Source organism: Cervus elaphus, chromosome 31 (genome assembly GCF_910594005.1).
Source record: "Cervus elaphus chromosome 31, mCerEla1.1, whole genome shotgun sequence".
Classification (NCBI taxonomy): Eukaryota; Metazoa; Chordata; class Mammalia; order Artiodactyla; family Cervidae; genus Cervus; species Cervus elaphus.
The window spans coordinates 11756796-11862152 of NC_057845.1; the positions used below are offsets into that span (position 1 = coordinate 11756796).

Consider the following 105357-nt stretch of genomic DNA (forward strand, 5'->3'; position numbering starts at 1 on the left):
AATATGGACATTTAAAGAAAACTGCTGTCTCTGCCATAAAAATTCTTTTTTTCTGAAACAATGATGCTATTTCCTAACTCAGAGCCAAAACATGACTATTTAGGGGTTGAATGATTATATTCTAATGAAGTAATGCCATTTGATTTCTGACTTTTTTAATTTCCCATTTTATATTTCTGAGTGGACATGAAGGAATGCACAAGCTCCTCAGTACATACAGAATAAAAATGAATTGACCTGCATATTGAAATTGCCAAAGCACTCAATGTCTTAAGAGGTAGCCAATCAAAAGCAGAATATTCTAATTTCCTTGAAAAGAGGTTAGAGGGTGAAGAATTTATAAAGCTCTAAAATGCTTTAATATGTGTGTGTATATATCCTTTATGTATGTATATATACCTATATACATATATATATTGGGTTTCCCTGGTGGCTCAGTGGTAAACAATCCTCCTGCCAATGTAGGAGACATTGGTTCAATCCCTGGGTTGGAAAGACCCCTTGAAGAAGGAAATGACAACCTGCTACAGTATTCTTGCCTGGGAAGTCCCACGAACAGAGGAGCCTGGAGGGCTACAGTCCATGGGGTAGCAAAAGAATCTGACTCAACTTATAGACTAAACAATAGTGAAATATACATACATGTATACCCTATGGTTCTGATTTCTGGAGAACAGGGACCAATATACTATCTCACGGTGTTGTTATAAAGATGCAAGAAGTTCCATATGGCGCCAGAATATTGTAGGCGTTTAATAAATTTTGGTTTCTTGCCCCGCTACTCCCCTACCCCTTCCCTCAAAAAGTTACAGGGAGTCCACACATAAGACAAGTTCGAAAGCAACTTGGCTTTGTCCTCTGGGCTTTACAGGAGAATTGGGGAAGGGGGCAGAGGGAGAGAAAGTCAAGAAGGATGGTCTCTCCCACAAGGGATGGAACTGCCCAGGACCCAAAAATTCGAGTCCAGTGTGTCTTTAGCTGTCTCCTGGCCCAGATCCCAGATCCAGCCCTGGACTGAGTGTCATTCCACCGGAGGAGAATGTTCTATGCCCAGCTGGAGTCACTTTAAATGACAGCTGTGGGCCTCATTTCTGGAAACGCTCTCACTTCAAACCCAGAACCAAACTGTGCTTCACCTGGGTTCTGGCATCTCAAAAGCAGATGGAGAAAAAGAATTCAAAAATAACTCCATCAGAAGAAGCACTATGAAATGAGGCTATGTTTTCTCTGTTGCCAAATGTGATAAAAATAATGTAATACTTTAAATACCATCACTGTTCTTTATCAGAATTTCTAAGGCAGAAACTTAAACCAAAGTCAGGTAAGTTATGAAGTTGGTACTGGTCTCATAAGGTAAACTCATAGAGCCATATCTCTCAACAACTACACATGTGATTCACTTTCATCTCTCTCTGGACTCCCAGACTAGCTTCTACATTGGATTGAACTGATTTCTTCTGGGAAGATGTTGAATTTTATGGCTGTTCAAGTAAACAAAATCACACACTTTCACAGTCAAGCTAAGCCAATTCAAGACTTTAAATTTTGGGTGGTCTTCAAAATGCATTGAAAAAAAAATGTTTCCAAAAATATGTGTTGAAAAAAATGTGGGGTACAAGTAAACTTGTACCCTATTAGAATGTAAACTGGATAGATCTTCCCGGAAAGCAGTCTGGCAACATAAACCAAAAAGCAAAATGTGCATATCATTTGATTTCATGTTTTCACTCTGTGGAAATAATCTAAAAGAAGTAATAAGACAAACACGCAAAGATGTATACATGAAAATTATAATTACAATGTTGATTATAAAGATAACATAATATCAATATAATTATGATCCAAGAAGGTTAAATACATAATGATCATTCATACAGAAATATTCCGCAACCACCACAAGTGAGTCATGCAGAACTAATTTACATCTACATTATATTAGGCAGAAAAAGGAAGATTTAGAGTGTGCTGCCATGTTGCTTTTAACAAAAATACTATCTGTATATAAAGTCTAAAATAATATATACAAAAAATTAAAAATTTTTGTCTCTGGATTGCTGGGTGAAAGGGTAGTACTATTTTTCTTTCTTTCCTTTCACTTGCAGGAGAAACAGCCCACTGAGTTTTATAATAAAAAAAAAAGATAGTTATTTAAAATTCTAACTATTGAAGGTGGGAGGAGAAGGGACGACAGAGGATGAGATGGTTGGATGGCATCACCGACTCAATGGACATGAGTTTGAGTAAACTCCGGGAGTTGGTGATGGACAGGGAGGCCTGGCGTGCTGAGGTTCAAGGGGTCGCAAAGAGTCAGACATGACTGAGCAACTGAACTGAACTGAACTGATTGACAGTACAAAATTTTGCTTTCACACATTTTAAGGAGGGTTTTTAATTTTTGAAGTTTCAGAAAACTGGTCAGTAATTCTTAATGACAGGCAGAAGCAGAAGTGAATTGTTTCAGATTCAAACAAAAAAGAATTCTTTGAAAGTCAAGGAAAGCACAAGAAAATATTTAAATGCTCAATAATCCTGCAGTTAAGAATGTAGGCTGAGATCCATGGAAATTATTGAAAAAATACATTTGTCAGTGTCTCTAAATCTGTGGAGAAGCAGAAGCAGCTTGTCAATAAATGACTCAGGTATCGTGAGGATGAATTCCAAGCACTGTCTATCACTGACTCTATTATGAGCAAGTTGACAAAGCTTTTGTTATCTTCTCAATTGGAGCAAGTTTTACATTGTAAGTGTACGTAGCAATTTCTCTCTGGGTATCAATCCATTGATTCTCAAAACAAGCTCATCTTAAAACAAAACTCCAGCCAGAATAATGTTTAATACATGTTCAGTGATAAAGGTAGATCAATCATTTTTGAGGAGGGATGATGTGTCGAACAGGGAAATATATAGCATTTCTCTATCAAAAGAACAAAATAAAGGGAGTAAACTGACCTTCTGTCCAAGGACTCAACTGTGAATACAGAGGTGTGACGAGCCCAGTTTCCTCTAAGTTGTCCGAAAGGGGTGACAATAAAATAAATAATAACATTAATAAGTAATCATAGCTAATACAACTTAATAATAGAAAAGACGTCCTGGAGTAGAGGGGAGGTGGGAAGTATGTCGTGCAGAGGAGAAAGCACGGGGTGGGAGAAGAATTTGGAGATCTAAGAACAACACCTGTTTGTTGTTGTTCAGTCGCTATGTCGTGTTCAAGTCTTTGTGACCCCGTGAACTGTCAGATGCCAGACTCCTCAGTCCTCCATTATCCCCCAAAGTTTGCTTAAATTCATATCCCCTTAGTCATGCGTGCATGCCTGCTAAGTCGCTTTAGTCATGTCCAACTCTTTGCAACCCTATGGACTGTAGCCTGCCAGGCTCTGCCTGTCCATGGGATTCTCCAGGCAATAATACTGGAGTGAACTGCTATGCTCTTCTCCAGGGGATCTTCCTGACTCAGGGACCGAACCCATGTCTCTTAAGTCTCCTGCAACAGCAGGCAGATTCTTTACTACAAGGGCCACCTGGGAAGACTCATTGAGTTGGTGATGCCATCTAACTGTCTCATCTCTGCTACCCCTTCTGCATTTGCCTTCAATCTTTTCCAGCATCACGGTCTTTTCCTATGAGTCAGTTCTCTGCATCAGGTGGCCAAAGTATTGGAGCTTCAGCCTCAGTCCTTCAAATGAATTTTCAGGATTGATTTCCTTTAGGATTGACTGGTTTGATCTCTTTGCAATCCAAGAGACTCTCAAGAGTCTTCTCCAGCACCACGATCCAAAAGCCTCAATTCTTCTGCACCCAGCCTTCTTTATGGTCCAACTCTCACATCCGTACATGACTACTGGAAAAACCACAGCTTTGACTATACAGACCTTTGTGGGCAAAGTGATGTCTTGGTTTTTTAATATGCTATACAGATTTGTCATACCTTTCCTTCCAAAGAGCAAGGGTAGGGGCTTTACAAATAGCTGAGGAAAGAAGAATAGCCAAAGGCAAGGGAGAAAAAGAGAGATGTACAGCTATTTAGCAACTGGTATAAAATTATTTCCATATTTCAACCATGCTGCATCCCCCTGTAAGCTTTGGATTCAACTGGCATTGGGATTAGTTCTAAATCCCAATAATAATAAATAAACTAAATCAGGGTTTCCCTACATGCACTCTCTTAAGCTAGTGGTTCTAAAAGAAGGGCATTTTTGCTACTGCCTCCCAGGACTTTTGGCTACTTCTGGGGACATTTTTAATTGTCACAACTTGGGGAGGGAACTACCAGCATTTAACAGGTAGAGACTAGGAACAGTGCTAACCATTCTACAGCCCCATGATAAACAATTATCTGACCTGAAATGTCAATAGTGCCAAAGTCAAGAAACTCTGCCTTAAGCATTGGATACAAAAGTTATAATGAAGTTTTCTAATAATATTCCTTGAATGGGTTAATTTGATACTTCCAAATTTGGCACTTCTCAAAGTAATGAGTAAAACGATAGCCATTTCAAATTATTTTTGCTCCTGGAAATTTTCAGCCATTTCTGACATTCTACAATTCCAGACATGACACCATCTTTTAGTGATTTTCATTCTATAGATCTGCAGAAGGCAAATTCACAGGAAGACATCAAAGTCTTTTAATATAGCAGGAGTCTAAATGAAAAATAAGGCATGAAACGGCAACTTTCAACATGAGCAAAAATTTGAAACTGCCTACCATGCATTTCTTCTACAAAGGCTTACGAGGTCGTACAACAATGTGAATGTACTTAACACTATTGAATTGTACACTTAAAAATGGTTAAAGTAGTAAATAGAAATCGTAGAAAACAAGCTTATGGTTACCAAAGGGGAAAAAGGAGGATGAATTAGGTGTTTGGGATTAACATATTCACACTACCATATATATAATAGATAACTATCCAGGACCAAGCTATATACCTGAAACAGTAACACAACATTGTAAATCAGCTACACTTAATTTTTTTCAGAAAGGGCTCTTTCACCTTCTGAGATGGCCCACACTCTATTCGCAAAGTGTGTTTCTCTTTAAGTAAATCCAATTCTTACCTACCCAAAAAAAGAAAGAAATAACAAGAACCTACATTTCCTTTCTTCTTCTTTCTCACAAAATCTTATTCCTGGGATTTGTTGTATTACCACCACTATTACTGGTCCACAGAAATATCTCTTCTGAATTTCTGAAACAGATTTACACAAATTATTCACTAAGCGTCTGTGATTATACATGTGTATGTGTGTCTCTTCGATATTTAAATTTTTTTAAGTTTTAGTGAATTCCCTAAAAGTCCAGTGGTTAAGATTCCATGCTTCCAATGCAGTGGGCACAGGTTTGATCCCTGGTCTAGGAATTATGGGCTTTCAGGTAACTCCGTCAATAAAGAATCTGCCTGCAGTGCAGGAGACTCGGGTTCAATCCCTGGGTCTGGAAGATCCCCTGAAGAAGGAAATGGCAACCCACTCTAGTCCATGGAAAATCCCATGGACTGAGGAACCTGGTGACTTACAGTCCATGGGGTTGCAAGAGTCGGACACGATTAGCAACTAAACCACCACCATCTGGGAACTAAGATCCCACAAGCTGCACAGTATGGCCAGAAAAAAAAAAAAAAAGTTAAATTTTAAGTTGTGTATATTTTACCACACACACACACACACACACACAAACGCCTACAAGGAACGTCTAGTAGGACAATAAGTCCATGGAATGAAAATTCTCAAGATGAATCTCTTTCTAGAATTATGTGAATGTATTAAAATCTGAGTCCATGCTAGAATCTCAGCACCACCACCTCTCCTAAAGTCTGATGGACTGTGCACACTCATGCCAAAATGGTCAGTGTGTTGGACATCTCTAGAGCCTTTTTTCCTGTTCTCGTGGCTGTACTGTTTTACTGTGAGTCATTGCTCAGGTGCCACTTTGGGTAGCCCCTCAGCCCCGCTCCATAGCCATGCCACCCACTTATCGCTTTCTGTCCTAGGGCTTCTCTGCTGCTGCTGCTACTGCCTGGGACACCTGTGGAAACTACTCAGCCATTCTGACGCACGCACGGTGTGGAAGTATGAAGGCATTAACATCACCTGGGAAATCAGGTAACGTTGAGACACATCCTACGTGACTGATTAGAAAGTCCCCAGCGTACAGTCTATTTATATCTATGTTGCTGTTGTTTAGTCACTAAGTTGTGTCCAACTCTTTTGCAACCCCAAGGACTGTAGCCCACCAGTCTCCTCTGTCCATGGGATTTCCCAGGCAAGAATACTGGAGTGGGTTGTCATTTCCTTCTCCAGGGGATCTTCCCGGCCCAGGGATCAAACCCACGTCTCCTGCATTGGTAGGTGTATTCTTTACCACTGAGCCACCTTGTATATGCAGCATAAAGTCTCTCTGGAAGAATCCCCAAAGAACTACAGACAGGGATATTCCTACAGTCCAGTGGTTAGGACTTCCTGCTGTCACTGCTGAGGGCTTGGGTTTGATCCCTGGTCGGGCAACTAATATCTCACAAGCCATGTGGTACAACCAAAAATAAAAATAAAAGAAAGAGTGGCATTGTTTTCAGGAAGTGAAACCGGGTGGCTGAAGAAGGATGGGGTGAAGAGAGAATTTTCAATGAACATTCTTTATGCCTTTTGAATTCTGAATCATGTAAACATAGTGCCTATTTAAGAATAAAACAGAATCTAAATTTAAATAAAATCATTAATGTGAGAACATCTTATTTGATGTAAGAATAAGAAGACTTAAATATCCAGATTGATTACAGTCCTATAGATTGAGGGAAAAAATAGATTAGTTGTGGCAAGGTTGTCACATTAAGAAATTACCTTAAAAAGTCAAGCTTGTCATAGATTATCTGCTCATAAAGGGGGCTTTTATAGAGGAAATAGCACTTTTAGTTCAGAAAGCAATCATCATATTATGTTGGTCACATTTTAGACAGTATGTGTCAGAAATGTTGGAATGAAACTGCTGGTTAGAAGATATTTCTGGTGACTTCAAATTGATTATATATCATAAGTAATGGAAAGGGTGTACCATACATCAGACTACTAAACTAACTGACAAAGGCATTTTACTTTTCTGTGATATTTTGGCAATAGCCTTGGTCTAGAAGCACATTCAGGTGAATCCAGACAAATTCTGTGAGATCATTTCAGAGGAAAAATTCCTTGATTTTGTCAGATTTCTCAAAATGGCCCCACCTGTTTCTAGTTATATCAAACTTAGGCTACAAAACAGATTTTCATATCAAAAAACCTGGAGACTCTGTGTACCCTCACTAAGTCTGTTATAAACACAGTGACTTCCTTTAGTGATGGTTTTTGCTACGTTTTAAACAAGCGTGAGAGATAAAATCTGTTTCATAGGAAGATTAATCCATGACATTTCCTATAATCAGTTCACCTAGTGAATTTAATTTTCTATTCACATAATCTGGATTTACAATGAAAACTTTCAGGAATACTTTTATGCATAATACATAGTAATGATACCAACCAGGCTTCTTGGTCTTCCCCAAGCAATAGACATTGACTACAGGCCAGACAAGAAATTCAAGCAAGACATTATTGCAGCTACTGCACCGGCTGCAGGAAGGAGCAAAAACAGCTAATAGGGTCCCTTGTCACTCCCCCTTGTTGTTGTTTAATCGCTAAGTTGTGTTCAACTCTTTGTAACCCCATGGACCACAGCACGCAAGGCTTCCCTGTCCTCCACTGTCTCCCAGAGACGCTCAAACTCATGTCCACTGAGTCGGTGATGCTATCTAGTCATCTCATCCTCTGTCTCCCTCTTCTTTTGCCATCAATCTTTCCAGCATCAGGGTCTTTTCCAATGAGTCTTTTCCATGAGTCCAATGAGCTCTCCGCATCAGGTGGCCAAAGTACTGGAGCTTCAGCTTCAGCATCAGTCCTTCCAATGAACACCCAGGACTGATCTCCTTTAGGATGGACTGCGTTGATCTCCTTGCAGTCCAAGGGACTCTCAAGAGACTTCTCCAGCACCACAGTTTAAAAGCACCACATCTTTGGCACTCAGCCTTCCTTATGGTCTAACTCTCACATTAGTGCATGACTACTTTCCCCCTTGGTGTTTCTTATGTGAGGTGAGGGGAGGGGTGTATCCCAAAGGACAGGCCGGAGGGGTGGTTTACGCAGTTTGCTCACCCCTCTGTGGTGTTGAGTGCAGGGGGGCAAGCACTGCACCCTGCTTTTGCTCCTACCTTCAGTTTTTGTTCCTGGCTCTTCAGAAACGGCAGCTGGATTTTTTTATACATATATATATATATATATCTCTTGGTCCAGAACCAGCCCCAAGTGTGTGTGTACACAGTTATTTTTAGGCCCATACAGTTTCTTTGTATTCTGTTGCTGGAGGAGAGGTGTGTCGAGGCGCAAGCATTGCAGCACTGCCGTGAAGCGTCCCGGGTCCCAGCCCGTCTCACTTAGAGTATTTTATATTACTTTAGATAATCTTGCCAACTCCATTTTTCCCATTTTCACACATGGGAAAACTGAGGCTAGGAGATGGGTTTGGCTCGCCTTCCTCACACAGTATGACCGCACAAGAAATATACATACAGGTCCTCAACCTCTCTTCTGTCTGTGCAGAAATGGTGCTTCTCATTTGCACAGGGAAAAACTATGAGCTGTGTTTCCCCTACTTTCTTTCTGTGCTTCATTGATTAGATAGGGATTTATTCTTGATAAGATTTCAAAATCAAATATGAGTTGGATCAAACTAAGGAAAATGATAAAAACTAGGTATTTTTAAGCATAAGAGCAAAGCAAAAGAACTACTATGCAATGTGACTACTTTAAAAGTTATTCTGTTGGTTGCCATCCCAAAGTTTACTCACAATAATTCATGGGAATTACTATCACATGCTAGGAGAAAGTATAATTAAGGTTGCCTGCTAGCATTGCACTACATAATATAATCTGTTTATTCAGAAGCTCCACTTTGTCTTCCAAAGGTTGATTCAGGAGCTTCTTAATCTGACAAGATATGTTTTATTATGCTTTCCTTTGTAATGAATATTGGAATACTTAATGCAGGGACTGATTCTTTATTGAAAACAATATATTACAGAGAAAAACTTTTACTCCCTCTGAGAAAGCAATCTCCCAGTCCCAGTGTGGGCATATTAACCATCTAAATTTGATCTTCTCATGAAACTAACTTTTAATTGTCTTTAACAATACATTCTAGGTCTTATACTAGAGAAAAAAATAAGGTGACTATTTTAAGCTAAATACTTATTAAGTAGCAAAAGCAATGAACCTCACTTAGTTTGTATTTAATAGGCCTTATATTTACTGAAGCCTGAAACCCTGGTTATTACTACTTATACAACACTGAACTTGGTGCTTGCATAAAAGAATGAAAGAGGTGATACTAACCAAATTAAATAGAGAAAACTTCCCATGAACTGTAGAACTCCCTGAAGATTTTTAATATTAAGGTTAGCTTCTGGGGTAATTCAGAAAAACTTCCCTAGAATTTTGAGGATGAACCATTCAATTTTGAAACATCAGTTTCCCTTCTTGTAACTAAGGTTTTTATGGAAGAAAACATTTTTAGTCCCACATATGTAGCTTCTGAACCCTGGTCACGAATGTTTTCTTTCTTTACCAACATCCTTCAACATCTTTCAAAACATCCACAGTTTTCCTGGGAACAATAAGTGATTTTTTTGTTTTATTTTTTTATAAAAATAATATATATCTTTAAATTCCAAAGTTGTCAAGGCATTGTTTGGGCAAAGAAATCAACCAATTCAACCCAAATTAAATCAATGATAGCATGTAAACAAAAACAGAATCCTTGGTGATATTTAATTATTTAACCCATCATTTAGTAACTTCATTGGTTTGAGAGCCAAAATATGAATCTATATTTTCAACTTGAACCCAGATCTAACTTATTCTCAATCCAACCTTGAACAGGGTCAGATGAAATACCAAGGGGCTATTTCAAGGCTAGTCTGCTAGTGTCCATTTTAAGGAGTGAAGAATCTGGACTGTTTTTTCTCCCAGACTCACCTGAAGCACTTTTAAAGTATAAATTCATCTTACCCATGAACTTGTTCAAAACATCCTTCTGCTTATGCTTCTCAGCAGCAGACAATTCCCCCTGGGGCTACTCTGAACATGTTCAACAAGATGGACCTGCCAATACATGGAATGAAAAATGTCAGACTGACCCTCCAGTTGGAATCAATCTGTTCCTTTCAACTTTGAAGTTTGAAGATTTGTTTGTCATTTTCACTCACTCTGCAGGTATGGAATTCTCTCGCCACAGTTTATGGGGTCGAAGCTTTGGTGGCTATGCAGTCTTCGATTTCTTTTCCTACTTGCAGGAATGTGAGGCCTGAATATGACTTACAGCCCAGGCAGTAACCAAAATGACAACATGTAGGAAAGAGTAAATTGACTGACCCCGAAGCTAAGTATCAGTCTCAGAGATTTACGGTAGGGACTTTAAAGAGACACCCAGGAGCCAAGAAGTACTGCAGGATTCCTTGAACTCATGGTGTTCTTCCTTTCAACCCTCCTAAGAAACTGGAATTAAACCATTGGCTCATACCCTCTTAAACTACAGAAATGGTGCCAATGGTATTCACGCTTTGAGCTGTCCACATTAATAACTGTCATAGAAACATTACACCAGTGTCCTTAGACTTCTGTGGTACATTTCACCAGAAACTTGTGAAGAAGGTTGAAGAAATCTAACTTAAAAAAGAACCACTAGTCTATGTGTGATAAAAGCTCATTTTTTTGGATCCATTTTATTATGATATAATTGACACTCAGCACTGTGTAAGTTTAAGGCGTACAGCATAATGATTTGACCTTCATATATTGTGAAATCATGTCCACAAGAAATGTAGTTCACATACATCATCTCATACAGACAAAAAAAAAGAGGCAAAAAATGTTATTTTGATCATAACAAGAGCTCTTTGGATCTTTTCTAAAGGCCCTTGACAAGAGGAAAAGGGAAGAATCTTTAGGTGATGCAGAAAAAATTTGATGAGGTCCAGCAAAGACTTTGGACTCCAAAAAAATGTATGCCCTTAAGGAGCTATACAAACTTGAGTTATTCAAGTCTTTCTGACTCTCAATTTTATCATTTACACAATGAAAAATTAAATGACATCTAATTTCCATCTCAATTTTAAAACTCAGATTCTACAATGAAATGTCAGTAAAACGTGAATATTAGTTACCAAAATTATTTTAAAAATTACCACATTTCATAAAATAACCACATTTCAAAAAGTACTACATGAAACATTTTGCATAAGGAATTTTTTTTCATATTTAACCCTAAGGAACACTTGAGGAGGCATTTGACCAAGACTATCAAATACATTTCTTCTTAGGGTGACCAGCAGTTAAAACAGGACTGTCTCAGTTTTGCAACTCAGAGGCCCATGTCCCAGGAATCTCCTCGGGCACAGGTAAGCCAGAAAGGCTCTTCACCCTATGTCATGATCACCCTATATTAGTCCCTCTCTTCCAACCCCTCCTCAGCTCCCTCCTCCTACAAGAATCAGTTCCTTCAATTATCAGATTCAGTCCCAATCAGCTACTGATTCAATCCCAACCAAGAAAGACCTTCTATAAGGAACTGTAATTGAGAATTGTCTTGGTTCTATTTCTCAGCCCTCATTTAATGAGCCTGGGATAGCCTTGGCCAGCTGCTTGCCTACTGAGAACTTATTCCTGTATCGGTGGGAAATCCTGCTATAATAATCTGACCTCTCATCCACGGCCTTGACAGCTTGCCATGCCCTTCTCCCACTCCCATGTAGGAGCAGAACCTGCTCCCTTGATGCAGGGATATACTACCTGTATCCCTCGATGAAGGTCTGAGTCCTTTTTTTGAAGTGATTTAACTTTCCATCTAAGAGCTTCCCTGATGGCTCAGTGGTAAAGAACCTACCTGCAGTGCAGGAGACTGCGGTTTGATCCCTGCAAGATCCCCTGGAGAAGGAAATGGAAACCCCCTCCACCCATTCCAGTGTCCAGTATGGATGTGAGAGGTGGACTATAAAGAAAGCTGAGCACCGAAGAATTGATGCCTTTGAACTGTGGTGTTGGAGAAGACTCTTGAGAGTCCTTTGGACTGCAATAAGATCAAGCCAGTCAATCCTAAAGGAAATCAGTCCTGAATATTCCTTGGAAGGACTGATGCTGAAGCTGAAACTCCAATACTTTGGCCACCTGATGCTAAGAACTGCTCATTGGAAAAAAACCCTGATGCTGGGAAAGATTGAAGGTGGGAGGAGAAGGGGATGACAGAGGATGAAATGTTTGGATGGTATCACCGACTCAATGGACATGAGTTTGATCAAGCACTGGGAGTCAGTGAAGGACAGGGAGGCCTGGCGTGCTGCAGTCCATGGGGTCTCAAAGAGGCAGACATGACTGAGGAACTGAACTGAACAGACCAGTATTCTGGCATAGGAATTCCCATAGAAAATCCCACTTTCTGGTAGTTGCTTGGCCTGTGGAAGCATCACTGCAAACTTCACATGCCATTCTCCCTGCGTGCATGGGTCCAAACTCCCCCGTTTCATAAGGTTACCAATTACATTAGATTATGGGCTGCCTTAATGACTTCATTTCAACTTATTACCTCTGTAAAGACCTTGTCTTCAAATAAGGTCACATTCTGAAAGACTACTAGGATTAAGATTTCAACATATCTTTTTAGGGGGCACAATTTAATCCACAGCACATGGCTGGCCCATTTGTCACAAGTCATAGAACTGTGCACTTAAAATGTGTGCCTTATACTATAAAGTCAATTGTAGAAAAGCTTGACATCGATGAAAATTTTTGGTGTCATCATTGAGAGGTATGTTTTAGTCAAAGGGAATTTTTAGGGCCTCAAACCCGGGAGGCAGCATCTCCTGTAACCCTGAGAGAGCTACTTGAAGGAGGCGCGGGGAACAGGGGTTTTGCAACAAAAGGCAGGGAGTCTGAACATCAAAAGATTGTTGTTAATTAAAGAAGATCAGATATATCAGACTAAGGAATTTAGCACTTTTCTATACATGGGAAGATGCAAAAGTCTGGGCTCACTGAAATCATTCTTTTGATAAGCACCTCAGCTATCTGGAGTCAGTATCCTGTGTTTTCACACTGTGAGCATCCTCAGGGGAAATCTGACATGTAAAATGCATATTAGAAAAGAGAGCTCACGCTCTGTCTCTGAATACAATAGTGCAGTATAAGGCGAAACTTGGTTTTGTCCTGCATTTTCCCCAACTATATTAAACCCAGCGTATTAAACTCAGCAAATGGATAGCACTTGTCCCATCCAACTCCTGCTGAATGTTGCTTATACCTTACATGACTCAAGTGATTTCCTAATGAAGAGCTGACTTTTTAAATACAAGGATATGAATACAGAGTGGCAAAAATTTAGGATTCCAAGTGATTTTAAAACTTGTTACTTTGGTCTCATCAGTGAAGTACAGTGTTGAAGAGTGTATTTTTTTCAGTGGGAGGAAATCTCACGCTGTAATAAATTGATATCAAGTTTATAAACCAGAGACTTGTAAAGTGAAAAACCATCATAAAGGTCAACAAGAATACCCTCTTTTTTTGGAGACATGGAGAGGTTAGTGCTGTGCCCAAGATCACACAGCTAGAGACTGGAAACCACATTTCCTGACAACTCGACTCAGAGCCTTTCCAAGCTCCGGCTCTGTCTGCAGTTAGTTCTTGGTATTTCCTGTGTGAAATGCAAAAGAGAGAGAGAAGAGTCTAGCACAACTACCCCAGGAAAGGGAGGACAGAATTTCATGTCCAAGAAAGTAAAGCTCTAATTGCTTTGTATGATAAAAATGCAAGAACAAAAAAAAACAAAATTCACTCCAAAATTCAATAAATTGTCTTATTATGTCTTCATTGTGGATATGCAGTTTTTCCAGAAACCTCTGTCCTGAGGAGTTGATGTGTAAGGACTTGAAAAACCCAGATAATTCTGTCTTAAATGGTTCTATATCTACAATTTAAGTATATTTGTAAGAGTTCATACATGTACATGCATGCATGCCCAGTTATGTCAGACTCTTTGTGACCCCATGGACTGTAGTCTGCCAGGCTTCTCTGTCCATGGAATTTTCCAAGCAAGAATATTGGAGTGGGTTGCCACTTCCTCCCACAGGGAATCTTCCTGACCCAGGAATTGAACCCCAGCTCCTGTGAGTCTCCTGCTTTTCAGGCAGATTCTTTTATTGGACCAGTTAATTAAAATACACTCTTATTTTTCTTGGATTGATAGAATGTTATTTTGCTTTAAACCTAGTGAAGACATAGAGAAAGAATGTCATAATCATTTTACTACTTAAAGCAAAGTGAAATTATTTTGGTTCATTAAATAATATTTTTAACCAAAGAGGCATAGTAACTGCAAAATAAATTATCTGAAGATCTAGTATTTTAAGATGTGATCTCTATGTAATTCATATATCACACACACAGAGATATATCTGTATTCATTCTTTCATTTCTTAGTTCATTTATTCAACAACAATTTGTTGAGCACTTATTATGGGCCTGTCTCTCTACCACTAGGTTTAAAACATAAAAATACAAAATGTTCTTTCTGTTTCCTTATCAAAAATAGTTACTTAGACGGTAACAACTGTTAGAACAAGATAACTCCAGGCCATCTGTCAAATGTTTACCATTATCAAAAGTCTTCCTGGAGGGAGTTGCAACTTTGGCTCACCTCACCAGCAGTAATTTAATTTTTCCAAGTTTCAAAGTGTTCTAAATGCCTCAGACACAGCAGAGAAATAAAATAAGATCCCTGACTCTGGTAAGCTTACATGCCATTGGAAGAAACAAAAATAAACAATTCAATATATAACATAACATCAAGTAGTACAGAGTTCAAGAAGAACAATGAGTGTAGTAGAAAGATAGGGAGAATGTGGGGTGCTGGGGTGGGGGCGACTTGTGGGGGAGGCACTGCTCTTCAAATAAGATGGTTCAGAAAGCCCTTTCTGAATTAATGATATTTGTACAGAGACCTGAATAAAATAAAAGCAAGCCTGTGTATATCTTGGGGGAAAGCTGTTTAGTCAAAGGAAATAGGAAAGGTAAAAATGTGATAGAAAAAACATGTTTAGTATATTACAGCAAAGAGACCAGCATGGCCAGCTTGCTTGGAAAGGGGGAACGTGAGAGAAAATGACTAGGAAATGTAGACATTTGTCTTTGCCTTTGCCTTTGCCTTTTAGAGTCACTGTGATGTGAGTGTTCTGAGGGTTCTGGAATAAGAAAGGGCACAATCTGATTGACATTTCTAAAACAGGGCTTTGTTTTCTGGATGCAAATTAGGCTCTAGGAGAACAAGAGTAGGAGATGAGTTGTAAGGCTTTTTGGTGGCTGTCCAGGTGAAAGCTTGGACAAGGGTGATAATGATGAAGCATGGCTGAATTTTTGACATATTTTGGAAGTAGAGCCAAAGGATTTACTAGAGTATTCTGGGTATAAGAAAAAGACATGTGACAGTTGAGTAACCGAGTAAATGGTGATATCTGTCACTGAAATGGGAAAAACTGGAGAGAGGAAGACATCAGGGTCCAGCTCAAGGGCATTGGTAAGTTTGAGATGCTCACTAGACATCTGAATGGAGATGTGAAGTAGTTCAACACTTGAGGCTGGAGTTCAGGGAGAACTCACAGCTAGAAATAAAGATTCAGGAACCACCATCCTATTGACAATTTTTAAAACCACAGGATTGCATGAGAGCAACTAAGAAAGGAGTGTCAGTTGGAGAAGAGGAGGGCCAAAGACTGAATCCTCAACATTTTATGGACCTGAAAGAGGAGGAGGACTCTGACAAGCAATGGCCAAAGGAGAATCAGGAAACCTGGAGAATGTGGGATTCAGGAAAAGAGCAGAAGAAAATGTATCAAGATGGAAAAAATGATCAATTGAGTCAAAAGTGGTGAGAGAACAAGGTAAGGACTAAACACTGATCACATGGAGATGAAGATGGAGCAAAGACCGTGACAACTCAGCTGGTATTAGTGATCTCCATGAATACTAGCAGTGACTCCTGAACAAAGTAGGTGGGAGAGGGAATGGAAGGTAATGGTAATGTAGCCAACACGTAGTAGAAATATTTGCCAAGAGTCGTGCAGGGGGCGCCAGTGGTAAAGAACCGTCTGCCACTGCAAGAGACGTAAGAGACGCGGGTTCGATCCCTGGGTCAGGAAGATCTCCTGGAGGAGGACATGGCAAACCACTTCAGTATTCTTGCCTGAAGAATCGCATGGAGAGAAAAGCTTGGCAGGCTACTGTCCATTGCACTGCAGAGTGGGACGTGACTGAAGCAACTATGCATGCATGTGCTATAAAGCAGGGGTCCCCAACCTCCACAATCTAATGCCTGATGATCTGAGGTGGAGCTGATGTAATTAGTAATAGAAATAAAGTGCATAATAAATGTAATGCTCTTGAATCATCCCCAAACCACACCCAAGCCCATGGAAAAATTATCTTCCAGGAAACCGGCCCTGGTGCCAAAAATGTTGGGGACCACTGGAAGAACAGAGATCTGTGGTAGTCTAGATTTTCTAGTTATAACTGTAAAATAGTTTCTGCCCTACAAACAATTTCCTGTTGCTGGGAGTTTCTACATGCACAGGCCTTTTCTTAAATTATAAATTTTAATTTTCATAATGGCCATCGTAAAGCAAATTTGAGTTCAGGATGAACTTTTGATATCTGCAAATGTTCAGCAGGAAAAAATGCTGAGAAATGTAAAGCAATATTTAGTTTCGTTCAAGCCACCCAGCCAACTCTGGGAGTTGGTGATGGACAGGGAAGCCTGGTGTGCTGTGGCCCACGGGGTCACGAAGAATCAGACACAACTGAGTGACTGAACTGAACTGAAAGCCACCAGCATCTGAGATTCTTCTGAATTTCCCAGAGGACATAACCATTGCCATGCACACCAAAACTCAATAAATACTAGTTAGATTGAATTTGACACCACCAAATCCAGAGAAATTAAGGGTTAAAGAAATATCAAAACAAAATATCTGAGGTTGCCTGCAGATCAAGATTCTGCCAAGAAATCTTAATGACCGTTTTCATAAAATGTGGTACAAAGTTGAAAGAATTGTGTGGGAAATTTGGATAAGATACATCTAAATAAAATCTGGAAAAGCTAGATGCTGCTGCTGCTGCTAAGTCGCTTCAGTTGTGTCTGACTCTATGCGATCCCATACATGGCAGCCCATCAGGCTCCCCCGTCCCTGGGATTCTCCAGGCAAGAACACTGGAGTGGGTTGCCATTTCCTTCTCCAAAGCATGCATGCATGCTAAGTTGCTTCAGTCATGTCCGATTCTGTGCGACCCCATGGACAGCAGCCCACCAGGCTCCTCTGTCCACGGGATTCTCTAGGCAAGAATACCACAGTGGGATGCCATTGCCTTCTCCAAGATAAAACTAGATAAACGAACCAAATCACTCAACTGAAAGAGTGATAGATAGGGCCAATTTCTCATGTTTTTATTTTACCCTCTGTGTTTTATATAACAGAAATAAGGACTGAGTTCTTTCCAAAATGTTATAGTAATTCTCCCTGTAGTCATTAAGAGATTTTTTTCCCCCTGAGTTGGCCAGTGTTCACAAGATCATTTCCTTTAATTAGAATGATTTTGACTGTGTGCTCTGGGTTAAACATCTCCTTGCTGTGCACTCAAGACTTCATCCTCAGGAGAGGAGAGACAGCCTCATGTCTCCAGAGTGAGACCACCCCTCCCTGGCCTTCATTCAGGAGCCCTGAATGATGTATGAAGGCTCCCACTTCTTACTACATTTCAACATTCAAAGAATCCACCTTGAGGCCATGAGGATTCACCTAATTATGGCCCATCCCACTATTTATATGGGTCAACCCAAGAAGCTCTAACTCTTAAGTGACCTTCATTGCCTCTAAGCACTCCCATCCTGTCATATCCCTGGCTCTGTTCCAGTCCCTGACTCTCTCCTGAAACTCTTCTGCTATGCCCTCTGGGACTCGGGCCAGACATCCTCAAAGCATCCAGTCACCTCAACTCTCCTCTGGGGCTTTACTGTCCTTCCCAAAGAAAGAGAAAAAAAGAAACAGAAGTCGCTCAGTCATGTCCGACTCTTTGCAGCCCCATGGACTGTAGCTGACCAGGCTCCTCCATCCATGGGATTTTCCAGACAAGAATACTGCAGTGGGTTACCATTTCCTTCTCCAGGACTGCCCTTCCTAGTCCAACAGATAACTGGGTCTCCCCGAAGGCAAGCTGCCCCTCAAATCCCTTCAAGAAGTGGTTACTTTCTCCCAGCGCCCCAGGAAAAGTCTTCCTGGGTTTTCACTTCCACGCCAGTCTATCCTTTCTAAAGACCTGGCTTTGCATTCCTCTTGTATCTCAAAAACCTTGGCATACAGCTCACTGCCTTTCCCTCTCCATTTCTCTTTTTTTTAATATTTACTCATTTGTCTGAGTTGGTCTTAGTTACAGCATGTGGGATCTTTAGTTTTGGCATGTGGGATCTAGACCAGGGATCGAACCTGGGCCCCCTGCATTAGGAGTGTGGAGTCTTAGCTACTGGACCAGTAGGGAAGTCTCAGTCCTAGTGATATCTTTATTCATATTAATGATGTTCCCAGTACCCCAACTCTTCGCTCATGAAACGCCTCTCCACCATAATATGAACAGTTGATCTGAACAGTTCCTCAACCACAGACTCCCCTGGTCATAACACAGACCTTGTCAAAATGAATAAATGCAACCCCTCCTTAATCTCAATTTCAAAAATTCTATTCTCTAGCAAACAACTACCCTGCTGCTCCAATTAAAAAAAAAAAAAAAAAAATCCTTCATTCCTTTAACTCCGCCCCCTTCCCACTCACACTTCTCAGGTCTTCCTTTTCCCTCTGACCCAAACTTAAACACCACGTCAATCATTGTAAACCCTCCCTGTGAACCCTCTCAAATCTCTTGCTCCTCTATCACTTTGTAACCCATCTTCAGCAAAACTTGAACCCTAGTCAAGCTCATCTCTCTACCATCTCTACACTTGATCTCTGCAACTAAATGTGGCAAGAGTAAAATGGGAGGTTAAAAAAAAACATGCTGGTTGGTCTCATTTTAAATCCATGATTTCCAATTTCAAGGGCTCTCTGTTCCTGCCCCCAAATTATGCTACATTCCCTTAGAAACCCACTCTGTCACTTACTAAGTGACCGTGAGATAACTTCTCCTCTATCCTGGGCTTCCCTGGTGGCTCAGATGGCAAAGAATCTGCCTGCAGTGCAGGAGACTCAGGTTCTATCCCTGGGTCAGGAAGACCCCTGGAGAAGCAAATGGCTACCCACTCTAGTAGTCTTACCTGAGAAATCCCGTGGACAAAGGAGCCTGGTGGGCTACAGTCCATGGAGTCACAAAGAGTCGGACACAACTGAAGCGCTTGACAGTTTCACTTTCTTTCCTCTATCCTGAATCTTTGATGACATTGTTCCAACCTTTCATCACGCTCCTAAATAATAAGCTTTCTTTTCACTTCAGATCTTTTCACTTTTCAGATCATCAGATGAGAACTTCCTCAAATTGACCCACCTACCTTCATTGGCCCCCACACACTGTCATTTTCTCCTGTTACTATGATCAGTGATCCTTAGAGAGTGGTCCCCTGCTCAGCAGCATCAGTATCACCTGGGATATTAGAAATGTAAATTCTCAGGTGAACTCAGACCTACTGAATCAGAAACTCTGGAGGCGGAGCCTAGCAGTCTGTATTCTACCAAGTCCTTGGAGTGACTTTGGCACATGCTAAAGCTTGAGAGCCATCTGGGAAACCTTTTGCTTAAAAGTCCTCCCCCGGAAACTGTTTTTAAATTTTAGGGGATAAGAGATGGATGGCAGAAGTTGTAAAAACTCCTCCAAGTGATTCTAATGGGTAATTTTGAAAATCACTGCTATGACTCAATAGTCCACACTCATATCTAAGGACAACCTTTCAATATGATCAATAATTTCCCTCACCCTTGCCTCCTCAAAGACACTTCTCCAGCAATTTCTTCTCTCTCTCTAGCATCTTTGATTTTTTTTTTCCTCTGCTAGAGCATTCCTGTCTCCCTAAAACATGCTAATCTACCTCTTGCTAAAAAAAAAAAGAAAAAAATTCTCTTGACTTTATCTCCAGTTACTTCCCTATTTTTCTACTTATTTTTACAGCAAAACACTTTTTAGAATGGGCTCTTTTTGATACTTTTTTGATACAAAGCACTCTTGAGAGAAACCTATACTAATTATTTCCAATGCATATCTTTCCAGCCCCATTCTCATTAAACTCACTTTAATCAGCTTGTTTCCCCACCATCCTAGGAAATCTGGACTTGCCAAAGACGCTAATTACCTCCATGTTACTCAAGCCAATGGTAAAGTCTCAATCCTCATTGTACTTGATTTATCAGCAGAAGTTGACATTGCTGAGCATTCCCTCCTACTGGAAACACTTCCTTCAGTTTGTTTTCAGGAAACCATCTCCTCTTCTTTTATCTTTTTTCTCCCTGCTGTGCTGGCAACTCCTTCTCTGTCTCCTTTGCTGATTTCTCCTCAGAGTCTCCGGACCCATCTTTGGTCCCCCTCTCCTGTGTCTCCACACTCACTCCCTTGGTGATCGCATCTCATTTAATGAATTTAAAGACCATCCAACACTAAAATCTACAAAATTGCTATCTCCCAGTAAGACTTTGCTCCTAAACTCAAGACTGATAAAGCCATCTGTCTATTTACCATGTCCCAACAGCCACAGGACTTCCAGGGAGGCTCAGACAGTAAAGCATCTGCCTACAATGCGGGAGACCTGGGTTCAACCCCTGAGTCAGGAAGATCCTCTGGAGAAGGAAATGGCAACCCCTTCCAGTACTCTTGCCTAGAAAATGCCACGGATGGAAGAGCCTGTACTGTAGGCTGTAGGCTACAGTCCATGGGGTCGCAAAGAGTTGGACACAACTGAGCAACTTCACTTCTTCGCTTCAACAGACACCTTAGTTTCAAGTGAACTCACCCTCAGACTCAACTGAACTGAACAGACACCTCAGGCTCAACATGTCCTAAACTGATTGCTAAGCTTTCCTCCAAAGTTCTCCTTCCACAGTTTTCCCCATCTCAACCAACAGCCACTTTGTCCTTCCAACTAGGAGTCATCCTTGGCTCCTTGACTGCGCTCTGGTTCACACACACATACCCTATTCATTCGACCAGCAAATCTTGTTTGCTCTACTTTTCAAATTTATTTGGAAATCCAGTGTTTTTTTATCATCTTTCCTGCATCCATCTATAAACTATCATCTTTCTTGCCTAAATTAGGCAACAGCATCCTCACTGGTCTCAGGAGTCCATCCTTGTCTCACCACAGTCTATTATTAATTAGCCCAGCATCCAGAGAGATGCCTTTAGGATATCTCAGCCCTTGTCACCTTTTTACACAGAGCTCTCCAACAGTTCTCTCCCTCACAGTAAGAGCGAAGGACTTGACAAGTCCCGATAGTGCCATCCAGTTCGCCTCTGATGTTTCCGGGACTCACTTCCTGGAACTTGTATTCAATCACTCCTCCATAATCACCAGGACGTCCCTGTTATTCCTCTTCATGTCAGCCAGGATCTGGCCTCAGAGCTCATGCCAAATGCCTTCAGCCCACTGCTACCCCAGGCCCTCTCTCCCTGCTCTCTACCCTGGAAGGATGAACTCCATGACAGATGCGATGGTGTCCCTGGCCCTCTGCTTCCAGGTGGAGAGCGCAGCAAAACATCTGAAGGAAGGGCGAGGGGAAAGTTAGAGTCTCCTTTCCTCTCCTTTCCATCGCTTCCTTCCTGCACTGTTGGTGCAGGCCCTGCATCTCTCAACTTAAGGTCACAGCTCCCATCAGGCAGACTCTCCACGCAGCTGTTTCCTACTCTGGGTTCCCAAACCATGGCCCAGTCACTCCCTCGGGCCTAGCGATGCTTACAGGGCCCTACAACCTCTAGCTCCAAGAAACCAGACTGTCCCTTGTCATTTCTGTACAGGTGGCCCATAACATTTTAGCTGAAGTATAGTTGATTTACACAATACCGGGTAAAGTGTAGTGTTCGTTTTGGGTGTCAGATTCAGACATACAGCAAAGTGATTCATATCTGGGTAGCCATTCCCTTCTCCAGGGGATCTTCTCCACCCAGCGATCAAACCCGGGTGTCCTGCATCACAGGTGGATTTTTTTTACCATCTGAGCCACCAAGGAAGCCCACAGCACATATGTAAATATAAATATAAGTGTCATTTGTTATGCCCGATGTCCGAATCCCCGAGCGGGAAGAGAGAAGGCCTCCAAGACAATGCAATTCGCAAAAAAGGGAAGTTTATTGCTGACTCAAGTCAGGGCTCCTGCCGCATCCAATGCAGTGGTGCGGGGTCAGAGAGCCCCGAGCCCAAGTTGTTACACAAATTTATAGGGTGAGCACACACCATTGGTAGTTGGTTTAAGCTGATTGCAAAGCAATTTCATTGGTCAAAACTCTCTCGCGCGCGGGGGTTTCCGGGGGTTTCCCGGGGGTTTCCGCCCCGTTCCTAATTGGCAAACAGCAGTCAGTGTTAAGCGAAAGCTGATCCAGGTGGCCTGATAATCTTACCACCCAGAAGTAGGAAGGCCTACTCCTAATCTAAGCTGCCTGCCATGGCATTACTTCTGCTCGCCTCACATCATTGTTAGTCACTAAGTCATGTCCCACTCTTTGCGACCCCAAAGACTGTAGCCCGACAGGCTCCTCTGTCCATGGAACTCTCCAGGCAATAATACTGGAGAATTTCCTTCTCCAGGGAATCTTCCCAGCCTAGGGATTGAATCTGGATCTCCCACATTGTAGGCAGATCCTTTACCATCTGAGCCACCAGGGAAGCCCTTTATAAATAAATATAAACACTTCTTTCTTCCAATTCTTTCCCCTTATAGTTCATTACAAGATAGTATGGAGGGTCCTTTAAAAACTAAAAATAGAGTTTCCATATGGTCCAGCTATCCTACTCCTGGACTTATATCCAGAAAACACAAAAGCACTCATTGGAAAAGATACATGTATCCCAATGTTCATATTAGCATTATGTACAGCAGCCAAGACATGTAAGGAAACTAAAGAGCCCACATTTTTAAGAATAATCACTCAATAAATGCTGGAGAGGGTATGGAGAAAAGGGAACGCTCTTACACTGTTGGTGGGAATGCAAACTAGTACAGCCCCTATCGAGAACAGTGTGGAGATTCCTCAAAAAACTGGAAATAGAACTACTATATGACCCAGCAATCCCACTCCTGGGCATACACACCGAGGAAACCAGGTCTGAGAGACACTTGCACCCCAATGTTCACTGCAGCACTGTTTATAATAGCCAGGACATGGAAGCAACCTAGATGCCCATCAGCAGATGAATGGATAAGGAAGCTGTGGTACATATACACAATGGAATATTACTCAGCCATTAAAAAGAATTCATTTCAATCAGTTCTAATGAGATGGATGAAACTGGAGCCCATTGTACAGAGTGAAGTAAGCCAGAAAGATAAAGACCAATACAGTATACTAAGGCATATATATGGAATTTAGAAAGATGGTAACGATAACCCTCTATGCAAAACAGAAAAAGAGACACAGATGTACAGAACAGACTTTTAAACTCTGTGGGAGAAGGCGAGGGTGGGATGTTCAGAGAGAACAGCATTGAAACAAGTATACTATCAAGGTTGAAACAGATCACCAGCCCAGGTTGGATGCATGAGCCAAGTGCTCAGGGCTGGTGCACTGGGAAGACCCAGAGGGATGGGATGGAGAGGGAGGCGGGAGTGGGGATCGGGATGGGGAACACATGTAAATCCATGGCTGATTCATGTCAATGTATGGCAAAAACCACTATAATATTGTAAAGTAATTAGCCTCCAACTAATAAAAATAAATGGGAAAAAAAAAAAAGAATAATCACTTTTTGTAACTCTCTCCAAAACATCAGATTTGACTGTATCATCCTTCTCCTGCTCTGACTGAGGCAGGGCCTTTGCCCTTGCTGATACCTCTGCCTGTAGAACACTTTTCCAAGATACACACATCATAGGATATTCCTCATTCTCTGGCTTATGCCATCGTTATTTGGCTATCCTCCAATATAAAATTTAAAAATAAAATAAATAAAAATAGAGGCTTTTAAAAAATTGTTTTTAAAACACTGCAATTAAAAAGGATAGGATTTTTGGCATTTCATTATAAAAAAAAAAAAAATCAACGTATCTGGTTCTTGGGAAAAGAAAAGATACACACATCACTCACTCCGAAGCCTCTTTCAAGTCTTCACTCAACTACCACCCTCTTAGCAAGACCCACCCTGTTCTTCTGATTCAAAATTGCACTTCTCCTCACCCTCCTTTCCCTGTACCTCTTCCCTACTTTGCTCTCTTCCATGGCCTTTATCATCCTCGAACATGTCAAGCTTATCTCCCCCTTCCCCGGGCCCCCTGGTGGCTCAAGCAGTAAAGAATCCCTCTGCAATGCAGGAGCCACAGGAGACGCAGGTTCCATCCCTGGATCAAAAGATCCCCTGGAGGAGGAAATGGCAACGGGCTCCAGTATTCTTGCCTGGCAAATAACATGGACAGAGGAGCCTTGTGGTCTACACTCCCTAGGGTTGCAAAGAGTCGGACACAACTGAAGTAGATTAGCTCTTAGCCCTTCCCCCCACTAGAACTGAAACTCCCTGAGGACAGGAATTTCTCTTTGGTTATTCATTGTTTATATCACGAGTACATGGAACAGTGCTTAGCTGCATGGGGCCAGTATACAATGGAAGTGTTTGGTTTTTTTTTTTTTCAATGCATTCAAAACAAGAAACAAAACCAGAACAAACAAAATAGCCCTCCTAAACCGCCAGGAGGTTAACAGAACTTGAAAATCTTGCCCAGTTTTAGTAATACAATCTGTTTAGCTTTATCCAAACCCAAGTGAATTTTTAACTAGAGATTTAATTGAGTTTCACCACTGGTGACTTAAGATTCCTATTCAAACAGGTAAAATCTAGCAAGATAGAATTGCCTTCACATCGCACATTTAAAGTGAATGTTATAAATGTTATAAAGTCTACAAATCATTTCAGTTGCTTAATTAGACATAAAGCCAGATCTCAGAAATGTATAGCAGAAACAGCTTTAGTCTGAGATATGTGATTAGTCAGTGTTTTCTATCTGCTGGCAGTATACTGATCCTCCATTTTGTGAGTTTGTAGGCGAAAGTAATTTTAACTTCAGTAATTTTGCATGGATGAATTCTCAGCACATCAGTGCCCTTATTCTTGGCATGTGGAAAAGCCCAGAGCCCTGCATTTCTCTCAGCCTTTGGATCTATAATTTGCTCTATAATTTTCTTGCTCCCTTAGTTCATCTTCCCCTCATTGAAATTAGAAAATTTTATTCTTTTGTGAATGAAGCCCTCTTGACACCAACCTACCCCAAATGCAGGTAGATAACCCATAAATAATTTAAAGTTAAAAGAGCTGTCACTCTGAGGATTTCACTTGAATCTTGTTCTTAGAAGCTTCCTTTCATGTGAGGATCTGAACACTTTTTTACCAACATTATTGGATGATGATCCCTGACAGTCTTCCTGCAGGTACCTAGGCCTGCTTTGAAAGTCTCTACCTCTGCCTTAAGCCTGCCAGGAGGACTCCATTGTTTCCAGAGAAATAAAACGATGCTTTATAAAGATTTTCCATTGTGGTGGTTGATATCTTTCCATTGACCCACTGGAATGTCTTTTATACTCTGGTAGAAATTTAGGACACAATTAAAGTAGGCAGTATCTAAAGTCGATGCCCATTTTATATAACAATATCAAGTTTACAAATATAAACTGATGTGGCAGAACAATTATTTTCTTTCAATTCACAGGAGGATCCATAACTCCTCGATTTATTATAATGGGATGTGTTTACTTGGTAGAGATCTGAATGTGACAATCTGAAATGGATATTTAATATGGACCTAATTGCGCCACAGGTAAAATTAGGTGCCATTCCCTTCTCCAGGGGATCCTCCCAACTCAGGGATCAAACCCAGGTCCCCTGCATCGCAGGCAGATTCTTTACCATCTGAACCATGAGAGAAGCCCTCATAATAACTTATATTTCTTTTCTGATTAAGAAATCACTTTTTAAAATAATTTTATTTATTTTTGGTTGCACTGGGTCTTCATTACTGCATGGGTTTTTCTCTATTTGCAGTGAGCAGAAGCCACTCTTTAGTTGCAGTGCCTGGGCTTCACATTGCAAAAGCTTCTCTCGTTAAGAGCATGGCCTCTAGGGCACTTGAGTTTCAGGAGTTGCAACGTGTGGGCTCAGCAATTTTGGCTCAATAGTCATGGTACATGGGCTTAGTTGCTCCATGGTGTGCAGGATCTTCCTGGATCAGGGCTCGAACCCATGTCTCTTGCATTGGCAGGCAGATTCTTTATCACTGAGCCACCAGAGAATCCCATTTTTATTTATTTTTAGAAATGTGGAATACATATAAATGCAAACGAGTCCCACGTGGCAGTCATGGAGATGTGTCACTCAGATGCCTGTTCAAAGAAGGAATGTGCTAGCCTCCAGGAATGTGCCTGGCTGACCACCTCCAAATGTCATCTCCTTCGGCAGACACCTCAGGTTCCCACATGAAGTCCTGCTTATCTCCGGGCAGCTCCCAAACAGGAACCAAGTAAGGCCATGATGGCCAAATTTATGGCAACCAAAGTCAAGGAAATGGTTGACACTCCGCCTTCCAATACAGGGGGCATGGGTCTGATACCTGATCAGGGAACTAGATTTCACATGCTACAACTAAAGATCCCATGAGCCACTACTAAATAAATATTTTAAAAATAATATAATTTTAAAAATAAATAAATAACACTGCTATGGACATGGGTATGTAAATACATCTTTGAGACATTGCTTTCAATTCTTTTGGACATATACCCGGAAATAGAATAGCTAGATCATGTGGTAAAGATATTTTTAGGTTTCTGAAGAAACACCATATTGTTTTGCATTCCCCACGGCAAATGCTAAAGATTTTACTTCTTCCACATCCTCATCAACACGTTATCTTAATTTTATTTTTTGATAGCAGTCATCCTAATGGATTCGAGGTAGTATCGTGCTGTGATTTTGATTTGCACTTCCTTAATGATTAGTGATGTTGAGTACCTTTTCACATGCTTATTGGCCATTTGTACATCTTCTTTGGAGAAGTGTCTATTTAAGTCCTTTGTCCATTTTTTTTTTTTTTTAGTTGGATTATTTGGGGGGTTTTGTGGTTGAGTTGTAGTTGTTTATATATTCTAGACATAAACCTCTTTTCAAATGTAGAGTTGGCAAATATTTCCTCCTATGGCAAATATGGCCTCCCAGGCTATCTTTTCACTCTGTTGACTGTGTCCTTTGATGCACACGTTTTTAATTTTGATACAGTCCAATTAATCTATTTTCATTTTTGTTGGCTGTGCTTTTGGTGTCATATCCAGGAAATCATTGTCAAATCTGACATTATCAAGCTTTTCCTCTTTTTTCTTCTAAGAGTTTCATAGTTTTAAGTCTTATATTCAGGTCTTTGATCATTTTGAGTTTAACCTTTTAGTGTATGGTATGAGATGGGGTCTAACTTCATTCTTTTGCATGTGGATATGCAGTATTCCTAACACCATTTGTTGAAATCCTAACAGTCCTTTTGCACTCTTAACTTTGTCACAGTGTCCAGTTAGCACATCCCTGAATCAGAGCTAGTGCGTGCTAAGGTTCTGTATCTATCCTCCCAGTCCTTCACTATCTCTCTTTCTCTCTTCCTACCACACACACACACACTCTTCATACTGCTGCATATACTGCTCCTTAAACACAATGATATGTATATGTTTCTGTTTTCATTAGATATTTTCAGCACCATTTAGTTCAAAAACTCTGTAGTGACTCATTGCGTGGAGGCACCATTATCTGCTTAAAGAAAGTGAAATCTCTCAGTCCTGTCCAGCTCTTTGCGACCCTGTGGACTGTAGCTTACCAGGCTCCTCTGTCCATGGGATTTTCCAGGCAAGAATACTGGACTGGGTTGCCATTTCCTTCTGCAAAGAATCTTCCCAACCCAGGAATCAAACCCGGGTCTCCCACATTGTAGTCAGACGCTTTACCATCTGAGCTACCAGAGAAGTCTTTATCTGCTTAAGCAATGCATATTTTAATGACCATATTTTAAAAGATTGCTTCTTTTTTTTTGAAAACATCGTGTTTCCTTTAAAAGATTGACCTGTGAAAAAGTATATGCTTGAATTCTAGAAAGAAAACTATTCAAAACGTATGACTATTGTTTCAATTATTCTCTTCCTTTACAGACTTTTGTGTAAAATCCATAAAAATGAATATCTAGGCTTCCATACCTTAACTAGAAATAGAATTCACTAGAACCTTCATATCATAAACCAGGAGATCTAAAAATGAACTTCATCCAGTCTGGCTGGAACTAATGGGATTTTAATTCCTTGAAGCACAAGATGCCCCGAGATGGCAAAGCTACTTAGTGCTCCTTCTATTGTATTTGACCTCAAGTCTGACCATCGCCAAGATACCCACTCTCCAATAACCTCCAAGCTCTCTTTGCCTTGGATCTCCTTGTTCTAACTCCAAGAATCTACTGACTTCACTGGCTGCTAAAGCTCTGAAAGGTTCCTCTTAATAACAACAGGGCAGGAGTGACTACAGCCAGAGCAACGCCACAGAAGACAGGAAACCAACTGCCTTCTGGCCTTCCACTGGCTCTGTAACTCTGGTTCCATCACTAGCACAATCTGAGCTTTGTTTTCCCATCTCTAAGTTAGCAAGAGTAATTACCTTCGCGCAAACTTGTTATGAGCTGCAAATAAGGTAACATGGGGAAGTAATTTATAAATAGAGGACATGATAAAAATTTTAGTTGTTTTTCTTAATAATTAACGAGTCCTGTGCAAGTGTGTAAGTAAATAGCAAGGTCAGTTCCCTGGGCTTCTTGAGGAAACAGGAGGGCAGGCAAATCTCAGTGTTCACAGGTAACAAGCAACTTCACTCATCACAGCTTTCTACATGTTTGTCAAGCTGAGCCAAGGCTTCTAAACGCTACTCACTGATGGACTGACCTGCAGGTTTCAGCCAACCGCAGCTTTCCAACCACCACTGAATATCCGTAACAACCAGCAATGAAGATTTTGTTGAGTCCTCAGACGTTCAGGGGTGTCCCGCAGATCTAAGTCACTCTCACTGAAACAAATAGAGGTTCCAGCGAAGGGTGGCAATCCCCTGGAGGAACAAGAAAATTCCATTTGTTCCAGGCCATTTGATACTGTCTAAGAGTGATGTCACTGAAACTCAGAAGTGAAGGAAGTGCAGACTGTCTTCCTGACTCTCGGGAAAAGTTAAATCCTCCATAAAAGTACCAAAGGGCAGAGCCAACCTGGAATTCTACATCCTCCAGCATCCTCAGTCTCTGAGGTATAAAAAACAACTCCATCTGAGGAAGCTTCCACATCCATTTGATTCTCTTCACTCCCTCCCCCACTCACCCCCATTGCAATCAAATGCTTCTCAAATCAATGGACTCCACTGTAATCAAATACTTTGGAAATCAATAGACTCCATCGGATTTTGAATACAGAGACAAAGAGAACGTTCACCGTGGTCCCTCTCTGTGATTCTAAGTGTCTGTGACTCTACTTCAGTCAAGAAAGGAAGAAGCTGTTTTCTGCTTCTTGTTTTGAAACACCTGAAATATGACCCTGTTTAATCTTTCAATCAAAAGGAACTAAAACTGGAATCAAGGATTCAGTCTGCTTCTGAGCGAAGAATCAAGACTTCAGCAAACAGAAAAATTGGTTTGACATTGTTGAGAATTCAGGATACATCCCTGTGTTAAGCAGCACCCTCATTCAGTTCAGAATCTTCCCCTGGCAGCACGGTGGCAGGGATTGTTCACACGGGCTCACTGAAAGAAAAACATTTACCGGTGCTGAATTGAAATCAGAACTTCTGTTCCCTAAGCTCCTGTGCTTCAGTAGGTACAGAGAAAGAGGCCAAGAGGGAATAAAAAGAGAAAAAATATCTTATACTTAAAAGAGTTAACAGTATCCGTGTAGGTTGAGTGTCTGAATAAAGCTAGAAGGGGATATACAAATAGCATCTCTCCTCACACGTATATTTGAAAGAAGTCAAAAGTCTATTTCTTAAGTCTCTCAGAATAATTCTTCAAGAATAATCGTTCCACTATCATATGTAAAGTAGGTAGTTGGTGGGAAGCTGCTGTGTAGCTCAGGGAGCTCAGATTGGTGCTCTGTGATGACCTAGAGGGGTGGGGTGGGGTGGGGTGGAAGGGAGGCTCAAGAGGAAGGGGAATGTATGTATGCACTTCAGTTCAGTCGCTCAGTCGTGTCCGACTCTTTGTGACCCCATGAACTGCAGCACACCAGGCCTCCCTGTCCATCACCAATTCCTGAAGTTCACCCAAACTCATGTCCATTGAGTCAGTGATGCCATCCAACCGTCTCATCCTCTGTCGTCCCCTTCTCCTCCTGCCCTTAATCTTTCCCAGCATCAGGGTCTTTTCAAATGAGGCCAAGGTATTGGAGTTTCAGCTTCAACATCAGTCCTTCCAATGAACACCCAGGACTGATCTCCTTTAGGATGGACTGGTTGGATCTCCTTGCAGTCCAAGGGACTCTCAAGAGTCTTCTCCAACACCACAGTTCAAAAGCATCAACTCTTCTGCACTCAGTTTTCTTTACAGTCCAACTCTCACATCCATACATGACCACTGGAAAAACCATAGCCTCGACTAGACGGACCTTTGTTGGCAAAGTAAAGTCTCTGCTTTTTAATATGCTGTCTAGGTTGGTCATAACTTTCCTTCTAAGGAGTGTCTTTTAATTTCATGGCGGCAATCACCATCTGCAGTGATTTTGGAGCCCCCCAAATAGCTTATTCACATTTTTGCAAAGCAGAAGCCAACACAATATTGTGAAGCTACCAGGAAAGTTGTAAAGCTATTACCCCCAAATTAAAAATGTACTTTTGTAATTAAAAAAAGTGTTCCAACGTTTCCATGGAGTCAGTCCCCTCTCCCAAGTCCATCCCATCTAGCTCTAACCACCATCCCATACCTCCTTCAGCCTCTATCTTGGCTGCTCCAATCTATGGAAAAGTTCTCTAAATTTCCATTTCCTCAACTCTAAGATGAGGCTAATTATACTTTTATTGGAGGCTTGTGAGAATTGAGTGAAATACTATGTAAGTAGCTCTTGAACAAGGCTTGGCACATAAAATATCGACAGTAAATAAACTATTAATGTTAATTTATCATAAAAAATTCTGATTATTTTATTTTCCTGTTTATAATCCTAAAATTACATTCCAGAGCACCCAGAATAAGTTCAGACTTCTAAGTTTAGCTTCTATGAACTTCATAATCTGCCTACTTTTAGCCTCATCTCCTTAATCATCTCAAATGCCACATCTTCCCTAGACACGTGGAACAACTGTGGTTTTCAGCACATACCATGCTAGGTCCTCAGCATATCCACATGGCTATCATCTCTCTTGAATTCCTTTATTCTTTTTATGAGCTAGAAGATTCCTATGCATCCTTTAAAACACAGATCAAATCTCAGAATTGGATGGGAAATGTCCTCTTTCCCCACAATTGTACCTACATCTTTGAGTAACGACATCAAAGCTTTTATCATCTTGTTCTATTTGTGCTTCTTAGCTGGATTCTCTATCTCTGCCCCCTCAATCCAGTACCATAAATTCTACTGGTACAAGGGTCTTGTCTTCGCATCTTCCTATGCCTGGCACACAGCCAGTGTTCAATGCAAATAGATGAAGGAAGGACAGAAGGAAAGGAAGGAGGGAGGGGTAAGAGAGGAGCAAACAGGAAGATAAAAGTAAAAGATAAAAGATGAAAAAGGGAAAACCAGACCTATTTCTTACTATGCTAGAGTTCCATGGTATTAGTTCTTCAGCTCCTGAAAGCTCACAGACTTGCATTTTCCTGCATCAAGAGATGTTATGATCCCCTACATAGACAGTTCTGGTCTTCATCTTCCTGCAAAGTCTCCCAGGTGGCTTTGCTTCTGTGTTCTCTATTCAACCGAATCCTTGCCTCTAGCCTTTTTTTAACCCACTGTGATCTGCTGGTCTTCATCCTAACAAATGATCTTTTATTAATTCTGAAGAGATTTATCCCATTGACTTTTTACAGTGCCCTTTCAATGATGGGAACAAATGGGCAGCCTGCGACAAGAGCTGGAGGGAGAAGTTTGTGCTTTACTGGTATTACCTCCCAGTAACTTGGGGATTCACTGAACAAAGATATATTTGAGCACCTGCTCTTTGTCTGATAGTGCATGATGCACAAGAAATGAAAAAGTTGGGAAGTGATGGTCCTAGTTTGGCACGAGCTCCCAGATGAATGAATTCTTTCAGCTGACATTGTTTTGAGTCCCTCCTGTGTATCAGGCACTGTACTTGCTGCTGGGGAAACAACAGTGAACAACAAAATGTTCCCCTTTTCAAGGCAGTGATACCCTAGAAAGGAAAGCAGACAATAAACATTCAGGATGCTCTGAGGATAAATGAATGAAGAGGAACAATGATGAGCACTGGGAGATCAATTATCCACTCAAAGCTGACCAATTAAGAGGTGACTGTACACTTCTTAGAGTAGGGTGGTAATGGTGGTTAAAAACAAAAACTACTAAATTCTGTAGAGTCAACTGAATCTGCTGATAGATTGTTTTATTTCTTTTTATTTTAGAAAATTCTGTCTGTGCTGGGTCTTCATTGTGGCACATGGGCTCTAAAACTTGTGAGCTCAGTAGGTGCAGTGCAAGGGCTTGGTTGCCCCACAGCATGCAGATCTAGTTACTTGACCAGGGATCGAACCCATGTCCCACTGGACCACCAGGGAAGTTCCCATGCTGACAGATTAAACACAAGTTATTAAAGAGTCACCCTAACATAGGTATTTTAGATTATGTATCAGAGAAAAAGAGCTGCCTTTACTTGAGTTGGAAAAGTCAGCAAGATGAGTAGGTTTTTTCAGTGAAATAAGAAGCAAGATCATGATCAGAGAGTAAAGGATAGAGAGGAAATGTGGAGAAGAGAGGCGAACTGGTTGTCTGGGAGAGTATTTAATTGCCTATTCCCTCTGAGGTTTGAAGTTTAGAGGAAGATGAATGATAAAATGTTTAATGTTATGCAGTATGCTTGAGATGCTTAGAAAGAATAACAGCATTTATATATAATCACTGTGAGATGTAATCACAAAAAGACATACGGTGTACATTTCAATCAGGATGTGTTGTGTTGGTGGAACTGTAATAGTGATATAACTTATCACAATAGGGCTTCAGGCCATCATTCTCCTGTATTAAAGTTAAGACGGGAACATTTTGTATTTTAGGAAAGAATTGTTTTATTCTTTGTGAATTAGGATAAAGGACCACCAGTCCTTTAAGATGATGCTTCTTTATGGCAGGAGGACTTATAGATCATGAGTAATGGCTTATGTTACAGAAATAAATGAATATTCACCAGCAGCAGAGAAGAGCATGGTTAACTCCTTTCTGCAAAGACATTAACTTCTTGCATGTCCAGCTTTATTAAATATTTAACTGTGTTGAAAACCTGTGAAAAGCAAAACCTTCAGTCCATACATTAGAAGAATTAGAAAACATCTCAAAGTTTATCATCTGTATTTCGACCCAGGAGCATTTGGCGGATTTTTGGTAGTACTTTATGTAGGATATATTGAGTTCTTATATTTCAATAAATAAAATTTATCCCCTATTTACATGGTAAAAAAGTGTTTTAAGATGGAATAAATGATGAATGGTGGTAAATTTTACTGTTGGTCAAAATAAAATGAAGGCTGAGGTTTACCTTTGAAGTTGACAATTTTAGAGTCATTGGTGACCATGACAAGAGCAGATTTTGAGAAGTAGGGGGGAAGAGAGCCTGATAAGAGGAGGTTTCAGAGAGGATAAAATGAGAATAACTGGGAATATGAAAATATGTAAACCCCTCCTCTAAAGGGCTTTCTCCAAGAAGAACAGAAAGACAGAATCATAGCTGCAAGAGCACATAGGATCAGGGTGGGTTGTTTAAATGGAAGAGTCTATGGTTCCTTTGAAAGCTAACAGAAATGACACAGTGTGAGTGGTGATAGTGCAGGAAGAGAGAAGTCATTGAAAAGTAGAGGGAAAATGGAAACTAACGATGAAATAGAGGAACCGGCTCTAGATAAAATGAGGGAGAACAGATCAACCATGGTCATTGGAGATTAAGGCAAAGAAAAGATGTATTAGATTTACTAAGGGAACATATCAAGTTCTTTTTTGGATTGTTTTTATTTTTCAGGGAAATACAAAGCAAAGTTGAGACTGAGAAATGGGGAGATAATGGAGGTTTGGGAGAAAGCAGAAAGTGTAAACTAGTTAGTCACTTGGGACAGTTTTTAATTGTCCATCCTCTCTGTGGAATGTTTCCTGCAGAAACCCCCCCATCAAATCCATGAGAGCCTACGTCATGGCTACAGATGGTGATGCAGAGGGAAGCCCTCCCTCTAAATCTGGTTAATTCCATCTTCTCTAAGACCTCAACCTTCTGGATAAGCCTAGGAATGAGGACCTCACACAAGATGGATGAATACTGATTCCTTCCATGGGAGTTTTGGCCCTGGAAATGAATGAGTCCGTCTCCTTCTGGAAAGTCTTGATTGGTGGAAATGCAAATCCTTATATCATGTCATGGGAAAATGAAAAGCACATCTGTGGGGGCAAGGCTGGGGAAAAATAAAGCATATGTGCATAAATCACAGAAAGAGAATCTTGAGTGCCTCGTTAACCCTAATTCTAGGCATTCCTGAATCCTAGAACTTCGATTGCAAGAAAATCCTTAATAGCTCTTGTTGTTGTTCAATTACTAAGTTTTGTCTGACTCTTTTGAGATCCTATGGACTATAGTCCTCCAGGCTCCTCTATCCATGGAATTTCCCAGGCAAGAATACTGGAGTGGGTTGCCATTTTCTTCTCCCAACCCGGGTTGGGCTAGGTAGAACCTGAGTTTCCTGCTTTGGCAGGTCGATTCTTTACCACTGGGCCATGGGAAAGCCCCCTTAATAGTTTACCAACCCCTTTTGGCTTGACATACTTTGACTTTGGTTTCTATGACATGCAACTGAAAGATTCCAAAGTAAGCCATGCTCCACCATGTAAGCAGAATAGGCACTAAGAATACATAATGTGAGAGATTCAGGAACGCAAAACTTCTTGAGCAAAGCATCTTCCCCCGACTCATCAACTGTGATTTATGAAATTCCACGATGAGGATGGAAGGGAATTACCATTTACAGAGCATTTCAGGAATCTAACCCTAAGCTAGATGTCTTAAAAATATTAATACTATCTCATTAAGATATTAATATTATCTCATTAAGTCCTTTGGCACTGGAGAAAAGCTTATTCTTCCAGAGCCCATGGAAGAAATATCTCTTCCTAAAATACATACATATGTGTCTAAAATATTATTGCATATGCTATTGTTCTAACTTAATGTGAGAGTACATTAATTGTGATACTTATATTGTTTTTGTTGTTCAATCACTAAATAATGTCCAATTCTCATGGAAGCAACCTAGATGCCCATCAGCAGACGAATGGATAAGGAAGCTGTGGTACATATACACCATGGAATATTACTCAGCCATTAAAAAGAATTCATTTGAATCAGTTCTAATGAGATGGATGAAACTGGAGCCCATTATACAGAGTGAAGTAAGCCAGAAAGATAAAGACCATTACAGTATACTAACACATATATATGGAATTTAGAAAGATGGTAACGATAACCCTATATACAAAACAGAAAAAGAGACACAGATGTACAGAACAGACTTTTGGACTCTGTGGGAGAAGGCGAGGGTGGGATGTTTTGAGAGAACAGCATCGAAACATGTATATTATCTAGGTTGAAACAGATCACCAGCCCAGGTTGGATGCATGAGACAAGTGCTTGGGCCTGGTGCACTGGGAAGACCCAGAGGGATCAGGTAGAGAGGGAGGATCGGGATGGGGAATACATGTAAATCCATGGCTGATTCATGTCAATGTATGACAAAAATCACTACAATATTGTACAATATTGTAAAGTAATTAGCCTCCAACTAATAAAAATAAATGGAAAAAATAAATAATGTCCAATTCTTTGTGACCCCATGGACTGCAGCACACCAGGCTTCCCTGTCCTTCACCATCTCCCAGAGTTTGCTCAAACTCATGTCCATTGAGTTGATGATGCCATCCAACCATCTCATTCTTTGTCCACCCCCCTTCTCCTCCTGCCTTCAATCTTTCCTAGCATCAGTCTTGACATCAGGTGGCCAAAGTATTGGAGGACTTTAGCATCAGTCCTTCCAATGAATATTCAGGGTTGATTTTCTTTAGGATTGACTGCTTTGATCTCCTTGCAGTCCAAGGCACTCTCAGGAGTCTTCTCCAGCACCGCAGTACAAAAGAATCAATTCTTTGGTGTTCAGCCTTCTTTATGGTCCAACTCTCACATCTGTACATGACTACTGGAAAAAACCACAGCTTTGACTATATGGACCTTTGTTGGCAAAGGGATATCTCTGCTTTTTAATATGCTGTCCAGGTTTGTCATAGTTTTTCTTCCGAATTTTTAAATTATGATTAAATGATAAGAATCAGAGAGGTAAGAAAATGTGAATTCTTGAGCTAGAGACCAAGACATTGAAAATGAGATTACAGTAGACAGGGGGCTGGGAGTGTAGTGGCAGCCATGAAGAACACAAGAGCAGACAGAGGTAAATCAGGCATAAAATGAAAAGCTGTAGGCAGTTGCTGAAAGAAACATGTCCAGACATATAAAAAAGTATCTGGGAAGGAGAGAGACTGGTGTGTGGCAACGCCTATTACTGGAATCAGTTATTGCTCAGTGCATCAGGTGAGCATTCTCCACTGGATTATAAGGTTGGAAGGGATTACACAAAAAGGAATGTCCTTATTATCAGAAGTTCAAAAGAGAAACGTCCGCCTGGATTCAGACTGAAAGCCAGCCGTGGAGAAGTATGTGATACAAAAATAAATGTCCATAAAACCCAACTCTATCTCACGGAAAGCTTTTTATTTTCAGTTAGAATAAATAACAGGATGTTGTACTTATTGAAATTTAGCCACCGAACAGAAAGATATCCAATGTATAAACATTTATACTATATATATGTGTATATATATATATATATATATATATATATATATATATATGAGATAGATATTGGATATCTCTTTGATTTGGTAGTGAAATTAAAATGTACAAATATGAATATAAATAAATATGTATATTTATGTGTAATACTTTATAAATATTATTATAATTATTATTAAGGAATAATTCCTGGGAAGGATTCAATGTCAAAGGGGCAAGGTTGTCATTTGAGATGGATAAATTCTTTAGCAATGAGTTCCCTGCAGTGAAAAAGGTCAATAGTAGAATCCTTACACTCACCCCAGGTTTGGAACTAGGAAATCTACCCATTTAAACTACATATTGGATAGTTTAAAACTTTGTTCTAGAATTTTCCTTTTCCCAGCATTCAGGCCATGCTGAAGGAGACTTGTTTACAATCTGAGAATGTGTGTGCTAAGTCAATTCAGCCCTGTCTGACTGTGACCCCATGGACTATAGCCCACCAGGCTCCTCTGTCCATGGGATTCTCCAGGTAAGAATACTGGAGTGGGTTGCCATGCCCTCCTCCAGGGGATCTTGCTAACCCAGATACTGAACCTGTGACTACATCTCCTGCATTGGCAGGCAGGTTCTTTACCACTAGCACCACCTGGGAAGCCACAATCTGAGAAGGGTTCATCCAATTATTCAAGGCTCAGTTCTCCCTTCCCAATTTTCTTTTCCCATCTGAGTCTCATTTGAGAGACTTCTCCTTAAGCAGTTCTAATCAAGGTGTAGAAAAAATATTTCTGAACAAAAGAAATTATAATGCTTTTCAAAATGGCATATCCAAATGTGATTTGAAAGGAATAACCCAAAACATTAACATTTTGCCCATTATCACAGAGACAGAGAATGCTAGATCTGAAAAGGAATTTAGGAACCACTTCATACAAAATGCGGAACCACTTCATACAAAATGTTTATTTTGTTCATAGGTAAAGTAAGGCCCAGATAGCCAAAAAAGACAGGACGGTATTCTCAGTGACCTGACCAAACGGTTAGAAGGAGATCAGAGATGTTCCACTCACAGCTCCAATTTCTTCTGAAGCACACCTTCTGGGACTTTTTCATAACTTTCATAACAACTTTCATTTGAATCTACACATTAATAGCTAACATAAAAAAGATCACTAAAAAGATGATTAATTAAAAAATCTCAACAGCACATACCCTTTGTGAATGAAACTAAGCAATTCATTAAAATTGGAAGTGGGCAAACTGTAAATCATAAAAGTAATGCTCTGTAGTTAAATTTATCCATATGCTACATAAGAGGACCACCATAAAGTTACCCCCCAAATCCTATTTATTATAGAGTGACCAAAAATGGCTCTGGAAAAAAAAAATAGCAGTACCCTAGAAGGAGTGGTTACTAACAAATAATATCCAACTGATGGTCTTTTTTCCATCAAGAGTGTTGGCAGGAGAGCACAACAACAGATCTTCATGCAAGAAGATAGCAGAGAAAATATAGACTAGCTGGACAGGGACAGCAGAACCAGGAACTTGATTAAATTCAGGAACTGTTCTGAACAGGAAAGGTTTGTTAAAACATAAGAATGAAGGCACTGATTAAACAGTCAAACAGGCTAGATTTTGCTGAAGTCACTAAAGATTCAGGAGGGCACTCACCCCAGCCTAGCTCTAGTGTTCCCTTCCCTGAGACAGGGCGGGATGCAGAGACGGAAGATGTCAACCAGCTAGACAGGGGTCCAGAAACTCAGACAAGGTCTCTTTCAGGGCAGTTAAGGAAGGGTGGAAAGAGAGGAACCTCGGGAAGAAAGGTAAGAGACGAACTCTGCAAAAATGTGAGGAATGTGGGAATAAAGTTGAGGCAGGCACCAACAGAGAGTCCATCAAGAGCACAGACTGGAGGAGTATGTTACTGGGTCATGATCAGACCCACCCAGTGGACAAGAGATGCCATCAGTTTCAGCTGGCTGGCTTATTCTGTCTTAACAGACCCTTTGACGAGACAACCTGCGGCCTTAGCCTAATCCAGTGACCGTGAATCATGTGCTTCAGCACTAAGCCATTTTAACATAATGCCAAATGGAAGTGAAGAAAATAGGGTGCCTGCCCAAAGGAGCAGAAATAATGGGCCAGCTCTCCCTTTGGTGCATTAACCTTCAGGGGAGGAAAGAGCTTTAAGGACAGAGGAAGCAGCAGCTTCTCAGGCATTAAGAAGATTAAGGAAAATAGTATTGGACTGAAGCAGAAAGGAAATGGTTTGCCCGTCTTGGAGAGGACATTTCTGTTGCTATTGCCACTATAAACCATCTTCACCCTCAGTTCCAAATCGGGCCGGGCCAATGGGATTTGTTGAGCCAATGTATCAAATTACTCCTGCTGAGGAGACTCTGGAGGGAGGCTTGGAGCCAAGGAGTGCTGTGAAATTCATCTAAGTGACAGGACACTTACAGGTGAAAATGGAGCTCCTAGCCGCCACTGTAGACAACAAAGCTAAAATGATGCTAATTAGAAAGCCTGCACCTTTAGCTCCAGGAAGAAAGGAAGATTCAGAGAGCAGACCAATGTCCACCTAAAGTCTTCATTACTAGGCTGGAACTTGGGTGAAAATGTCTTGAACGCAATCAGAAATTCAGAGATTTCCAGCACCATTAGGAGGATATGAGGGCTATAACGATGCACTTCTTCCACATTCACTGGATTAAGAGTGATCAAGGTCACACAAATCTTGCAAAAGCAAATAAACTGTCTACTTAGCTTTAAGGCAAGAAGATGTGGGAAGATATTCAGCAGCTGAGTAAACCCTGAGAGGCCCTGAGGGGACCCCTTCAGCGTGGAAAGCTTCCCTTCCATCATCCTCAGGATGTAGGAGGCATAACTTGTGCTTAGCAAAGCCACAGAAGTCATCCAAACTTCTCACTGTAATGTGGTCACCTTCAACAGACCACAGCCAAACACATTCTACTGATTTATGCTCTTGAGGGTTCACAGCAAGTTCATCTTCTTCACGTGGATCAGCCAAGCACTCCCTCTCCCCAACCAAACTTCTCTGTCTCAAGTAGGGTTTCTTGGGAAGCAGGCTCTAAGAGTTTAATGTGCAGAATATTTACATAGGTGATCCTTAAGTTTCAACACTTGGGCAAAGAAGGAAAAGAAGCAGGATTTGGCCGAAGTTGAGTCATGACGCAGACTATGACAGCCTCAGTCAATGTCATGGCAGTTCTGATGTAAGATGTGTCTTCAGAGTTGTCCTGAGCTGGGCCAAGATGACCAGAACTTTAAACCCTCCCTGATCAGTCGCTGGATGTGGCCTACTCCAGGAAAGGGTACCATCGACAGGCAGGGCAGCTTATTGTGGCTCAGCAGTCTCTGAAGAGCTGACAGCTGAAGGCTGGTACTGACAGCATCCCAGCAGCTAGAGCAGTAGATTCTTCCTTAAAGACAGATCTGGATATAGCACATCACATTGTCCATCACATGCTCTCCACGTGCTTCCTAAATTCCCATACAACTCCAGGAAGCAAAGATGGAATTGAAGTTTGAACCTCCCCAACCTTTTTTAAAGCAGAAACCATAGGAGGAAAAGAAAAAATGCCAAGCATGAAAAATGTTTCGATGCCAAGCACTTTGAAGAATTAAAGTAACAGCCTCTGGTGTTGCAATTATGAGACAAAGATTGAAAGGCAGCTTTGCTTTAAAATAATGATGGTATCACCAATGTGATGGACATGGGTTTGAGTAGGCTCCAAGAGTTGGGGATGGACAGGGAAGATGGTCCCATTGCTGTAGTCCATGGGGGTCTCAAAGAGTCAGACAAGACTGAGCGACTGAACTGAACTGAACTGAATGTCTTCCCTTTGTCCCCCTTCTGTGAAATATTTGCAAGTTTCACTCAATCAATGACTTCCTGTTGTGTTGAGGGTCTGCTATGTGCTCAGCATCGCACTGGATCCAGCTGTGGGAGATGCTAGAGAAACATTCAGCAGGATCTCTAACTTTGAGGACGTTTTGGTCTAGATGGGAAGCGAGCATAAACCACAAGGGCATAGGAGAACATCTTTTTGCTCAACTACACGCTCTTGACAGGCTGAGGCAGCATAGTATAACGTGGTATAGCAAATTTTTACTTCATTACGGTATGAACTTGATCACATTACTGTGCCATTGATCAAGGCAGTTACATCTCTAAGGACCAGTTTCCTTTCTTATATTGAAGTATGGTTGATGTATAATATATAAATTGCAGGTGTACAAGTAACGATTAACATTTTTTAAAAGTTATACTCAATTATAGTTATTTCAGAATATTGGCTATATTCCCCAATGTTATACAATATTTCCTTGTAGCTTATTTTTATACCTAATAGCTTGTACCTCTTTTCCTCCTACCCATATATTGCCGCCCCTACCCGCCATCTAGCGTACTTAGCTTACCAGTGTGTTGTGGAAACTGAATCATTCAAAGGTTGTAAGCATGCTTTGTAAGTTATGAGAGGCAACGCAGACATTTGCTTCTCCTTTCATACCCCCACTCTTGGTGCGTCAGAGAAGGAACAGAAAAACCGCTGAGCTGGAGACGTTAACAGATTTCAGAGGAGAGTCGAACATTCGAGCAAGGGCTGCGAACTGGCTGCTTCTGTGACGTATTCTGGGTGACGTTCGTCTTGTCTCTTCTGTACACCTTTAGAAGGGGCGAATCATTCTAAACATGGTGGAGGTTCAAGCCAGGCACATCCTTCACACTGTCTGTAAAGCCCACTGGGAACAGAGCTGGGTCAAAGAGTTGGTTAGCGAACTTGCTGCAGCAGCACGGAGCGCACGAGGGAGGAACTTCCTGCGGAAGTGGCCTGTGTGGGCGGAGTCTGAGGAGGACGGAACCAGGAACCCGGGGTGGACTGGAGGCTGTCGGGAGGTGGGTATTTTCATGACTGATTAGCTTATTACGCTATAACGAGGAGGCGGGAGGGTTAAATTGAGGTTTAGAGTTGTCATGGGTAAACAGTAGAGTGGGGAGGGGAGGACGCTTAGTCATTCTTGGATGGGTAGCATGGCCCTGTCTTGTCGCAAATGTGGTCACAGTGCCGCTCTGTCTGAACACCGTATCTATTCTGTGAATAGGTTTATGGTCCTCCAGAAAGGTCACAGCCTTGCTGGCAGCAAAGCCATTTTCTTATATCTTCCATACCACCCCACGTATACATCTGCATAACTCTCTGGGTTTCTTTAGATGTCTGAATTTGCCACTTCTTATGGGCAGAATTGTGTCCCCCCAAAATGTATATGTTGAAGCCCTAATCAAAGTATGTTAGACTGTGACTGTATTTGGAGATGGGGCCTTTAGAGAGGTGATTATGTTAAATGAGGCCATTAGGATGAGCCCTAAACCAGTCTGACCGCATCCTTATAAGAAGAGGAGAGAAGGACAGAGAGAGACATCACTGATGGATCACACAGAGGAAAGACCTCGTGAGGACACAGGAAGAGGATAGTCATCTGCCCGCTAAGCAGAGAGGCCTCGGAAGAAAGCAAGCCTGCCAACACTTTGATCTGGAACTTCCAGCCTCCAGGACTGTGAGGAAAAAATGTCTGTTGTTTAAGCCCTTCAGTCTATGGTGCTTTATTATGGCAGCCCTAGAAAACGAATACAGTTACCCTCCCTTCACTGAAATAGGACATCTTGTGAGTAACAGTCCAGGCTGAGAGAAGCCTAACTCTGCCAGGGGGAAGCTTTAGAGGAACTGATATGAAGAATGGTCTTGCTCCTTGGAAGAAAAGCTATGATAAATATAGACAGCATATCAAAAAGCAGAGATATCACTTTGCTAGCAAAGGTCCTTATAGTCAAAGTTATGGTTTTTCCAGTAGTCAGATACAGATGTGAAAGTTGGACCATAAAGAATACTGAGCACCAAAGAATTGATGCTTTCATATTGTGGTGCTAGAGAAGACTCTCAAGAGTTCCTTGGACTGCAAGGAGATCAAACCAGTCAATCCTAAAGGAAATTAACCCTGACTATTCATTGGAAGGACTGACACTGAAGCTGAAGTTCCAATACTTTGGCTACTTGATGCAAAGAGCTGACTCATTGGAAAAGACCCTAATGCTGGGAAGGATTGAGGCCAGGAGGCGAAGGAGATGACAGAGGATGAAATGGTTAGATAACACGACCGACTCAAAGGATATGAATTAAGCAAACTCCAAGAGATAGTAAAGGATAGCGAAGCCTAGCGTGCTGCAGTCCATGGGGTCACAAAGAGTTGGACACGATTTAGTGACTGGAAAACAACAACTTGAAGCATGAATTAAAATGTGGCCAGCAGAGGAGGAGGAAAGAGCTTGCCTATGGCAGAGAACCTGGAAGCATGGTCCCTACACCAGTAGCATCAGCCTCGTCCAGGAACTTGTTAAAAATGCAAATTCTCACCCCCCTTCTCACACAGACTAAATCCGAATCTCTGGGGTAGGGCTCAGCCATCTGTATTCGATAAGCCCTCCAAGTGATGCTGTTGCTGGCCAGGATTTAAAAACCACAGCCCTATAGTAGAGGAGAAGGCTCCCAAATGCAATCATGAGTAGTTCAATGTAGCTAATAAATACTAGCATGACTCAGAAAGGTTTAAAGAGAGAAGTGGGCATTGATTGAGGCCTTGAAAGAGGTAGAAGGTGGGTGGTATGAGGAAGAGGAGAGGCAGTCGGGGATACAGAAATAAGGAGTGGAAGCTCCTGCCTCTGGGTTAATCCTTAGCTTAGGACTTGAGGTCTAAACACTGCAGTGCCCTAAGGTGAACATGATCCTAAAATTAAGATGCTTAGGACAAAGGCCACATTATACTAGATTTTTTACCACGACAAAGACTTAATGAAGAAGTTCTTCAACATTCATCTGAAGTGGTGAAAAACACTTAAAACAGTCTACCCAAAAATGTTAAAAGTTCTCAGGCTGAGAATTATGGTCATCGGAAGAGATATTTTAAAGCCAAATTGAAGAGGATGTAAAAGTTACATTAATCGTCCAGAAGGCATCCTTTGTGTGGAATGCAACCTTGGCTTATAGGCTTTTAGTGAAATTAAATTTCTTCACACCTCGCCAAACCTGTGACTTTCCCGTATGAGGGAACTGGAGCCCACCTTCCAGAAAAGGGTTGCTGCAGTGCTCATCTGCCAATGTTTTACTGGCGAGGGGTGGGGATGGGGTAATTGATGCAGCAGCCCAAGAACAAAAACCATGAGCCCAGTGGAGGAAGGACGATCTCCATCATGATACTTTGGACTTAATGAAATTTGCTGTTAGCAAATGGAGTCATTCAAATCTAAGATTGGAAAGTTGTATTCAGTCTTTCATTCAGGCTAGGATGTTTCTGTTCTTTTGTGTTTACAGAATCGATCTGAGTTGCTTTTGCTTTCCCATGCCACAGGAATGCCTCTGACCAATTATTTATCCTTTCTGCCCTCCTGACAGGGATGAGTTTGTGTGCTGTAAATCATCGTCCCATTCAGTGTATTTACTTGGAACTTGGACTTCTGTGTTGACAGTGAGTGGCTAATTTGCATGCTTCTGTCTCCTCCCTTGCTCCATACCTTGCACAGATGTGATCATTTATGCTTTAACTTTTTTGCATCCCTTTATAGCACGAACCCGTTTCTTCATGTTCATTTAACTGCACCCTGAGAAATTATCTATCCACATACTTGGTGGCAAAAGGCAAGAGCAGATGGCTCCAAAACTGAAATGGGAGTTCTCCTGAAAACTCAAAAGGAAAGATGGTGTTCAGGGACTGGATTATGTGTATTTTGCATTTTTTAGTTCCCATAAAAAAGTTGACTGCCTCAAATCAGATATAGATTTGACAAAACCATTTATTCAGCAATGGCTTTTTTGCCCTTCTTTAACAGTGACATAAAATATTTGAGTATTTTCTTTCCTCACTGATAACAAAACTATTCAAATGCACTGCCATAATATTTATTTAATTAGTTTGCTGAAATCTTTCTATGGAGGAATAAATTCAACTTTACTCTTTCTTTTTTAGACATAAAAAGAAGCTGACTTCCAGTGCTACAATATTTTACTGTGATCTGAGCCTCCCAAGGATTAAACCTGGAAAATACAAATTTAAAAGGCGCCTCCTATAAACTGTACTGTTATTTTAATCAGCACTTCTATTCACTTTCTTTCTCTTTTTTTGTTTGCCAGCTTTCCTTCTGATTGTATCATAATAACTGTCTAGACACTGTTCCCAACTGTGATGGATTTTAAGAGACTGTACAAATGAGGCCAGAAAAAAATAAATTAGCAGTACTGTGCATTAAAGTGCCTCAGTTTAAAGCATTATGAATAGAAAAAGCACTGACCACTTACATATCAGCTAAGATAGCCTACTATCCATTTTCTTCAAGGTTGTGATTAGAAAGTTCTTATCCAACTTGCTGTCCAAAGGTATAATAATGACTTACAACAGTATGTTTCTAGGTTCCCATTTAACTTTTTGTTTTATACTAGATGCATGAGAATCTAGATTTGAAGGTTAAGTTACAATTTCAGTTATAATGGTCTTAGAGATTGGTCTTAGGAGTTTCTGATTTCTTCGGTCACTTGCAGGACTGTCATCAGATTCAAAGCCATAGTTACTAATGTTTTACTTGAAGCAACACAGCAATAAGAATGACAATAAATAATGTCAGAAACAATTCTCCCAGTCGATACTTAATCAGTAGGAACTGGTATAATCATAATGAAAGATTTTTCAGCAGGTTGAAAATCAGCTTATACCTTAAGCATCCCCTAATCCAGGGTCTTACCACTCCTCTTCTGCAGCCTCAGCCCCTTCTCTTAATGACCTAACACCTAAAGTTTAACCCCTGGCCCAATAGGGCAACTCCATTTATGGTACGTTCCAGTTGGCTATTACTGATTGATAAACAAATATGCTATAAGTATTTTTCATGTCATTCCTGATTAAACTTTATCATTTACCATCTCAGCTAATGTTAGTATACAGTACAGTCAGATAAAAAGGGGTCTCAAAACAATTCCTATGTGTGTGCCACAAACACAAAGGAGCTAGAAGAAGTCATGAAGGGGGAATAAAAGAGGATGCATTGGGAGAGGATTTCTGATGTGAAGCTTCGAGAAGACTTCTGTATTTGCAAGCAAATCTCTATTTTAGCATTCTCTTTCAAGTGAACTTATCTTTGCCAATTGCCTAATTGCTCTATAGGATTTTCTCAGAGATAGGATGACTTACTGTGTTCTGTAGTATGTCACAAGATATATTCAGTCCCCGAGGTTAGAATTTGGGAATATTCGTAGGTGGGCAGGATTCTACCTACAAGCTTAGATGTATTCAGTAGATGGTACCCCAAGCAGATCTCCTTTACTGAGCCAGGGCACCCATCCCCCAGCAGCTGCTGTTAGTTTCTAGCGGTTCACAGATGCCCCCTCTTATAGGTAATTGTGTCAGCCACGGGGAACACCCTCGCCCAGAGATGCCTAGGACATGTCCTTCCACCACCACCAGATTATCTTGCTCCCAAGGACGGATTCTGGGCACCCCAGGTGGCTCAACAGGTAAAAACTCACCTGCAATGGAGGAGATGCAAGTTTGATCTCCAGGTCAGGAAGATTCCCTGGAAGAGGGCATGGCAACCCACTCCAGTATGCTTGCCTGGAGAATTCCACGGACAGAGGAGCCTGGTGGGCTATAGTTCAGAGGGTCGCAAGGAGTCGGACACGACTTAAGTGACTGAACACAGACAAGGATAGATTCTCCCCTCGCAGGACAATTCTGTGGTACCATTTATGCTCCAGAGCCCATCATGGAATCAGGCTGAGCTAGATACCACACTTTCATTTAGCTGCTTCTCCTGCACTACCTTGCTGCTCTTTTTGTCCTTGAAGACTTGTCCTAAATCACTCTCTGAAAGAATCCCTGTGTCAGTCTCCACTTTTAGACAACCCAATACAACTTTATTCCTTGGAGGCAGAATTAAAGACTTTTTTCCTAAATATAAATGACAAAAAATATATTTTTAGACTTTTACGAAGTCTAATTTTTAGACTTTTATCAAATTTGAGGGACATTAATAATGTTTAATATTGATTTTCTACCAATTATACTATGACAAATCTGAAATAGAACATAGTTCTGGGTTTTATTCTGTTGCAATACTTTGTTTTCTTTTTGTGGGACTCATATTTGAAGCTCATGTTTTCCCTGTTTTTTATTATCCTGCATATACAGACATAAAGGAAAGTGTCAATGCATTGTAGATTACAGTTAGCACCTCAGCTAGTAGAAAAGGCATTTGGGTAGTTTTGGCTTGCACCCCCCCATCCACACTCCACTCTTCTCCATCCTGCTCTGAGCCCCAAGACTTTAACTTCTGAGGACTTCACCTAAAGCCTTCTCTGCCCTCCAACTTTCAGTTCAGCCAGTGGAAGGCATTTGTCAAGAAATTGAAAGATTAGTGAAAAATAAAAAAAGCATTTTTATTCCAACAGCTACCTTCCTACCAGATCATTACAGGCAGACTCTGACCCTGTACCCAAGGCCCCACATTTCTACAGGGCAGCCCTTTTCATTGAGCTATTCTATGTTCCGGTAACTTAACTGCTCCCCACCCAGATCCCTCGGAAGCCTTGCTTTTGCTGGCCCTAAGGATTGCCCTATCCTTTGTTGCTTAACCCTGCCCACTTCATCATACATGCTCTCTTCATTAAACTCCCTTCAGCGGTCCCTTTGAGAGTGTGATATTATGCCTGGGCACTGGGTGAAGCAATAGGATAGCCTAAGTTGGCTAGCACTGGAATGGAAAATATTTCTTACTAGGGAAAAAAATAAATCTGGTAAAAATATGTAAGTCATTCCTAGGGTAGCTGATTACTCAGGAACTCCAATACTTATTGTTACTGATTGATGTTTTGGGTTATAGTCATTCCATCATTCCTGCTTTCATTTATTCCATAACCAGGTATTGATCACCAGCTAAGATTGATGCTCTGTGGGCTACGGTAACCATGCAAGGCACAGAACCATAGTGTCATGCACAACATCATAAATTTCTCCCTGTGAATGATGTCCAGGGGACATCTGTTACCTTTGAACAGTTACTGTAGGCGAATGAAAATGCTAAAGAATGGAAGCAAACATTCTGACCCCTGTTTAGTACTGAAATGAGAAATCCCAGGGATTAAAGGAATGAAAGTGATTTGTAAGACAATTGTTCTTACAATAAGCAACTGGAGTACCACTCTGGAAAGGTTTCAACAGATGAAGAGGTGATCAACCTTTTGTATGGAAAAGTCAGCACCCTAGAAGATGCCTGGTAGCTAAATGGATAATCTTCAAGCTGTGCTGAAAATTGGGGTGAAAAAAGCTGTGAGTCCCAAATGCTTTGGAAATGATTTCCCAGACTGTCTTACCTAAGGGGCATGTCGTTCAACAGGGACTAAACAGTCAATTTAGTGAAAGTCTGTCAAACTGTTTGATATTCTCAGGACTAAAAAACCAATTGTGTGACCAAGGTTTTCATTTTTCAGGGCAGTCATTGTAGAAAGGATGTAAATTTTTCAGATGATTGCTTTTAGAATAACACTGATGTTTAATCTCTGAGTCGTTCTTTCCACTACAGACATCTTGAAACAGAGGAAATAAATGCTGCAGAGTGAAAATCAAGTCTTCAGGGCAAAAACCTGGCTTAGTGTATCACTTAAAAAACATCTCTGCACTTTGCTGCATGTTCTATATTGCTGAATCATAGCTAAATATTCCCCCCCCCCAAATGCATTTCTTTAAATGAAAACAGCCAGAGAAATGCTTATATACTCAAGAAAAGGTATTAAATTTAACAAAAGTATAGAGGGTGGCCTCCATTCTTAACCCCTACCACTTGATCCAGTTTCTGGCACTTCTGATTATGCCAAGCAGATTGTTGTATGACTAAAAACAACAGAAGTTACTTGTAGATGACAATAATTCCATCTATGTATGAGAAGATGAAGAGATATCTGACAAGATATTGACCAGTGTAGCAAATATTTGAGAGCTGTCCGATCCATGTCATGTAAATTTGCTTGAAATTATATTACATGTAGATATGTAATCTTACATGTAGATATGGAAGTCCATGTTGAAATATAAAGATTTGCTGATGTTTTTGTGAAATACAGTCTTATTTCTAGTCTACGCTCATATTCATCACACATGCTATATGCATTCTGAAGATACTGATATAATGAAGACACTGATATAATGGAAAGCATTATATGCCCCAGAAACAAATTGATCTTCAAGAAGAGTGGGACTAATTAATGAACACTCTTTTGGCTAAAACAGTCAACTATGGCACTGTTGGTTGGCTGATCACTGTCAAATAGAAGGATTCCCTCACAGATAAGAGATTTGGGAGTGAAGCAGGTTGTCAACACAGGGCTTCTTAGTGCCTTGGGAGTCGAACTGTATGCCATTTATCTTGATATATCAAAACCTAGGTCAGTGTTTGGTATATGCTAGACACAGTATATAAACACTGGTTAAACATTTGGGGGGTGAGTCAGTGTGTTTTGAGTTTTAGCAAAGAGTAACATTCACTGCACCTCTCTAGGGCATGAAAGTGTCAAAACAATAAATGACCTCATTTGGCAGAGTAGGAAACAAGAGGCCCACAGTTTGACATGGAGTAACTTCATGAGAGAAAAACATAGTACGCATGATGTATTAGTCTTCCTAGAAAACCAATGGCTTCCCTTTATATCCAACCCAAAGGGTTCCATTCTTTATACACAGTCTTCAGTGGCCATCTGTGGTAGAGGTGAATTTGGTCCACACTAAGTGAGAGAAATATCACATTTTTATTTTCTTTAACCAACTTAGTTCAACTGTGACCCATCTTTGAATTCCCACCCATGCTTGACCACAGCCTCCAGTGCCCACTCCCCCAAGTGTGCATGAATATGTGTGCACATGTGCACATACACACACATACACACACAGATGAGGCTCTGATGAGGCAAAAATAAGAATAAAACCAAGTTCTCATCTTTGGAAAGGTCCTTCTAAGATCCTTCAATTTACTCTCTACTTTCGAGTATGCTTAGTATGGTCCTTTGTGTCTTGTAACCTGCCCTGGGTCACACTTAGGGTGTACGGATTTGGGTGAGCCTACGGAAACAGAGTCCCTCATTTCTGAGGACACTCCACTCTGCTGGTGCTGTCAGACTGCAGGGATTGAGTCCTTAACACCAGCAGCATGTGGTCCTTTCTCTCCTTTTAATTCTGACTTAGCTGTTTCCTTGCTTCCAATCCTCTCTCTCATTCCTCACCAGCTCCGGCACCCCATTATTTCTAAAGGCTGAGATTTTTTATATAAGACAAAAAAGAAGCTTTGGGTTTACTATGGCTTGTGTTTTCTGCCAGGCTAACATCATCCATGCAGCAACAAATTTCAAAGCCTGGATTCTGCCTTGAAACAGAGCAAGGAAAAGGCAGAAGTAAAACAAATATGATTGAATGTCTTAAATGTCTGCTGTAAAACAAAGCCAAAGTGTTTTGGTGAAGTTTTAGGGAACGGTAGATGGATATTTCCAATAACTAAAGTCGGCTAAAAATATAGGTTCATGAAAGATGAATTTTTAAACTGTATTTTAATTAGTCATTATGGTTTTGAAAGAGTCACTTTAAATCAACATTTTTTACTCATCTCACCTGAAATTCTAGTGGATGATCTAGTGGTAGGCTTGTGGTGGAATTGTACTCAGTGTGATTTGTGAGGTGTGCATCTGTGTGTGTTTCCTTATAAACTCTTACCTGGCAGTATAATTTTTCTCCCCTAGCAGCTTAGCTGCTTTGAGAAATAAATTTAGAACTCAGGTGAGATATCTGCTAAATACAACCACAGAAAGCTTGGAAAACAATTTTTTCTAATATTGGAATCTATCCCCAATTGGCAGGATTTATCTTCATTCTATTTTTAACATGACGCAATCTCTCTATACATCTATACATATTTTTCATATGTGGCATGCTTTATCAAATATTTTAAACACAAAGAAAGTTTCTTTATGAAAAACACATATATTAAATCTTTCTCCTAACTGAGATGTTGGTCTAAAGCAATGTTTAAAATTTATGTCTAATTTTTATTCTTTATACAAGATCACTAAGACTTCTCCTAGCCTTGCAACAAAAAAGGACCATTTGTAGTAGGTGGGAAAGTGTATGGATAGATGTATTTTACATTAGGAAAGAACAATAAATATTTGAGACCCATAGCCACATCACTGTGCTAGACTACGTACTTTGTTTGGAGTACATTTTCCTAAAAATTTGACCACTTTTTTCTCTTGAGGAAAAAAAAAAAATGCCCAGGTAACATAGTCACTAAGCAATCAATTGAATACCTGTTTTCAAGGACAGTCACCCATATACACATATACTGTTTGCAAGGATTTACCAAGTGTTTCCAAAACACTTTGAAACCCAAACACACTCTAGGAATTAGCACTACTCTCAAATGCGTCAAGGGCTCTGCAGTTCCCAGTAAGAATCTGAATCACAGGCCATTGTGCATCCCCAGCTGGGCTCAACATCTGCTCTGAATATGTATTTAAGAATTCAGAGGCTAACCTAGAAGGACTAGATCAATTTGACCTCTGTTTTAATGTTCCTGTGTTTAATGTGATTTGTATTTGAACTCTTTGCTGACTCTGCACTTTTTCTTGAAGTTCCTGTCTAGTATTGAAGAGAAAAACTGTATGAGAATCTCTTTTTAATTATTTGTCTCATTTGATTAACAAATGCAGTTTGAGAAAGAGTAAGAAGTCTTCACAGGTGAGAAGGGTCTCCACTGTGGGCTCTTTTCCTGACTCTATAAACTTCATTACTGTTTCTAAAATGGACTCCCAAACTATTCTAGACAACTCTACTTCACTGCGTGACTGATGGAATGTTGGCTGTCTTTAGGGCATGTATTTGGCTGGTTTGACTGGTTCTTAAAATAGAAATCCCTGGGTACCCTTAGAATTATTCTAAACCCCCCTCCCCCACCGTCCCTTCCACCACCTCTCCTGTATTCCAACTCTGTGACTGTGTCTGCTTTGGTTGCTTTGTGGCCATCCTATCTTGTTATTGGGTTTCCTTGGTGGCTCAGATGGTAAAGAATCTGCCTGCAATGCAGGAGACCTGGGTTTGATCCCTGGGTTGGGAAGATCCCCTGGCTATCCACTCCAGTATTCTGGCCTGGAGAATTCCATGGACTGTATAGTCCATGGGGTTGCAAAGAGTCAGACATGACTGAACGACTTTCACTTTCACTTATCTTGCTGTTAAATATTTTTCACATTATCTAAATTCTCAATTATATTTGTTCTTATGTGCTTAGAGATCATAAGCCAGATTGATGGTAGGGTTACCAGAGGGTAATCTCACTTTTTGTTGAGTGAGCTGCTTTCCATGATGAAGTGAATCTTTTAATCCAAGCAGTGCATTACTTGAAGACCTTGGTAATGTTATCATCAGGACAGAGAGGAATTAGAAATTAGATCATTTACCTAATACTCTTCCGCCCCCAGACTCTCATGATGAGCCATGGAGCCAGCAGCACTCTCTGCTCTGGTGTCTTCTTTCCATCCCACCTTCATATTCCTCACCTTCAAATTGGTTTTCTTCATTCGGCTTGCCCTACCTAGAACATCCCACATGTTCAGCTTCACAAATTCCTCCCACCCTTTTTATACAGTTCCTCCATCCATATGGCTCTGTGCTCATCCTTAGGACTCTGCCTTTGGCATTCAGAGGAATTTATTAGCTAAAACCTCTCTGCTGTTATGATCTTCACTACTATCATGAGAAGAAAAGGCTGGTACCTAGTAACTATCTTTTGACTGTGACCTTCTGGGGTCCTCACCCGTCTTTATTAGCCAACCCAAGAGACAATCTCCAGTGGTGAGTCCCACAGGCCTGGGAGGGATGCTGACTCACAAGAAGCTGGCTCAACCTTGTGGAGCCACCATTACTCATGTCTGCTTCCCATCTGTGCAGTCCTTTTCCAGGAGAAGGAGCACTTTCCAAAATTGTACTGATATAGCCTGAATGCAGCAGCAGTTTTTATACCATTAGTCAGTGAGTTTAAGAGGCTGCTCACATTGCCTGCTTGCATGGGGCAAGCAGGGAAGAATGAATCAGCCTGCTTTGGTTTTTCAGAATGGTTGGATTGAGTCTCAGATCATCAAGTTGTTACAGCACCTTCATTTTGCTTTGGCTCTGCGGTTACTGCTGGGGAACAGTCTTTAACCCAATTACCCTTCTCTCCAGTCCTCTTAAGTCCAATAAGGATAAACATTTTCAATGGCATATTACTTTTAAAAACCAGTTCAAACAGCACAAACTTTAGACTCCATTTCTACTAGCATGATCCATCAGTCACTTCTCACTGCTTAGTACTTCATGTGTGTGTGTGCGTGTGCGTGCTAAGTCATTTCAGTCATGTCCAACTCTTTGTGACCTTATGGACCATAGCCTGCCAGGCTTCTCTTTCCATGGGATTCTCCAGCAAGAATACTGGAGTGGGTTGCCATGCCCTCCTCTAGGGGATCTTCCTGACCCAGGGATCAAACCCGCATCTCTTCTGTCTCCTGCAGGCGGGTTCTTGACCACTAGCACCACCCAGGAAGCCCCAGCACTTCATACCTCAAATCATTAAAGTCTACTCACTATTTGCTCATTTTAATTCATTTAGGAACCCATCATTCCAAACAAAATTTATCTCAGCTTATGGGTTTTTCTGTGAGAGAGCCCTGTATTCTGCCTCTGTCTGTATTCTAGACAGGTAGTTATACAGTGCAGGGTTCCTGTTCAGAAATTTAAATCATCAGAATATACAGGTTTTCTAAAAATGACCCAAACCACTTGAAAGGGGAAACAGTAGCCAAGAGCATGGGGGTGGAAATGGCAAAGATGTTGCTGGTTTGCCGAAATATCAAGACCATCTGCTATGTCAACAACGTTTCTGCCACAGTCAAAACCAGCTGGTAAGAATAAAGGCTGGGCAAGATGGCAGACCCCAGGATGAGAGAAGTTGGCCCTCCTGACAGGGGAAAGCTTGTTTCAGAAGGGGCTTGACGGTTAGGGGAGACAGCCAGTGGGAAGCTGCAGGCCCCAACAAGGTCTGCGTTGGCAAACAAAGCATGGATCATACCACACTGATGAGGGCCGCTCTGTTTTGGACTTGTCTCAAGAATGCCTTAGTCACACACACGGCATTTATAGAAGTGAGGCGCCAAGTTGCTCACTGGAACGCCTCGTCCACACCTTAACTGGAGACGTTGTGGAGCATCAGTAAACAAGCTTCTCTACTCTTCTTGCAGTTGTCCTGGGAGAGTACAAGAAAGCAGGAAATGAAGGTTGGCCATGGTGGGGTGGAAGGTTGTCATGATTATTTTGAGCCATGGTGCATTTGCCTACATGAAGAAGTAGCAGGTCAGGTGACTCACTAGGGGAAGTGAAGAATGCTCTCCACAAAAACATTCCCTAAACTATGTCTGCACAGAAAAACATTCCTATCATCATTTATTTCCTCCTGGTCCCAAATATCCATCCGCTTGTCATCAGAAGCTTGTGATTCTGGTTTAATCTAATGACTTCATAAAGAATGCCAATCATCATTTCAAGGTAGACAGAATGTAATGTGATAGAAGTTAAAACAAACATCTGCATTAGATCAGGTGTATTATTGGTGGTGGTTGGTGATTTACGATCTGATAAAGTGGAAAAGATGCGATTCATATGTACTTTGGTTTTGGCTCTGTAGAATGCTAGAATTGTTATGATCTTGCCATTTATGGGTCTAATCTTTTACATTATAATAGTAGTTACCCTTATCTTCTTTCAAATCTGTATAAAGAGAGTAATTAAGAATATACTGTAGAATTTTTACGTACGTGTGTGTGTGTTCTCAAACACTCCTCTGGCTTTCAATCTAACTATTGACCAGAGCTGTTTTGTTGTATTGTCCTATGTCAATGATTTCTCAAGAAAATTAAGCAAGTGATAATCTCCATTTAGTACATTTTAGATAATATCCTAAAAACTGAAATGGCTTTTCCTATGTAAACACACCATGGCCTACCCTCCCAATTTGACTTTATACAGGGAATTCTCAGAATCACCACACCAGTCAGTCCCTAAAAAGCTCCCTCAAATAATCTATATGATCACTTTTACTGCAGGCCACATTTACTGTAGTCCAAATGTGAATCTTGCAAAGATATTTTTTTCATGGCAGTTCATAAATATTCTATTTCCCTTTTAGCTAGACTTGTCACTAACAAAGCATTTACAGTCAACATTTGCAAGGTGGCTATCAAAACTGAATTCTGTTCCTCTGTACTAAAGACATTTATGTACTTATAAAAAAACAACTACTCAGATTCATTAAGTACCACTATAAATCTTTCTCCTGAAATGATGATTCTGCTGTCTTCAAGTCTCTGCGGTAGCATAGTGCTCACTTTGTTACAGGAAGACTTCAGCCTGCAGGTAGACTGCTGCTGAGATGGCACCGCCTGGTAGATAGAGTGTGAAAAGAATCCACCCACCTCATTCTGCCCCGAGGTCCCGGGTAACCTTGAGCAAGTCACTTGGGCTTTTCTTTGCATTTCGGAGTTTCTTTTCACAATGATGGAAAAATCTTCACATCTTCTCTCTTTGCAGGGACCATTCTAACATGGCCTTCATTTCTTCCCATTATATACATTTTTATTACTGTCTTCCTGTTTAATATCCCTTTTGACCATCCAACATTCCTGGGTAACTATGAGATTATGTCAGAGAGTCAACTACACCCCAGGGAGCATGAGTGGTAAAGAATCTGCCTTCCAGTGCGCAAGACGCAGGAGACACGGGTTCGGTCCCTGGGTCGGGAAGATCCCCTGGAGGAGGAAATGGCAAACTACTCCAGTATTCTTGTCTGGAGAATTTCATGGACAGAGGAGCCTTAGGCTAGAGGCCACAGGGTTACAAAGAGTTGGACACAACTGAGCGACTAAACACACACATACATGACATCGCCATCCAACATCCCTGGGTAAATATGTGATTATATTAGAGAATCAGAGGACATTTTCCCTTTGAGGAGGAAGCTAGGTTGGTCAGGATAATTAGGCAACTGTTAAGGCTGATGATTCGCCTTCATTTTTCATGCTTCATTGAAATGTTATGTGCATGAATGCATGCTAAGTTGCTCCAGTCACGCCAATGCTTTGTGACCCCATGAATTGTAGCCTGTCAGGCTCCTCTGTCCATGGGATTCTTCAGGCAAGAATACTGGAGTCGGTTGCTATGCCCTCCTCCAAAGGATCTTCCCAACCCAGGGATCAAAATAGCATCTCTTATGTCTCGTGCATTGGCAGGCAGATTCTGGGCCACTGAGCCACTTGGGAAACCCGAAATGTTATGTTTCAATTTCAGTTCAGTTGCTCAGCCCTGTCTGACTCTTTGCAACCCCAAGGACTGCAGCACACCAGGCTTCCCTGTCCATCACCAGTTCCTGGAGCTTGCCCAAACCCATGTCCATTGAGTCGGTGATGCCATCCAACCATCTCATCCTCTGTTGTCCCCTTCTCCTCCCACCTTCAATCTTTCCCAGCATCAGGGTCTTTTTCAATTTCTCAGTTCTTCGCATCAGGTGGCCAAAGTATTGGAGTTTCAGCTTCAGCATCAGTCCTTCCAAGGAATATTCAGGACTGATTTCCTTTAGGATTGACTGGCTTGATCTTATTGCAGTCCAAGGGACTCTCAGCATCTTCTCCAACACCACAGTTCAAAAGCATCAATTCTTCGGTGCTCAACTTTCTTTATGGTCCAACTCTCACATCCATACATGACTACTAGAAAAACCATAGCCTTGACTAGACAAACCTTTGTTGGCAAAGTAATGTCTCTACTTTTTAATATGCTGTCTAGGTTGGTCATAGCTTTTCTTCCAAGGAGCAAGTGTCATTTGATTTCATGGCTACAGTCACCATCTGCAGTGATTCAGTCCATGGGGTTGCAAAAAGTTGGACATGACTGAGCACGCACAAGATCTGTAAAAAGGATGCCTAGAAATGAGGACAGTATTTGCCCTAACATACCTGGGTTTTGATCCTGTCCTAGGCGTAGCAAGAAACTGAGATTCTGGGCAGAATAACCATGCAGACTATTGAGAAAAGAAAAAGAAACAATAAGCGGAGCCTAACATCCAGAGGGTGACCTTGCACACACAGCCAGGTCATGTTATTTTCCTACTGGACATCAACAATCTCACAGAATACCAATTTCAGACAAGGTTACTCTGAGACCAAGATAAGTGAGACAAAACAAGCCTATTTCATAATCCTGTATAAGCACAGATATAATTGAGGTTACTCTATCACCCATAAAATCCAAACACCTTCTTTTCTGGCCAAAATAAATGGCTTCTATTTCTTTACTATTCTGCCATCTCTATGGATAAGATTTCTTGATAACTGATTATAAAATTCGCCCTGCTTTTTGACAGCATCCAATCTGGAGTGAACTCTTGCTTTCTTAGATCCGCCTTCAGAACACCCAAAGCCCAGGTCCTCTAAGAGGACCTTCCTAATGTCCTCTTACAGAGACGGCCCATGGTTTCCTATGGCATGTGTTCCCTCTCACCAAAACAAGTAATAAACCCAGCTCGTCCAATGACACCTGTGCTCCTGGAGGTCTCTGGCTGGAGGGATTGACACCGCAAATTTGGATTAAAGACAGAAGCCCAGTTCTAAGGAATCAGCTAACATTTAGAGGCTTGGATATTTTTAAAGCTGCAACACATTTGGAGTTACACAAGCAGCTGAGGTTGGCCTCAGGGCCCTGGATCTTGGAACTAGTTCTCACCACAAGTAAATTCCAAACCACCCCAGAAAGTAGAGCTGGTGTCACAGTCTTGGCTGGAAGTGGGCTCTTTAGGGTAACAAGAAACACTACTTGGACCTGCAGTGGGGAGTTCAGGAAAGATGCAGAGAGGGAAGGAAGAGGCACTTCATGAGCTGAGCTATGTTTGTAATACTGGAAAAGCAGTGAAATGTTATAGACCAGGGCCATTATAATCAGAACTGTCAAATCTGTCAACCCTCCAGAGATACATTGAAGAAAAGCAGAGATAATGATAATTCCATTGCTAGAATCTAGGAAAATCTTTTTTAAAAAAGTGTAGCTATGAGGCCATTTATACCACATCCTTTTAGCTTAGTTTGTACTGCCTTGCTTTCACTCTTTCTCTTTCACACACACACACACACACATACACCTCGTTATCAATGTATCTTTATATTTTTTACATTTTCAAGCCTTTTAAACTTATGCCCAAGGATAAACGTTCTAACTTGTTTTATTCTCTGCTTAAAGCAGTAGCTCTTGACTTTGGTGGCTATACATTAAAATCCCCTAGAAAGCATTAAAAAAAAAAATTGTGTCCAGGACATACCCCAGACTGATTCAGTTAGAATTTCTGGAGTAAAACTCTGATTTAAGTGTGGTGTTTTGTTTTGTTGTCTTTTTCCTTATGGACAATGAAAGTGAAGTTGCTCAGTCGTGTCTGACTCTCTGTGACCCCATGGACTGTAGCCTACTAGGCTCCTCCGTCCATGGGATTTTCCAGGCAAGAATACTGGAGTGGATTGCCATTTCCTTCTCCAGGAGATGTTCCCGACCCAGGGATTGAAGCCGGGTCTCCCGCATTGTAGGCAGACGCTTTACCATCTGAGCCAGCAGGGAAGTACTATGGACAGGTGACTCTAATGTGCCAAGATTGAGACCCAGTCTTGAGAGTTTCTGGTTGAGAGTTTCTGCCTTAGTTTGCTAAGAGTCTCATTTTTTAATTGGTGAGTTTCTTTTCAATGAACGCACCATATCTTCAGCCATATTCCTCTAGCACAACTGTTCTTGACCTATGTTCTTGATCCCGTCTATGGGGTTAAATTGAGAGTGTAGGCTCTGGCTTCCCAGGTAGTGCTAGGCGTAAAGAACTTGCTTGCAAATCAAAGCTGGAGACATAAGAAATGTGGGTTCAATCCCTGGGTTGGTAAGATCTCCTGGAGGTGGGCACAGCAACACACTCCGGTATTCTTACCTGGAGAATCCCATGGACAGAAGAGCCAGGTGGGCTGCAGTCCATGGGGTCACAAAGGGTCACATCCAACTGAAGCGACTTAGCACTCAGGCACGCAGGGTAGGCTCAGTCACCTGTATTGATTCTAAAGAATAATGGAAATTTGACAACAACGGAACTTGCAGGAGGTGCACAGGTGGGGAGGGGATATTTAAAATAAGATGAGTTCACATGAGCCACTCAGAATAGGCGATGGCAGTTATGCTGGGGGGCCTGTGGGAAGAGGGTAAGAGAGACCTCCAAATGTGCCAGATAGCATCTTAATTGCTGGATGAAGGTGAGGCACAAGGGATCCTAGAACAGGTCTGGGCAGTAAAGGGTCAGTTAAGGAACCTGCAACTGTGACCATCTACCAGTAAAGAAGTAGTTTCATGCCTCTGGGGCAGGCTTTCCTATGAGTACCACAGAACATCAGGCTCCATGAGCTTCAGCTGGTTTAGCACCCATCCATCTTGTGTAGCAACTATAAATTTGCTATTTGAGAACATATATCATAAGCTTAACAGATTCCTGATGAATGAATAAATGAACTTTATCTAATGCAGAAAGCCCTTTCATTCTTTCTCCCAATCCTTAAAAATATTTTTTTCTTTTAGCCCATAGCCACCATCTTAGTGTTTTTATAACTGCAAAGGCCATGAAAAATTTCATTATTGCACTTTTTCAATATTGAGCATAGAGTGCACTTAACATGGTCTTGGTATCATAAGGGGCTTCCCAGGTGGCGACAGTGGTAAAGAACCCTTCTGTAAATGCAGGAAACCTAGGAGATGCAGGTTCAATCCCTGGGTCCAGAAGATCCCCTGGAGAAGGAAATGGTGACCCACTCCAGTATTCTTGCCTGGAAAATTCCATGGACAGAGGCGCTTGGCGGGCTACAGTCCAGGGGGCCGCAAAGAGTTGGACATGACTGAGCAACATAGCAAATAGTACAAGATGAGATTTCTGAATTCCAGGTGCTTATGGATATCAGGTTGTATGCTGGGGACACTTCACCCATGATCCTACCAGGTCCTATGGAAGCAGCACCCAGAGGGAGTATCTACAACGACAGCATCTCAGGTCCATGGCTGGCTAGTGGGGAAGGACACTAGGGGCATGTAGAAAATTTCTTTTACCCTATTTCTTATAAATAATTTCTATTCATAGACACAAGAGATGAAATTCCTTGATCTATATCAGCTATATGCTGCTTGATATACATTATTTTAAGGGACACTTCTTGATACACTTACTTAAAATAATAATGGAAGCCACGGTCAAAACATTCAACCATTCTAACCCCAACATGTCACTAGTTTATGTTATTTTTCGCATCTCCCTCTTGAAGAATATTAAACCAAAGTCACCAGGTAAAAGGCAAAAAAATAAAAAATAGCTACATTTTATTCAATAGACAGAGTTCATAGTGAGCATGTATTTATACAATGAGCATACATCATTTTAGCATTTTAGTAGTCTTAAAATGGTTAATTGATTCTAAAAATGTCCTAATTTCAAACAAATTTTAATTATATTTTAAAATATATGGTTTATATAATTGATTTGGCTTAAATATATGACATCTCCACAATGATTCATATGACACACATATTTCAATCAGTTTTTAGAATTAACAATGATTATGATTATTCTTGTTACTATGAGATATCCACCCAAAGATGCTGTCATGGACATACAGTGTCCCAAACAAGTGTGATCCTTGACTAGGACCCTAACTTTGAGGATCACTTTCCTGGTCTTTCTCCAAGCAGTGGCTCCATAGATAGAATGATTTTTGGTGCAGGGCATTTTCTCTTTATCTTGGAGTGTTTCTTTGCTACAATGGCATTAAAATTTTTTACAATTACTTACTATTCAGTACAGATCCATGAAGATAAATACTGGTCCATCCTATCAATGAGCAAAATAAATTAGTTTTCCACTGCACAGTAATAGTCTGTTTTCATGTTGGTGTCAGGAAATACATTGAATGACAATAATTTAATCATACCACTACAATGTATTCTTGTATGAAGCTCTTATCATTCAGGGACTTAACTTGATGGTTGGCATTCTTTATGATAAACCTCTGCATAATACTAGGTTTTGCTCCAATTATTTGAATACCCAGTGGAAGCCTAACATTCTATTAAGGTCAATTTTCTGAAAATTAGCTGTGAGTTAAAATTTGTTTTAATGTATTCTTTCTTTGTATCTCTCTGGGTTTGAGTTTTGTGAACACATGTTTCCACAGGACACAGCTGTATGAATTTGCAGCTGGAATAACACATAAGCAGGAAAATATGCTGAGAATTCACATGAAGAGGTAAGGCTTCGAAGGAAAGGCTCAGCTAGCGCTGAAGCAGTTGAAGTAGAGAAATCGTACTCACAGAAGAACTGGCTCCATGCAGGAGAAAAGCCTTTATATGTAAATAGGATGTAAATAGGATGTAAATCCTATGTAAATAGTATGGAGAGTAAACTCAAGCCCATTCCTGGCCGGCTCCACTGTTGAAAGGATGTGAATTGAGGAAGCAGGATGGAATGAGGCACGGGGACTTGTCTCAATGCTGTCAACAAAAGTGAGTATATATGTACTTGTCTTCAAGGAAGTGGTGAAGCAACCACTGATCTTCTGCAGAGGTTTGTCCATGTTTTATAAAGATTAGATGTGATGGTGTATTTGGAAAAAAAAAATCCCCTCAACATGGATAGGGAAAAGTTCAATAGTCTGCAGAAAATGTTACAATCTGCTTAGAAGTCCTATTATTACCCATCCACTATCTTCAAATATGTATAACTTCTTTCTTCTAAAGATTTATATATGTATCTTCCAACTCCCCTGTTATACTAATCTCACTGAGCTATGAAATTATGATTCTCAGCAAGATCATCAGAATTCACTGCAGCTTCCCTGCCAAGATCAATACTCTCTTTCACCTGCCATTGACCAGAAGGCTTTCACTCACATGGCTGTGTGAAGCTCTGTCAATTTAATTACCCTCATTTTACCCCCGTCTCTTCCAAATTACAGAGACTTCTCTGTTCTCCTTTAAAACACTTATTATTGTTTACTGTGTTTAGTCACTCAGTCGTGTCCAACTCTTTGTGACCCCATGGACTGCAGCCCTCCAGGCTCCTCTGTCCATGGGGATTCTCCAGGCAAGAACACTGGAGTGGGCTGCCATGCCCTATTCCAGGGGATCTTCCCAACCCAGGGATTGAAGCCAGGTCTCCCACATTGCAGGTGGATTCTTTACCATCTGAGCCACCAGGGAAGCCCATTACTGTATATTACGGTCAACAATTTAGGTGTCTATTTCCCAACTAAACAACAAGTTCTTCAAGGACAAATATCAGGTCTTATTTATATCAAAAAGAATCTTGCCAAGGGCCAAACACCTACAATAAGTTGAATAACTAATTCTTAAGTGGAAAAGCTATTAATATATGAAGTTATTTAATTTTGTATGCATGCTAATATGTTAAAAAAAAACACCTGATTATTTAGTTTTACCTTCAAGAAAGTAAATAAATAGGATAAAATTCTATTTTAGAAAAAAAGAGACCTGCAACCAAAAATATTTCATTGCAGAAATAGAGATGCAATCACAAATATGTGAATCAGTCACTCTAAAAGTGGCTTTGGAAGCCAGGCTTTGACATCATTGGTTAAACTTCATCACCACCAAGAATAGCATGAGAGATCAAAAGTTGCCAAAAAAAGCACAATGTGTAATTCATATTTGATTCACTATTCTTAAAGTCAAAACATTTCTTTTCTAGTTTACCAAACAGATATGTATGCTACATGCATACGCTCCACACACACATATACTTTCCTAAATCCAAGTCTAGCCTTCACATTAGTTACAAAAATTAAACCCAACTATCCCAAGTCACTTTGGGAAGAAAAATAATTGACTACATTGATGAAAAAACTCACTATTTTAATAGCCAACTGAATCTGGCCAATTTGTTAAGAACCAGCAATAGGCATATCTTGGAAATACTGGAGGTTCTATTCCAGACTACCTCAATAAAGCAAATATAGCAATAAAGCCAGCCACACAGGTTTTTTCTTTGGTTTCATGGCACATATAAAAGTGTGTGTGTGGGGGGAGGGGGGTGTGTGCATGCACACGCATGCTTAATAGCACAGGCATTTCAGACTCTTTGCAACCCCATGGACTGCAACCTGCCAGACTCCTCTGTCCATGGGATTTCTCAGGCAAGAATACTGAAGTGGGTTGCCATGCCCTCCTCCAGGGGATCTTCCCGACCCAGGGAATGAACCCATGTCTCTTGCATCTCTTGTGACACAGCAGGATTCTTGACTGCTGAGTCGCCAGGGAAGCCCTGTTTACACCATACTGTAGTCCAGTCCTCGTGCCTGGAAAATCCCATGGATGGAGGAGCCTGGTGGGCTGCAGTCCATGGGGTCGCTGGGAGTCGAACACGACTGAGTAACTTCACTTTCTCTTTTCACTTTCATGCATTGGAGAAGGAAATGGCAACTCACTCCAGTGTTCTTGCCTGGAGAATCCCAGGGATGGCAGAGCCTGCTGGGCTGCCTTCTATGGGGTCGCACAGAGTCGGACACGACTGAAGCGACTTGGCAGCAGCAGCAGTAGTCTAGTATGGCATTATGTCTAAAAAATGTACATACCTTAATTTTAAAATATTTTATTGCTAAAAAATGCTAACCGTTATCTGAGCACCAGCCAGTCATCACCTTTTTGCTGGTAAAGGGTTCTGCCTCCATGCTGATGGCTGTTGACTGAGCAGGTGGTGATTGCTAAAGTTTGGAGTGGTTGTGGCCATTTTAAAAAATAAGACAAATTTGCTGCATTGATGAGTCTTCAGGAACAATATCTCTGTAACATGCAATGCTGTTTGGAAGCATTTTACACACAGAACTTCTTTCAAAATTGAACCAAATCTCTTCAAACCCTGCTGTTGCCTTATCAGTCACATTTATGTAATTGTCTAAATCCTTTGTCATTTCAATGAACCAGCAGTAGTTTCCATCTCAAGAAACCATTTTTTTTATAAGAAACAACTCTTCATCCTTTAAGTTTTATTTTGAGATTGCATTAATTCAGTCACATTTTCAAGTTCTACTGCTAAATCTAGGTCTCTTGCTGTTTCCACCACATCTGCTGTTACTTCCTCCACCAAAGTCTTGAACCCCTCAAAGTCATCCATGAGTGGGAAATCAACTTCTTCCAAACTCCTCATACTGTTGATATTTTGACCTCTTCACATGAATCACAAAATGTTCCTAATGAAATCTAGAATAGCAAATCCTTCCCAGAAGATTTTAAATTGATTTTTCCCAGATCGACCAAAGGAATCAGTATCTATGGCAACTATAGCCCTATGAAATGTATTTCCGTATTTTATTAGGGGTGACATATAATTGATGTTTCGTATTATGGTACTTTCAGATGTATTATGTACTGATTTGACATTTGCATACATTATGAAATGCTTATCACAATAGGTCTAGTAAACATCTGTTCTCATGCAGAATTATTGCAATATTATTGACCATACATTCCTTATGCTGTATATTACATCCCAATTGCTTATTAATTTCATAACTGAAGATTTGTACCATTCACTTACCTTATCCACCCACCCCCTCCCTCTGGCAACTACCTGCTTGTTTTTTGTATCTATGAGTCTGTTTCCATTTTGGTTTTTATTTTGCTTTGTAGATTCCACATATAAGTGAGATCATATATGGTATTTACCTGACATTTCATTTAGCATAATAGCTTATAGATCCATCCATATTATCTAAAATGGTAAGATTTCACTTTTGGCTTAATAATATTCCACTATATATCTATATATATATATATATATAGATAGATAGATAGATAGATAGATAGATAGATATTACATCTTTATCCATTGTATACATCTTTATCCATTCATATCATGAGGATGGTATATCTTTCTGTTTGTTTGTGTAGCTTGAAAAGGTTAAGTATTAACTCCTCTTTAAATGTTTGGTAGAATTCCCTGTAAAGGCATTTGGTCCTAGACTTTTGTTGGTGGGAATTTTTTTTTTTTTTTTAACAAATTCGACTTCACTTCTAGTGATTGGTCTGTTCAAATTGTTTCTTATGACTAAGTCTTGGGAGGCTGTATGTTTCTAAAGAATTACTAATATGTATGTGCGTTTGGGTCCACATGTAGGACTTTCATGTTGAATGTATTTCTCTTTTATAGTCCACTTAGCGAAACTTGAACTGGGGGTAGTGCCACCTCCTGACTTATTTTTCTCTTCCATAGCTCTTGCTAGAATGAATCATTGAGGCAGTTAAAAAGCTTTTTTTTGGTATTTGGACTCCGTCATATGATTATGACCAATTCCATTCTTTTGGACTGATACTCTTGCTTCTCTTTTTCTAAAGGAATAATTATGTTCAATGAATTCATTTGGGAGAGACTTTCCCTTCCCAAAACACTTCATTTCCAACAACTTTCCTGGGAGCTGGAGAATTCATAAGAAGTATGCTTTCTGAGTAGCCTAATCACAGCCTGGAAAGAAATATGCTGTTTTCACCATTCTTCATCAATTTCACACATCAGTGTACAGACAGATTTTTAGAACGAAAATCACCCCCCAAATGGAGTTGGAAATGGGGTTAGGAAAACAAGTAGGTTTTTCTTCACTCTTTAATGTCTTCACTGGTAAGATCCAGCCACATAAAAAAGATGTAGAAGAAACATTAAATTTCTCTTTAAACTTAGCGAATACTCCTGGTTTGAAACAATTCTAGCATTCACACTTTAGAATTTTTGTCAATAATTAATAGTATTAAATCTTGCACTTACCAAGTACCTTGTATTATTTCAATTTAGTATCTTAATAGATTCTCTCTACAACCCACTGAAAAGACTAAGTCAAATATTTCTATTTATGTTTATAAATTAGAAGTTGAAACAATAATTTGAGTTCATTCAAGTGCTTATTGGAATAGAACTAGAATCTGAGGCATGATCCTTGAAATATATATTCTACACTACAAAGATTCATTGTTATTTGGACAAATATTCAACTTATATTAACTTATCATCTCCAGAGAAACCCAAACACAATGCAGTAGCTGTAAACAAAGAGAATTTTGAAAACATGCATGTTCATATACTTATTCTTCTGTGAGACCTTTAAAGTCTTGGAGATTCATTTTTCTCATATGACATAAAATCCACCAACAAGCCACAAAGATGGTAAACATACATTTGTTGAGGATTGCACAAGGCGTCAGGAAAATGTTATCATAGATAATAATTCAGTTCAGTTCAGTTGCTCATTTGTGTCTTTCTCTTTGCGACCCCAAAATCGCAGCACACCAGGCCTCCCTGTCCATCACCAACTCCCGGAGTCCACCCAAACTCATGTCCATCAAGTTGGTGATGCCATCCAACCATCTCATCCTCTGTCGTCCCCTTCTCTTCCTGTCCTCAATCTTTCCCAGCATCAGGGTCTTTTCCAATGAGTCAGCTCTTCGCATGAGGTGGCCAAAGTATTGGAGTTTCAGCTTCAGCATCTGTCCTTCCAATGAGCACCCAGGACTGATCTCCTTTAGGATGGACTGGTTGGATCTCCTTGAAGTCCAAGGGACTCTCAAGAGTCTTCTCCAACACCACAGTTAAAAAGCATCAATTCTTCTGCACTCAGCTTTCTTCACAGTCCAATTCTCACATCCATTCATGACTACTGGAAAAACCATAGCCTTGACTAAGACGGACCTTTGTTGACAAAGTAATGTCTCTGCTTTTTAATATGCTGTCTAGGTTGGTCATAAGTTTCCTTCCAAGGAGCAAGCATCTTTTAATTTCATGGCTGCAATCAACATCTGCAGTGATTTTGGAGCCCCCAAAAATAAAGTCAGCCACTGTTTCCACTGTTTCCCCATCTATTTGCCACGAAGTGATGGGGCCAGATACCATGATCTTAGTTTTCTGAATGCTGAGCTTTAAGCCAACTTTTCCACTCTCATCTTTCACTTTCATCAAGAGGCTCTTGAGTTCTTCACTTTCTGCCATAAGGGTGGTACCATCTGCATATCTGAGGTTATTGATATTTCTCCTGGCAATCTTGATTCCAGCTTTTGCTTCTTCCAGCCCAGCATTTCTCATGATGTACTCTGCATATAAGTTTAATAAGCAGGGTGACAATATACAGCCTTGATGTACTCCTTTTCCTATTTGGAACCAGTCTGTTGTTCCATGTCCAGTTCTAACTGTTGCTTCCTGACCTGCATACAGGTTTCTCAAGAGGCAGGTCAGTCAGATGGTCTTTCAGAATTTTCCACAGTGTATTGTGATCCACACAGTCAAAGGCTTTGGCATAGTCAATAAAGCAGAAATAGATGTTTTTCTGGAACTCTCTTGCTTTTTTGATGATCCAGTGGATGTTGGCAATTTGATCTCTGGTTCCTCTGCCTTTTCTAAAACCAGCTTGAACGTCTGGAAGTTCACAGTTCACATATTGCTGAAGCCTGGCTTGGAGAATTTTGAGCTTTACTTTACTAGCGTGTGAGATGAGTGCAACTGTGTGGTAGTTTGTGCATTCTTTGGCATTGTCTTTCTTTGGGATTGGAATGAAAATTGACCTTTTCCAGTCCTATGGCCATTGGAGAGTTTTCCAAATTTGCTGTCATATTGAGTTCAGCACTTTCACAGCATCATCTTTCAGTATTTGAAATAGCCCAACTGAAATTCCATCACCTCCACTAGCTTTGTCCGTAGTGATGCTTCCTAAAGTCCACTTGACTTTGCATTCCAGGATGTCTGGCTCTAGGTGAGTGATCATACCATCATGATTTTCTGGGTCATGAAAATCTTTTTTGTGCAGTTGTTTTGTGTATTCTTGCCACCTCTTCTTAATATCTTCTGCTTCTGTTAGGTCACTACCATTTCTGTCCCTTATTGAGCCCATCTTTGCATAAAATATTCCCTTGGTATCTCTAATTTTCTTGAAGAGATCTCTAGTCTTTCCCATTCTACTGTTTTCCTCTATTTCTTTGCATTTATCACTGAGGAAGGCTTTCTTATCTCTCCTTGCTGTTCTTTGGAACTCTGCATTCAAATGGGTATATCTGTCCTTTTCTCCTTTGCTTTTTGCTTCTCTTCTTTTCACAGCTATGTGTAAGGCCTCCTCAGACAGCCATTTTGCTTTTTTGCATTTATTTTTCTTGGGGATGGTCTTGATTCCTGTCTCCTGTACAATGTCATGAACCTCTGTCCACAGTTTATCAGGCACTCTGTCTATCAGATCTAGTCCGTTAAAATACCTAACACATATTCAAGAGAAGAAATTCAGAGAAATGTATTACATTAAATCTAATGGTAAAACTAATAGTAGAATTTAAATTGGAGGGAAATAAGGAAGAAAGAGGAAAGACAGAAGGAGGATATCTAATCTACTGGATTTTTTCCACATCCTACAGTTAGAGAGAGTTGAACTCTAAATTCAACTCAGTCTGGAATGGATGAATGGAAGATGACACTGGTTAAATGTATTATACTGGGAATAGCAAAGAAGAAAATTGATTGCTGTTTAAGTAATTGATTTTCATCTCACAGGAAAAAAAAATCCAAAAGGAGATGGTCTGGGGCTAGTGTATTTGTTAAATAATGTTATCAAGGAACTAGGCTCCTTCTATATGTCAGCTCTGCCATCTTTAGCGTGTGGCTGGTTTCTTCAGGGTCACAAAGTGATTTCTGGACCTACCAATATTATTTGCATATTCTAAGGAGGAAGAGGATGGGGAAGAGAAGGCAAACTGCTTCTCTTAGCAGGACTTTCCTCTATGGTTCATTGGTCCCCACTCTATCACATGATCACTTATAGCTGCAGGGGAGACGGGGTATGTAAGTATTACTCTTTGAGGTCTCTATAGTACAGAAATGTAGGGGAGGCGGGTGCTGTTGAGCACCCATAGTGTCTGCTACAGAAAACTAGACTTCAAGGTCTTCAGGGTCTTTCTAGAAGAAAAGAGCCTTAAAACAAATCCTGAAAAATAAGTCCAGAATGCAGTGAGAGAAGGGAAATCAAAACAGAGAAAAGAACAAATTGAAAATTCTGCAGGGTGAGTGTTGTTTTTCTTTCTGACATTGTAAAGCATTATAAGTGAAAATGTACCCCAGTAATATTCAAAGGCAGGAAATTTCTAACAAACTCATCTGAGTGCATATTGTGTCCTTGATAAATAAATGGATGAACTGTAGCCTTGCTTCTACTTCTGCAAATGTCGATTGCTTATTGAATATAAGACTTTTGTTATGGTATTCATGTTTGAAAGTAAATTCTTGGAGTCCAGCTCACTACAGTGAAAGGTAGAAGCTTGATATTATGGTCTCATTACTGATCACTAGAACATAAGGCATTAGTTTTAGCATTTGAAGTCTAGAGAGAAATACATTATTTGCTTGTTTTACTCCCTGGTGAAACATTTCTAGAAAATATTTTGCCACAAAATCTCCATTGCTTTCATCATGCTTCTTATTTTTAATCTCCTTTAAAATAAATGAAACAGTAATTTAATAATGTATCAAATAAAACAGCAAGATTGAGATTCACTCTTTTCACAGAAAAAAATTACAGATTTTGAATCAAGTAATAATCAGAACAAGATGGAAAATTTTCTTGAGATGGAAAAAAATAAGATAAAGAAATTCTGAGTACATAATAAGATTTAGTTCTCAAAACGAAGAAAATACCAACCAACCACATAATGTTCTCTATGTCAAGAAACTGTTGTCCCAGAAGACAGATTTTGAATGCTGAACAGGAAAATGTAATGATCAAATTCCATGCAGTCTGCATCTCTTGGGTCTCCACTTCGTGGCTACAAATTTTCATAGGCCCAGAGGAAAAAGACATGAAACTGCATGGCCTCTGCCTTTACATGATTTATAATCTCATGAGGAAGGCAGATATAAACAACAAACATGCAAACTGCAGAATACTATAATGGCTTTTCATGGAGACATTGAAAGAATAAACATATTTGTCTTTTACCTAGGGGAGATGAGAGAAGATCACAGAAAATTTGATGGCTCCAACCATCTGGCATTCTTGATATTTTCTAAGAGGGTAGGTTTTAAGTTTCCTCAGCACAAAAAGAAAGTGAGAGTGAGATAGAGAGACAGAGAAATGGAGGGAGGGAAGCAGGAAGGGAAAGTGGGAGGAAAGGAGGAAGGAAATGGTAACTCTGTGGGGTTATGGTAGCAGCTTGGCTGTAGTGGTCATTTCAAATGAATACATACATCAAAACATCAAGTTGTACTCCTTAAATGTACACAGCTCCTGTATCTCAATGATACCTCAATTAAGGTGCAAACAATACTATGTTCTTAAGAGCAACCTGTGTGTTAGGATAGAGGTCCCTGCCCACATCAATCTTACAGTCAGTTTAGTAGAGTAAAGTCAATTAACAGAAGAATGGGATCAAATAGAAAATGTAGAATAACTCTATGTAAAACAGGGAACCTTTTGGTATACACAGTTGAGATCCAGTCTGGAGATTTACCACTGAACCAAAGGCTGAATGATACTGATAATAACAGATACTTATTGAAGGTTTACTACTGTTATAAGTAATGAAAGTCTCCATAACCAACAGTTACTGTGAAAATTTGGTTTAGCACAAAGACTCTTTCCTCAAGGATATTTTTTAGAGGCACTATAAAACAATTATATCACCTCACTTTTCTCTTCCACAGAGATTCTCAGGGAGTTTTCCCTCTCTTAGGGGAAGCTATGATTTTTGTCACCTTCCCACTGGGAATTCTCAGCATCCTTATTTGCATCACAAGATGTTTTAAGTTACCGGGTGGAAAAGTGCTGTGAAACTACTCTTATTATTCATCTTCTGTTTTCATCTGTACTTATTTCTCTGTTAAGTCCTATTCATGGTTTCTGTAAAAGCCAATCACAAAATGTTACCTCGGGGTGTTAATGGGCCATTAAAAATCACCTAGAATTGCCTCTGAAGTGAAAGTGCTGCTGCTGCTGCTAAGTCACTTCAGTCGTGTCCGACTCTGTGCGACCCCATAGACGGCCGCCCACCAGGCTCCCCCGTCCCTGGGATTCTCCAGGCAAGAACACTGGAGTGGGTTGCCATTCCCTTCTCCACTGAAGTGAAAGTAAAGTACAGCAAAAAGAAAAAAGAAAAAACACTGAAAAACAAAGTCAGAATGAATTCACTGATTATGTAAGGATAAACATTCCTCTGTCTCCCAAGATGTCCTTAAATAATGGACTAATGACCTAATTCATCACCTTGATGCTGAGGCTCTGTCAAGACCCACTTTATTTTCGTCACACCAGTCTTGTAAGAGTAAATATGAATAGAGTCAGCACTAGCCCCCTGAGGTACCCTGGATCTCAGCAGCAAGGTTTATTATCAGTGTAAGTTCCTCACGCCTTCCTACACTCAACCACACACTGTTTGCACACCTTATTATAACACTTATAATTTTGCATTGTGATTGACTATGTTCTTTTCTGTTTTACCGGCTTTTCCTTAAATTTATCCAAGTAATTACCTACATTTTGTTCATTTTGAATCACTACTGTCCCTAGCAGAGAAGCAAATGTTCTTATGCTAAATTACTCAATTGATCAATTCTATCCGAAGATCAGTGCAATTGCTTAACAAAAGGCAGCTTTTTCATTTAAAGCCAGCTTTCTAAACTGTGAAGGCAAAAGTCAAAATTAAGGTAAGAAATGCTAAGCAGAAAACAGCCTGAGAGAGCAGGTCCTTGAATATGTTAAAGGAAACCTGAAACCCACTGATGGGTCACCAGCTCCCTCCTGAAATTACCTCTATGTCAGCACAGTCCATGTTACATCAAATATGTTCATTTGTGAGGCAGTATACTAAAAGTTTCTTGTGCCTTTTTCATCTTTGTACCCCCAGTGCCAAGCACAGTGCCTGGTATAAGGTAAATGTCCAAAAAAATTAAACTATTAAAATGTTGAGTCCTAACTTTCTGGGAAAAATAAAGCTCTTAACACTAAAATGGATATTGACATATTTTGACTAATCTTTAAAGAATTAACTTTCCTTTTCCACTCCTCTTGAGCATAATAAACTCATTCAACTTCCCATTCAATTCTCAGTTCAGTTCAGTTCAGTTCACTCACTCAGTGGTGTCCGACTCTTTGCGACCCCATGAATCGCAGCACTCTAGGCCTCCCTGTCCATCACCAACTCCCGGAGTTTACTCGAACTCATGCCCATCGAGTCGGTGATGTCATCCAACCATCTCATCCTCTGTCGTCCCCTTCTCCTCCTGCCCCTAATCCCTCCCAGCATCAGGGTCTTTTCCAATGAGTCAGCTCTTTGCCAAAGTATTGGAGTTTCAGCTTCAGCATCAGTCCTTCCAATGAACACCCAGGACTGATCTCCTTTAGGATGGACTGGTTGGATCTCCTTGCAGTCCAAGGGACTCTCAAGAGTCTTCTCCAACACCACAGTTCAGAAGCATCAGTTCTTCAGTGCTCAGCTTTCTTCACAGTCCAACTCTCACATCCATACGTACCACTGGAAAAACCATAGCCTTGACTAGACAGACCTTTGTTGGCAAAGTAATGTCTCTGCTTTTTAATATGCTATCTAGGTTGGTCATAACTTTCCTTCCAAGGAGTAAGAGTCTTTTAATGTCATGACTGCAATCACCATCTGCAGTGATTTTGGAGCCCAAAACAATAAAGTCTGACACTGTTTCCACTGTTTCCCCATCTATTTCCCATGGAGTGATGGGACCAGATGTCATGATCTTAGTTTTCTGAATGTTGAACTTTAAGCCAACTATTCACTCTCCTCTTTCACTTTCATCAAGAGGCTTTTTAGTTCCTCTTCACTTTCTGCCATAAGGGTGGTGTCATCTGCATATCTGAGGTTATGGATATTTCTCCCAGCAATCTTGATTCCAGCTTGTGCTTCTTCCAGCCCAGCGTTTCTCATGATGTACTCTGCATATAAGTTTAATAAGCAGGGTGACAATATACAGCCTTGATGTACTCCTTTTCCTATTTGGAACCAGTCTGTTGTTCCATGTCCAGTTCTAACTGTTGCTTCCTGACCTGCATACAGATTTCTCAAGAGGCAGATCAGGTGGTTTGGTATTCCCATCTCTTTCAGAATTTTCCACAGTTTATTGTGATCCACACAGTAGAAGGCTCACCTGACCCCAAAAGGTTGTCCCTTGCCTATTTGATCTGAAGTAACTCCCCCTTAGGGCCTCTCTACACGTTCCCTGTATTTCTACCTTTTTGTTGATTTGAGCATTAAATGAATTCATCTAAGCCATTTGTTTACGGTCCTTCTTTTTCACTCCAGAACATGTTTCCTTATCATCTTCCTGGTTTGCCCTGTATCTGGTATCTAGAACAACGCTGCTCAAACTTGATCTACATGGGAAACACAGGGAGCTTTTAAACAGATAGATGCCCATGTCCAGTCCAGGACAATTAAACCAGACTCTATGGAGCAAGAAAATCAAGCATCGTTATTTCATCTTGTTTTAAGATTAACAAGTAAATGTAATTGGCAGTCAAGTCAAAGAACCACTGACCTAGAACATAATGAATGATTACTAAGCACAAATGAATGAATTGACTAGAACTCAGTACTCATTGTTCAGTATCAGATATTTATATACGATAGATCCCTTTGCTTTGTTTTAAAATCACAGCTGGAACCCTAAATAGCTCTCATGGATGTAAGGGCTTTTAATTTAAGCATCCTCTCTTTACTGCAACTGGAAAAGCTACTTGTAATGAGTCAGTAACAGCTTCTCTATTTATTAAAAGCAGTGCATTATGGAACCAGAATAAGTAAATGGAACCCTCAAAAAGTCTAAGGATAAACAATCCTGTACATGACAAATGGATGGATGTGATGAGGGAATTTATTAGCACAAACCAAGCCATAGGCAGATTTTGAAAAATGGGAGATGTCAGCCATCTAGACAAAGCAAGTACACAAAATCCAAAATCACTACAATGTGAATTTCATTTAAAAATATTCTTAAAAAGAAATAAATAATAAAATAAAAATAAAAATATTCTTGAAAATATTTGTCTTATTCTGCCTTCTCCCAATCATTAATCTCTTCATATGTCTGCAGAGGAGGAAATAGTCATGATTATATATTGCACTTCGGTGAGCTTCTTGGACTAGATGGCTTTCTTCCTGCATTTTGTATGTTATTCCGTCACCCATTCATACTCTGCTTCAGTCAATAGTAGAGAAAACATTTAAAATCCTATCAACTGCGACACTCTAAAAGACAATGGTGATTATCCTTTTAGGTAATCCACATTTTTCTTTAGTCTTTCCCATCAACCATGGAATAGCCAAAACAATAAGCTGGTTGAAAAATTTTACCCAGCTTACCAGAGGGAAAACTTATTTTCTTCACAAAATTCTTCCTCCCTCCATCCTGGCTACAAGTGCCATATGGCATTTGACAAGGATCATATTATCTGATTCTAATTTAAAATGCTGCAAGTGACAGCTAGGGACACTAGTTATTAATATTTTATAGAACCAATAATTCTTCAGGTGGATACAGGCATAAAATTGCCTTTGGGTAAATATCATTGGTTAAACTTCTTCTCAAGTGAGGATGATTTATTTGACTCTAGGTAATAAGAAAATAAAGAAGAGAAAGGAATTCTATATTTTAAAAGAGATACCAACCATTTGCACTGTATGCATCTTATTTAGGACCCAATTAAAATAAAGGGAAAAATAATTTTTAATTTCTGTAAGACAGTTGAGCAAATGTGAACACTGAAAACAGATTTGATGATATCAAAGAAATATCCAATGTTTATAATGGTATTATAAATGTATTAGATTTAAAAATCCTTTCCTTATAGAGAAACATACTGAGTTATTTACAATAAGATGATAAGTCTGGGAATTGTTTTCAAACAATTTAGAAGTGGGAATGGATGGGAGTATTGATGAAACAAAAATGGCCAAATATTATTATAATAAGTGCTGAAACTACATAATTAGTATATAGGGTTTATTTTACTCCTCTCTCTTCATATAGATATATATGTATATATGTGTGTATACATATATAAATACACATATATATGTATGTTTTTTAATTTTAATAGTTTAATTTTGGGGGACATTTACCTTATGCCAGGCACTGTGCTTGGCACTGGGGGTACAAGGATGAAAAAGGCACAAGAAACTTTTAGTATACTGCCTCACAAATGAACATATTTGATGTAACATGGACTGTGCTGACATAGAGGTAATTTCAGAAGGGAGCTTGTGACCCATCAGTGGGTTTCAGGTTCCCTTTAACATAGTCAAGGGCCTACTCTCTCAGCCTGTTTTCTGCTGAGCATTTCTTACCTTAATTTTGACATATATATGTAAATAAAACATATATATGTGTGTGTGTATATACCAAATATGTATGTATATATTTGAAAAGTCCCATAATAAAAAGTTATTCCAATGGAATTTTTATGGAAATTATGGAAATTTTCAAATATATATTTACATGTATTTTAAAGTATATGTATATATTTGAATACATATGCTGTTGTTCAGTCGCTAAGTCATGTCTGACTCTTTGTGACCCCATGGACTGTAGCACACTAGGCTCCTCTGTCCTCCCAGAGTTTGCTCAGATTTATGCCCAATAAGTTGGTGATGCTAACTAACCATCTCATCCTCTGTTGCACCCTTCTCCTTTTGCCTTCAACCTTTCCCAGCATCAGGGTCTTTTCCAAGAGTCAGCTCTTCACATCAGGGGCCAAAACACTGGTGTTTCAGCTTCAGCAACAGTCCTTCCACTGAATATTCAGGGTTGATTTCCTTTAGGATTGACTGGTTTGATCTCCATGCAGTCCAAGGGACTCTCAAGAGTATTCCCTAGCACCACAATTCTAAAGCATCAATTCTGTGGCACTCATTAATCTTTATGGACCAACACTCACATCCATACATGACTACTGGAAAAACCCTAGCTTTGACTATGTGGACCATTGTCTGCAAAGTGATATATATATATATGTATATATAATATCATATATATATGATATTATATATTCATATATATGAAAATATATGTGTGTATATGTAAACATACATATATTTGAAAACTCCTATAACAAAAAAGTAAACAATTAAAAACAATTTAGACAATAGTAAGGGCAATGATTACAACAATCTGATATTTCTTGGTGTGATAATGTCAAAAAATAATAAATAGAAAAACGTGTAAACAAACTTTGATATACTTAGGCCCCCTTTTTATATCACTGAATGAAGAACAGATTTCAGTTCTAGAACTCAATCCAAACACATTTAATTATGATGGTAAAAAAAGTCTTACTATATTAGTAAGTCCTCCACATGGATTATAGAGTAAGGCAAGTAGTCTAAGGAATTCTATTTAAATCTTATGCTGTCCTGTTTAAATAGACTGTTCTTTACCATTTATTCCTTCAGTAAATGTTCTCCATAATAGGCTATGTCCTTGGGACTGTTCCAAGTACTGGGAAAAGAGTGATGAACTATATGGTCTCTGTCCTGAAAGAGTTTACTGGCTATGGGATAAAAGCTATTGAATAAATAATCAAATACACAATTAGATTTGTGATAAGCACTGTAAAATAAAAATTACAAGATAATTATTTTAGCGATATTTGTTATATGTAAACATATAACAAGGCCACCTGATATTGTCTGGGAGATGATGAGTAGCAAGAATTTATAAAGAAAGACTTTCCTGAGTCTTGCTTCTAAAAGAAATGGGAAGTCTTTGCAGGGTTTTAACTAGATATGATATGATCAGTTTTTCATTTTTATAAACAACTAAAGTAGGTCAGTAGAACATAGACGATAAGTACAGAAGTCCCAGTTTTGCCACTTACTAGCTGTCATCTTCTGTGTTCACATCTTTGAAGTCATAAAGCTGTAATTCTGCCTCTGAGGGTTGTATTGATATTAAAGTTTAAATGAGATAATCCATAGCAAATTCTCAGAACTATTGCCAAGTTTTAACACAACAGAAAGAAGATGGGAACTTGGACCAATCTGTCAAACTCAAGGGTTTGATTTGATGGTGAAAGAAAAACACATTTTCTTTCTACTAAGTATGCCTTTTTTAAAAATCAATACTTGGCCTTTAGAGGTCTTTAAAATTATAGCCAATTTTTCAAAATAAAAATAGTCAATTTCCAAACTGGTGATTAATGTAGAATACTCTCATGTTAAAAGATTAATAACATTTCTGTAAAACCTATTTTATGTTCATATGCTATGCTCATTTCTCATTTATAAGAATATCAATTCATCTAAAGTGCATTAATAACATCAAAGTATTCAACCACAGCAACATTTTCCTAACTTTATCATTAAGTTCTGTCATGTCCATAGTCATGAAAATTATAGCTTGGCCAAGTTAGGAATTAGCTGCATTTTGACTGCCACTTAAATATCTCATTGTGTAACATTCAAAAAATTACAGATTTTTTTATAACTCCCCAGATTTTAAAAATTCTATCCTCATTACCATGGTAGAAAATAGACCCACAAGTTTACTATTCTTTGTTCATCAATTTTAGCTACTGTTAACTTCATGACAAGATAAAGAATTACTGTACTCTGTTTTTTTTAAAAAAGCTTGACAAAAGATAAAATTGCCCTTCTCGTAGACATGTTTAGAATTCTGTTTCCTGAGTTTTGCTTTTCTCTTGCAACAGGTTTCGGTGTTGGTCTGTTCACACCCATCTATAATCAGGAGCAAAGATGAACTGTCGGTCACTACCGTCTGCCACCTTCACTGATACAGCATCACCTCAACAGCACAGGCTTAGAGAGGAAAGAGCACTGGCCAGAAGTGAAGGAAGGCGACTTCTGGGGCCTGACTCTGCAATTGATAGTTGTGTGACTTTGGTAAACCCTTCACTGATGATGGGACTCTGATCCTATTATTGAAGGAGCCTGACTAGATCAAGGGTGGCAAATTTGCCACCTATGGACAGGTTTCATTGCAAGCCAAATCCATTGTTTTTTGTCAGCCTTCAAAATGCCAGATGGGCAGAACATTCACTTTCTAGTATATCATAGCCCTACTCCTTCATCAGAAAAAAGCAAAATTCTGTAAAGCAATTATCCTTCAATTAAAAAAATAATAAATTTAAAAAAAGAAAAAAATATATTTTCTAAATTCATAGACATCATTTTTAAATAGTCTTGTATTTACTGAAAAATTGACCAGATACCAGGAATAGATTGGATTTATTCCTTTAGTTCTAATCTTTGTGTTCTGTTGCCTGTGCTTAGTCATGCTGGCTCTGCACCTTTTGTAAAAAAAAAAAAAAAAACAAAAAACAAGTTGCCTATAGCCTGAAATATATAGAATAGCCCATTCTCAAGGCTATGACCTTTAAAAGTATAACACTTTTCCATTTATATAGAGATAAAAAGCTGCAGAATGAAGAATAACATTCTTCTTGTTGGAGGCTTATGGTACATTGTAACCAAACATAGATGCAAGAACTTAGGTGCAAGAACAAACGATTCCTGCCCCCAGAAATTTGCAACAGTCAGCAGCACCCCCTGCCCTTTTAGTATAAAAAAGCCTTAATTCTAACTCAGGTAAGACAGTTCTTTGGGACAGTACTTCACCATGTTCTTGGTCTTCTGTTTTTCCAAACAAAGTCACTACCCCCTGCCCCAACAACTCACCTCTCAGTGTATTGGCTTGTTGTGCTGTGAGCAGTACAAGTTTAGACTCAGTTAAGACTTCTGTTCTGGGATCCCATCCATGATACTGCATTTCATTTAGTCATCATGTCTCTTGGGGCTCCTCTGGGCTGTAACATTTTTGCACACTTTTCCTTGTTTTTGATGACCATGACAGGTTTGAGGAAATCTGGCAAGGTATTTTGTAGGATGCTAATCTATAGAAATTTGTTTGATGTTTTTCTCATAAACAGGCCAGAGTTGTAAGTTTGGGGGAGGAAGATCACAGAAGTAAAGAACCATTCTCATGACATCCTATCAACAGTACTTACTGTCAACATGATTTATGACTGCTCATATTGATCTGATCACCTGGCTGAAGTAATGTTTGTTAGGCTATTCCACTGTAAAGGTATTTTTTCTTTCTTTCCACACTATATACTTTAGAAGGAAGTAACTATGTGAAACCCTGTTTAAGGAGTGGGGAGTTATGCTCTTGCCCCTTCATGCACAATATCTCTACAAATTACTTGGATTTCTTTCTGTATGGGAGATTTGTGTCTTTTCTCCTTTTAAAATTTATTCCATCACTTATTCCAATATGAACTCATGGATATTTATTTTACACTTTGTGGACTGTCCTAGCATTTGCTTTCTGAAGCTTTTTCAGTTGGATTCTATTCTTTGACACATTCCTATCAACATGGGTTTGAACCTTTTTAAAAGCTCTTTCTTATGAACCTTTTTTTCAAGCTCTTTCATACTTTCTGATAATATAAGATGCTCAAGATTCATGTTTTACATTTTCTTCCCAAGTCCTAGAATCATCCATTTCTCAGGAACCTTGGTTCCTCTTATTAGAGAAAGGTATTCAAACCTACCAAAGTGGGTGGTAGGTATGCTCATTGCTACTAGAGTGTTGTGTCTTTTGGGTCCTCTCAGCTCACAGAGGACCTTTTAATTTTACACCTGATCTAAGTCAGATATTTGATTACTAGTCTGGGTATTGACGATACATGAGTTTTCTTGACTCGAGATCTAAATTACCTCTAAGTTTCCTTCCAACTGTTATAGTATTGTTAGTATTCCCTCAGTCAAGAAAAAATTGCCAATTATGTGGGCCCAAATTGAAATGTAAGGAATGGAAATGGAGAAATTTCAGGACAAACTTTATAGGCTCTACTGTATCAGACACACAGTCCCACAGGTTCATCGTTTGCAATGACTCTAATATATACTGATTCTTTTATTCACATTTCACCCTTGTCCAAATCTACCTCATTTCCACTGAACTTTCCAATGCAAGGCTTCTCAAACTGAACACTATTGACAGTTTGAGCTGGGTCATTGTTTTGGGCTTCCCTGCTGACTCAGACAGTGAAAAAAAAACCTGTCTGCAATGTGGGAGACCTGGGTTTGATCCCTGGGTTAGGAAGATCCCCTGGAGAAGGGAACGGCTACCCACGCCAGTATTTTTGCCTGGAGAATCCCATGGACAGAGGAGCCTGGTGATCTACAGTCCATGGGATCGCAAAGAGCTGAACATGACGGAAGTGACTTAGCATGACACACGACACGTTCTCTGTTATGAGGGGCCATCCCGTGCACTGTAGGATGTGAACCCATGGGGTCTACCTACTAAATACCAATAGTACCTCCTCCCATTTTGGTGTGACAACCAAAATGATCTCCTGACATTGCCAAATCTTCCTGAGGAGGCCAAGTTACCCTGGGTGGAGAACCACTGTCCTAGTATGGAAACTTAAACTTTCAGAACCTGCTGCTAAATCCTTCTGACATCACAGTTCACCTACCTGCTAGGACAGACATGTCCCTTTGGGGATGGAGCCTGTACTACAATGAGTGTCATACTAAACTTGCCCCAACTGTCTGCCTTGCCCCTGAGATCTCAGGGTTCTCATTTTCTTACACTATCTCAGCCAACTCATGTAAGAGCCCCGGCTATGAACAACTCATTGTCTTTATCCATTTGGTATTTGCTATTATCTCTTCATGTGAATGTGTCTGTCTCTACTTCTAACCTGCAAATACTTCAAAGTCGATGACTGTAATTTGAGCTCCTCTTTATCTCAGACATGTCTAGAAATGGCTACAATGTATAATTGTTGGTTCACTGATCATTTTTCAACTCAGGACATTAAGGAATTTCAGTGTATCAGAAGAATTTTTGGAAAAAAAAATCAATACTAATTGGGAACAAGAGTAAAACAAGTTTAAGTTATCTTCTTTGCCAAGTTAACAATATGACTTTAATGGAGCAATAAGCTTTTATTGTTCTGGATTTCTATTCAAAGGTTTATAAGAAGCACTGAGGGAATTATTTCCGCCCCCCCCAAATTTATTTTTCTGCTCTCTGCAGCCCCTTTACTGTGGCAAAGATTTTTGTGTAACTATGGGAATTGGGAAAAGTTAAACGAAGATGGGAAAGTTCACCTTTTTAATTTTTCTTTATATTATGGCCTACTTCCTTCCAGTGACTCCATTTCTATACCCAGGGGGCATATTTTCTGGTCTTCCCTGCACCTGCACCTACTTCTATCAACACTGTCTCCTGCCTTCCTCGAGGTAAACAAACTTTCCCCACTTAAGACATGATGATGGTCAAGCTAGAATCTCAGTATCCTACTTTTAACCATGTAGAGTGGACATCTGGGTAGGGTCAACCAGCCACGCTATTGTTAAGCAAAAGTTCCTTCTGACAAATCAGCTTGCCAGGGATGCTCAGAATGACTTCCTGGAGCGAATCCTTCTTTTTGCTCCTAACAAGGAGAATGTAAACTCAGGACTGCTGTTTACTTCATCCTACTTGCCATAGTTGGAAGAAGCAGAGATGGTCACAGATGTGCCCCCAGTTCTAGGTCTGTACCCATCTTCAGTGATTAATCTCAGCCTCTGTTGAGATTTTAGGGCTGTTCACAATGATATGTGGCCCTCTCTGAAAGAGGACTCTATGTTCCTTGCTTGGTCATGTCACTTGCTCTGTCTCCCTGTAGGAGGTGATATTTCTCTCACCCTTTGTCATCAGTCTTGGCCACTTGGCTTACTTTAACTGACAGAATATATGCAAAGGGAATAAGATACATACAAGCAAAAGTATTAAGAACCATAACTTGGTTCTACAATTATTTCAGGGGTGCTTCTTCAGCCTAGTTCCCAGAAGGAGAATGTATGTGCACCAGAGACACAATCAGAATGTAACATGAACAAGAAATAAAGCTTTGCTATTGTACAACAAAAACTCCTTTTAATAAATCAATCATTCTCTCTCTCTCTCTGTCTCTCCCAGAGGATGATTCCACCAGGTTTCTATCTTATAACTGGAAGCATTCTGACTAATTATCTTGTACTAATATACATTCCTTATTCCATGACTAATACATACAATTTAGCAACACATTTACAAAGCAAATTACCAAGGTCCCAACATGCATGAACAAGTATACATTTAACTACTCTATCCTAGAAATGGCTATTTTAATGTCAAAGAAGAAATTATCTTCAACATTAAACATATGCTCAGAGATGCTAAACAAGTTTTCGGAGTAGCACTAATTTGTTCTCTCTAACGCTCATATTTACATTATAGCTAATGTTTAAGTCTCTTATCAAATACAAAAGTTATAATTTCAACTTCTTTTAATAATTCTTTCAATTTATTTTTCACTGCTTTTTTTTAATATATAAATTTTATTGAAGCAGTGCTTTTTATACTTTAAAATTTTAATTAGTTTTTAAGAGTCATTAAATTTACTTTGAACATGGAATATTTTTTGTTTCATGTTGAAATTAAAACATACTAACATTTTCTTTTTTTTAAACATACTAACATTTTCATATACATTTAGATATACAAAATATAGTAAAATTTTGAAATTTCTCTATTTCCATTAGCTAATGTATTACAGAAATGAGCTTCCCAGGTGGCTCAGTGGTAAAGAATCTGCCTGCCAATGCAAGAAACATGTTTTTAAATCCCTGGTCCAGGAAGTTCCCCTAGAGAAGAAAATGGCAACCTGCTCTAGTATTCTTGCCTAGAGAACCCCATGGACTGAGGAGCCTGGTGGGCTACAGTCCATGAGGTCACAAAGAGCTGGACATGACCTAGCAAGTGAACAACAATGTATTACAGAATATTAGTGCATATCCACATCTGCTTCTCCTTTCCTTCTTGTGAACACAAGAAGACCATTTTCCTCAACAATCTTGCAGTTAGAGCTGAATGACTAGTTCTAGTTCAATGGTTTTCCATCAAGAGTAATTTTTCCCCTCACCTCTCCACCCCACTCCACTAGGGGAGATTTAGTAACGTCTGGAGACATGTTTGGTTATCACAGCTGTAGAGGGTGCTCCTGACATCTAGCATAAAGAGCCCAGGGATGCTGCTGCACATCCTACCAAGTACAAGACCATCTGACAACACCAAGCATTCAGCCCCAATGCCGACAGGGCCAAGGTTGATAAACCCTGCTCTAGGCAATGAAACTGAAGTGGAAGTAATTTAGGTCACTTCCAAACTATGGCTTTCAAAAGCCTCTCTTCTGTTTAAGAAGCAACCTTGGAAGCCATGTGTTGAAATGGAAGAACCAGACTGGGTTCCCGAGTCATCACACAGTCATCACATAGAAAGAAGCTGCCCTGGAGAGTTGCCTGAGCCTGTGTAATCTGTGAGTCTGTGTGATCATTACATAAATCTGTTTTTGTATCTAAACTTTATTGTATGTTTTAAGCCAGACTTCAGAGCTAATTTGTTACTGCAGCATAATTCATCCTACCCTTACTAACACCACTGTTCTTGATCAGTCGCTAATCTTTGCGACCCCATGGACTGCAGCACGCCAGGCTTCCCTGTCCTTCACCATCTCCCAGAGCTTGCTCAAACTCATGTTCATTGAGTCTGTGATGCCACCCAACCATCACATTCTCTGTCAGCCCCTTCTCCTCCTGCCCTCAATCTTTCCCAGCATCAGGGTCTTTCCCAATGAGTCTGCCCTTCACATCAGGTGGCCAAAGTATTGGAGCTTCAGCTTCATCATCAGTCCTCCTAATGAGTATTCAGGGTTGATTTCCTTTAGGATGGACTGATTTGATCTTGCTGCCCATGGGCTCTCAAGACTCTTCTCTAGCACCACAGTTCAAAGATATCAATTGTTCAGTGCTCAGCCTTCTTTATGGTCCAACTTTTACATCTGTACATGACAACTGGAAAAATCACAGCTTTGACTATACGGACCTTTGTCCACAAAGTAATGTCTCTGCTTTTTAATATGCTGTCTAGGTTTGTCATACCTTTTCTTCCAAGTAGCAAGCATCTTAATTTCATGGCTGCAGTCACCATCTGCAGTGATTCTGGAGCCCAATAAAATAAAATCTGTCACTGTTTCCACATTTTACCCATCTATTTGCCATGAAGTGATGAGACCAGATGCCCTTATCTTAGTTTTTTTATTATAGTTACCCTCACAAAATTTCACTTATGTGCATATCAATATACTACATTTAAAAATGCCAACTTATATCATATGCACTGCTTCAAGTAACATTCAATTATTATATAACTTATTTTTAGGCAAATATTTTTCATTCTTCAGCCATGAACAAATGCTGAAGATAGAGATGACATTATTCAAGTATGAGCAGGATTTGAAGAATATATTTGAAAGACCAGTTGGCAGTACACTCAATAATCGTCCGAATGTAGAACACCATTGTGTGAGTGTGAAAAGAATAGATCACTCAGGTCTGATAATGAAACTGAGAAACTCTAACTTCCAGGGAGTGCAGAATGTTCTTGTGCACAAGTCGTAAGAATATAAAATAAGAGATTTGAAAATGAAATTTTTCCTCAGCAGAGTAGATAGCATGCTGCATTTCCCAGCTGCCTGGCTATGGCAAGTGATGTATGTTCATAACACAGTGGATGGTGGCTTAGGAAGGGAATCCAATAAAATCTGTGCTGGAGCCAAGAATACAATCCAGGGAAAATGCCTCTAGTTAATCATCATAATCACTCCCTCTGTATGCCAGAGAAGGGCTCACTTTCTAACTCAGTCTTACTATAGATTATTTAAATTAGCCAAAAGCAGAGGTATAAAGTTAAGGCTCCCAAAATTTTAACTCACAGTCAAGAGGTACCTGGTTTTTCATACCTTCTACTTTTTTTCCTTTCTCAGTGAAAGGCATAATAATAATTTGTAAAGCTTTCAATTCATGCTTCCAAGTCCTTAACAACAATATTATTATGAGACATAAAGTTGTTTGAAAAGGAACAAAAAAGGAATTAGAAATGTGTGCCCTACTGTGATGACACCAGTGTGCAAAATAAAACCCAGTTCCAAAATGGTGATACTTGCAGAAACTGTGTATTTAATCAGATTTTTCTGACAGAAACATTCTATTGCCATTGCCAAAGAGGCAATAAAAATCAGAATTCATATGCATCTTCTTTTACTAAAAAATTAATCCTATATGAGCATATCTCATGGCTAGCTAAAGACCATTTTGATATAATCAAGGAAAAACTGGCTTTGCCAAATAAGTATTTTTTCTTGATAAATACTTTTGACCCTGTGACGGTGCTTATCTTTCTAATATAATCTTATGGAAGTGACACTGTACAATGTTTGGAGGGTGAACCCAGCTGGTAGTTTGGGGATTCAAAGTCTGATACTAAAGAACTTCCAAAATTCTGCAAAATATTGCTGAGGCTCAGACAGTTTCCACCACAAAATACGAGGATTTCCTTGAAGAGGGGAAGAGGGAAACTTCATATTTGAGACTACTGAATACTCAATTTTGTGTAGGAGTAACCAAGTACCCAACAAATTAATATATTTTGTTCAAGGTCACTTAGAGAAATCAGCTTGGTTCACACAGGCACAACTGCTCAGGAAGGTCCAATCCAAAGCGTGGAATGAACTAATAGGAACATAAGTGACAAGATTAATTGTTTTCTGATGATGCTCGGAGAAGGATGCCAACCAAGTAGCTGATAGTACATGAAGGATAATATAGCACCACGTGGGAAACACCGGGGCCCTGGCCTCACAGATGGGAATTCCAGTTGGGTCACAAGCCAAACACTATAGGAAAGAGGAGCTAGAGACACAGTGGTAAACCCAAGTCCATGACCCAAGTCCACCTGTTACCTCAACAGTGGGATGCCCAGCCTATCCAAGCCAAAAAATGACCAGGACTGTATATCTATAAAATGATATCACCTACTACTTCCTGGTGGAACTAAAAACTCCCGATTCACTCCCTGTCCTCGACAGAACTAGTGTTAAGACCAGAAAGGATGTGTGTTGCTACTCACGCTGGAGTCGGGGAAAGGCACTGACTGAGGAAATACAAAGAAGGACTAAATTTAGCTCCTGAGATTTCCTTCCTCTTACGTTTTAAAATTGCTTCTGCACTCTCCTTGGAAGTACAAATGTCATCTCATATTCCGAATGCTATTCAGTAATATAAGCACTCTAGCACTGACCATAAATGACATCACTATTGCAATTTCCCATCAACAGTATATAAAAAATTAGAAATTCAAGAGTAAATACTCAGTTTTTGAGAGTATCTGTCACATAGTTAGAAACCAAAATAAGTACTGAAATCAGCTTATTCAAAGTATAACATAAACATTGTATGAAACATGTTAAATTGCATGACTTTTATTTTCTGAATGCACTTAAATTGTATCCACTGATGCTAGACTAAAATGGATAATTTTATTTATCTTTATAACTCTGCCAGTTTCATGACTCATAGTAGGTATTCCTTTGATTAATTATCTTCAAAGCAATATGTTCAAACCATGGCTATGACATCAGCTTTATGACCACAACTTTGACATTAGGTTTATTGTACTAAAACTGTGGATGTTCTACCCATATAGTTGATCGATAAAGCAAAAATAATTTTAACAAGTACAAATCTCCCTGGGGTTTCATGAATTCAATTCTAATTTTGTCCATAGGGAAAGTAATGAAAGGCAAAAATTAAGAAAGTTTTCTTGGTATCATGATAGTCTCATCATTTATTATAACTTCACTGACTGACTAGGTATATAATTGTCCAACAAAATTCAAAGATGAGGTCCTTATAAAATCAAGAAAGACAACAGGCCATATAGAATATATTATTTTGCTGAAAGTCCTTAGTCATTCACTAGGTTCGTTTTTCTGAATGCCCACTTTTCTCCTTCAGTGGTTTTGATTAAAATTCTGGAAATAGATGCAACTCTCTGGTAATACAGCAGGCAAAATGGAAAGCAGACTGTATTAATCTGTCACCAAGCCTTAAATATTCCTTCTCTTCTCTTGTCTCATACAAAATGAGCCTCATCTACTATGTATTTTCATTCCACTGCCCCTTTCAGGTTATTGATCTTTGTATTATTTCTGCAAGCACATGGAAAGGTTTTATTATGTGTCTGAATTAAATCTATGATGCATACAGGCTGCTTGACTCAGCCAAATGAGTCTTTAATACACTTCAAAGTGAATCTTTAAAAAAAATTTTTTTCATTAAGAACTGTTTCCTATTACAACTTCTAAAGTTACTTGATAGCCTTATGCAGTTTTACAGCATGTACTAAATATAAATGAAGAGCAAATAAAAATAAATATTACACATCAGGAGTGCTCATAAAACCACTGTGTAATTGTTCTGTCCTCCAACCAAGCTAAAGAAAGCAGCACCCCAAATCCTATTTTTAATGTTCTACACTTTCTATTAAAACTTATGACTGCTCCTTAGATAAGACCATATGCTTAAGCCAACATTAGGCAATTTCTCTTTTCCTCCCATTAAAACAACAAAACAACACAAAAAATGCAGAAGCTAAGCAAATTTAGCTTCAGCTTCTTAGGATCAACATTTTTAATTAGGAAGATAAAGCATTTTAATCTTAAAAGCAAATTATTTATTCCTTGGGGATTTATTTTCCCATAATATATAATACTAAATGTTTTGAACACATTATTTAAAATAATAGATGACAGTCTTGGCCCCAGGGCATAAATACACATATGATACGCTAACAGTTTATTCTGTTAATTATCTACAAGGGCTATGTTCCCTAATAACATTTATGATGTGTTAAGAAAATAAATTAAGAACAATTTAAAAGTAGAAGTCACAAAATATAGCTGAATGAAAATTGGAAGCTTGAATAGTTGAGTAATTAGAAACTTAAGATCAGCTCTAACACTGATCTTGTGTATCTAACACTGTAAATCACTTCTTCTCAAATTACTATTTTTATAATACTATTGCTAAAATATTAATTCTTAAATAATGTAATTAAAGTGAGTTAATATTTAATTAATAATCATATATTAATTAATAAACATATAGGAATATATAGCTTATATACCCATCCAAAAGATTGCCCATTCTGTTAGCAGACAATATAACAATAGCATCTGGGGGACTAAAGACAGGAAAACTGAAGAACTAGAGTCAAAATCCATAATGTATACAGACACAAAGTGCAATGAGTTTTAAAGTTCTCTGGGAATAAATCAATACACAAAAAAATTAAATTCTGCCCATGAAGGAATGACTATTTCTGCCACTAATTTCCCCAAGTTCAAATAGAAAGGTAACTGCAATTAAAGAAGTGGGGTGGATCTAAGAGGCAAAACCCTTGTAAAGTTTTCTGCATGGCTTACTTCACTTAGAATGACAGCCTCCAGGTCCATCCATGTTGCTGCAAATGGCATTATTTCATTCTTTTTTAATTGGTCGAGTCAACAGTCCATCATGTAAATATGCCACATCTCCTTTATCGATTCATCCATTGATGGACATTTTGGTTGCTTGGTTACCATGGACATTTTGGTTACCATAAATAGTGCTGCAGTGAACACTGGGGTGCGTTATCCTTTCCGATTATGGTTTTCTCCAGATAGACGCCCAGGAGTGGGACTCCTAGACCATATTGTTGCTGTTGTTCAGTTGCCCAGGCGTGTCTGATACTTTGTGACTCATGGACGGCAGCACGCCAGGCCTCCCTGTCCCTCACCATCTCCTGGAGTTTGCCCAAGTCCGTGTTCATTGCATTGGTGATGCCGTCCAGCCATCTCATCCTCTGATGCCCTCTTCTCCTTCTGCCCTCCATCTTTCCCAGCATCCGGGACCTTTTCAATGAGTCATCTGTTTGCATCAGATGACCAAAATACTAGAGCTTCAGGTTTAGCATCAGTCCTTCCAGTGAATATTCAGGGTTGATCTCCCTTAAGATTGACTGGTTTGATCTCCTTGCTGTCCAAGGGACTTTCCGGGGTCTTCTCCAGCACCACAATTCAAAGGCATCAATTCTCTGGCTTTCTGACTTCTTTACGGTCCAGTTCTCACAACCCTACGTGATCACTGGGAAGACCATAGCCTTGACTATATGGACCTTTGTTGGCAGAGTAATGTCTCTGCTTTTCAACACAATGTCTAAGTTTGTCATCGCTTTCCTGCCAAGAAGCAATCGTCTTCTGATTTTATGGCTGAAGTCACCTTCTGCAGTGATTTTGGAGTCCAAGAAGAGGAAATCTGTCACTACTTCCACCTTTTCCCCTTCTATTTGCCATGTAGTAATGAGGCCAGATGCCATGATCTTAGTTATTTTAATCTTTAGTTTAAACCTGGCTCTTTCACTCTCCTCCTTCCCCCTCATCAAGAAGCTCTTTAGTTCCTCTTCACTTTCTGCTATTAGAATGGTATCATCCGCATATCTGAGGTTGTTGATGTTTCTCCTGCCTATCTCAAATCCACATTGTAACTCACCCAGCCCAGCATTTCTCAGCATAAAGGTTGAACAAGCAAGGTGACAGCAGGCAGCCCTGTTGTCCTCCTTTCTTGATCTTGAACCAATCAGTTGTTCCATACAGGGTTCCAACTGTTGCTTCTTGACTTGCCTACAGGTTTCTCAGGAGACAGGTAAGATGTTCTGGTATTCCCATTTTTCTAGGAGCTTTCCACAGTTTGTCATGATCTACACATTCCAAGACTTTAGTGTAGTTGATAAAACACGGGTATTTTTCTGAAATTCCCTTGCTTTTTCTATGATCCAGAGAATGTTGGCAATTTGATCTCTAGTTCCTCTTCCTTTTCTAAACCCAGTGTAGACATCTGGAAGTTCTTGGTTCACATAATGCTGAAGCCTAGCAAGCAAGATTTTAAGCATGACCTCACCAGCATGGGAGATGAGTGCAATTGTCCAATGGTTAGCACATTCTTTGGTACTACCCTTCTTGGGAATTGGGATGAGGATTGACTTTTTCCAGTCCTGTCCCCACTGCTGGGTCTTCCAGATTTGCTGACATAATGAATGTAAAACCTTGATGGCATCCTCCTTTAGGGACCTGAATAGTTTTGCTGGAATTTCATCACATCCACTAACTTTATTAACAGCTTCTTAAAGCCCATTTCACTTCGCACTCCAGAATGTCTGGCTCTGGGTGACTAACCACACCATGGAAGTAATCCAATTCATTAAGATATTTTTTAATACAGTTTTTCCATGTTATCTTTCATTCTCTTTAGCATCTACTAGGTTTCTACTGTTTTAATCCTTTATCATGTCCATCTTTGGCCAGAATATTCCCTTGATGTTTCCAGTTTTCCTGAGTAGATCTCTAGTCTTTCCCTTTTTGTTGCTTTCTTCTATTATTAAACACTGTTCATTGAAGAAGGCCTTCTTGTCTCTTCCAGTTATCCTTTGAAATCTGCATTTAATTGGACGTACCTTTTGCTCTCTCCCTTGTTTTTTGCTTTTCTTCGTTCTTCCACTATTCATAAAGCCTCCACAAATAACCAAGATCTCCTTCTGGTATGCTGGAAACATTCTGTATTCTCATCTGGGTGGTGATTACAGTTAAACAGTGTGTGTGTATGTGTGTGTGAGTAGAAATTCAAAACACATTAGTATATAAACATGCATATAAAAATTTATCACTTGTGACTTATATGCCTTGTAGGGTGTATGCTATATACTGCAACAAAAAATTAATAACTAAGTATTTTACATCTTGGTAGCGGAAGTAGGTGAAAGTTTTATCCAAGTTCTCTTTTCAGTGGAGAAGTAAGAGATGAACTTCCTGATGGTCTGTTTCCTTCCTCATTGTCCAGCATGAAGAACCAAAAAGGGGTCACTTTAATTCTCTTTAACATATGGGTCTCTTCCTATATGATATATGTATTCATTTCCTGAGGCTGTCATAAGTAAATTACTGCAAATTTAATGGCTTAAAAGAACAGAAATTTATTCTCTCCATGTTCTGGAGATGAGAAGGGAAGCTCAAAATGTCAGCGGGACTGTACGTCCCCAGAAAGCTCTAGGGAAGGATCCTTCCTTGCCTCTTCCAGCTTCCAGTGGCCCCAAGTGGCCCCTGAGTTGCAGCCGTATCTCTCCAAGTTCTGCCACTGTCTTCACATGGCCTTCTCTGAGTCTCAGAGTTTCTGTGTCTTTTCTTCTGACACCAGAACACTTGTCACTGGATGTAGGGCACAGACAATCTCATCTAGATCCAGAGTGATCTCATCAGAGACCTTTTATCTTTATGACAGCATGGCTCAGATGGTAAAGAATGCACCTGCAGTGCAGAAGACCCTGGTTCAATCCCTGGGTCAGGAAGACCCACTGGAGAAGGGAAGGGCTACCCACTTCAGTTTCTTGCCTGGACAATCGCATGGACAGAGGAGCCTGGTAGGCTACAGTTCATGGGGTCACACATAGTCAGACATGACTGAGCAACTAACACTTTCACTTTTCAGAGACCTTTAACTTAGTGCAGACTTTGGTTTTGTTTTTTTTACCAAATAAGGCCACATTCACAGGTTCTTGGTATTAGGATATGGACATATTTTGGGGGAGGGGGCACCATTCAATCCACTAAAATGAATATAGACTAAAATGAAGGCAACTCTCCATTATAATAAAGTTAATATAATGTACATTCTTTGGTCAGTTAAGAACAATGAAATGTATATTTGATTTGTGTGTTTCCCAGATGTAAAAGCAGCTTTGTTTACCTGATCTGACCTTCATAATCAGACTCCCTATAATAAAAAAAGAGATTTGCTGTGGTAACCAGAATATACAGTTGACATTTTAACACAGCAGGGTCAAAAATCTCCATTTAACTTAAAAATTACAGTCAGCCTTTTGTATTCACAATTGCTCCATATCTGCAGCTTCAACAAAGCACAGATCATGTAGTATTGCAGTATTTACTGTTGAGAAAAAAAGCCAGTGCAAACTTGCATTGTTCAAGGGCCAATCATATTTATTTACCACCTATTCATTTATTTAACCAATTGGAACCCTACTAGCAGGAGGCAGCGGTGAAAGTTTTAGTTCAAAATAGAGAATTAGTTTGAGCCCATTTCAAAGAAAGGGAACATGACATTTAACTTCTAACTCTTTCAAAGGAAAGGGTTCACAATAACTTCGACAGTAACACCTATGTAAAATGATGGCCTGTGATAAAAGACAAAATTCTTCAGGTAAAACTTCCCAAAAAACAAGTTGAAACTTTCCAAGTAACAAATTGAACAAACATATAAATGTTTGACTAAAAATATAAAATTAGTCCTTAACTAAAGTTAAGAAACTGTTTTCTTCTTTTATGGTGGCTAACTTTTGCCCACCTTAGGAGATAACAATGTTATTTTTTATAAATCAATACAACTACTTTTCAAGTATCAAACATTATGTCTACAAGTTTAGAAATAGCTGAGTCCTTCACAAACATGCATTTTTTTCTTTTCTTCTTTGAATTACCTTGTAATAAATATGTATATTTGATTTGTGTACTTTATATGTACTTTTTATGTATATGATATATATTCCTTTTAAAAACAAACCACTATTGTTATTAAGTATCTGAATTTATATTGGTGAATACTGAGCAATTATTTATGTACAACAAATACTCTACTAACAAAAAGTCCTTTAAGTAATTTATGGGTATTATATATTTAATATTGTATATTGCATATTTATGGGTATTGTATATTATAATTCCATTTACAAAAATTTGATTTTTGTATAACTATTATCTCTGAATAAAATGAGACTCATCTCTGCTACTTATTTAAAATGCAATGGTTATGACATAAGAAACACCTTCGGCTTTCACCAATAGGGTAAGTGATCATCACAAACCAAGTATCCTTCACTGTTCTTTTGTCTTCTCAGTCTTAAAAAGAGAATTTCAATTTGTCAAATAGCTGCACAAAAATGGAGACCTGCCTTTCAGTATTGTGCAAAAGACAAGATTCCATGAAAACTTCTAAGAAGTATTTTCCTGCAAAGCATAGCATAATGTGTGGACTTAGAAAGACTTTTGTATTACCAGTATTATAATTGGGCAGATGTCTGCTGCAAATATCCATGTCTGCATTTACAAGCCAGATTTTCCTAAGAGTCAACTGTCAGAAGCACTTTGGATTATAGCACAAAATACTCATTGATTATTTTGCAAATGAACGTTTTAGTTCCTCTGACAATTTTATAGGTGTTTTAGAAGATGGCCTGGAAAATGGAAAGCATTGGCAGTGGGACAAGATGTAGCACCAGACGTAAGTACATAAGACAGAAGAGCAGAGGCTGAGACCTAGACCTCCTACAGAAGCCAGTAGCTGTATCCTAGCAAGCCGGCATCTTCCTCAAGGCATGCTGGGGTTCCAAATGGTCTGGCAAAATGGGGGAGGATGTCAAATAATTAAACAACTACACAGATACTATGTATAAAATGACTAATGAGAACCTACTGTATAGCACAGGGAACTCTACTCAATGCTCTGTGGTGACCTAAAGGGGGAAAAAAAATCCAAAAAAAGAGATACATGTATATGTATAGCTGATTCACTTTGCTACATAGCAGAAACGAACACAATGGTGTAACACAATTATACTCCAATAAAAATTTTAAAAATAAATAAATAAAAGTGTTAAGAACATGCAAAAAAAAAAAAACTATGTGTGGTTGAGAGCTGTTTGAAAGAAACTAACAAGAATGAGTTAGGGAGTAACAGTAGACAGGATATATTTTAGAGGACAGTCAAGAAAGACCTCTCTGAAGAGGTGGTCTTTCTTTCAGACTTCATAACTGGACCACAGTCAAGGTAAATTCTGTTTCATGATCAGAATCTCAACATTTCAGCTGTAAGGTACAGTGCAAAAATGACCAACTTCTTCAAAATAAACCTAAGTTACATGCCCCGTGTCCCTTTTAAAGCATGACAATCACTTGGACACTAAAAGTTGATGTAAAAGGAAGATAATGAGTAGACTCCGGTGATTTGTCTTCTAGTTTTATGAAATTCCAAACTCACTGTAAACAGCTTACAGAAATAGGCAGCTCATTAGGTTCAGTCCCTAGCAAGAGAGTACACAGCACTTAATCCTCACCAGGGTATTACTGGTACATCCAAGTCTACAAAAGAAATAAATTTCAGCACTCAATTACCAACTCTAGTCACACTGAATAGAAACAGGGAAAGATGTACTTACAGCATGTGAGAATAACCTGAATACTAAGGCAGGTTAGCTACTTGGGTGTGAATAAATTACTATGTACCTTAGCCAATGGAGTAGCCAAATGTATGTAATATACATATACAGTTCTAAGCTTTCAACAAACTTCAGTCTGTTCTACTAATAGTTTAGAAATTTTGCTTTATTAAATAGGCTGTAGGGTTTCTTAAAGAAAGGTCATAAAATGTAGAAAAGCAGGGGAGGAAAGAAAGAAAACAATAGTACCTCTGTGGTAGATCAAAGGGAGTAATGGCCCCAGTTGTCATTCTTCCTATATCTATAACCTTTGTCTGTAATTCTGCAGCAATCTCCCATCCTGTGCTCGGACATCTGAACTCATTTTAGGCCATAAGATTGTGATGAGTGTGACACAAACACACACATGGAAGGTACCTGCATGAGAGCTTACTTCTGTCACTATCATAAGAAAGGCACGCCCCGGTAGCCCTCTTGTGCCAGGGAATGAGAAATAACAAGAACCAGAGCTGAGCTGCCCCAGGCATCCTAGCAAGGCTATCCTAGAAGCCTCCCAGACCTGTAAGAGAGCCTAGCGAAGATCAGCAGAGCCCTTGCCCAACCTCCAGTTGACCGCAAACATGTGAAAATGAAAAGTGAAAGTGTTACTTGCTCAGTCGTGTCCCACCCCTTGTGACCCCAAGGACTGCAGCCCGCCAGGCTCCTCTGTCCGTGGAATTCTCCAGGCAAGAATACTGGAGCGGGTTGCCATTTCCTTCTCCAAGAGATCTTCCCAACCCAGGGAACACCTGAGATGAACCCAATCCAGTCCTGATTGGTTGAACCTGCAGACTCAGAAGCTAAATAAACACATATTGCTATATCCCACTGAAGATTGCTTATTAGAGAGTCAATAAACAATAATTAAAGACAATAATTATTGTCATTATTATGACAATCAATTCCTAATATACACACTTCCTGAAACAGAACAGTTTAACACTGCATTAATTTTACTTCAGCTTTTTGTCCAATTTACCCAACTTTCTAAAGGATAAACATAGCTATCTACATTAGCATAGAGCACCACGAGTTCTAGTTTCTTAGATTTAATCATCACACTAAGCTAATACAGACACTAGGAGAGAAAAATCCAACTGTGGTTCTGATAATGAAAGTTCCCTGCAGTAAATCAGAGAGATTTCTGAGTTGCCATACAGGCAACCAGCAAGGAAAAATTCTAGGGTGGGGGGTGGGGGTAGGGTGGGGAGCAGACTATCCCATCAAGTCAAGAAAGTAACAAGTGTTAGATGTAGGGAGTCAAATTGGAAACAAGAGTTGGGTCGGAGGAAGGCATTCCAAATGGAAAGAACAGCCTGACACTTCTCTGGCAAACTCAGGTAAACAAAAGAACTTACTGGAAAGCTTCTAGGTAGCTCGCAGAATCAGAAGGAAAGCCAAGCTTAAGTAAGGGTACAGTGAGAGACTTCAGTAGCAGTAACAGGTCTCTTCTGGACATTTTCCGTAGAACAAGTCAGTATCAACCAACTTTAAGCCTAAACTGTGACTCTGTTCAAAGTCAGAGACCTGGCAAAGATTATCCAAGTGTGCCAGGGTTACCCTACACTCCTTTCACCCACTCCCTAAGCAGGGGATGGAGGGCAGACCACTGTGACTGACAGCTCTCCCAGACCCATGACCTGAGCAGGAGGGGAGACCTCTAAAGGAAGGGGGGCATGTTTCAGGGCGGGCAAAAACAGTGCAAGTCTCCTAGAAACAAGAAGAGCAAGTGAGCAATAATTCTAGCTTACGTGAGACATTAAACCACCTGCCTTAGACTGGATTCCAGCTGAGAAGGGAAATGGGCCGTGTGCATCAAAAAAAAAACAAAAACAAAAACTGATGTCTCTAAGAAAGTCTCTCCATCTTTAGCAAGGGCTGCTCTTCTCTTACCCTAAAGGAGTTTAGCAGCTGGGAGTTCGGTCTGGTCATGAAAATGTGATTGTTTCCCAGCATGGCTCCCACTGGCCCACAGGATACTGGAAAACGACCCAGTAAAAATAGCTACTCCAAAGCCTGTGCATCAGAGCATGGGCAAGGGGGATCATAGGATTGACTCCAGTGGGTGAAATGAACATGACCATAATTCCTAAGGAGGAAGTCTCTAGGCCCCACTATCTTTTTCTGAAGCAGGTAAACTGAAGTATAATATGAAACAATTAAATGTAAGGATTTCAGCCGGGAGAAATTTTATGAAGTGAACCTGTGCCCTGTAAAACTGTACTACTGAATTTATCCAGAAATGATTCAACAGGGGGAAATGGTCAGCTACAGTCCCCTGTCACATTTGCAGGGCTCAACACAATAGTACAAACCAGAACCCCTATTCTATTTATCCAAAGATTTTCAAATATTTAAAGTTAATGCACTGTTAAATGAAATAGGTTCTCTACTCTTCTGCCTTGGCAAATACTCCTGCAGAACAACCTGGGAGGCCTGGTTCAAATTTACAGTTCTCTGACTTTTGGGGGTACTTCGCTAAAGCATGAAGTGTGAGAAGAGCCAGTGCTCAGCCTTTGGCCTGATCCTGTTCCATTTTCCTTCCTACCCCAGCTCCATCCCACATCTCAAAAGCCTTCATACACACACATGTAGAAATCCCAGCTCAAGAACTGAAGCTCACCCCCAGTCCCCCACACCCTGCCATCAGCCTCCCCTTGGCCACCCTTGGTGGCAGGGTTTGTGTACCAGAGAACTTGTATCCTCTTGTGAGGACAGACTCTTAGGAAGGGGTCTGCTGAAGTGAGCCCTGAGATGTGACACCAAACCCCCTTCGATGAAAGACTTGTTGCCCCATCCTACAGGATCACTGCAGGCGAGTCGATCATTGTTGATTATTAGCCCCATTAAGGATTGCTCAGCTGTCTCACCTAAGGTCATGATCATTCCAGGGGCATCCCACAGTCAATGACTGACTGACATGAGACTACCCAGGCCTGCCCAACCTGGCCCAATTCTAGGTCCCAAGCTCCCAGGCAGTCAGCTAAGACTTTTGCTGGACCTGTGTGCATGCGTGGTCAGTCACTAAGTCACGTCCTACTCTTTGCGACCCCATGGGCTGTAGTCTGCCAGGCTCCTCCATCCTTGGGATTTTTCCAGGCAGGAATACTGGAGTGAGTATCCATTCCCATCTCCAGGGGGTCTTCCTGACCCAGAGACTGAACCTACATCTCTTGGGTCTCCTTCATCGGCAAGCAGATTATTTACCACTAACTGCCACCTGGGAAGCTCTGCAACACAGCTCAACTCACCCTTCCTTCCCTGAGCTTCTCCAGGTTTCCATCTCAAGACCACTTTTTTCTAAACATGTTGCGTGCTAAGCTCCTCAGAAACTGCTTCCTGAGGAATCCAACCCCAGTGCTGGCAGAGACACTGGAAGGAGCTTCTCCAGGTTTCCATCTCAAGACCACTTTTTTCTAAACATGTTGCATGCTAAGCTCCTCAGAAACTGCTTCCTGAGGAATCCAACCCCAGTGCTGGCAGAGACACTGGAAGGAGGTTTAGTGCTATGTGAGCAGGAATTCCAGGATGCTGTGGTCCAAAGAGACAGAGCACAGGTTTGGTCGGGCACATTCCCTTCATCCCCTGGACCCAGAGATGATCATCTGAACGATGAGAGACGGGAACATTTTTGCACTGGCTCTTCCCATTGGACATCCATCCTTCTTCACCCCTGCACCTTTGGGTTCCCCAGTGCGAATCAGCTGGGGGACCTGTGCATTGAAGAAGGCTCTGGGGAGGACTGCAGAGAGACGATGCAAGTGCTGGCAGCAAAGTCCTGGAAGGAAGAGAAGAATCTGAGCTTCCATGCCCTGTCCACCACAGCTGTGGTTAAAATCAGAAGTTCAGTTCAGTTCAGTTCAGTCACTCAGTCGTGTCCAACTCTTTGCAACCCCATGAACCGCAGCACGCCAGGCCTCCCTGTCCATCACCAACTCCCGGAGTCCACCCAAACCCATGTCCATTGAATCAGCGATGCCATCCAACCATCTCATCCTCTGTCATCCCCTTCTCCTCCTACCTTCAATCTTTCCCAGCATCAGGGTCTTTTCAAATGAGTCAGCTCTTCACATGAGGTGACCAAAGTATTGGAGTTTCAGCTTCAACATCAGTGCTACCAATGAACACCCAGGACTGAGTTCCTTCAGGATGGACTGGTTGGATCTCCTTGCAGTCCAAGGGACTCTCAAGAGTCTTCTCCAACACCACAGTTCAAAAGCATCAATTCTTCTGCACTCAGCTTTCTTTATAGTCCAACTCTCACATCCATACATGATTATTGGAAAAACCATAGCTTTGACTAGATGGACCTTTGTTGACAAAGCAATGTCTCTGCTTTTTAATATTCTGTCTAGGTTGGTCATAACTTTCCTTCCAAGGAGTAAGCGTCTTTTAATTTCAGGGCTGCAGTCAACATCTGCAGTGATTTTGGAGCCCAGAAAAAGAAAGTCAGCCACTGTTTCCACTGTTTCCCCATCTATTTGCCATGAAGTGGTGGGACCAGATGCCATGATCTTAGTTTTCTAAATGCTGAGTTTTAAGCCAACTTTTTCACTCTCCTCTTTCACTTTCACCAAGAGGCTCTTTAGTTCTTCACTTTCTGCCATAAGGGTGGTGTCATTTGCATATCTGAGGTTATGGATATTTCTCCCGGCAATCTTGATTCCAGCTTGTGCTTCTTCCAGCCCAGCATTTCTCATGATGTACTCTGCATATAAGTTAAATAAGCAGGGAGACAATATACAGCCTTGATGTACTCCTTTTCCTATTTGGAACCAGTCTGTTGTTCCACCCCAGTTCTAACTGTTGCTTCCTGACATGCATATAGGTTTCTCAAGAGGCAGGTCAGGTGGTCTGGTATTCCCATCTCTTTCAGAATTTTCCACAGTGTATTGTGATCCACACAGTCAAAGGCTTTGGCATAGTCAATAAAGCAGAAATAGATGTTTTTCTGGAACTCTCTTGCTTTTTCGATGATCCAGCGGATGTTGGCAATTTGATCCCTGGTTCCTCTGCCTTTTCTAAAACCAGCTTGAACATCTGGAAGTTCACGGTTCATGTTTTGCTGAAGCCTGGCTTGAAGAATTTTGAGCATTACTTTACTGGCGTGTGAGATGAGTGCAATTGTGTGGTAGTTTGTGCATTCTTTGGCATTGCCTTTCTTTGGGATTGGAATGAAAACTGACCTTTTCCAGTCCTGTGGCCACTGCCCAGTTTTCCAAATTTGCTGACATATTGAGTGCAGCACTTTCACAGCATCATCTTTCAGGATTTGAAGTAGCTCAGCTGGAATTCCCCACTAGCTTTGTTCATAGTGATGCTTCCTAAGGCCCACTTGACTTTGCATTCCAGGATGTCTGGATTATCTGGGTCGTGAAGATCTTTTTTTGTATAGTTCTTCTGTGTATTCTTGCCTCTTCTTCTTAATGTCTTCTGCTTCTGTTAGGTCCCTACCATTTCTGTCCTTTATTGCACCCATCTTTGCATGAAATGTTCCCTTGGCATCTCTGATTTTCTTGAAAAGATCTCTAGTCTTTCCCATTCCATTGTTTTCCTCTATTTCTTTGCATTGATAGCCGAGGAAGGCGTTCTTATCTCTCCTTGCTATTCTTTGAAACTTTACATTCAAATGTGTATATCTTTGCTTTTCTCCTTTGCTTTCCATTCTCTTCTTTTCACAGCTATTTGTAAGTCCTCCTCAGACAGCCATTTTGCTTTTTTGCATTTCTTTTTCTTGGGAATTGTCTTGATTCCTGTCTCCTGTACAATATTATGCTAAGTGAAATAAGACCAAAAAAAAAAAGACAAATTTAGTATGACATCACTTATATGTAGACTCTAAAGCATCCAACAAAGTAGTGAATATAACAGAAAAGAATCAGACTCACAAATACAGAGAGAAACTAGCGGCCATCTTTGAGGAGATGGAAGGGGAAGGGGCAACGTAGGGGTAGTGGATTAAGAAGCACAAACTATTAGGTATGAAATGAGCTTCGAGGATCTACCGTACAACATGGAGCACATCGCCAATATTTTATTATAAATGTAAGTGGAATATAACCTTTAAAAATTATGAACTACTATATTGTACACATGTAACTCATATTGTACATCAACTATACTTCACTCAAAAAAAGGAAAAATAATCACTCATGACATTTGATCCAGACATCCTCAAAGCTGAGTAGAAAATTTATGTACAGAAGTATTCATTGTAGTCTTATTTTTAATAACACATAATTGGAAACATCTGAAATGCCCCAAAATAGAGGATAGTAAAAATAAAATATGGTCCATCCATATGTTCTCATCTTCTGGATTTCTCAAAAGTCATGTTTTTTAAGAACAGTCAATGACAAATTAAGTGACAAAGCATCTCTAAAACTATACAGCATGTGACAAATGTGGTTTCGGTGTAAACATGTTCATATACACCATGTACAAGTATGGTAGTGTAAATTTACATAGAGGAAGTAGAAAATATATTAATAATGGATAATTCTGAGTAATTACCAGTGTAGTTATCTGAGTTGTTGTTTAGTCACTAAGTCATATCCAACTCTTTTGTGACCCCACGGACTACAGCCCACCAGGCTCCTCTGTCCATGGGATTCCCCAGGCAAGAATACTGAAGTGGATTGCCATTTCCTTCTCCAGGGAGTCTTCCTGACCCCAGGGATAGAACCTGCATCTCCTGCACTGGCAGGCAGGTTCTTTACCACTGTGCCAGCAGGGAAGCCCAGTTACGTAAGTAGCAGTAGATAATTTAAGGCACTTTTAGTTTTGTCTTTGTACTGTTCCATATGTCTTAAATTTTGAAATATAAATTCAGAAATGTGTTTTTCTTTAAATAAACGAAGGAAGTAGTATCAGTTTTTTCCAAAATGTATAACCTAACAGGAAAATCAAGATAAAATCACCATAACTTTAAAAATTCTAAAAACAGTTTCAGAAGTTTATACATACACTACTACTTAATCTCAGTGATTCCTTGTTTAAAGAAAGAGGATTGATAAATGTTCTGAAGATGAATAAGATACCAAATAATCCCTATTCCTCTAATTTGGACCCCTGACATTTTCATTAACTATCTTTGCTGTATTTGGGAAGGCTAAGGACTAACTTCTCTCTTCTAAAACCAGAATTTTAAGTAAATCAATGTGAAGGAGGTACAGTGGTCTACTGAGTCCTTTTAGAGGAAGAACTATAGATTATATTGATTGTGAAAACTCTTAAGGGCAAATGAAAAGCAAGGCAGCAAACTTTATATCGAATACCAACTCTTGCCCCTGGCTATAATATAGAGTTAACCAAGTTACTTCACTTCAGCAAGATCACAGGGTATTTTGTCCACAAAAATACCTCTAAGGTTCAGGCAGGGTCACTGATTCAGTTCAAGTTGTAGAATAAGAGATAGCCTTAGGTAAAACTGGAGAACCAACAAACTTTGTCTTCTGCACTGTCTGAGCCACACGTTTGTGCAGAAATGTCTCCTTCTTTGGAATTCCTCCTTCCACTCTACGCCTGCAAAGTCCCTGTCCTGTATCTGAACACATCCTCAGTCTCGCCCCAGTTCTCAAGGTTGACCCATAATAGATGATGCTCCCTTCCTAGAAGCAGCCTGACTATGTGACACTCCTACTCCTCTCTTTGTCTGTCCCTAGTCTCCAACAAATATGGAGAACTACTTTGCACTTCAAAAAGAAAATTAATGGCTGATGAGGCATGAAAATTAGTCATGAGGTTTCCTTCTTTCAGGAGAGAGACACAGATGAATAAGGTCCTTCCAGAGGTCGTGAATAAGACAAAGGATGGCTGTAACAGGGAGGACTGGAGATACTCGGATGAGAGAAACACCCTGACGTAGGCAAGTCTTTTGAGTCACACCCTCCCAACAGCCACCCAAGCTGGCAGTGCCAAGCCCTGACTGCCAAACCTTGTTGGAGTTAGTGGAAGCAGTAAAAAGGGAAGAGAAGAGAGACAAGAAATGGGGCAAAAGCTTAGAATCTGAGTTGGTAAAATTTCCCAGGAGACTCCACAGAAACAGAAAGTTGAATATTCAACTCGATAGATCATCGGCTCTAGAGCTGAGCTGTATCCTCCCTTTCCGTTACCTGTGGCTTCAGTAAAGTTGGTAACACACAAATGCCTGGGTGCTTAATGGTCCTCATTGGGAACAACTAGATGAGGAAAAGGATGAGAACACTCAAAAATGATTAAATGAGTCATTTCCTGAATTTCTTCAGTAACTCTCTGAGACAAAAAGATTAGGAAAAATGTTAGCCACGTTTCTCCCTGGGAACCTTCTGTGCTGTTCAAATTTCTTGCTCTTCAAACACCATGGGGTGGGGATGGGGCGTCTAGCCAATTTCATGTGATTCTCAAAGGTCAAGCTGTCTCAAATGACATGTGAGTTACAGAAGCTAAGCCGAAACATATAGGACAGCAGTCCCATCCCAAAGTGTCACATAATATCAGAACATGGCCAAAATAATGAGTCCTCATTGGATCAGAGATTTCCTATGAAAGTTTCTGAACAAAAGCTATTAGATCATGACAGAGTTTCTTTTCTGTCATTTCACATAGGGTTTCTGGACTAGAAGTTCTACTAAGATGTATTTGAGCAAAAGTCTCTAAGAAGTGATGAACCCCAGGGCAAGCTGATTAGTGCTGGTTGTCATGGATACCTGTAGATGATCTGCATGTACAGTTGGTCATTATGTTGCTTCTTGGTGGTCTTAATGAAGCTACAGGAAACAGTTACTTAATCTGCCTGCTAGCTGGCTGATTCAAACAAACAGCATTAGATGGAAGCACACCAATATTTTTAACACTTTCCTAGCTATTAATACTTTCCAGGTGGTGCTAGTGGTAAAGAACCCCCCTGTCAATGCAGGAGACAAAAGAGATACGGGTTCAATCCCTGGGTCAGGAAGAGCCCCTGGGGAAGGAAATGGCAATCCACTCCAGTATTCTTGCCTGGAGAATCCCATGGACAGAGGAGCCTGGCAGGCTACAGTCCATAGGGTCGCAGAGAGTTGGACACAGCTAAAGACTTAGCTTAGCCATTAATAGCTGCCTTTCTTCTCTCTCCCCTCAACCCAAATAAAATGGATCATTTGCCTGAATCTCCTTAACTCACTAATAACTCACTTGCAACCTAAGTCAACAAAGCTTATATACGTGTCTCCCCTATTTCTCCAAAATACCTTGTTAGGTCAAGGACATGAATTTTACACTTGACATTGAGTTTGGCATTTAGGAAATGTTTATAATATTTATTGAATAAATAAAAGGTCCTTTCCCCCTTCTGGGGGTTGCCCTTTCCTTGGAATTCTTCCGTGACTTTTTAAATGTGTAGCACAATCATATACTTAGGTCTTCGACTCAATTGTAACTTTTTATTGACTCATCTCTTCCTCTAAATATACTTCTCCCTGATTAATTTCTTAGGCATCACCTTGTTGATCTTTTTTCACAGGAATCATCACAACCTGTAATTGCCTCATTTCTTTCTGTACTCTTTCATCGATACCTCTTTTATAAGTTATCTGAGAAAAGGAGCCTTGGGTGTAGTGTTTACAGTTTTCTCCTCCACATTCAAAACAGAGAAGACACCAAATTGCTATCAAGAGGTTGAATACCAGGTCTGGGTTGACAGAGGAGTTCTGTAGTGGTGCTTTCTGCCAAGGACACAAACTAAGAAATGACCAGATACCCAGGCAGTAGTTTCTGAGTGTGACTTTTATCACTTCTGAGCTAGGTTTGCACTTACTTGCCAGGTCTGTGAGGTGTGACACTTGATACAACAGTATGAATCTTACCTATCTGTGCAGACGTCTGTTCACAGAGCAGCCTTGCCAATGGAAGTCCACTGGCCGATGTCCAAATTCATAGAGCTCTTTCCAGCTGCACAAGGATGCTAAAGGTTTTTCTTTAACACACATGTAAATCTTTGTGATCTTTGACATTATTTTGTTCTGAAAATCCAACCTTCATCGTTCCCCTTTTTTTAAGGGGGAAAGGATTTGGTTGTTCAATCAAAATGTTTCCACATCTTAAAATGCATTTAATCTTGTTCCAAACTTCCACAAAACAGTGATATTTTTGGAATGAAACATATTTACATATGAGGGTTACTTACCATCTCAAGTATTTGAATAAATTTTCCTCTAAGCTCTGCATGTATACACAAAGGCTTTCCAGTATCTATTGAAGCACGTTAATTTTTTTTTTTTCTTTTTGGAAACTTCGATTTATCTTGTTCTAAATGCTTTGATTTACTAACATGGCAAATCTCCTTTTAATGAGTAATTAAAATTCTGGGTAATGTCATCATGGGAGAACTGGCATTCTTCAAATTCTCTTTAGGACAAAGTTATGGTTTTGGAACATATGTTAGTTTCCCTTAAGAATTTAATATTTCTTGATGAAGAGAATTTTTGCCATGAAAATAAATATCTTACCTCCACTCTGCATATAGTTGTTGAATCCCCCA

At 40.0% G+C, this 105357-nt stretch overlaps 3 long non-coding RNA genes across 3 annotated transcripts; 2 read left to right on the top strand and 1 right to left on the bottom strand.

Moving 5' to 3' along the window:
* Positions 1-6008: 6008 nt before the first annotated feature.
* LOC122687492 lies at positions 6009-30413 on the top strand. The gene is made up of 5 exons (XR_006339155.1): positions 6009-6105; positions 10135-10296; positions 11403-11480; positions 25998-26105; positions 28474-30413. It is a non-coding gene; the product is annotated as an uncharacterized LOC122687492 (long non-coding RNA).
* Positions 30414-37853: 7440 nt separating this feature from the next.
* Positions 37854-62790, bottom strand: LOC122687494. The gene is made up of 3 exons (XR_006339157.1): positions 62772-62790; positions 42936-42942; positions 37854-37972 (listed from the first exon to the last, which is right to left on the bottom strand). It is a non-coding gene; the product is annotated as an uncharacterized LOC122687494 (long non-coding RNA).
* Positions 41647-45687, top strand: LOC122687493. The gene is made up of 3 exons (XR_006339156.1): positions 41647-42293; positions 44842-44914; positions 45413-45687. It is a non-coding gene; the product is annotated as an uncharacterized LOC122687493 (long non-coding RNA).
* Positions 62791-105357: the final 42567 nt, after the last annotated feature.